The sequence below is a fragment of the Oncorhynchus mykiss genome, chromosome 18 (assembly GCF_057628025.1).
Source record: "Oncorhynchus mykiss isolate SJ-2025 chromosome 18, ASM5762802v1, whole genome shotgun sequence".
NCBI classification, from domain to species: domain Eukaryota; kingdom Metazoa; phylum Chordata; class Actinopteri; order Salmoniformes; family Salmonidae; genus Oncorhynchus; species Oncorhynchus mykiss.
This window is the reverse complement of record NC_143039.1, coordinates 28,326,312-28,448,207: the sequence shown is the minus strand read 5'-3', so window position 1 is coordinate 28,448,207 and position 121,896 is coordinate 28,326,312. Positions and strand designations below refer to the sequence as shown.

The following is a 121,896-nucleotide window of genomic DNA, read 5'->3' as shown; positions in this document are numbered from 1 at the left end:
GTGTCTACTGTCTAATCAATGTCTACTGGTAGTGTCTACTGTCTAATAAATGTCTACTGGTGGTGTCTACTGTCTAATCAATGTCTACTGGTGGTGTCTACTGTCTAATCAATGTCTACTGGTAGTGTCTACTGTCTAGTCAATGTCTACTGTCTAATCAATGTCTACTGGTGGTGTCTACTGTCTAATCAATGTCTACTGGTGGTGTCTACTGTCTAATCAATGTCTACTGTCTAATCAATATCTACTGGTGGTGTCTACTGTCTAATAAATGTCTACTGGTGGTGTCTACTGTCTAATCAATGTCTACTGGTGGTGTCTACTGTCTAATCAATGTCTACTGTCTAATCAATATCTACTGGTGGTGTCTACTGTCTAATCAATGTCTACTGGTGGTGTCTACTGTCTAATAAATGTCTACTGGTGGTTTCTATTGTCTAATCAATGTCTACTGGTGGTGTCTACTGTCTAATAAATGTCTACTGGTGGTGTCTACTGTCTAATCAATGTCTACTGGTGGTGTCTACTGTCTAATCAATGTCTACTGGTGGTGTCTACTGTCTAATCAATGTCTACTGTCTAATCAATGTCTACTGGTGGTGTTTACTGTCTAATCAATGTCTACTGGTGGTGTCTACTGTCTAATAAATGTCTACTGGTGGTGTCTACTGTCTAATCAATGTCTACTGGTGGTGTCTACTGTCTAATAAATGTCTACTGGTGGTGTCTACTGTCTAATCAATGTCTACTGGTGGTGTCTACTGTCTAATCAATGTCTACTGGTGGTGTCTACTGTCTAATCAATGTCTACTGGTGGAGTCGACTGTCTAATCAATGTCTACTGGTGGTGTCTACCGTCTAATCAATGTCTACTGTCTAATCAATGTCTACTGGTGGTGTTTACTGTCTAATCAATGTCTACTGGTGGTGTCTACTGTCTAATCAATGTTTACTGTCTAATCAATGTCTACTGGTGGTGTCTACTGTCTAATCAATGTCTACTGGTGGTGTCTACTGTCTAATCAATGTCTACTGGTGGTGTCTACTGTCTAATCAATGTCTACTGGTGGTGTCTACTGTCTAATCAATGTCTACTGGTGGTGTCTACTGTCTAATCAATGTTTACTGTCTAATCAATGTCTACTGGTGGTGTCTACTGTCTAATCAATGTCTACTGGTGATGTCTACTGTCTAATCAATGTCTACTGTCTAATCAATGTCTACTGGTGGTTTCTACTGTCTAATCAATATCTACTGGTGGTGTCTACTGTCTAATCAATGTCTACTGTCTAATCAATGTCTACTGGTGGTGTCTACTGTCTAATCAATGTTTACTGTCTAATCAATGTCTACTGGTGGTGTCTACTGTCTAATCAATGTCTACTGGTGGTGTCTACTGTCTAATCAATGTCTACTGGTGGTGTCTACTGTCTAATCAATGTCTACTGGTGGTGTCTACTGTCTAATCAATGTCTACTGTCTAATCAATATCTACTGGTGGTGTCTACTGTCTAATCAATGTCTACTGGTGGTGTCTACTGTCTAATAAATGTCTACTGGTGGTTTCTATTGTCTAATCAATGTCTACTGGTGGTGTCTACTGTCTAATAAATGTCTACTGGTGGTGTCTACTGTCTAATCAATGTCTACTGGTGGTGTCTACTGTCTAATCAATGTCTACTGGTGGTGTCTACTGTCTAATCAATGTCTACTGTCTAATCAATGTCTACTGGTGGTGTTTACTGTCTAATCAATGTCTACTGGTGGTGTCTACTGTCTAATAAATGTCTACTGGTGGTGTCTACTGTCTAATCAATGTCTACTGGTGGTGTCTACTGTCTAATAAATGTCTACTGGTGGTGTCTACTGTCTAATCAATGTCTACTGGTGGTGTCTACTGTCTAATCAATGTCTACTGGTGGTGTCTACTGTCTAATCAATGTCTACTGGTGGAGTCGACTGTCTAATCAATGTCTACTGGTGGTGTCTACCGTCTAATCAATGTCTACTGTCTAATCAATGTCTACTGGTGGTGTTTACTGTCTAATCAATGTCTACTGGTGGTGTCTACTGTCTAATCAATGTTTACTGTCTAATCAATGTCTACTGGTGGTGTCTACTGTCTAATCAATGTCTACTGGTGGTGTCTACTGTCTAATCAATGTCTACTGGTGGTGTCTACTGTCTAATCAATGTCTACTGGTGGTGTCTACTGTCTAATCAATGTCTACTGGTGGTGTCTACTGTCTAATCAATGTTTACTGTCTAATCAATGTCTACTGGTGGTGTCTACTGTCTAATCAATGTCTACTGGTGATGTCTACTGTCTAATCAATGTCTACTGTCTAATCAATGTCTACTGGTGGTTTCTACTGTCTAATCAATATCTACTGGTGGTGTCTACTGTCTAATCAATGTCTACTGTCTAATCAATGTCTACTGGTGGTGTCTACTGTCTAATCAATGTTTACTGTCTAATCAATGTCTACTGGTGGTGTCTACTGTCTAATCAATGTCTACTGGTGGTGTCTACTGTCTAATCAATGTCTACTGGTGGTGTCTACTGTCTAATCAATGTCTACTGGTGGTGTCTACTGTCTAATCAATGTCTACTGGTGGTGTCTACTGTCTAATCAATGTCTACTGGTGGTGTCTACTGTCTAATCAATGTCTACTGGTGGTGTCTACTGTCTAATAAATGTCTACTGGTGGTGTCTACTGTCTAATCAATGTCTACTGGTAGTGTCTACTGTCTAATAAATGTCTACTGGTGGTGTCTACTGTCTAATCAATGTCTACTGGTGGTGTCTACTGTCTAATCAATGTCTACTGGTGGTGTCTACTGTCTAATAAATGTCTACTGGTGGTGTCTACTGTCTAATCAATGTCTACTGGTAGTGTCTACTGTCTAATAAATGTCTACTGGTGGTGTCTACTGTCTAATCAATGTCTACTGGTGGTGTCTACTGTCTAATCAATGTCTACTGGTAGTGTCTACTGTCTAGTCAATGTCTACTGTCTAATCAATGTCTACTGGTGGTGTCTACTGTCTAATCAATGTCTACTGGTGGTGTCTACTGTCTAATCAATGTCTACTGTCTAATCAATATCTACTGGTGGTGTCTACTGTCTAATAAATGTCTACTGTCTAATCAATATCTACTGGTGGTGTCTACTGTCTAATCAATGTCTACTGGTGGTGTCTACTGTCTAATAAATGTCTACTGGTGGTTTCTATTGTCTAATCAATGTCTACTGGTGGTGTCTACTGTCTAATAAATGTCTACTGGTGGTGTCTACTGTCTAATCAATGTCTACTGGTGGTGTCTACTGTCTAATCAATGTCTACTGGTGGTGTCTACTGTCTAATCAATGTCTACTGTCTAATCAATGTCTACTGGTGGTGTTTACTGTCTAATCAATGTCTACTGGTGGTGTCTACTGTCTAATAAATGTCTACTGGTGGTGTCTACTGTCTAATCAATGTCTACTGGTGGTGTCTACTGTCTAATCAATGTCTACTGGTGGTGTCTACTGTCTAATCAATGTCTACTGGTGGTGTCTACTGTCTAATCAATGTCTACTGGTGGTGTCTACTGTCTAATCAATGTCTACTGGTGGAGTCGACTGTCTAATCAATGTCTACTGGTGGTGTCTACCGTCTAATCAATGTCTACTGTCTAATCAATGTCTACTGGTGGTGTTTACTGTCTAATCAATGTCTACTGGTGGTGTCTACTGTCTAATAAATGTCTACTGGTGGTGTCTACTGTCTAATCAATGTCTACTGGTGGTGTCTACTGTCTAATCAATGTCTACTGGTGGTGTCTACTGTCTAATCAATGTCTACTGGTGGTGTCTACTGTCTAATCAATGTCTACTTGTGGTGTCTACTGTCTAATCAATGTCTACTGGTGGTGTCTACTGTCTAATCAATGTCTACTGGTGGTGTCTACTGTCTAATCAATGTTTACTGTCTAATCAATGTCTACTGGTGGTGTCTACTGTCTAATCAATGTCTACTGGTGATGTCTACTGTCTAATCAATGTCTACTGTCTAATCAATGTCTACTGGTGGTGTCTACTGTCTAATCAATATCTACTGGTGGAGTCTACTGTCTAATCAATGTATACTGTCTAATCAATGTCTACTGGTGGTGTCTACTGTCTAATCAATGTTTACTGTCTAATCAATGTCTACTGGTGGTGTCTACTGTCTAATCAATGTCTACTGTCTAGTGCATTCGGAAAGTATTCAGACGCCTTGACTTTTTTCACATCTTGTTATGTTACAGGCTTATTTTAAAATGGATTATTAAATGTTTTTTCCCCTCGTCAATCTACACACAATCCCCTCAATGAGGAAGCAAAAACATTTTTTTTTATCACATTTACATAAGTATTCAGACCCTTTACTCAGTACTTTAAAACCCCTTTGGCAGCGATTACAGACTTGAGTCTTCTTGGGTATGACTTGGCACACCTGTATTTGAGAAGTTTCTCCCATTCTTCTCTGCAGATCCTCTCAAGTTCTGTCAGGTTGGATGGGGAGCGTCGCTGCACAGCTATTTTCAGGTCTCTCCAGAGATGTTAGATCAGGTTCTGGCTGGGCCACTCAAGGACATTCAGAGATGTGTCCCTAAGCCACTCCTCAAATCAAATTAAATCAAATCAAAGTTTATTTGTCACAGGCTCTAACCAATAGTGCTAAAAAGTTATTAGGCGAACAATAGGTAAGTAAAGAAATAAAACAACAGTAAAAAAACAGTGAAAAATAACAGTAGCGAGGCTATATACCGTAGCGAGGCTATATACAGTAGCGAGGCTATATACAGACACCGGTTAGCCAGGCTGATTGAGGTAGTATGTACATGTAGATATGGTTAAAGTGACTATGCATATATGATGAACAGAGAGTAGCAGTAGCGTAAAAGAGGGGTTGGCGGGTGCTGGGTGGCGGGACACAATGAAGATAGCCCAGTTAGCCAATGTGTACATTAATATATAGTTAAAGTGACTATGCATATATGATAAACGGGGTAGCAGCCGTGTAAAAGAGGGGTTGGGGGGGGGGGGGGGGGAACACAATGCAAATAGTCCAGGTAGCCATTTGATTACATGTTCAGTCTTATGGCTTGGGGGTAAAAACTGTTGAGAAGCCTTTTTGTCCTAGACTTGGCACTCCTGTACCGCTTGCCATGCGGTAGTAGAGAGAACAGTCTACGACTGGGGTGGCTGGGGTCTTTGACAATTTTTAAGGCCTTCCTCTGACATCGCCTGGTTTAGAGGTCCTGGATGGCAGGCAGCTTAGCCCCAGTGATGTACTGGGCCACGTTGTCTTGGTTGTGTGCTAAGGGTTGTTGTCCTGTTGGAAGGTGAACCTTTGCCCCAGCCTGAGGTCCTGAACGCTCTGGAGCATGTTTTCATCAAGGATCTCTCTGTACTTTGCTCCGTTCATCTTTGCCTCATTCCTGACTAGTCTCCCATTCCCTGCCACTGAAAAACATCTCCACAGCATGATGCTGCCACCACCATGCTTCACCGTAGGGATGGTGCCAGGTTTCCTCCAGATGTGACGCTTGGCATTCAGACCAAAGAGTTGAATCTTGGTTTCATCAGCCCAGAGAATCTTGTTTCTCATGGTCTGAGAGTCCTTTAGGTGCCTTTTGGCAAACTCCAAGCGGGCTGTCATGTGCTTTTTACTGAGGAGTGGCTTCCATCTGGCCACTCTACCATAAAGGCCTGATTGGTGGAGTGCTGCCGAGATGGTTGTCCTTCTGGAAGGTTCTCCCATTTCCATAGAGGAACTCTGGAACTCTGTCAGAGTCACCATCGGGTTCTTGGTCACCTCCCTAACCAAGGCCCTTCTTCCCCGATTGCTCAGTTCGGCCAGGCAGTCAGCTCTAGGAAGAGTCTTGCTGGTTCCAAACTTCTTCCATTTAAGAATGATGGAGGCCACTGTGTTCTTGGGGAATTTCAATGCTATAGAAATGTGTTGGTACCCTTCCCTAGATCTCTGCCTCGACACAATCCTGTCTCGGAGCTCTATGGACAATTCCTTCAACCTCATGGCTTGGTTTTTTCTCTGACACGTACTGTCAACTGTGGGACCTTATAGACAGGTGTGTGCCTTTCCAATCATGTGCAATCAATTGAATTTACCACAGGTAAATTGTAGATCAAGTTGTAGAAAGATCTCAAGGATGATCAATGGAAACATGATGCACTTGAGCTCAATTTCTAGTCACATAGCACTTAATAAGGCTGAAATGTAACGAAAGGTGGAAAAAGTCAATGGGTCTGAATACTTTCCGAATGCACTGTATATATCAAAACTGGTTGTTCGGTCATAAGCATTCCTCTCATCATTTGGTCAACGTTTGGTTTTGAAGGATTGCTTATCTTATTTTTCCAACAGTCTAATTGTACACCCATCGTATGTATTGTGTTCTTGCTCATCTGAGACATTGGAATGTTGGGTCACTAGGATGAAGACATATTTGGCTAGAGATTTACCTGAGGGTAAAGAGAGCTGAATATATTGATTAAAGTCACCTTGTCCTAGAGAGATTTACACAGCATTAAAAAACGTCACACCGGGGAAAGCCTACATGAAATGGCCTTAAAAGCTGCATCTTGGTACCCTCTTGTGGTGACTATTGACTATGGTGTGAAGAAGATAGTGGCATGTTTGAGTCTGTGTCGTTCTTATTGGTGAATGTAAATGCTTATTCATAATAGGCCAGTCAGCCCTTGTAAGTTTAAGATCAGATTATTGTGCAGGAAAAACAAAAACAAGCATCTGATAGCTTTTCCTATTGTAATGACCTGACTAGATCATAAAGGAACAATTGGAACAGACAGAGGGTTGAATTTACGGTTTATTAACCCAACTTCACACAGGCTAAACCAACCAAACCAAACCAACCTTCTCTTGTGAAGCCCAGATGTAAGAGAAAGAACAATGGCTAAACCTGGTCTTAACTTCCAGTGCTCTATCCCGCTGCCCAACCCCCCTCCACGCCACTCCGCCAACCACCAGGATGCCCGGCATCCGAACATTCCAGGCATTCCCATGATTGGCAGATAGCAGGTTGATTGGCGTGTCGGACCCCGCAAACACTGGGTACTGGTAAGTACAACGCAACCAATACCCTAACACATAACACACAGCTGCCTGTGCGGGTCGCTACACAGCCCCCCCACCACAAAGTCCCTCGTCCCCGAGGGAACAAACAAAGTCTCTGAAGCAACCCGGAGGTCTCCTTTGCCTGCGTGGCCGTGATGGTCGCAGAGTGTCCAGATCCATGGCAGGGGGCTGCCCCTCTGGGACCCAGGGGATGAAGACAGGGATATGGGGGACAAGGATGTGGGGAATACAGGGGAATACAGTCCGTGGCTCCGGGGAACCACGCTGTGACACAGGGAGAGAGACAGGGGGAGTGGGCTGTCTGGAGCCTTGTCTGCAGCACCTGGGGGTGGGTGCCTGGAGAATGTCATTGCCAGAGAGGGAAGTTGTGGGGTCTTTGGTGTTTGGGGAGAAGAGGCCCATCTGTATGGGGCTAACCTGTCCCGGTGCAGTGCCACCTTTCTCCCCCTGGGAGGAAACTGCACCTGGTAAACAACCTCCCCTACCCTCGCCAGGACACTGCAGGGTCCTACCCAGTGACTGTCCAACTTGGGGCATCTGCCTTTTTTCCTTAGCAGGTTGTAGACGCAGACCAGCTCCCCAGCCGCAAAGTGCCTTCCCCGGGTGTGTACGTCATAGTTCCTCTTCTGCCTCACACCTGCATTCACCAGCTGCTCTCTGTCGAAGGTGTGGGCTGTCTCCAGGCGGTCCTGGAGTCTCCGGGCATACTCCAGCCCCGGGGGAACATGAGGGCTATCCAGGGGCCGACCAAACATCATCTCCGCAGGGGTGCGGATCTCTCTCCCCAACATGAGGAGGGCAGGCGTGCAGGAGGTGGAGTCTTGGACAGCGGAGCGGCATGCCATGAGGACCATAGGCAGGTACTTCTCCCAGTCACGCTGGTGTTTGGCAGAGACGATGGCAAGCTGCTGTCCAAGCGTTTTGTTGAAGCGCTCCACAAGGCCATCACTTTAAGGATGGAGAGGAGTAGTGCGGGTCTTGTGCATACCCAGCCTCTCACACATGGTGGCGAACACACGGGACTCAAAGTTTCTGCCTTGGTCGCTGTGGATGGACTCCGCAGCTCCAAACCTGCTGAACATGCCCTCCATGGTGCTGATCCCCTCCTTCCCCACTTGGTGGCCCAAGAAGGACACTTCTCGCCTAATGAAGTGACACTTCTCGGGGTGGAGCTTCAGACCTGCGGCAGCCACCCGCTCCAGCACACGCCGTAGCGCCACCAGGACTGACTGGAAGGAGCTGCCATGGGCCAGGATGTCATCGAGGTATACCAGACACTGCTGTCGGGGGATGCCATCCAGCACCCTGTCCATCAAACGCTCAAAAGTAGCTGGAGCGTTGCACAGGCCGAAGCACAGGACCTTGAACTGCCAGTGTCCTCTGTCAGTGGAGAATGCAGTTTTGGCTCTGGCCTCTGGGGAGAGGGGCACCTGCCAGTAGCCACTGCGGAGGTCTAGGGAGGAGAAGCAGGAGGACCCCCTAACCAGGTCCAGCAACTCATCGATATGTGGTATGGGGTATGAGACCTTCCTGGTTACCTCATTCAGGCGCCTGTAGTCCGCACAGAACCTCAGCTTGCCCCCCTTTTTTAGAAACCACGACAACTGGCGCAGCCCAGGGGCCGTCTGAGGGCTCGGTGAAGTCTGCCCGCTGCATCTCCAACACAGCCTTGTCTGCCGCCGCCTGGCGTGCCAGCGGGATACGGCGGGGACGCATCTTGATGGGTTGAGCATCGTGATGGGTCGAGCATCACCTGTGTCGATCTCATGCTGCACCAGATGAGTCTGACCCACCTCTTCCTTACTCAGCGCAAAGCTGTCTCTGAATTCAAACAGCAACTGCCACAACCGTTCCTGCTGCTCGGGGGCAAGACCAACACAGTTCCTCCCCCATATCTCCATCACTGCAGACAGTGTCCTCTCCTCTCCCATCTGGGGTAGCTGGGCTGGGGGAGCGCGGCCTGGGCTCACAGAGGGATGTGTCAGCAGGGGGAATGCAACACACGGCCGTAGGTGACAGGGGGGCTGGGGAAAAGTCACACACAGATGTGAGGGAGGGGGGGCAGCCATGAGTCTCTGCTGCTTTAACTGTTGGAGTAAAGGGTTTGTTGGGTTGAGTGAATGTGACATTACGGGGGGCCATGGTGACTGCCGGCCCTCCCTGGAAGATCAGTGTGCCCCCGTTTAGGTCTAACTGGCAGCCTGTGCTCCTAAGAAAGTCCAACCCCAGGATACAAGGGTCCTGCACAGCCGCCACCCACACAGGATGACGCACAGTCCTGCCCACTACTGTTAGAGTCATTATTCCCTTCCTTTTCATGGGTGCCAGCTCACCTGTGACTGTGCGGAGCTGCACAGTTGTGGGCTCAAACTGAGTCCAACCTGGCACAATATCCGGCCTCACCAGGGTTACTGTGGACCCAGTGTCCACCAGGGCAGAGCAGGGCACCCCCTCCACAGTGACATGACCAAAGTTCCCAAAACAGGTTCTGCCTACTACAACAGGCCCCATCCGCTTGCCCTTGTCTGCTAATGGGGGAAGTGGAGCCTTGCTTCCCTGTCTGTGCCGGTGAGCTCATCCTGAAGATGATGGTGGTTGGGAAATAAAGCCAGGGGTCCACACTAGAACATTCCTCTTTGGATTACTTATATTCTATTCTATTCTATTCTATTCTATTCTATTTGAATGGCCAGCAGGCCTATCTTCTCGTCAGCGAAGTACCAAGAATGCTTCTGAAGCTAATTGAATGCTGTGAGCTTCCTCATTGGCTATCTTCACTATCAGTCGATTAGCCAATTCGAACTTCCGCCTTCTCGCAACACTTTCTTGGAAATGATGGTTTCCACTAGATAGCACAGCCACAAAGTATGAGTTGACTATATCGTAAAAATGTAAAAAAAAATACAAATTCAATTTTTGGTCTTAATTTAAGGTTAGGGTTATGCATAATGTTAGCAATGTGTTTAAGATTAGGGTTAAGATAACGTTTAGGTTTAAAAGCACATTTTAAGAAGATAAATTGTCGAAATGGGCGGGGTTTACGACATTGTGGCTGGAGTAACTAGTGACGACCGGAAATTATGTACACATGCCGTTGTCGCAGTGTATTTCAAGTAACAGGTTCGGTTTTGCATTGCGTTTGCTGACTTTTTTTTTTACATCGAAACAGTTCAGTGCATCGAATCGTTTTGTGGCAATTCTTTATAGTATACATATGGCTTATCCAGGATATGGTGGGGTGAGTAAACGCTTCGTGTTTTCTTTTGACTGGGATTTTACAGTAGTCTACATAAATCAGGAGTTTGGCCTATTTCATTTCCGATAAGGGGAGTGCTCAGATAAGACTCCTAAAATGTATCTTTGTTATGTAAGCACACTCGTTTCAAAGTATCGACATTGAAAGGTTTCGCATCTTTCTAGGCAAGTAACTGTTAGGCTATATCTTGGTTATGAAAAAAGTTGATATTGCCCTCAGTTCTAGCTACTTAGTTTAGTCACTAGTTCCAGTTTTCATATAAATTGTTATTGTCCCCTTCGATGAATTCGGAGGGGATTGTGGATCTGTACGTTCTTTCGTACATTGGTCACACACGATATCTCAGACAGCATTAGGCCGATTTTGATTCAACTTGGTTGAATGAATCGTTTTGTCATTGTGATCCGGAATGTACAAAATTACACAGATTGGCCCAAGGTGGGAGCTAAAGGAATTAACTGAAATGTGTGTGTCACTCGCGATATCTCAATTGGCCCAAGGGTGGCACTGGCTCATTCCTGGGGGACGACATGTTTACTGTTGCCTTGTTTATTTCGGAGTAATGTTAACAATTGAATTTGACCAGCTGGTATTTTGGCAGTCTTTTAAAAGCACTTAATGCTGTAGTTTAAAATCACCCTATGTAAATACACTAGGGAGGTGGCTATTTAGGCTACTGTAACTAGCTAGCCTATCTGTAGTTAGTAGCCTAGTCGTGGCTACATACACTGTTTCAACCCCTCTAGTATGGCCCACAGTTCAACCTCTCCCATTTGGGGAAATGGAGTGCTTGTTATTCTTCTGTCATGGTCACTGCATTACCCTAGGATATGTCCACACTTAGCTCTCCAGAACCCAAGTGGGGGTAAGCTTACACCCAGACCTTGAATTCTCAATTGAACTTATGGGCCTCAGCTGGATCAATAAACTACAATCCCCAATGCTCTGTTTTTAACAGTTAGAAACATGAATAATCCTTGCTTGCCATACGGTTTTGGAAACCTTTGGAACTTAACTTTCACATGGGGTGAAAGAATCTTTCAAATCCAAAATATATCCTTAATGTACGCAGTTTGGCAAAGTTTTACCTGGCAGCATACCACCCTGCATTACACTGCTTTCTTGCTTCTGAAGCTAAGCAGGGTTGGTCCTGGTCAGTTCCTGGATGGGAGACCAGATGCTGCTGGAAGTGGTATTGGAGGGCCAGTAGGAGGCACTCTTCCTCTGGTTTAAAAAACATCCCAATGCCCCAGGGCAGTGATTGGGGACACTGCCCTGTGTAGGGTGCCATCTTTCGGATGGGATGTTAAACGGGTGTCCTGACTCTTTGAGGTCATTAAAGATCCCATGGCACTTATCGTAAGAGTAGGGGTGTTAACCCCGGTGTCCTGGCTAAATTCCCAATCTGGCCCTCAAACCATCACGGTCACCTAATAATCCCCAGTTTACAATTGGCTCATTCATCCCCCTCCTCTCCCCTGTAACTATTCCCCAGGTTGTTGCTGTAAATGAGCATGTGTTCTCAGTCAACTTACCTGGTAAAATAACGAATGAATGAAAATATATATTGCATTTAGATAGAACATTTGGGCAGCGTCGGAGCATCTTGTCATTTTCCTCACAAAATTAAAGGGGATGTCCAGTGGCTCAATGTAATGCAATGGAATGGGAGTCATAGACTAGTCCACACCCTGCTAATATTGTCAGTGAAAATATCCTCGCTACATCTACAAATAGGTCCACAACCTGCTAATTTTGCTTATATTGACAGTGAAAATATTTAGAAATGGGGAAACTGGAAAGAATGCACATGACTCAATAATAAACAATCACCTGACTACATCATATACGTATGACTACTCTCTGAGGAAGACGTCATGTGATGTCCAAATGTCAGTAATGGTATACCTGTTTGCTTCCCATCAAGGCATCAAGCCTTAGTGTAAGAACATCTACAGTGCCTTCAGAAGGTATTCATGCCCCTTGACTTATTCCTTATGTTGGTGTTGCAGCCTGAAATTCAAAATGGATTAAATTATACTTTTTTCAGCCATCTACACACAATAACGACTAAGTAAAAAACCTGTCTATCGACTTATTAGCACATTTACTGAAAATGAAATACAAAAATATCTCATTTGCGTAAGTATTCGCACCCGAGTCAATACTTTGTAGAAGCACATTTGGCAGCGATTACAGCTGTGAGACTTTTGGGGTAATTCTCTAAGAGCTTTGCACATCTGGCTTGAACAATATTTGCCCCTTTATTCTTTAAAAAAAATATTCAAGCTCTGTCAAGTTGATTGTTGATCATCGCTAGACAGCCATTTTTAAGTCTTGCCATAGATTTTCAAGGCAATTTTATGTCTAAACTGTAAGTAGGCCACTCAGGAATATTCAATGTCTTCTTGGTAAGAAACTTCAGTGTAGATTTGGCCTTGTGTTTTAGGTTATTGTCCTGCTGAAAGGTGAATTTGCCTCCCGGTGTCTGTTTTGAAAGCAGATTGATCTAGGTTTTCCTCTAAGATTTACCTGTACTTATAGCTGTTTATTTTTATCCTAAAAAAACACCCTTGTCAATGACAAGCATACCCATAACCTGATGCAGCCACCACCATGCTTGAAAATATGAAGAGTGGTACTCGGTGTTGTGTTGGATTTGCCCTATAACACATTGTATTCAGGACAAAAGTGAATTGCTTTGCCAATTTTTTTACAGTATTACTTTAGTGCCTTGTTGCAAACAGGATGCATGTTTTAGAATATTTTTATTCTGTATAGTCTTCCTTCCTTTCACTCTGTCATTTAGGTTAATATTGTGGAGTAACTACAATGTTGTTAATCCATCCTCAACCATTAAACTCTGTAACTGCTTTAAAATCACCATTGTCCTCATGGTGAAATCTCTGATCAGTTTCCTTCCTCTCTGGCAATTGAGTTAGGACAGCCACCTGTATATTTGTAGTGACTGAGTGTATTGATACACCATCGAAAGCCTAATTAATTACTTCACCATGCTCAAAGGTATATTCAGCATCTGCTTTGTTTCTTTTTTTCACATCTACCGATCGGTGCCCTTTGTGAGTCATTGATAAACCTCCCTGGTCTTTGTTGTTGAATATGTGCTTGAAATTCATTACTCGATTTGAGGGACCTTACAAGTATCTGTATGTGTGGGGTGCAGATATGGGGTAGTTAACCACTATTATTGAACACGGAATGAGTCCATGCAACTTATTATGTGATTTTTTTTTTTAAGCACGTTTTTACTTCTGAACTTATTTAGGCTTGCCATAACACAGGTGTTGAATACCTATTGACTCAAGACATTTCAGCTTTACATTTTTTATTTCAACATTTTCTACAAACAAAATTCCACTCATTATGGGGTATTGTGTGTTGTGTCAGTGACACAAAATCTCAATTTAATCGATGTTAAATTCAGACATGTAACACAATTTCTTTGGGAAATAGTCAAGTGGTGTGAGTACTTTCTGAAGGCACTGTATATAGCTGCTTGTTTTATGAGTGCTCCAATCTGTTTCATGTTGAATTAGTAATTTAAGGAAGTTTTCCTTAAGCCCAGTTACTTGACTGTACTCTCCTTTTCTTGTCAGTATGGAGGACCAATGCAAGGCATGCAACCCCAGGGTATGCCCATGCAGGGTGGACCCATGGGAGGCCCACCCCAGGCAGGCTACCCCCAGAATGGTGGAGGCTACCCTGGTACCTTTGCTGCTCCTCCTCAGCAGCCTGTTAATGACCCCATGTGGGGGTACTTTACTACCATAGCAGGACAGGTGAGTGATCACTGCTTTCATTTAAATTGATCATGGGTACAGTAAATATTCCTCTTTGGATAGAATGCAACATTACTAGGCTTCCTGAGTGGTGTAGTGGTCTAAGGCACTGCATCGCAGTGCTTGAGGTGTCACTACAGACCCAGGCAGTGTCACAACCGGCTGTGACTGGGTGTCCCATAGGGCGGTGCACAATTCGGCCCTGCGTCGTCCGGGTTAGGCTTTACTTGGCTCATCGTGCTCTAGCTACTCCTTTTGGCGGGCCGGGCAGCTGCAGGCTGACTTCGGTCGTCAGTTGAAAGGTGTTTCCTCCGACACATTGGTGCAGCTGGCGTCCGGGTTAAGCGGACGAGTGTTAAGAAGCGCGGTTTGGCGGGTCATGGTTTGGAGGATGCATGACTCAACCTTTGCCTCTCCTGAGCCCGTTGGGGAGTTGCAGCGACGAGACAAGATCGCAATTGGATATCATGAAATTGTGGAGAAAAAGTGGGTTAAAATACAACAACAAAAAATTATGCAACATTACTGGTACATGCATGATGTTGGTGATGTGTCATGGTTACACCACAAATTGATCTCAAGACATTCAAGTCTCTTTTTATTTTAATATTAAATTCACTGCATAGTAATACGTTGTTGTTGGAGAGTAATCTTACAGGGATATTCCTCTGTGCAGGATGGGGAGATTGATGCAGAGGAGCTTCAGAGGTGTCTTACACAGACTGGTATCAGTGGCACCTATACTCGTAAGTTCACACCCAGTCCCACGACCCAAGGTTCACTTTGTGGTCATAAATGATCCAATTATATTATGTGTGTTTTATGATTTGAGTATCCCGCTTTAAAATAGTCTTTGCAAAGATTTGTCACTGGTTTTCTGATTGTTATTGTCATTGTCACAATTTTTCATTGTGTGATCGTTGTTTCTCTTCTCCAACAGCCTTCAGTTTGGAGACATGTAGAATCATGATCGCAATGCTGGATGTATCCTTTCTATGTCAATGAATCTCTTGGACTGGGCCTCTGTCCAGTGTCATTGAAGTTTGTTTGGTATTGCACTTTGCTATGTTGACTTGCTGGTGAAAAATGAACAGAAGTCCTAAATGTTAATTAGTTAATAAACCTTCTGTCAGTGCTGAGTTCATCCTTCTATTTGAACAGTTGTAGAGGTGGGAAAGCTTTGAGCAGTAGGTGGCCGGCTGCAGTTTATTTGACTCTTTTAGAAGGCCTAGTTTACTGGGTCCCATTTAGTATTGTATTTGCCAATAAATTTGCAAGACTGAACTTCGCTCATGCTCCATTTGTATCATGCCTGTAGCTCCATTTTCAGAGGTAGAGGAATATTCTAGTCCTGTTTCTCTCTGAATATGTAATAGACTTTACAACAAGGATGTACAACAGTCAGCATTTGCAGTTTGGGATTTTCTATAAAATGTATTTCCTTCATATTAAACCCATGATACATGTGTAAGTGGGCCATATTGAGACAGAGGATTACTTATGGAATTGATTCAGTCGCAGAAAGGTCTGGTTCTCCCACAACATTTACCACAACTCATCACATCCTGTGTGAGACCAGTTCACATGGCCGTTTTTAGTTTCTCTTTACCTAACGAACAGAGTTAACCCTTAACTAACCACCTACCAGAGAGACATGACCGGAAAGCTGGGCTTCAATGAGTTCAAGGAGCTGTTTGCTGCCTTGAGTGGCTGGAAGCAGAACTTCATGATGTTTGACCAGGATCGGAGTGGCACGGTGGAACCCCATGAGATGACCCAGTCCATCTCCGCTATGGGTGAGTCAGTGCTCGGCCAGGCTAATGATATGGGATAGTCCATTTTGATAGGATGATGACATTTGATAGTCCATTCTGCCATCCAAAGAGGGGCAGCATTCCAGAGCCTGGTTCAGAGGCAGCATCCGAAAGGGGCTGGGAGGCTTGACTTCTTTAAATAATTTAAACCATTGATGATAGACTCCTACAGTAATCATAATTTTGGTGTAGCTGCAGATAATTTCAAGGTATTGGTCTGAGAGACCCTTCTTGATACAAAGTAGATGGACAATTAAGCAAAGGCTGGTGTTTATGATCATTGTCAACTAAATGCAGTGGTCACTATGGATGAATCCTAATACTATGTTGGCTTATGAATAATTTGATGCATATTGTGATCTCTTACTACAGGCTACAGGATCAGCCCGCAAGCTCTGAACGCTGTCATCAAACGCTACAGCAAGGCTGGCCGGATCTACTTTGACGACTATGTGGCATGTGCTGTGAAGCTTCGCGCCCTCACAGGTAAGATGCTCACTTGGAGGCTGCACGTGACGATGTTTAACCTTTTATTCAATAGCATTTCAAATTTCCTCACAATCCAGAGCTATGGGTTTCGTTATAAAATAACATAAATTCTGTCATTCACTAACATTTTACTCATTCAAATCGTTATCTTTTGCGGTGTAATCCGTCTTGTTTTGTCCTGGTCTCTTTTGTGCATGTACATTCGTAGGCTCATTAGCACAGTGTCTCGCTGGGTATTGTAGTCCTATGAATGGCATTCAAATTTCACCTCTACACTGCCATCTTTACTATGTGTCTCCACAGAGAGCTTCAGGAGGAGAGATCAGATGCAGCAGGGGGCTGTCAACTTCCAATACGATGACGTAAGTGTGAAATTCAGGGCCGTGTTCAGTAGGCACACAATGGAAGAAAGTACCTCTTCATTTCAGTGTTATCTGAACATGCATTTTTTTTTTGGTTTCATTTTAAAACATTGTCTTGATGAACACAACCCAGTTTTCCTCTCTCTCATTCCCCAGTCTGTAATGGGATTCCCAATAGCCTGTCCTGAAAGTGCAAGTTATAGTAATTACATCAAAATGAGCTAATTTTCTCTTGATTTTCCTCCTGCAGTTTATCCTGTGTACAATGGCCATCTGAGTGGCCCGGCCCATCCCGTGCTGGAGTCAGAGGGGCACTTCAACCGGCAGTCTGGGGCTCGCTGACCACTTCCCCTAAATAATGGGAAGGCACCAATCAATATTAGCCAATAATTCTTAGGTTGATTCCCATTACCAACTTAAAATGGGGAAGGAGGTTACAACAGAAACTGCTTGTTTGCCATAATGTCTGCCTTGTACACAATACAGGAATGTGCAGATTTGCCAGATAACATATGGCGTGTTTCTAAATGCTTGTTGTAAATTCTGTTGCTAAAGGACAGTGGTAGGTTTAAACAAAGAAAGGGAAGGCAAAGCTGTTACTGATCTTTACCATGGTGACTTTTGTGCCATTACAATCTCGGATCGTCTGTTTCCAGATTCATCCCCACCACTGTATATGTTCTGTTTTTGTAACCACTATATATATATATATAGGTGTGAATGACTTTTACATTAAACACTCCATACATTTTGAAGTATAGATGTATCATATTTTTATTACAAATATACAGTTATACCGGCGCTGCATTTTTATTTTGAAGGATAACTATATGCGTCTCTTGATTTTAATGAAATGTGGCCTAACATAATGCACAAATTAAACATCCACAAATGTATGAATAACCTGCACTGTGTTGTAAACATGCACTGTTATTCCTTTGCAGAGAAAAGCATGCATTAACTACCACCAACAATTACATGTACAATTTTATTTTTTTGTGATAACCTGCATTTTCATAGTTCAGGGTGAAATATTTATCAGACATGTAGTTAAATGCATTGTGACCATTGGGGCATTCATCAGTGATATTGGTGTTATTCACAACACAATAAACTCAGTTTGTAGTCAGTATGCATTCTGTTTATTAATTTATACAATTACACAAATGGTTTTCATCAATATGTACACAATATATTACATTTCTTTAAATACAGCATATTCAAGGACAAACATTCATATCAGCTGTTGTGTTGCATTGTAAAAAATACAGTGGCAAACATTTAAAAAAAATGCATAAAAACAATTGTGAACAGCACTAGATTTAAAAAGTGACATTTCTCTAGTAAAAGCACACTTTTTTTTTTGTTTAATTTCTGTGCAAAAGTGGGACCTCTATGAAAAGTTCAGTGGGGCACTCTTCAGGTATTGGACACGTCATGTTTCAGATACTTTGTATAGCATCTGTGCTCTGGAAAGTTCATACTAGAAGCACCTTAGCTTGTTTTGCCAGGGTTATGTGTGGTGGGTTTTAAAACTTGAGATCGAGTAGTCGTGGCCACTCAACTGGCATTACATGGAGCGAAGGACCTGTGCCCTCCGAAAAGGCTTATAGCTGTGTATGGGCACAACTCATAGGATAGGGCCGGTACGATCTGAAATTAATGGTAGACTCAGCAATATGTCATATTGCTGGGTCTGCCTTTAATTCAAACCCAACTAAGTACTGCTACAAAACATGCATAGCTATAGTGTTACCCATGAATATGACTTCTCTAGATTCCATTTGCCCTGACTACAAAGTTATTAGTATATCTGTTAATTGCTACATAAGGAAGCTAGATATGTGTTTTTCATAATGTATCTCACTCCTTGGGCTGATACATAATTGAACCAAAACACATTTTAAAAAATTATGGAAAATTAATTGTTCTCTTTTAGAGAAAATGGGTGTATTTATTACCATTGTTTATAATTTTATAAGACCAACTTTCCCCTTCATGATAAATCACAAACATGTTTTGAAATCTGTTCAAACAAATTGCCAGCTGATGTTGATCCATGCAATACCACACATCTGACTATGTTTGTGTAAAATAAGTCATAAAACTAAAATGACTTAATTTGCGACATGCGGAATCCGTCCATATTCAATACATTTACATTGCTGACTGTTGAATGCATATTATTCAGCTGAATAAATGTGTTTAGGACATCTGTGAAGGCTAATGTAGGTTAGAAAAAGCTACGGCTAACGAGTGCTAAGCTGCTAGCTCGGCCTGAATCTCTACGTTGTCGGTTTCTGACACCGTCTCAGCATTGATTTTGTCACTTGGTTAGAAACAGTAATAAAATCTGCATTCTTGGAATATAAATGGAAGCCCCTAAACATGCACGGAAAGAAGAGTTGAAGCTTATAAAGATTGTGGGGTACAGTACTTATGAAAGGTATTAATTAAAGTTAGACTCAGCGGGTTGACGTCCTGCTTATAGACAACAACAACAGAATCAAATCTGTCAAACTGCTACTATTGGCTCTTCCTTTGCATGATTGGCAATAGACAATAGTGGCAGATTACAATGTTGTAGTTGATTTCTGAAACGAGGATGTTTGTATGATGATATACTGCTATGTCAACTGTACCTTTACATAATTGGTTACATGTAACTACTCAATAACTAGCAAGGACAATGAAATAGAATTTGGCCTGATTCCTCTTTTAACAATTCAAAAAAGATACATCTGAGCAATTCACCTTTCGAGAGTTGCTGTTCATTGTAGTTTTCTACAGCTGAACATGTAATGTTGCGTTACAACTCCTTTTATACAATGATATGTATTTCGTTAAGTGCAGGCCCTTTCAAGAGAGAAGTGATCCGGCACATCGATTACATATATGAAAGATAATCGTTAGTCCGCCCTGTTCATGCCTCTGTGTGTGTGTAGTTACAGTAATAAATAGTTTTTAATACAATACCAAAAAACATACTTTTGTATAGCTCATAAATATACATACACTTCCCATGAAATAATTTTTTGACAATATTTTCAATAGTAAAACATATTCAGTGATTCAGGGAGGAAAGTAGCTATATTAAATGGATAAGTATTCCTTTTGTAATTCCTTTTGTTTTAGTTCATGCCGTGCAAGATTTAAAGACCAATTTTGACTTTCGGGCATGTACCCGTGCTAATTTCTAGTCATTAATCAAATATGTATATTATTCATGTGTGTAAATGAATGTTTTCATGTTATCGTTATTGCTTTCATGGCCCCATGAAAGAGACTTGTGGTGCAAAGTGATCACAAATCATCTCTCTCAGGAATACTTTAGCAGTGTAAGGGGTACTTTGTAGAAGAGCTTTCCCAACCATTTAAATCATATTAATTTGCATATCTGTGTATTTATAATCCAATAGAAGATGCATTTTACATTGTGGTTCTTTGTCTCTTATGATCCGATGACTTTTTGAAAGACAAGTGGACGGTAGGTACTTAGGCACAATATATTATGAAATATTTGTGTGTATAATGTCGCACGTGGAGATTGTTAATTAGCCAACTACATTACCTGGTGTCTCATAAGGTCATTAATGCGACGAGTTTAAAACGGCACACTTATTTTCAGATTGAAAATGCCTTTGAAAGAGAGTTTCAAGTGGCTTTGTCCCCATCGATTTGGGAATAATTATATAACGGATACTCATCACTCTGAAAGCATGCCGACCTCACACCATGACTGTGCAGTGCATGAGATGTTGTGTTGTGTTTTGAACATGCAACAGAAAACGCTTCCAAAACATGCACTTTTCTCTCTTGGAAGAACAAGCATGTTAGGTGCCTTTGTGTTGCTGGCAGTATGACATCTGAAATATGTGCATGGTAGATAATTACAGATATTAGTAATATACAGTATAAATACCTATGTATAAATGTACTTTATGATACATCTAAATCAGAGATCGGCAGAAAATATTGGAAAAGGAATGGAAGGAAGTCGACAGTATTCCTTGCATATACAGTCTCCTTCTAAGACCCTGAGTCAAACTTTGAGAGAAGCCCTAGTTTTCCGTAGTGAGAAAGAGGGGCGCAGGTAGGCGAAAGGGCCTACTTTCCCAGAAGCCCAGGGTCGGATACTGGCCTGTGGAGTCCTGGCGTTTCGGAATTTTCAGGTGATGCGTCGGGGAGCGAGGCTTGTCTGGCGGAGGGGAAGAGGGCTCTAGGTTGTTGTTGTTTCTCCGGAGAGTCAATTTTGGTTTGTATGTGTCTGGGCTCTGTGTCCTTCTCTAGCAGTCCTGCCCCGAGGTCCTCTTCCGGGGCCATTTCTGTGGGAACCTGGCCTGACATGGATTCTTTGGATTTGTTCAGGGGCTTCTCCATGTCAGGATTCTGTGAAGCAGTAAGCACAACCTGGTCTCAGAGCAAAATGTATTGCATATATATATTTGTTTTTTTAACTGTGCCACTCCATGAAGTATGATATGTTACTTTACGTTACATTACATTGACCGACCAATGTAATATTTGTCGTACAATATAATAAGAATTGTATGACGTATAGTGTGCTACGTCTTGATCGCATTTAACCCGTTTGGTATGATATATTATGTTTGACCGCTTTAGTATGATATGCTATGTTAGGTTAGGGGTTAAGGTTAGGAGTTAGGTTATAGGGTTAGGGGAAAGGTTAGCGAACATGCTAATTAGTGACAAAGTCGCTAAAAAGTAGTAAGTAGTTGCAAAGTTGCTAAAATACTAAAGTTGTTTGTGATGAGATTTTTATACGCAAGATGTTCCTTTGTGCCCAGCCATCCACCCCGACCAATCACCCTCCTTTCGTTTTTGTCAGCTACTGTCCCCGAACCAAACGTAACATATCATACTAATTTTAGTGTCCCGGATTTACGTTTACTATGTTATGTCTAGTCAATGTAATGTAACTTAACATAAAGTAACATATCACACTAAATGGAGTGGCACGGATTTTAGTAAAATATAATACGTTTTGCTCTGAGACCAGGCTGGTCAGCAAACTGAGAACAAACAACTTCAGGCAGGGATATTGACTTCTGTAGTGTCCAAAACTCACACAGGGAGGATGTAACCATTCGTCAGTATACAGAACAGACAGTGATAATGCACCTATAGACCAGTATATAGACAGGGGAGTGTAATGTGCCTAGCCAGTATATACAGAGCCATTATGTATAACACAGTACTCTGATGGCTAGTGTAGACCGTATTTGTTCACCTGGGCTGGTTCAGTATACCTGGGCCAGTGGTGAAGCAGGGTTGAGGCTGTGTTGAGGCTCTGTGATCCTGATGACAGAAACAGGCTGCACCCTGATGGCAGGCCTCTGGTACTTTGGGCTGGAGGTGACGATGCTGTAGGCCGGGGGAACCACGGTGGTCTGCCTCTGCAGCAGCTGGAGGATGGCCTTGATGTCTGACGTCATCTGGGACTCCAGCCTGGATGGTGGGTGGGGAGAGCCAGGGAGACAGCATCAGGGGTGGGTCCTAGCTTGCGATCCACATGCGTCATTCACATTTTTTTTAAAAATAAATCCCACACTGACGTCAATGCAGTATTTATGTAAAAGTCTGAGCACCTTAAAATAGGTCCTCAGTGTATTAGCCATGTATTAGCTTTAGCTACTGTAGGTTTTGTTTTATGCACGTGTCTGGGGTTGTATTGGGAGAGCGCAGTCAGTAATACTCAATGCAAACACTAGAGGGAGCCCCAACCCAAACAATTCACAGACGACACTAAGGCGACTCTGTCCTGTAGCACATCTTTATCTGTTTCAGACCTTTCCACCCCAAACAAAATGTCATCCCAATTTCTTTTCATGTGTGCTTCTCTATTTTGTGAATGATAATTTCTTGATTTTTCTCCAGTTTTGCATACAACACCTTCAATGTATGGAAAAGCCCATATTGAATAATATCACTTTAATTGATTTATTTCCAATGACAAACACACAGACCTGTGTACTGTATCTAGACACGACACTCCCATACTGCCTTCAGAGCACTGCGGACAGAGAACAAAGCCAGTGTTTGTCACAGTTGCTGTTGAGCTGTAAGACAATCTGAGCCGATCAACACCCCCGGCAGGCGTGCTCCAGCTAGATGAGGCAGGGTAGTGTGGCCGCCATGTCTGTTAAGTGGCCAGGCGTCTGCCCATTACCTCCCTAAAGCAGGAGAAATGAGAGCGACTACGCCTGCAAAGAGCCTGAGGTGGCCAGTCTGTAAATGCCACTTCCAGTGGAAGAAGGGATATGGAGAGGGAAGAGACAGTAGAGAGAGAAAAAAGTGAAAGAGAGCATAGGCTATATATAGACGGAACACACACACACACACACATATATATATATATATATATATATTTATATATGAGCGAGAGAGAGAGAGAAGGAGAAGAGAAGAGAAGAGAAGAGAGAGAAATAAATAAAAAGAGAAAGTCGGACTGACTCAGAGGCCTCCTCCCACTTTTTGGCTGATGTGACCCCTCCCTCTGTCTGCTGTTGCCCCTCACCATCTCCCAACCCTCCCATCCAAACTTTGCCGTGGCGTCTGCTGTCTTTGTGTTGCGATTGCGTCTCACGGGCGTCAGCTAAAAATAGGCGATGCTGTCTGCTGTCTGTAGCAGCTGGATCCCTTCCACGCAGAACGTATGCAGAAGTCGACTCTCTGTGTTATATAGTGAGCCTTACTTTACAAGTAATGATTCAGTGGACTGTGGATGCGTACGGTAAAACCAGTTGTATTCTGATGGATGTTGTACTGGAAAAACCTTGCTTGTGTATCTAGTCTATAGTGCAGTGGGATGTAGTGATAGTTGGGCTGGGGTTATTTGAAGATGGTGTAGTCCAGTGGTCACCAACTGGTCGGTCGCCACATTTCTGTAAAAAACAACAACAATTAAGCCTTGTGTTCCAATTTTTTTTATTGGTCTCTGGCTGTTGGTGGTAGGTGTAGCCAATTCAGCTGCCCTGCGCGCTGGGAAGGCAAACTGTTGCCATTTCATGTTTCTGAAGATATAAAGTCTGCCTTCCCGGTGGGCTTGGAGAGGTAATCAAGTGCACTATGCCTCCGCTGGCCAATCAGATTGCTCAGATGACTGAGTCTGCAGTAATTTAGCAGACATAAAAGAAAGCTACGAGAAAAATGATACAGTGAGATTTCAAAACGTTGAAAACCATGACTAGAGAGAGACTGTCAACGAATATAGCAAAGAGCTGCTGTTTTTCTGAGTGAGTTCATGTTTAAGTTCTTACTCAGCACTGTCAACACTTTGTATTCAATACTTTTATAAGCCATAAAATGCGCGTTCTTCCTATTTCCACTCAGCGCTACAACAAGCAGTGCAGCAGTAATGAATGAGTAGGAAAGTGTATCTATAGGCTTGCGTTGTTATTATTAGCGGCTTGGGTCTTTTTTAATGTCGAGGAATGTTTTACTTTCTCTGTTCATATCAGTAACAACATTAATTTGTGCATGAGACAGTAATAATGTGGTGCGACTCGAGTTTCGCCATCAGCTGGAAGACTGTGTCCCTTTTTGGTCAGTGTCAGTGGAGGAAGGGGAGAGACTGACCATCAGATGCAGGCAATATCAGCCCAGTAAAATAAAAAGCTAATTATTTAAATGTATGCTCACTCAGCTGTGCCTCACAAGTAATACAACAATGGATCTATTACCGGTGTGATCATATAGCCTACCTAAAATTTGGAAAGATTATTAAAAAAATATGTCCCGAACAACAATGCATTGGCAGGTAAATTCAAGCAAAGCCAGTATGTGGTGATAATGTATTGGGCCTATAGCTTACTGCACAGCCTCATTGCTACAGTACTGTTTTAATTGGTTATTGTTGCATAAGCTTACATTTTTAAAAGTTGTGTTAATAAAAAAATCAGAGCGGTAGATCTCAGCATGCATTTTGACTCCGAAAAGGTTGGTGACCACTGGTGTAGACTGTTTACCACCAGAACGGCTTGGTTAAAGTTGTGCTTTTTCTTATGGCCAATTACTATCAGAATTTCCACCCGCGCCTTCCACTCACCTGTTTAGGTGCTCTTGCAGCAGGTCCAGACGTTGCTCCACCTCTCCGTAGGTGATGTCCGGCTCACTGTCCTCCTCTACTACCCCACTTCGGGAGTCCTGGGCCGACTCCTCCAGGACCTCTCTGGGCCGCACGCACCCCCACTCCTCCCCACGCAGGTCTAGACACACACACACACATGCAAAAACACATGTATGTACCATTATCAACCTATGAAACAACTAAATCAAAGCACCAATCATTTCCCACAGAGCATTGAATCCTTTTTAGTTAGGTATGATTCACAGGCCTTTGACCAACAATATTGTCTGATAACCGTAGTGTTTTGAGAAGGCACAGAGCACTATCCACTAACACTGACTAGATAGCGGTCCCTCGTCCACACCAGTCCTGTCAAAGGCTACCATTTTATTGATCAATGGCCACATTTGGCCCCACTATATAACCAGCAGTTATAGCATCAGTCAGTCTCTCACTCACATTGTTCCCTGAATGTTAGAAACTGTAATAGCAGCACTCTGTCCAGAATCATTTCTCCCTCAGGCACAAAAAAGTTGGTCTAGTCTTTTACTGCTACTGAGTGGGTGTTGATAGGAATAGAACACACCTGACAGATAGATGCCTGCCACAGTGTTATATCGCTATAATGCCAACAATGTTCTTCAGTCCTAGTACTGTGGACCCACAGGGGTGTACTGTTTTGTTCTAGCCCAGCACTAGCAAGCCTGATATAGAAATAAATACCGCAATCATCCAGCCCTTGATTCTTAAATCAGGTGTGTTAGTGCAGGGCTAGAAGTAAAACCTGCACCTTTGTTGGTTCAAATTCCAGTCCTCGGGTACCCCAAAAGGTTGCACATGTTTATTGTAGCCCAGCAGTAAAACAACCAATTCAACTAACCAACGGCTAGATATTTAGATGTGTTACTGCTGGCCTAGAACAAATATGTACTCTAACCTTAACCCAGTGCAAGGCTAGAGAAACACTGGGTTGCCACTAGAAACCTCAGCCACAATGTCAACATTGGCTATGTCGTAACAATTAATGAAATCAAAAATGTGCTTTTTGGTCTTAATTTAAGGTTAGGGTTAGGCATTTGGTTGAGCAGTGTGGTTAGGGTTAAGGTTAGGTTTAAAATCAGACTTTAAGTAGAGAAATTGTAGAAATAGGCCGGGGGTTTGTGAATTTGTGGCTGTGGTAACTAGTGACGACCGAAGCACTGCACTAGACTCAGTGATTGAGTCTTGGAAGATGGCTTTTACAGTAATGAAAGACGTCAAGAAGAGAAGCCACCATTTATATTGCCTCCATGCTGGGGTGATTACAGGAATCAATATCCAGCGCCTGCCACCTACTCAAACCAGGAATCATCGTCATCCGCTTAAGAACTGAATTACAGCATATTACTCTCAAATCACCACATGCCGACAGGAATGTTCATTGTGGAGCTCAATACTCTGGAGACGCGAATAGAAACGTGTCATTTAATTTAGCCTATTGTTACAGTGGCTACGGGCATATTGAGGCAGTTTTAATATTTTTTTACCACATCATTCATGTTAACATGTTAGAAAAGTAGTTGAGGATTTTACAATGAAAGTAGTTATGTTAGGGATAATTATTTGTGAAAGTCGTGTTTGGGGGAGTAGAGAGAAAGAGGCTGAGTGTGTGTGTGCGTGCGTGCGTGCGTGTATCTGTGTGTGTGTCGTAGGTGTGTAGGGCTGATAAACAAAGCATAAACAAACAAGCTAAGCTCATGATCTCTTTCACAAGCTGGTCACCGTAGGTCATGCCATCTCTAATGCCAACCAGTCATCAACAAGATAATGAGCTGGCATCTGCTGGCAAATTGGCAAGGGATAAAACAGAGGATTTTCCAACAAACCTGTAAGAGTGCCAGGTCTGAAATTAACCTATGGCCTGTAAGAAGCCAGCCTCACCAGTCCTTCTGTCTTCTTCTTACTCACTGACCATGTAGGGCCTGAGGTTTTCCTGACCATGTTTCCTAACCAGGGAAAACTCCTGGCCCCAGGCACTTTATTCTATTTTCATAGCTCGTTTACCTCCTGTTTTGCTTGGTTTTAGATGATGCCTTAACACTGTGCGAGAACAGCACAACAATAGATATTGTGTCAGTCGAGGCACTCTGCTTTAATATTATCATTGATGCATTTTCTACCACTGAATAACAGCATATACACAGTAAATTAAAACATCTAACAGAGTTTGTTCGAAACCCTGCATTTCCAGACCAATGACCCTGGTTGGTTGTCGGATATAAATAATCCTCTTATAATGGTAGTTGCCGTGGCGATGAGCCCTAATCCTTTTTTGGGGATTTTTAATGTGTGTGACATCCTGCTCCAGTGGCCCAGGGTAATTTCCTTTTTTCCAAATTAATTACAGTAGTTACTCAATATTCTGTGGAAAATGGCTTGAAAGGACATGTCTTGTCGTGTGACCATTGGTTGTTTTGTACCCTCTGGCTTCCGTGCTGTGCTACCCATACATTGTTATTTTGATATTTGAATGCTTATGGAGCTCATTTGAATTGGTGGGTCAGCTTTTGGTCTAGCCAAAATGACCTAGCCATTAAAAGCATTGTTGTAGGGATCTTTAGAGGCTTCTAACTGTACCTTTATAAGACTGGCTCCTCTCCACATTGTCTCCTCCCCCCGACGCGTCCGGAACAACGTCCCCCAGCCCAAATCCCAAGGTGTGGTCCCTCACCAAGGGGTAACCCTGCCCTCCCGAGCACAGAGGCCTCTGCTCCTCCCCCTCCCCTCCCTCCTCCTCTTTTTCCTCTTCCCTCTCATCTGAGTCTCTCCTGTCCTCCACCACGGTGGCTACAGCCTGGGAGGAGGGGTAGAGCTGCCTCTCCCGCTCACCACCATCGCAGAACACCGACGTCTCTTTGATCTGGGTCCCTGTGGGGAAGGAGGAGGGCAATCAGGGTGGATGTGTCTGTGCGTGCGTGTGGGTATGCATGCGTGTGTGGGGGCATCCATGCGTGTCTGTGTGTGTGCATGCATGAGCGTGTGTTGGAAGAACACTGGGTTCTTTGTTACAGACAGCTCCTCTGGGAGGCAGCAGCTCGGCAGATCAAACAATAGGAAGGTGTCTTGCTCTAAACGGTCCCCACCAGATCTGCTGCTGCCTCAGAGCCTTGCTGCCGTTAAGATACTTTATACATTTCATTGTGTGCTTGCAACTTTGCCTTTACAGAAGCAGAGGGAAGGTGAGCGGAGAGGGAAACTGTCAGTAAATGTGAAGGAAAATAGTAAGTACAGGAGAGATAACATCCAAAGGCATGCTTTGAAGGATATGATATGGCTTAAAATGTATAACATCAATTGCCATACTTTTAATGTGGTATAATCTGTCTGAATTAGACATTTGAACAATTTACAGTACAGGTCAGCATGACATGGTGGGAGCGGGGTTTATTTTAGGAGATGGAACTGTATTCTGAAAAACTGTAACCATAGTAACCAATTTAATTAGTTTGAATGGATACCAAACTGTTGAGTGGTGTGTTGCAACAATGCCTCACATCTTACAGAGGTCTTAGAAGCCAAATTAAAACTATTCCCTGTGTAGGAATACAGTCTTCTCAAACTTGGAGACACTTCCATGAAGGCAGGTATCCTAGCGGTAAATGTTTGGCCAGTAACTGAAAGGTCGCTGGTTCGAATCCCAGAGCCAACAAGGTGTTTTTTCCTTTTCTTCTCAATGTGCCCTTGAGCAATGCACTTACCCTTAACCCTATTTAACCCTAATTGCTCCTGTAAGTCACTCTGGATAAGAGTGTCTCCTAAACAACTAACATGCATGATATTGTATAAAACAGGCTGGCTCAGTTGACATGAACTGTTTTGAAAAAGAGTAGCCGTAAAAACCACCTCAACTCACCTGCGGAAGATTTCCTCTTGTTAGTGAGCCTTCTTCTGCATTTGATGTCATCCCCATCAGAATCACTGGGGTAGAGGTAGACTGACTCTGCATTCTGAGGCTGCAAACAAGAAAATACACCCCTTACAATTGTATCTGTACTGCCTACCGATCGCATGGTCCATCCAGCCGTCCATCCACCCACTCATTCATCCATCTTTCCAGATGTGTCTGTCTGTCCGGCCGTCTGTATTTACCTTGCCGCTCTCGTCTCGGAGGTTAAAGGTCAGCTCCAGATTGCTGAGGAAGTAGTCGGCGAACTCGGGGTACATGTCAAGCACCTCCAGGATCTCCTCCCTGTGGATGGTGTGCAGGTCACAGTAGCTGAGCGCCCGCACATCTGCGTTGGCCTTCCCCGGCTTGGCGTACAGGTGGATCATCTCCCCAAAGATGTCATTCTTTCCTGGAAGAGAGAGAGAATGAGGAGCGAGGGGGGGGGGAGAGAGAGGGGAGAATGTGGGAGGAAGAAAGGAGGGAGGTAGAGAGATAGGGGGAGTGGGTAGAGAGATAAAGTGGGAGAGGGAGATGGAAGGTAGAGAGAGAAGGAAAGATAAAGGTTTGATAAACATGGTGAAATATAACATGCACAGAATGACACTATGCAATGACACACATATGCCTTGACCCACAAACAGCTAAATCACCTCCTGTATTTCCCATAATGCAGCTCAGCTGTCTTTAGAGGTCATCTAACAGCGCATTTAGAAAGCATTGAGACCACTTAACTTTTTTCACATTTTGTAATGTTATTCTAAAATATATATATTTTAAATCACATGAATCTACACACAATACTCCATAATGGCAAAGCAAAAACAGGTTTTAAGAAATTTTTAGCAAATGTATTAAAAATAAAAAACAGATACCTTATTCACATAAATATTCAGAGGCTATTAGACTTGAAATTGAGCTCAGTTGCACCCTGTTTCCATTGATCATCCTTGAGATATTTCTACATCTTGATTGGAGTCCACCTGTGGTAAATTCAATTGATTGGACATGATTTGGAAAGGCACACACCTGTCTATATTAGGTCCCACAGTTGACAGTGCATGTCAGAGCAAAAACAAAACAATGAGGTTGAAGGAATTGTCCGTAGAGCTCCATGACAGGATTGTGTCCAGGCACAGATCTGGGGAAGGGTACCAAAACATTTCTGCAGCATTGAAGTTGCCCAAGAACACAGTGGCCTCCATCATTCTTAAATGGAAGAAGTTTGGAACCACCAAGACTCTTCCTAGAGCTCGCTGCCCGGCCGAACTGAGTAATCGGGGGTGAAGGGCCTTGGTCAAGGCGGTGATCAAGAACCCGATGGTCACTCTGACAGAGCTCCAGAGTTCCCCTGTGGAGATGGAAGAGCCTTCCACAAGGACAACCATCTCTGCAGAACTCCACCAATATGGGCTTTATGGTAGAGTGGCCAGATGGAAGCCACTCGTCAGTAAAAAGCACATGACAGCCCACTTTGCCAAAAGGCACCTAAAGGACTCTGACAATGTGAAACAAGATTCTTGGGCCTGATGAAACCAAGATTGAACTGTTTGGCCTGAATGCCAAGTGTCACGTCTGGAGGAAACCAGGCACCGCTCATCACCTGGCCAATACCATCCCTACGTGGAAGCATGGTGGTGGCAATATCATATTTTGGGGATATTTTTCAGTGGCAGGGACTGGGAGACTAGTCAGGATCGAGGGAAATATTAATGGAGCAAAGTACAGAGATCCTTGAGGAATACCTGGTCCAGAGCGCTCAGCACCTCAGACTGGGGCGTAGGTTCACCTTCCAACAGGACAACAAACCTAAGCACACAGCCAAGACAATGCAGGAGTGGCTTCGGGACAAGGCTTTGAATGTCCTTGAGTTACCCGGACTTGCACCCGATCAAACATTTCTGGAAAGACACAAAAATAGCTGTGCAGTAATGCTCCCCATCCAACCTGACAGAGCTTGAGAGGATCTGCAGAGAAGAATGGGAGAAACTCCCCAAATACAGGTGTGCAAGCTTGTAGCGACATACACAAGATGACTCGAGGCTGTAATCGCTGCCAAAGGTGCTTCAACAAAGTACTGAGTAAAGGGCCTGAATACTTATGTATATGTGATGTTTTGTAACTTGTGCGCTGGGAGTGGGGAGCAAGTTCAGGGAGTGAATCATTTAATCGATAAATGAAACATAATACAAAACAAGAAGCACAAACAATGCACAGAAACAAGGAAATATAACGCCTGGGGAAGGAACCAAAGGGAGTGACATAAATAGGGCAGGTAATCAAGGAGGTGATGGAGTTCAGGTGATTGTCATTAGGCGCTGATGCGCGTGACAGGTGTGCGCAATAGTAAGGAACCTGGTGGCCTAGAGGCCGAACACGGGACATGTTTCAGTTTTTTATTTTAAATACATTAGCAAACATGTCATTATGGGGTATTTGTTGATTGATGATGTAAAAAACTATATAATCCATTTTAGACCAAGGTTGTAATGTAACAAAATGCAGAAATAGTGAAGGCGTCTGAATAATTTCCAAATGCACTGTTAAGGATATACCTGTCCTTCTGCCACTTCCTTATATGACAACATGGAGGTAGAGTGAATGTCTATAGGGCTGACTAAATGACAACAGGGAGGTAGTGTAAATGTCTATAGGGCTGACTATATGACAAAATGGAGGTAGTGTAAATGTTTATAGGGCTGACTATATGACAACATGGAGGTAGTGTGAATGTTTATAGGGCTGTGACTATATGACAACAGGGAGGTAGTGTGAATGTTTATAGGGCTGACTATATGATAACAGGGAGGTAGTGTGAATGTTTATAGGGCTGACTATATGATAACATGGAGGTAGTGTGAATGTTTATAGGGCTGACTATATGACAACATGGAGGTAGTGTGAATGTCTATAGGGCTGACTATATGACAACATGGAGGTAGTGTGACTGTCTATAGGGCTGACTATATGACAACATGGAGGTAGTGTGAATGTCTATAGGGCTGTGACTATATGACAACATGGAGGTAGTGTGAATGTCTATAGGGCTGACTATATGACAACATGGAGGTAGTGTGAATGTCTATAGGGCTGACTATATGACAACATGGAGGTAGTGTGAATGTCTATAGGGCTGTGACTATATGACAACATGGAGGTAGTGTGAATGTCTATAGGTCTGACTATATGACAACATGGAGGTAGTGTGAATGTCTATAGGGCTGACTAAATGACAACATGGAGGTAGTGTGAATGTCTATAGGGCTGACTAAATGACAACATGGAGGTAGTGTGACTGTTTATAGGGCTGACTATATGACAACATGGAGGTAGTGTGACTGTTTATAGGGCTGTGACTATATGACAACATGGAGGTAGTGTGAATGTCTATAGGGCTGACTAAATGACAACATGGAGGTAGTGTGAATGTCTATAGGGCTGACTAAATGACAACATGGACGTAGTGTGACTGTTTATAGGGCTGACTATATGACAACAGGGAGGAAGTGTGAATGTTTATAGGGCTGACTATATGACAACATGGAGGTAGTGTAACTGTTTATAGGGCAGTGACTATATGACAACATGGAGGTAGTGTGAATGTCTATAGGGCTCTGACTATATGACAACATGGAGGTAGTGTGAATGTCTATAGGGCTGACTATATGACAACATGGAGGGGGTGTGAATGTCTATAGGGCTGACTAAATGACAACATGGAGGTAGTGTGACTGTTTATAGGGCTGACTAAATGACAACATGGAGGTAGTGTGACTGTTTATAGGGCTGTGACTATATGACAACATGGAGGTAGTGTGAATGTCTATAGGGCTGACTATATGACAACATGGAGGTAGTGTGAATGTCTATAGGGCTGTGACTATATGACAACATGGAGGTAGTGTGAATGTCTATAGGGCTGTGACTATATGACAAAATGGAGGTAGTGTGAATGTCTATAGGGCTGACTATATGACAACAGGGAGGTAGTGTGACTGTTTATAGGGCTGACTATATGACAACAGGGAGGTAGTGTGACTGTTTATAGGGCTGACTATATGACAACAGGGAGGTAGTGTGACTGTTTATAGGGCTGACTATATGACAACATGGAGGTAGTGTGAATGTCTATAGGGCTGTGACTATATGACAACATGGAGGTAGTGTTAATGTATATAGGGCTGTGACTATATGACAACATGGAGGTAGTGTGAATGTCTATAGGGCTGACTGTATGACAACATGGAGGTAGTGTGAATGTCTATAGGGCTGTGACTATATGACAACATGGAGGTAGTGTGAATGTTTATATGGCTGACCTGGAATGACCAAGAGGCTCAGTTATATCATTATTTTACACCTGACTTCCCTATGCGCAGACCTGTCAGTTTACGGTGTTGGTATGGCAGTGATATCCTGTCCTGTCACCTCCAGAGATACCAACGTGTGTGCGTGTACCTGGCTCTTGGCCTAGATCTCTATTGTCACATGATGTCAATACGGCTTTGTCCAAACCTGGGCAGGACAAGCACCTAGTCTTTCCTCTTACCTTGATGCAACATTTTATTTTACAGATACAATTCCTTGTTTATTGCTCTCTCTCTCTCTCTGTTGATTGCACACTAATTGCAATTACTAATCCACAATAGAATTAGTACAGAAATACGTGACTGCGATAAATAGAGCAATAATTGTGTGTGTAACTTTACCGTTGGTGAACGTGCTGAGTCTTTATTAACCCATCTCTTTCAACACACCTGTGGTTTTCCCCTGCTCAGACGTTGGATGCGTCAACCAATGGTTGCCTGCCATGTCATCAACTGTAACGTCAGGCACAGATTGCTATAACATACTGTATGATGTGGTTAGCTGATGCGCAAAATACTTATCCAGGCGTTGTAAGATCTGGCATGCATCAGCAATGACTGAGCATGACCCTATTGTGTCACTGCGTTTTGCTGAAGCTCATTGGCTTAGTGAAAAATGAGCAGTTTATACAATGCTTAGCTTGTAACACTTGCTTGGCGCATGGCTGACACACACACACACACACAGAGAGAGAGAGAGAGAGAGAGAGAGAGAGAGAGAGAGAGAGAGAGAGAGAGAGAGAGAGAGAGAGAGAGAGAGAGAGAGAGAGAGAGAGAGAGAGAGAGAGAGAGAGAGAGAGAGAGAGAGAGAGAGAGAGAGAGAGAGAGAGAGAGAGAGAGAGAGAGAGAGAGAGAGAGAGAGAGAGAGAGAGAGAGAGAGAGAGAGAGAGACTCTGATTACATCCCAGGGACGTCAATATCTCTTGCGAGCAGCGACTGCTAACACCACAAACACTCCATCACCCTCAGCTGGCAATTAGATACCATAATAAATGATCCAATAAACCACCCTCCGTTCCCCTCTCTCCATCTCTCCTTCCACCCACTCTCTCCTCATCTCTCCCCCCACTCTTTATCTTCCTCTCTATCACTCTCTCCTTCATCCTCTTCCTCTCTCTCTCTCTTCTCCAAGCAATAAAACCTTCCTGTACAGCGCTAGTGTCTATCACAGTGTGTTCTTGGAGGGAGCCATGAAAATCTGTGCTCATTAGAGATGTCAGCTTCCCACCCAGGCATTGCAGAATAGCGAGACCAGCCTCTTATAAACAGTACACAGAGGATATACAGACACACACAGAGAGGCAAGAGACACACACACACACACACTTTGATGAGAAGTGACACCTGAACTGTACTGTGTTACTATTCATTTCCAGTACCGCTTGAACTGTTTAGAGACAAAAACAGTCTTTGAAACTGTGCCTGCAGTGCTGCTGTTCTAAGATTATGTTTATCTTCCAAACAGCCTGATTACGCTGACCTTCAGGCAGAGGGAAATCATTAGAGGTGTTTGAGTAGTGTGAAAAATCCTGTAATGAAGTATTCACACAGCCATAGGTAACCAATTCTTCGGGATATCAATTTACTGGAGAACAGCACACCTTCCACAGCACGACATTAATAAAAAGACGAGTCATTGTTGCAATGACTAGTGTCTAGCGTACATTTGGGTTCGGGACTTTTTCACAAAGCACAAAATACATCTGAAGTGTCAAATGAAGTTTACAATGAAACTTGGTTTTAATTGCAACCTTTCCTCAGGTTGTTATTGTGAAATAGTGTATTAAATAACCTACCAGGTTAAATAAAGATTATATTAACAGACAATGTGAAACAATAAACCACAACATTTGAGTAGCGCATACCCAAAATGGCCACCACGATGTCATCCTTGAGGATTTCGATGGACCCTCGTGACAAGAAGTAGAGGGCAGTAAGCACGTCTCCACAGTGGACCAGTGTATCACCCGGTGGGGAGTGTGTGGTCTTGAACCTCATGGCCAGGGCCCTCAGGCAGCCCTTAGTAGCCCCTTGGAATGCCTTGCAGCCCTGGAGCAGACTCGCGTTGAGGTGGAGGCAGATATCAGCCTGGAGACACTCTGGGAAACCCTTTAGGACCTGGGGGCGTGAAAAGACAGGCCACAGCAATAGGAGAATGGTCAGATAGGACTGGATTTGTCTGTGGTGTTATCAGAGATGTGCTGTCAAACTCGAGACGTCTTTGGGTGTGGGTCTGGTTTGAGTTTGCCAGTCAGATATGGTTTGGAATCCAGAGTGGGTTGATACAATTGCCAATTGTGTTTTGGTCTTCTTCTCAAAATCGAAATACTGCATTGTCATATGTGACTGTTTGAGGGGGGTATTTTTTTATGGCATCTTTCCATAGCCTTTAATCAGAGCACTAGCAGGTGGGGGTAAACAGATGGATATCCAACACTGCTATACAAGACACAACAAACTAGGAAAACATGGAAACAAACATGGAAACACACCTTCCCTTTGATTAAAAAATAATTAGCACAAGTGTGCTCACGAGGGAGCTTTCTATCTTAGTGGGGTATCATTAGTGTCTGTGATTCAGATTTAACATAAAAATAAATAGAAATAAAAGACTTACCTCAACTGAATTAACCTGTCATGTCATTTAGAGTTTAAGGATCAGAGTGACAAGTATTTCAACTACTTAAATTACTACATGCTTAAATGCAAATAGTTTCAATGGAAAAAAATATCACCTAAAGTAGTCAGTATCATGACATTAATGCCCACAATTGGAAAACAAGTAATTTGCCTGGGACTGAACACCCACACTTGGTTACAGGTTAAAGGTCATGAGATGACTGTAAATAGAGGAGAAAACCTTGAACTGTGACATCACAGGGGACCAAAGGGCAAGGGAAAGCTTCAAACACACAAAAGGGGAAAATGAAACATTCTTACTCTATATCACATACAAAATCTACATTTTTTGAAAAAGAGAGGCTATTTTTCATTAGTTGGGGGAAAAAAATCATAGCAGAAGATTTTGGAAAGGAGAGATTGAACAACATTTGGCAAGTGCAGGTGCAATATCACTGGTCATGTGTGCCAAGCCTCCCACATTGAGGGAAACCTGGCAGTGCCAAGCTGTCTGTGCCTCTCCCATTGGCAGTATTCACAGCTTGGTAACTACAATATAAAATGATGTGATTGTGTTTGAATACACAGATTTCATGCAAACGGCGACCTTGTGGCAAGCCACATGCAAGTCAGTCTGTGATGGACAATATGGGCTGCTAGAAGCACTGAGGATTATACTACTGGCTGGCATGCAATGGGGAAGTCAGTATGTACACTGAGTGTACAAAACATTAAGAACATCTGCTCTGAGAACACCTGCTCTTTCCAGGTGAAAGCTATGATCCCTTATTGATATCCACTTCAGTCAGTGTAGATGAAGTGGAGGAGACAGGCTGAAGAATGATTTTTAAGCCTCAAGACAATTGAGACATGGATTGTGTATGTGTGCCATTCAGAGGGTGAATGGGCAAGTCAAAAATATTTAAGTGCCTTTGAACAGGGTATGGCAGTAGGTGTCAGGTGCACCGGTTTGAGTGTGACAAGAACTGCAACACTACGGGAAGCAGTGGAGTCAACGTGGGCCAGCACCCCTGTGGAAAGCTTTCGACACCTTGTAGTCCACGTCCCGCCGAATTGAGGCTGTTCTGAGGGCCAAAGGGGGGTTGCAACTCAATATTAGGAAGGTGTTCTTAATGTTTTCTATACTCAGTGTACATTATTTTTTTCCCTAGACTATAAAGATGAAGTTATGGATTTTAATAAATGTATTCTTTGATTTACATCTTGGTCTACGATTTACTACACTCTACCATTTTTGAAAACAACACATTTCAGAGGGAAATAAGTTAACACTATTATCTGTGAACATAGTACCTCCTGCTCTTACCAGAGTGATGAAGTCATTCCATTTGACATGACGCAGACATGGAAAAGACACATTTCTATAAGTACAGTTAACATCACCAGGGGAAAAGCCGGTTTACATACAGTATCCATGGCTTTCATTCTAGAGTTTAGAATCCTAATCAAGATCATAAAAATGTCATATAACCATGTCGCTAAGGGAACACACTGGGCTATATGCTAATGGTAAGAACCGTCATGGAGACAAGGTTGTTTAAGGTCAGAAAAACATTGAACAGCTTCACCGAGAAGCTAAGTACTGTAGGAGAAACACAGCAAGGCAGTAACATAACCGCATCGTCAAACTGTGGGGCTAAACATTAAAAACCTACTGAAGGACAACAGCGATCTGAATCATCAATCTGAGACTTAACCATTATGCATACCCTTATCCCACCATAAGAATAACGCAATGTCCCAATATGAGCATTTTTTTGTTAAAGTCTCACTTGGAAGACTTATTAGCCCCAAACACACACACACACACACTCACAGACACAAACGCGCACACTCACAGCTTCCCAACCAATTACACCCACCCCCACCCTCCTACCCACACAACCCCCACACACTCCCCCTATTCGCACCATATTCATGTCGATGCCGTTGGTGTAGTTCCAGGCGTGTTGGAAGTACTCCTCCAGGCGTTGCCTCAGTGGGTTGGGGATCTGGTGGAAGCGGATGAATTCTTTGACCCGGAGCATCTGCAGGTGGTACCGCGCCGTACCAGAGTACAACCGCTGGATGATGGCCGACACATTACCAAAGATACTGGCGTACATCAGGGCTGCGAGAGGGAGAATCACACCAGACAGGAGATCATCATGTCGTCATCACTGTTAGCAATATTCTAATTTCCCTTAATTAATCAGTAGCTAGGAATATAGTAGTACAATGACTTATTGAGTAGTACTACTTGCCTTTACAGTAATAGTGATTCACTGTAGAAATGTGTATAATGTATTAATTTGTTTGTTCGTTCATTCATTCCATGTGTTTTCAGACCTAGTACAGTCGACACACTCACAGCCAATCAGCATGACACAGATGGAGAAGATCTTCTCGGAGTTGGTGTTGGGGGAGACGTTGCCAAAGCCCACGCTGGTCAGACTACTGAAGGTAAAATAGAGGGCCGTGACATATTTGTCCTTGATGGACGGGCCAGAGCTGGGGTCACTGTAGTTGTACCTAGGGGGTGAGACGGTACACTCAGTTCATGGTTCGATACATTTCAAGGTATTTTTCCTACAGCCTGGAATTGAACCAAGGTGTCTGTAGTGACGCCTCAAGCACTGAGATGCAGTGCCTTAGACCGCTGCGCCACTTGGTTTTACCAATATTTCTTAGTTGAATTAACAAATCATGACGTTCTTTCCTATCATTCAACTGCATCGTTATTAAAGAGTCTTGTGATACAGTAAATAGTATTGGGGTACATTGAGGCACAAGTCCATGGTACATATTGTTACGATATTCAGTAATTCTGTATATTTTATCTTGCCTAGTACCTCTTTCCAATGGACACGCCCAGGTTATCCAGCCAGCCAATCTTGTGCTCCAGATAGGGCTTCTCCACATTGCCGATGGCGTACCAGATGCAGGCCAGCCAATGGGCAATGAGGGCAAAGATGCACATGAGGAGCATAAGGACAGCGGCGCCGTACTCTGAATATCGGTCCAGCTTACGGGCCACGCGAACTAGTCGGAGCAGCCGGGCGGTCTTCAGCAGGCCAATCAGAGTGGTGGTCTGAGGGGACATAGAAGTAAACAGAGCTGTGATTGGCTGGGGGTTTGAGTGTTGCAGTACAGTCCAGGCAAGTTATTTGTTAATTGGATGCACCACACCAGGAAGCAATTTGTTGTTATTAGATGTACCCTTAAGGTCAGATCAAAGGTTAGGAGTTAGGATTAAGATAGTACTGTTACAATCAAGCTTGGCTGAATGACCACAATCCAGTTTCTTATTCCAGTTTCTAAATCACTGAATATGACAGTGTGTCAATGGAAGTGACCTCTGCAAAAAAAATAGACTGCTGTCTAAACCAGCAGAGAGCAGTGGCAATAATATAAATTAGAATATAACATTTCCATCACTCTAAAATGTTGTTATGAGGAGTGAGGAGCATTTATCAAGCCTACATACTGATACTAAGATGACTGCAGAAAAAAAAATATTTTTTTAAAGAACAATAAAGAAAATGACAGAGAACGTCCAAGTTTTCCAGCCAGGCAGCATGAAAGCAAACACCACGCCTCTCCTGTCCTCCCACCCCTCCTGCCTTCTGTTCACTTTCCTTTAAACAGTCTCAATCCTGGCATCTCTCCATCTCTGTTCCTACCCAGCTAAATTAACACGGTGACAAAAAAATAAACGACCACGGCCTGCCATGAGATAAGAGCGGATTTATTAGCGTCGCACAGTCTGCAAACAGCATAAGTCAGTCTGAGGGAAACGCTAATAGTTTGTTCCCCATCTCATCAGGACTGACAATTATAGTAATATCCTGAGGGAAGTCATTACTACTACTGCTTCTCATCCTCCACAGTCACCCAGGTCTCTGCACCTGTATGCATTTATTTACAGGGGGCTTCTCTCGTTTACACATGAGACTCAATTTGACAGTGACTATGGTTCCTTGTCTCATAGAAGGGGGTCTGATTTATGGCGCAACACTGACTTGAATCTGTCACAGATGAATGTGCTCTGCTGAGGGACACGGATGCTGCTGCTGAGGCTCTGAAAGCCCCATTACAAACCGCCCGGCCCATCCACCCAAATCTTCCCCCTAAATCGCTGCAATCATTTACAGCAGCTTTTGTCTCCTACACTCTGAGAAAAAAGGTGTTATCTAGAACCTAAAAGGGTTCATTGGTAGTCCCTTAAGGATAACTCTTTGAAGAACCCTTCTGGTTCCAGGTAGAACCCTTTTGGTTCCAGGTAGAACCCTTTTGGGTTCCATGTAGAACCCTGGAACCAAAAAGGGTTCTCTTATGGGGACAGCCAAAGACCCCTTTTGGAACCCTTTTTTCTAAGAGTGTACTTCTCAACCGGGAAGAGAAATCAGTCTCAGACAGACATCCTAAATCAATCAGAAATTCTTTCCATGTTTTTAGAATTTATCGTAACTGTTGATCTTGACTGGTATGTCGGATGTGCAGAGTGACTGAGGGGTTTGTGTGCGGGGGGCTTTAGTAGGGGGGCTTTAGTAGGGTATAGGGTAGTAGGGTATATTTAGTAGGGTATATTAGTTGATGTTGATTAAAATACTTGCTCAAGTCTGCAGTGCTTGTGAGTTGAAGAGTGGAGAGCTAAAGCTTCTCCCTAACAACCCTGGTGGTATATGAAATGTGTCCGGGATGGGGTCGGCTAGTCATCTGTGTTGGCCTGTCCACTCTACACAACCCCTGATAGGCAGACAGCACATGACTGTTTATGTTCAACCGCTGTCTGAAATAGAAGACATAATCCCATAGGCTACTGGCTACAACAGGGTTTTCTAGCTTCGCTCATGGGCCCCGATCCCGATTTAGGAATTGATGCCTTTCCTACGCACGCCTTTCCTATGCACTCATCAGTATTTGGTATATAGACTTAGCATATTTAGTTGCGTAACACGCCCTGCAGGTGTGGCTACCTTGCACCCTCTGTATAAGTGTAATTCAACCGCTGAAACCCCTCACACTTGCTGGCCAACAGATTATCTCATGGAGTTTTCATTCTATGGGGTTTTCAGTACAAATATCCCTTTACATAAGGTTTTAATGACAATTATGTCGACAGACTCAACAGAAAACATTAAGAGAACGGGTTCAGAATAGGGGGATCAATGAAAGAAAGCCATCTATGCATCTTGTTCGCCGTTTCAGCACCAACTAGATTTAAAAATACTCTACATGTTATCATAAAATGTAGCCTCTGCTGCTGATTTCCTGAAAAGTGAGAGCCGCTATATTACATGGACACACGCTGTGGCAGGTCACCACTCGTCTGTCTGTTCCACTTCCTCTTCCTGCCATTCACTGACAACCCCCAGACTGAGGGCAACTCTCCAGTACAACACACCTGATGGTAAATAATGACTCGACAAATCACTGCTCTGACACACCACTGCTCCCTACACATGCTCACTTGTCATCATTTTGCAGGAGACATCTTTTTTTTCCCTGGAACATCATGTACCCTGTCCTGTCCCGCTCTGTGACGTGCCAGCAAGGGACACACTTAGCAGTCACTGCTCGGCTGAGATATTGACATCCTGTGGGTGTAATCAGAGTAGATAAATCTTCCCTCTCTCTTCCTCTGTCCCTCTCACACGCAGGAACACGTCTCTCCCTCTCACTGCAGTCCAACAATCGTTCTTTTGACCTGCATCTTTCTAGCTACGTCTTTCCCTCCCTCTTTTTCTAGAGTTGAGAACTTGGAAAGCTACTGTTCCACCTGATGGGCCAACACAGCACAGTACAGCTCGGTTTGACTCAGATTCAGCTCGGCTTAGCAGTGTAAGAAAAGGGTCTAAGCGTTTTCCCTTACTTCCTCCGATCCCGAGCCGAAGATGAGCAGATCAAAGGGGATGGCAGCCACCATGTCGATGAGGAACCAGCCCTTGAAATAGTGGATGGCTATCTTCGCCGGGTGGCTGACCACCTCCTCGTTGAGATTCACATAGGTTGTCCTGAAGTTGATCAATATGTCCACGATGAACATGATGTCCACCATGAGGTCGACCACGTTGAGCGGCGAGCACGAGTAGCCGCACTCCCTCCTCTTCTGCTCCTCTAGGTCGTTGAGGAGGAAGGCGGCGGAGTAGGGCGTGAAGATGGCCGTGTAGATGACCAGCAGCAGGATGAGCCAGTCCCACACCGCTTTGAAGGGGCTGTAGTGGAGGATGGTTAACTTGTCCATGCGCGGCACCTGGAGCTTGTACTCGGGAAGCACATCTGCGCCCAGGGATAGCACCTGAGGAGGAAGGAGGGAGGAGTTAAGAGGACGTAAAGCGAAGACATGAAGAAAATGGTGGCTTGGATCAATGTATTAGAAGGGTGAATGAATCCTATAGAATCCTAAGGAAATACTTTGAAATTCAAGCTGAAGTCAGTGGGATGTAAATATTGTATAGGGGCCTACTGCAAAAGCCACGATGCTAATGTTGCATTCAAATATTATATAACACCATTTAAAACTAATGTATATAACAGCCTATATGTAGGCTATTATGGATGCATACTGTACATGTATATGGTCTATACTGTATACTGTATATAACATTAAGTTAATTCTATGGGTGAAAATACACAAAGGTTAACATCATCAGCTTGCCCCTTGTGCTTGGCTGTTGGGAGGATAACTATGCATTTGTACATTCATATGCAGGTCGCTTATCCTCCTCAGGCACACTATACATTCTTTATGAGTTGATCACTGGACACTAATCACAGCTGAGCTCCAAGAGGAAATCAGTCACGTGGAAATATTGATGGAAGAACAGTGTCTTAACCGTCCTTCCAGAACTACAGTACCCATTAGCCACGTATACATACTTAAAGAAGTACATGTTAGTTTAGTATCTTACTGCATTAGCCAGCAAATTGCAAACAAGTAATATGACGGGAATGTCCTTGTAGGGGCTTCTACGTAGGAAAACCCCTATTTAAGGAATGTTTAATTGCATCAATATCCCAACTATTCCAGTTGCAGTATGGCCTGTCCCTGGTTAACTTTTAAAATCAATATCACAGAGCAGATAATAGTCTCAATGACACTAAGGTGATTATCGCAGTAGGGAGGGGGTGGGATATAGTCATTCATTCTGCAGCTTGACACTTCAATGCCAGGGAAGACATTTCTGTCTCTGCTTCTCATGGCTGATTATCACTGTGGCGAGAGGGAGGGAGAGGAGAGGAGGAGAGAGAAAGGTAAAGTGCTTCACCCAAGGGCAGAGAAGTAATTATTGTAGATAGAGAGAAGCGCAAGCTGAAATAGAGCCTTGGAAATGGAATTAGGGCTCCATTTCGGCCGCCTTCGCCATAGCACTAGAATTACTAGAATGGCAATCCCCATTCAAGTCAATGTTCCATGATGGTCCATTCAAGACATTATTTCCACTATTTCCAATTATTTCCCCCACCATCTAGGCCTACTCCTAGTCGCACCCTGGCAGGGATCGCCTCGGCGACACCTGTGATTGAGTGGGATGAAGGGCGGCGGGCTTAAGTGATTATAATGAAATTGGTTATTAGATGTCTTCTGTCCCCTCCCCTGTGTGATTACAGGTCAATAGAACAACCCTCCACTATATCACACCCTTTAAAGCAAATCACCAAGTAAAGGGCAGAGAGAGAAAAAGCTTTTTCATTATTCACGTCCAGCTACAGTAGTTATCTTCATTGAAAGTTTTGGTAATTAGGCTACGGGCAGTTTTATTTCTTTCATCAAACTGCCCTTTGCTCTAAGTGGAAAAGAAGCACAAGGCAGTGATTGTCATGAGAAACCTCTTTTTGAATTGAACGTGTTTTGTGACGCTTGATGACATACCACCTAAATCAGGCAGAATCACATACCATGTGGATAGATTAGTCGATGTGGCTTACTGGGCTACTGCACTTGTAAGGAGTTGGTAAAAGGAGTACCTAATCTCTGATCCAGGGTCAGATGTTTCTAGGCCTATATGATCCAGTTAATCAATGTTGGGTCGGTAAATCTGATCCTAGATCTGTGGTTAGTGGCAACATCTAATTTCAGCCATGTGGTTACATACGTAAACTGTCTCTGAGCCTGCTGGCAAGCCCAGGGAGGAGTCAATTTGCAGAATGAGAGCTCAGTTGAGCACGTTGCGCTCCCTGATCTGTTACTAAATAAATTATTCAGACATAATTATTTAATGCACCTAGTGTGGATTCATTTGCTATTGTGCAAATTAACTCTCTCAACAGGAATAAATGTATGCAAATGAGTGGTCTGTTCATTTCACCCTCTCACATTATTTGTTTTGTATTGTTGGAGGATTTGGAATACCAGAGTGTCATTTCCTGTCTCGGCCAGTGCTGCTTTGTCACGTGACCCACAACATGTATTGTTGACAATAAAGAAAAAAATGGCAAGACTGAAGCAAAGCCATGACATAACGACAGGTAAAACTGAAGAAAACCCATCCAAACCTGGAGAAATCATACCGCATGAAACGAACATTAAGTGTCAAACAAGTTGTTTTATGTGGAGCATCAACATGCACTGACGCCGCTCATCAATCTACGGCACCGACTCAGATCTCCTCATGTCAATCGTCCATCTGTTTAGTGTGGTTGAGTTCTGTGTCGAACCAGCAGACCACAGTACGTGTTTATTCTGCAGCCCAGAGCACGTCTCCCTAAACAAACTCTGGAGAGACTTGGTCTCCAGACATCGGCTGGAACAGTGTGAGCCTCACAGCCAGACCACAGGGGACGAACGGGGAGCAGGAGCTCAGGGCGCCACAGTCAGAGAAATATGTCAAATACCGAAGAAACAAGCAAATACAATCCAACTGTCTAGTTTGATCAAACGACTGAGAATGAGATGGTGAAAAGAAAAAAACGTGTTCAATGTAATCTGTTCAGCAGTAAGCAGCAGATGGTTGCTAACCAAACGTACAAGCAGGAAAGAGAAACAAGAGGCTGTTAGAGTTATAGTTGATCATCTAGACTCATATCTGACATAGGCCTGCTGTATGACAACAACGTTCCACTGCAGTAGGTATATCCAATGGGAACCATATCAGGGATGGGCAACTCCATTCCTTGGGGGCCTAACTGGTGTAACACTTTTGCCCCAGCCTCAGCTAACACACCTGACTCCAATAGTCAACTAATCATGATCTTCAGTTTAGATTGCAATTTGTTTAATCAGCTGTGTTTGCTAGGGATGGGGAAGAAGTGTGACACCACTCCGGCCCCCAGGACTGGAGTTGCTCATCCCTGAGCTATATAAATAATAACAACAAATACTAAGATCCGGTTGGAATATATAAGCTGCAACCCACTATTGAGATGTATGACACACACACACACACACACACACACCAGCATATGTCCTCTAAACTAGAAGATGCTCTTAGTGCCAATGACAAACTAAGATCTGCTTTTAAGGAAAACTCGGTGCCTGATACTGTATAGTATATACTGTATACACTAGTGGAGGCTCCTCAGAGGAGGAAGGGGAGGACCATCCTCCTCAGTGAAGTTCAAAAAAATCTATATTGTGAAACATTAAAAAAGTGATCCTTTTTTAGATATAACTATATTCACGTCACCAAATAATTGATTAAGACACACTGTTTTGCAATGAAGGTCTACAGTAGCCTTGGCAGCACTCTGTAGGTGAGCACCATGGTGTAGCTGGAGGACAGCTAGCTTCTGTCCTCCTCTGAGTACGTTGACTTCAATACAAAACCTAGGAGGCTCTTGGTTCTCACCCCCTTCCAAAGACTTACACAGTAATTATAACAACATCCGGAGGATGTCCTCCAACCTATCAGAGCTCTTGCAGCATGAACTGACATGCTGTCCACCCAATCAAAGGATCATAGAATGAATCTAGTACTGAAAGCATAAGCTACAGCTAGCCAGCACTGCAATGTAGAAAATGTATTGAGTAGTTTTCTTAAAGAGAAAGACAATAGTCGAACAGTTTTGAACAAATTAATTTCTTCCAAAATTAAGGAGAAGCAAGAGAGATGAGTGAGAGCTATATTTGATTGTATTTTTTTGAACATTCACTTTCACTTAGCTAGCAAATGCAGCTAGCTAGTTTAGCCTACTCAAACACCCAGCTCAAACAGAGAGGGATGCTATGTTAGCTACCTGGCTATAGCTATCCAACACCGGAACTCTTCCAAGTCAAGGTAAGCTTTGGTTTTATTAATGTATTGCCACCGGGGCCTGCCAGTGTAACTGGTAAACTCCTTTCTGATTGTACATTGTACTGCATGATTGTAGCGAGTTTACTAACTTGTTAGTTCTAGTTGACTATGATGTCACAACAATGTAGGCTGTGTGTAGAGGTAAGCAGTCATGATATGAAGGTTTGGCTTGGAAAGGTTTTTTGCCTGGTCACAGAGAGCTGATGTGTTGTGCACTGAAGTCCACAAGCGAAAGGAAAAGGTGAGAGGGGGAGAGAGCATAGATAGTTGCGAGAAGAAATGATAAACCCAGCAAAAAAAGAAACAGACCTTTTTCAGGACCCTGTCTTTCAAAGATAATTAGTAAAAATCCAAATAACTTCACAGATCTTCATTGTAAAGGGTTTTAACACTGTTTCCCATGCTTGTTCAATGAACCATAAACAATTAATGAACATGCACCTGTGGAACGGTCGTTAAGACACTAACAGCTTACAGACGGTAGGCAATTAGGGTCACAGTTATGAAAACTTAGGACACTAAAGAGGCCTTTCTACTGACTCTGAAAAAGACCAAAAGAAAGATGCCCAGGGTCCCTGCTCATCTGCGTGAACGTGTCTTAGGCATGCTGCTAGGAGGCATGAGGACTGCAGATGTGGCCAGTGCAATAAATTGCAATGTCCGTACTGTGAGATGCCTAAGACAGTGCTACAGGGAGATAGGACGGACAGCTGATCGTCCTCGCAGTGGCAGACCACGTGTAACAACATCTGCACGAACATCACACCTGCGGGACAGGTACAGGATGGCAACAACAACTGCCCAAGTTACACCAGGAAAGCAAAATCCCTCCATCAGTGCTCAGACTATCCACAATAAGCTGAGAGAGGCTGGACTGAGGGCTTGTAGGCCTGTTGTAAGGCAGGTCCTCACCAGACATCACCTGCAACAATGTCGCCTATGGGCACAAACCCACCGTCACTGGACCAGACAGGACTGGCAAAAAGTAATCTTCACTGACAAGTCGCGATTTTGTCTCACCAGGGGTGATGGTTGGATTTGCGTTTATTGTCTAAGGAATGAGCGTTACACCGAGGCCTGTACTCTGGTTTAGATTTAGAGGTGGAGGGTCCGTCATGGTCTGGGGCGGTGTGTCACAGCATCATCGGACTGAGCTTGTTGTCATTGCAGGCAATCTCAACACTGTGCTTGTTCTGTGTGTGATTTCCTGCAAGACAGGAATGTCAGTGTTCTGCCATGGCCAGTGAAGAGCCCGGTTCTCAATCCCATTGAGCACTTCTGAGACCTGTTGGATCGGAGGGTCCCCCCAGAAATGTCCGGGAACTTACAGGTGCCTTGGTGGAAGAGTGGGGTAACATCTCACAGCAAGAACTGGCAAATCTGGTGCAGTCCATGAGGAGGAGATGCATTGCAGTACTTAATGCAGCTGGTGGCCATACCAGATACTGATTGTTACTTTTGATTTTGACCCCCCTTTGTTCAGGGACACATTACTCCATTTCTGCTAGTCACATGTCTGTGGAACTTGTTCAGTTTATGTCTCAGTTGTTGAATCTTGTTATATTCATACAAATATTTACCCACGTTAAGTTTGCTGAACATAAACGCAGTTGACAGAGAGAGGACATTTATTTTTTGGCTGAGTTTATATACAATGAGCAAAGTGATCATGATGTTTTTATGTGGCTGCTACGACCGTGAACTGTTTGCGTGTGATCCGGTGTGTATTCATTCCACCGATTCTGTTGAAAAATGTCTCATAAACGAAAACAAAATGGGGATAAACATACCTGAATTTGTCCAACAGAAACTCTCATTTGCATTTGCTGGACTAATGATTACACCCTAGATTAGCTAGCTGTAGGCAAGAGTGTGCAAGGCGGTATTGAATGTGTCACTGTCTGTCACCTTGATTACTCAAAATTTTCTCGGCCTATGCACCTACGTTGTGAACTTGAATTCATCGGCTAAGTTGTAGCAACCTCATGATGGGTACAGTATCATGTAGTAGCCTAAACGTATCGATGTTACATTGAACTGGGTGAATGGAATATGAATGACAGTCATCCAATATGCTGTAATAGAAATAAGGCCATGCTCATTAAAAAAATAATCATCCTCCCTCATCTTAAATGTTACCAACCACCACTGGTATACACATTATCAGTAGAACAGCAACATCCTCGTCTGTTCTGGACAAAGTGGCCCTGACAGATCTTAAAGGTCAACCAGCTCTGCCATAGCGACACAGACGCACGCACACACAGACAGGCAAGCACGCAGGCAGGAAAACACACACAGGCCTCCAGGTTTCCCTCCACCTCCCCCATAGGGACCGACACAAGTAGGCGTTGGTGTACTGCGCACACGCACTCTCCACGGGGAGGACAGACAGACAGGCAGACAGGATGGTGAGGATGACCTCTAACCTGTGTGTAACTAGAGTGTATCTCTGAGCCCTGGTAAGATAATCTGTCCTGATCCCCGCTACGGGTGATATACACCTTCACCGGTTTACTTATTAAAACAAGCCCCTTGAGTTTCAGCCTAGTGGTAATATCGTTGGGCCAGTAACCGAAAGCTGACAAGGTAACAATCTGTCATTCTGCCCCTGAGCAAGGCAGTTACCCCACTGTTCCCCGGGCGCCGTGGATGTCGATTAAGGGGGTTGGGTTAAATGCGGAAGACACATTTCAGTTGAAGGCATTCAGTTGTACAACTGACTTGGTATCCCCCTTTCAATGAATTAGGTAATGTCAGACAGTAACAACAGAGCAGCGTGTACAGACACTGTGTTCTGACCTGGTGGTGTTCCGTGTGTGTGTGTGGGGCAGGGGATAATTACCGCTCTCTAATGTATAACATTGGGGCAGATGACCATTCATGTGATTATTCAATGAGGTAATAGTCCATCCAGCTACAGCACACGATACATCTGTAACTGTCTGTACAGAACAAATACACAGAAAAGACATGTCCTCTGTATGGAACAGATTCTATAGAATGGATTCTAACTCCAACATTATACTTGATTGAGTGAAGCTCCAACATCTTGGCTTATGTCAGTGAGCCCCAACTCTACTGAGCACAAAGCACAGGGCCTTTCATGACCTCTTACCTGCGTGACCTTATCGGTGACGTTGTGTGTTCGATCCTTGACCTTTGGGGCTATGATGGTTTTCTCGGAGGAAGCAGGGGAGGGGCACTTCTTGTCGTTGTTGGCCTCTGAGAAGTTGAGCGTGATGAGGGGGATCTTGTTGATGGTGCTGTATCTGTTGAGGTGGGAGTCAGACGTGGAGCCCAGAAGACTGGATTTGATCTGGTTGAAGGGTCCTGGAGGAGAATTTAATGGAGAGGTTTGGAAATAGCTCGCGCTGTGATGCTAGGCTAGGCTAGAGCGGCGATGCTACACTAGGCTAGCTCGGGGATGCTAGGCTATGCTAGCACGTGTGTCCTGATACAGCTTGACGGTTTGACGGTATGCTAATGGGATAAAAGGAGACCTCAAGTGTGGTTCATGTGGTAGGTGTGTCAATAGGCTGCTGTGTCTATTTGTTATGCTTGGGAATGTGAGTATGGAACTGTTTCTTGCTCTTGAGTGAACTCAATTGCTGCCACAAGACAAGTGAACAACCACAGGACAACAGTAGAAATACAACAGTCAGACAGATCTACCCTAACCCTCTGCTTGATCCTGTTACCTCCCATTCAACAGCTGTAGAAATGACAAACTTGGTGTACTAAACCATTTTAGTGAAATATTGATGTCCACAAACAAAGTAAATGTATACTCATATCTCTGTCATGAGGTTTTGACTCAATGACACCATATGGATATGGCTTTCATGATTCATACATCCACAAATATTCTACTATGTTACTATGCGAAAATACAGTACAACACTGCCATAAAACCTCACCACGTTGAACAACACTCACACTGTCACACGTAGAACTACTGTGGGCAATATGGAAAAGAGAGGGAACGTGTCAACTGTTGATCCAAAAGGAGAAGATGGAGGGATGACTCATTCTGCCCTTTTCACAAACGAGTGTTGAGAATACAGTGAGTGATACTTACACACACAAAAGACATGCGCAGCTTGAATACGTAGTGATACTTACACACACAAAAGACATGCGCAGCTTGAATACATGCTACAGCAGCATTGTACGTTACAGTATGTGTGCATTACAGACATATAGGAAAAGCTCAAGCCATACCCCCAGCCATCCAGGACCGAGACACTAGCGAATCAGGAGAGAGAGAGGGAGGGAGGTAGAGAGCAGCATAAAGAGGAAGTGACCTCAGAGAGAAGGGAGGGGTCAAAGGTCAGGGTAATTCTACAGGCACTTCCTCATTGTCATGTTACATTTATTTGAGCAACATCCGAGTGATTTCTTTTTAGTAGAGGTAAAGAAATCTGGCCACTATGTTACGGTAATTAAAAATATCCCGGAAATCGGAGACATAAGGTCTAAAGTTAAGAAAACAAATGATGGCTGATAACATTATCAGATGCTCCTCCAAATCTTTCCATATTCAATGGAGTAGGTATCAGTGGAGGCTGGTGGGAGGAGCTATAGGAGGACGGGCTCATTATAAATGGAATATTGGAACAGTATCAAACACATCAAAGATATGGAAACCACATGTCTGACTCCATTTCATTAATTCCATTCCAGCCATTACAATGAGCCCGGGCTTCTACAGCTCCTCCCAACAGCCTCCTCTGGTAGGTATTGATCCAGAATGCACTTTGAGGCTAGTAAAGAGATTGATTTCAGAGGAAAGTACAGTCATTTAATTCATTTCTGGAGGTTAAAAGGCTCTCAGACATTTGATAACATTCCAGTGACGCAGAATTCAGTGGAGGCTGCTGAAGGGAGGACGGCTCATAACAATGGCTAGAACGGCGGAAATGGAATGGTATCAAACACTTGGTTTCACTAATTCCACTCCAGCCATTACAACAAGCCCGTCCTCCTCAATTAAGGTGCCACCAATCTCCTGTGGTAGAATTACTTACAGTATCATTACGTTTTTTATCTATAATAGTAGTATTCCATAACTAGTGATGTCGTCATGGATGGGAATACCTTTTTTGGTAAAGCGGAGACAAAACGGAGGACGTTATTCAAGCAAACAGACAAACCATCCCTCTATTCCCTTCGACTGTCTGACACAGGTCAAAGGAAATAGCCTACCAGTTGCCTTTGGCAAAAGGAACTATTGGCAGCAGGCGAAGACAACTACTATTATGAGTCAGTGATTATTATAGATTTCCGGTTCTATGGAAACGAGAGGCAGGCGAGCGGCAGGTCAAAAGTCAGCCGGATTTCTTCCCGAACTATCAGAAGGGATCTGCAAGCTTGCAGGGCACTCACAGGTCACGTCTTACTACAGCATGAATAATGCTACTACTACACCGTGCAAGCCTCTATGGCATTCTCAGAGGAGTTCACAAATGCATCAATCCAGCACTAGCATTCACCACAGACTCATGTTGTTGTTGAGTTGAACAAACCCATGCAGCAAGCAGTTCAGGCCATATATTCTATACCCGTGCTATGTTCAAAGAACGTGGGGTTGTTACCTTTGATATTACGACCATTGTCTGCGACGGGATAGTGTTGCGGGAGAGAGGGGGGGATGGGAGGAAGGTGGAGGAGTGAGAGGAGATTCCAGATCTGTACGTAGCTAGCTAGTGATGGAAGACGACCCACATAAAAGCCCTGTCGCCGTCGCACCCTTCATTATCGTGAAGTAGACGTATTACAGTGTCAGCCGCAGGGGCCCTTTCAATGAGAAATGCAGATTCAATGGTGTAGGGAGGGATATAAATATTAGCTGGGTACAGAGACAGGGAGAGTCTGGGGCTGTACTGTACCCCCCATGTTGACTGTGGGTGGAAAGGTGATCTGTGATTCAGGAGTCAGGATAGATGTGGTAATTCAGGAGTCAGGATAGATATGGTAATTCAGAAGTCAGGATAGGTGTGGTTATTCAGGAGTCAGGATAGATGTGGTAATTCAGGAGTCAGGATAGATGCGGTAATTCAGGAGTCAGGATAGATGTGGTAATTCAGAAGCCAGGATAGATGTGGTAATTCAGAAGTCAGGATAGGTGTGGTTATTCAGGAGTCAGGATAGGTGTGGTAATTCAGGAGTCAGGATAGGTGTGGTAATTCAGGAGTCAGGATAGGTGTGGTAATTCAGGAGTCAGGATAGATGTGGTAAACTCAGGAGTCAGGATAGGTGTGGTAAACTCAGGAGTCAGGATAGATGTGGTAATTCAGGAGTCAGGATAGATGTGGTAATTCAGGAGTCAGGATAGGTGTGGTAATTCAGGAGTCAGGATAGATGTGGCGCTGCCTGATGACTAAGAGTAGGTACAGTTGAGGTGGGGGAGTTACCCCCATTCACTGATCCAAGGTCAGATTTGATTTTTACCACATGATAACAATGGTTGGGATTGGGACCAAATCTACTGCGTAAGAACAGCAAGGGAAATTTGATTTAATATAACATAACATCTCAGGGTGAGGCGGATGGATGGGGACAAGCATTTCCGACCATGGAGGTGGTGTTGAATTACATACCTTCACTTGCGTGTCGGTCCCTGAAGGCCATTTTGGAGTTGGAGCCAAAACCCTCCATGTCCTGAGCGGAGGAGGCCCTCCGGATACTACACACACTCTCCCTGGACGCGGTGGGGGCCAGGCCTGAGATGGAGGGGGCCAGAGTGCCCACAGTCTGAGGCTGGGCCTGGGGAACCCCCTGAGGAACCAGCCTGTCCCAGACGGGCCCCTTGGGGGACGAGTGGTCCAGGGGTCCCGACACAGGGGTGGAGCAGTGGCTGGGGCCGATGAGGGCCCGCGTGTCATTGGTGTAGGAGGGGCTGCAGCTCTCCCGGGTGGGCAGTGACCGGAAGTCGCGGGTGGCCACCGACTCTCCGCTGCGGCGGGGCGAGTCGATCATGACGGCGTCAGGGTCCTCTTGTGGGAGGGACTGCTTACTGATGCCCAGGAGGTGTAAGGCTGGGAGCCGGAAACAAAATAATCTACCTTTCCCTGGAGAGAGAGAAAAAAGAGAGGGCGAGATAGAGAGAGTACAATTGTTCAACAGCAATGCTTGGAATATTTTCTACAATAAGTGAAATTGTTTTTTGCACAACTCTTCCCCTTTTCAGAGTGGTTCGTCATGACTTCATTCGTTGTGGAGGAATTCTTAATTTGATCGTGACTGGGTAGAAAGTAGGGGAGGCTGGCACACTGGATATATGCTCTGTAGCTCATGCTAATCCAGTTTCCAGCTCACTCCCCAGACATCAAGCAGTGAGTGCCAATATTGTTCAAAAGGACATATGCCTCTCATCCCAACGGCCTAGCTTCCCGTCTTCAGCTTCCTTCAATTATTCAGACGTTTGATGAAATAAAGCAACCGCCATTAATATATTAGAGTCCCATTAAAATATCAAATTACCTATGATTGATTTAACACCCTCGGAGAGAGGGGAAAGACATCGTCTTTGTCCAAATGATGGTACCAGTGAATCTGTCAATGCATTATGAGGGCGACTTTAAACCTTGTGGTTATAGTTCCGTTTCTAGGGAGTCTGAAGTGGAGGCATCTTGCATTCAAGGAAGATCTCATTTCCAATGTATAACGTGTTCCCGGGGTGACCTAACAAACACACAGATATACAGTGGCCCTTACAGAACCCCTACAGAACCCCTACAGAACCCTTACAGAACCTAACACCGAGCAATGGAAAAGGGGAAAAAGGACAACCTATATACTGCTGGAGACGTCAACGTCTTTATTTCTGTTATTAAAACAGTACATTTTAAGTAAAAACGGAAAACACAAGTGAAGAATTTCATAAAATAACACCATTTCCAAAAATAATTTTCTTGATGCAGTAGCACTTTATTCTATAAATCTAAAAGTAAAAAAAACAAAAAAACAAGCATAAACTTATGAAGAAAAAACAAACACTCTCCACTCCATATCCCTCTGGATTTTTGTGCTTTCGCGCGCTAACGTGCCTTGCTACATCACATTACACATGCCTTCGTCTTGTTCCGTGTTGAACTGTTAACGGCGGCGTGGGGAATAGCAGAGAGATGATCGACGAGGTTCAGCAGTGTTCTTTTGCTGTGCTCACCGCTCGTTTTTCTCTCGTTGACACTCGTGACGAAGAATAGGAAACCAATTTTTAGACGCTGTCACGTGTACACTTACTTCGAGGGGTGTTACTTTTACACACCAGCTAGATTCCAATAAATAACAAAAATCAACACATATTTCAGTGGGAATGCATCTGGTTCTGGGTATTTTCATTTGTCAATGGTTTAATTGTCTCCGTCCCGATCATCTAAATGAATGAAGAAGTGCATAATCAATACATTAATGGAAGTATAGGAAAGACGCCACGTCTACCTCACCATAAGCATATCCCCTTATGCCCCCTTCCCCGCACACAGAAAACATAAATTGCTTTTAAGCAATCAATTTCTTAATTGTTTAGCAAATTAAGCATGCCGTCTGACAATATCCTATTGTATTTGCGGTAAAAAAAAAAAGTTTAGATTGGCCTGTTACTATTTTTAAAGGTGCGCTGAGTTCCACTGTGGCCCTGCAGTCAAATGACCAAATGGCCCTTTAGTGGCCTCATGGGTGAAATGTTATTCATATATTTCATAAATTGTAAACTTTACTTCAAAAAAACTTGTCAAACATCTGGTGTTTCTATGTCAAACAGTTTTGTTATATTCAGTCTTCTGTGATGTGTAATATTGGGATGCAAACTCAAAATGTAATACATTTCAACTCTATACGTGACATGGTATAGGTGCAAGAAAGCAAAGGTAAGTGAACTAAATGACTATCGCCCCGTAGTACTCATTTCTGTCATCATGAAGTGCTTTGAGAGACGAGTCAAGGATTGTATCACCTCTACCTTACCTGACACCCTAGACCCACTTCAATTTGCTTACCGCCCCAATAGATCCACAGACAATGCAATCGCCATCGCACTGCACAATCTCATTTGGAAAAGAGGAATACCTATGTAAGAATGCTGTTCATTGACTATAGCTCAGCATTCAACACCATAGTACCCTCCAAGCTCATCATTAAGCTTGAGGGCCTTGGTCTGAACCCCGCCCTGTGTAACTGGGTCATGGACTTCCTGATGGGCCCACCCCAGGTGGTGAAGGTAGGAAACAACACCTCCACTTCGCTGATCCTCAACAATGTGGCCCCACAAGGGTGCATGCTCAGCCCCCTTCTGTACTCCCTGTTCATTCATTACTGTTTGGCCATGCACACCTCCAAACCAATTGTCAAGTTTGCAGACTACACAACAGTAGTAGGCCTGATTACCAAGAATGACGAGACAGCCTACAGGGAAGAGGTGAGGGCCATCGGATTGTGGTGCCAGGAAAATAACCTCTCACTCAACGTCAACAAAACAAAGGAGCTGATCGTGGACTTCAGGAAACAGCTGAGGGAGCACCCCCCTATCCACATCGACAGGACTGCAGTGGAGAAGGTGGTAGGCTTCAAGTTCCTCGGCGTACACATCACTGACAGACAGTGTGGTGAAGATGGTGCAACAGCTGAAGAAATTTGGCTTGGCACCTAAAACCCTCACAAACTTTCACCGCCTGGTACGGCAACTGCACCGCCCGCAACCGCAGGGCTCTCCAGAGGGTGGTGCGGTCTGCCCAACGCATCACCTGGGTCAAACTACCTGCCCTCCAAGATACCTACAGCACCCAATGTCACAGGATTCCAAAAAGACCATCAAGGACAACAACCACCCGAGCCACTGCCTGTTCACCTTGCTATTATCCAGATGGCGAGGTCAGTACAGGTGCATCAAAGCTAGGACCGAGAGACTGAAAAACAGCTTCTATCTTAAGGCCATCAGACTGTTAAATAGCCATCACTAGCACATTAGTGGCTGCTGCCCTACATACATAGACTTGAAATCACTGGCCACTTTAATAATGGAACATTACTCACTTTAATATAATTTACACTTTTTGCTTTACTCATCTCATATGTATATACTGTATGTTGTTCTATTCTACTGTATCTTAGTCTATGCCGCTCTGACAATGCTCGTCCAAATATTTATATATTCTTAATTCCATTCCTTTACTTAGATGTGTGTGTATTGTTGTGAAATTGTTAGATATTACTTGTTAGATACTACTGCACTGATGGAGCTAGAAACACAAGCATTTCGCTACACCCGCCATAACATCTGCTAAACACATGTATGTGACCAATACAATTTGATTTGAAGCCCATAACCATGTGTGTGAGGTGTATACTTTTGTTTCAAAGTAGATTTGTTTAAGACTACCAAGAAACACTCTGTGCGACCCTGATTTAGCCCACTGCAGTAAAAGTACACGCAGGGAGCATGGCACTCTCTCTGCAAACACACATAGATAACACTGCACAGCAGCCAGTGCATGCACAAACACCATCCCCCGTTGCTATGATACCAGACAGTAGTAATATTTGCATTGCATATTAAATGGAACTCAGATCCCCCAGTCCTGAAGTGAAATGGTGACTTTATAATTAAATAATAATTTGGATGAAGTAAAGAGAGATGGAATTCTAGAGATATGGTTCCAATCGTCACTAAGGCATAATAGAAAGCATTCCATTTTTTTATAATCTCCCTCAAGCTGTGATTTAGCTGAAGATGGATGGTTTAAAGTGGATATGCAGCCGTGCAGTTTAGGTGCTTAGTGCACTCATTCTGATTCCCATACAGTCTCTCCTTTTGGAGGATGTACACTGCCCCTTGGATTTCAGACCCCTAGATTTCTTCACATTTTGTGTTACAAAGTGGGATCAAATGGATTATATTTTTGGTCAACAATCTACACACAATACTCTGTAATGTCAAAGTGGAATCCAAATTCGATTTTTTTTTATAGAGTAATAAAAATAAAATATAGTCATTGCATGAGTACTCAGCTCCCTGAGTCCATACATGTTAGAAACACCTTTGGCAGCGATTACAGCTGTGAGTCTTACTTGGTAAGTCTCTAAGAGCTTTACACACCTGGATTGTGCAATACTTGCCTATTATTCTTTTCAAAATTCTTCAAGCTCTGTCAAGATGTTGAGGATCATGGCTAGAAAGCTATTTTTATAAGTCTTGCCATGCTATTTCAAGCAGATTTAAGTCAAAACTGTAACTTGGCAACTTGGGAACATTCATTGTCTTCTTGGTAAGCAACTCCAGTGTTGATTTGGCCTTGTGTTGTAGGTTATTATCCTGCTGAAAGATGCTTAGCCCTATCCATTTCTTTTTATCCTGAAAAACTCCCCAGTATTTGCCAATGTCAAGCATACCCATACCATGATGCTTCCACCAACATGCTTGAAAATTATGATGGAGTTACTCTGTGATGTGTTGGCCACAAACTTAAGGCTTTGTATTTAAGCCTAAAAGTGTATTCATTTGCCATGTTTTATTACTGTCACGTTCATCGTAAAGAGGAGACCAATACGCAGCGTGATTAGAATAAATTATTTTAATGAAGGAACACGAAGAACACTTAAACAAACTAACCAAAACGAACGTGAAGCTATGCACAACGAGTGCAGACACAGGCAACTACACATAGACAATAACCCACAAACTATCCAAGGCATATGGCTACCTAAATATGGTCCCCATTCAGAGACAACAATAAACAGCTGCCTCTGATTGAGAACCAATCTAGGCATCCATTGACATAAAAACACCTACACTGGAAAACCCCATAAACATACCAAAACCCTAGACAGGACAAAAACACATATCACCCTCATCACACCCTGACCTAACCAAAATAATAAAGAAAACAAAGATAACTAAGGTCAGGGCGTGACAGTACCAAAGGTGCGGACTACCGGCCGCAAACCTAAACCTATATGGAAGGGTCTGGATGGGCATCTAACCTCGGTGGCGGCTCTGGTTCTGGACGCCACCCCCCCTTCTTTACTCTGAGTCCGCTCTTGTAGCACCGACCCATGGATCATCGTCGTAGGCCCCGGGCTGGGGACCCTTGCTGCATGGATCATCGCCGGATGTTCTGGACTGGGGACCGTCGCCGGAGACCCCAGACTGTGGACCGTCGCCGGAGACTCCGGACTGTGGACCGTCGCCGGAGACCCCGGACTGTGGACCGTCGCCGGAGACCCCGGACTGTGGACCGTCGCCGAGACCCCGGACCGTCGCCTGAGACCCCGGACTGTGAACCGTCGCCGGACGCTCCGGACTGTGAACCGTCGCCGGAGGTTCCGGACTGTGAACCGTCGCCGGAGGTTCCGGACTGTGAACCGTCGCCGGAGGTTCCGGACTGTGAACCGTCGCCGGAGGTTCCGGACTGTGAACCGTCGCCGGAGGTTCCGGACTGTGAACCGTCGCCGGAGGTTCCGGACTGTGAACCGTCGCCGGAAGTTCCGGACTGTGAACCGTCGCCGGAAGTTCCGGACTGTGAACCGTCGCCGGAGGTTCCGGACTGCTGTGGACTGCTGAGGCGCACTGTAGGCCTGGTGCGTGGTGCCGGCACTGGTGGTAAAAAAATCTTGGGGCTGCTTCTCGGGCTTCCGTGCTAGCCGTGTACCCTCAAATCGTTGCTGTTCCTCCTGTGCTTTCTCCACCTGCTTCCATGGCAGGGTCTTGTCCTTTGCCATTACCTCCTCCCAGGTCCAGGATGTCCTCCACTCCTGTTTCTCCCGGGTCCAAGATGTCCACTCCTTTTTGGCTTTTGCTGCTTGGTCCTTGTTTGGTGGGTTATTCTGTCACGTTCATCGTAAAGAGGAGACCAAAGCGTAGAGTGATTAGAATACATTCTTCTTTTAATGAAGAACACAAAGAACACTTAAACAAACCGAATGTGCCGCTATGCACAACGAGTGCAGACACAGGCAACTACACATAGACAATAACCCACAAACTATCCAAGGCATATGGCTACCTAAATATGGTCCTCATTCAGAGACAACGATAAACAGCTGCCTCTGATTGAGAACCAATCTAGGCAACCATATACATAAAAACACCTAGACTGGAAAACCCCATAAACATACCAAAACCCTAGACAGGACAAAAAAACATATATCACCCTCATCACACCCTGACCTAACCAAAATAATAAAGAAAACAAAGATAACTAAGGTCAGGGCGTGACAATTACTTTAGTGGCTTGTTGCATACAAGATGCATGTTTTAGAATATATTTTAACTTGGTATATTTGTGTTCTTCTTTTAACGCTGTCATTTAAGTCATTATTGTGGAGTCACTACAATGTTGATCCATCCTCAGTTTTCTCCCATCACAGCCATTGAACTCCATCATTAAGTTTGCCGACGACAGAAAAGTGGTAGGCCTGATCACTGACAACGATGAGACAGCCTATAGAGAGGTGGTTAGAGACTGACAGTGTGGTGCCAGGACAACAACCTCTCCCTCAACGTGACCAAAACAAAGGAGATGATCATGGACTACAAGAAAAAGAGGGCCAAGCACACCCCCATTCCTATTCTCATCGAAGGGGCTGTAGTGGAGCAGGTTGAGAGCTACAAGTTCCTTGGTGTCCACATCACCAACAAACTATCATGGTCCAAACACAGCAAGACAGTTGTGTAGAGGGCAAGACAATGCCTATTCCCCCTCGGGAGACTGAAAAGATTTGGCATGGGTCCTCAGATGCACCATCGAGAGCATTGGTTGCATCACTGCCTGGTATGGCAACTGCTCAGCATCCGACCACAAGATGCTACAGAGGGTAATGCGTACGATCCAGTACATCACTGGGGCCAAGCTTCCTGCCATCCAGGACCTCTATAACAGGCGGTGTCAGAGGAAGGCCCTAAAAATTGCCAAGGGCTCCGGCCATCCTAGTCATAGACTGTTCTCTCTGCTGCCGTACAGCAAGCGGTAGCAGAGCGTCAAGTCTAGTCTCAAAAAAGCTTCTTAACAGCTTCTACCCCCAAGCCATAAGACTCCTGAACAGCTAATCAAATGGCTACACAGACCATTTGCATTGACCACCCCCCCTTTTTTTCACGCTGCTGCTACTCTCTGTTTATGTTCTATGTATAGTCACTTTACCTCTACCTACATGTACATATTACCTAAATTACCTCTGTATATAGCCTCGTTACTGATATTTTATTTATTTTTATATATTTTTTTATCATTTGTTTTTGTCTTTTTGCTTCCATTTATTTAGTAAATACTTTCTTAATACTTATTTTTCTTAAAACTGCATTGTTGGTTAAGGGCTTGTAAGGAAGAATTTCACTGTAGGCCTCCCGGGTGGCGCAGTGGTTAAGGGCGCTGTACTGCAGCGCCAGCTGAGCCATCAGAGTCCCTGGGTTCGCGCCCAGGCTCTGTCGTAACCGGCTGTGACCTAGCGTTGTCCGGGTTAGGGAGGGCTTGGTCCTGTGGCAGACCGGGCGCAGTGCGCGCTAACCAGGTGCACGGTGTTTCCTCTGACGCATTGGTGCGGCTGGCTTCCGGGTTGGATGCATGCTGTGTTAAGAAGCAGTGAGGCTTGGTTGGGTTGTGTATCGGAGGACGCATGCATGACTTTCAACCTTCGTCTCTCCCGAGCCCGTACGGGAGTTGAGACAAGATAGTAGGTAGCTACTACAACAATTGGATACCACGAAATTGGGGAGAAAAAGGGGTCAAATTCCCTCCAAAAAGAATTTCACTGTAAATGTTTTATTTGATTTTTTGTTCATCTAAAAAAAAAATCTTCCACTTTTTGTGTGTATTGTTGAAGAAAAATGAAAATGAAATCAATTTCAATCCCACTTTGTAACACAATACAGTATTTGAAGAAATCCAAGGGGTCTGAATACTTTTGCTAATAGCCAGGTCCCTTTTCTCCCACTAATCACCAATCACACCTGTTCAGCAGGTTCACAGTGCAATGATAACCTTGTTACTATCGACACTAGTCTACTGTTGTTTATCAATTATGGCTGGTACACTCCTAGAAAAAAGGTTGTACGTAGAACCGTATAGGGTTTTTCAGCTTGCTTCCATTGGGGAACCCCTTTTGGTGTGGTGTCTTCATAGAACCCTCTCTATATGGTTCTACCTAGAACCCTCAATGAATTGCTCTACCAAGAACACTTTCATCATCTGAATGTTCTCTGATGCAATGCAGAGTTCTGTATTGGACCAGGTCTAATTGTGGTCTTTAATTATGCAGGGACTGCTATGAGTCATAGATGACCATCATCTATCTGCTAACAGAGGAACAGGAACAATTCCTCTGAAAGAATGAGGTAAAAATTATGTCCTGAAATGTACAAGGGCTAAAAGTTCCAACCTAAAATAGCCAAAATGCAAAACGATCCTTTCCCTGCACCAGTTTAAAAGAGGCTTTGAGAGAAAGAGAGAGCCAAGGTAGGTGAGCAGAGCAAGATTCACCTTGTAAATTAATCAGTCTGACAGCCGAATTCACACTGCCAGGCTGTTTAGAAATTCAGATAGGCCTGAATTGTATTTTATTCATACCCCATTCAATCACGGGATTGCCCACTCCGCACTTTCGGCAGAGGTGCTTTTGAGGAACTGGGAGTCTGACCCTTATAAGCATAGCCGCTATAAAAAAGAATTTTTAGACAAAATTATATTTATCCTGTCTGAACTGACATTGAAGTCGGAAGTTTACATACACCTTAGCAAAATATATTCAAACTCAGTTTTTCACAATTCCTGACATTTAATCCAAGTAAAATTTCCCTGTCTTAGGTCAGATAGGATCACCACTTTATTTTAGAATGTGAAATGTCAGAATAATAGAAGAGAAAATTATTATTTCAGCTTTTATTTCTTTCATCACATTCCCAGTGGGTCAGAAGTTTACATACACTCAATTAGTATTCGGTAGACTTAAATTGACTTTAAATTGTTTAACTTGGGTCAAATGTTTCGGGTAACCTTCCACAAGCTTCCCACAATAAGTTGGGTGAATTTTGGCCCATTCCTCCTGACAGAGCTGGTGTAACTGAGTCAGGTTTGTAGGCCTCCTTGCTCGCACACACTTTTTCAGTTCTGCCCACAAATTATCTATAGGATTGAGGTCAGGGCTTTGTGATGGCCACTCCAATACCTTGACTTTGTTGTCCTCAAGCCATTTTGCCACAACTTTGGAAGTATGTTTGGGGTCATTGTCCATTTAGAAACCCATTTGTGACCAAGCTTTAACTGATGTCTTGAGATGTTGCTTCAATATATCCACATAATTTCTTGCCTCATGATGCCATCTATTTTGTGATGTGCACCAGTCCCTCCTGCAGCACGGTTGGGATGGTGTTCTTCGGCTTGTAAGCATCCCCTGTTTCCTCCAAACATAACGATGGTCATTATGGCCAAACAGTTCAATTTTTGTTTCATCAGACAAGAGGACATTTCTCCAAAAAGTATGATCTTTGTCCCCATGTGCAGTTGCAAACTGTAGTCTTGCGTTTTTATGGTGGTTTTGGAGCCGTGGCTTCTTCCTTGCTGAGCGACCTTTCAGGTTACGTCAATATAGGACTTTTGTACCTGTTTCCTCCAGCATCTTCACAAGGCCCTTTGCTGTTGTTCTGGAACTGATTTGCACATTTCGCACCAAAGTACGTTCATCTCTAGGAGACAGAACGTGTCTCCTTCCTGAGCAGTATGACGGCTGCGTGGTCCCATGGTGTTTGTACTTGCGTACTATTGCTGGTACAGATGAACGTGGTACCTTCAGGCATTTGGAAATTGCTCCCAAGGATGAATCAGACTTGTGGAGGTCTACATTTATTTTTCTGAGGTCTTGGCTGATTTATTTTGATTTTCTCATGATGTCAAGCAAAGAGGCACTGAGTTTGAAGGTAGGCCTTGAAATATATCCACAGGTACACCTCCAATTGACTCAAATGATGTCAATTAGCCTATCAGAAGCTTCTAAAGCCATGACATCATTTTCTGGAATTTTCCAAGCTGTTTAAAGGCACAGTCAACTTGTGTGTATGTAAACTTCTGACCCACTGGAATTATGATACTGTGAATTATAAGTGAAATAATCAGTCTGTAAACAATTGGTTGGAATATTTACTTCTGTCATGCACAAAGTAGATGTCCTAACCAACTTGCCAAAACTACAGATTGTTAACAAGACATTTGTGGAGTGGTTGAAAAACACGTTTTAATGACTGCAACCTAAGTGTATGTAAACTTCTGACTTCAACTGTACATAAAATAAATCAAAATACTAGAGAGCATAACATAGCTACAGAGGATCAACAGCATCTAAAAAATAGCTGGGGATTTACATTTTATCACAAGCACTTACAGCTGGGAAGGCTGAAATTTGGGCTGCACGCACACCAAATAAAGAACAGCTTGTTGCGTTGTGGCCATAGATATAGTCCTTTGAAGGATTTTGGAACCTCTAATCCTGGCACTTGACTGTTAAACTCATGAGTACACAAGCAATGGCTGCCAGACCTGACTTGAATGGGAACTGCTATCTATGGAAGATATATTTTTGATTGGTTGCAGCTGTCAGTTTGCCTTTTGCAAACTTCAAAATACAAACACGAGAAAAACGCAAGCCTACCATTTCCAAATCAAATGCCTACTGCTGAAAAGAGAAGACTAATCTGAAGCTAACAAAAAAACATTTTCAACCACTTTTAAGCAATTCTGAGCAAACAGCCCTGTAAGTAGCTTAACTGAGATATTGGTAAGAGCACATGGACCATCACAGATGAGTAGCCAATGCTTAATCTTCATCATTGGACGAGTCAGTGTCACTGGAAAGTTTATTTAGCATCCTATTGTAGCCGATATCAGAACCCGATGGTCACTCTGACAGAGCTTTAGAATTCCTCTGTGGAGATAATATAACCTTCCAGAAGGACAACCATCTCTGCAGCACTCCACCAATTAGGCCTTTATGGTAGAGTGGCCAGATGGTAGCCCCTCCTCAGTAAAAGGCTCATGACAGCTCACTTGGAGTTTGCCAAAAGGCACCTAAAGACTCTCATACCATGAGAAACACGATTCTCTGGTCTGATGAAACCAAGATTAAACTCTTTGGCCTGAATGACAAGCTTCACACATGGAGGAAACCTGTCACCATCCCTACGGTGAAGCATGATGGTGGTGGCAGCATCATGCTGGGTTGATGTTTTTCAGCAGCAGGGACTGGGAGACTAGTCAGGATCGAGGCAAAGATGAACAGAGCAAAGTACAGATAGAGCCTTAATGCTCCAGAGTGCTCAGGACCTCAGACTGGGACGAAGTTTCACCTTCCAACAGGACAATGACCCTAAGCACACAACCAATACAACGCAGGAGGGGCTTCGGGACAAGTCTCTGAATCTCCTTGAGTGGCCCAGCCAGAACCCAATCTAACATCTCTGGAGAGAGCAACGCTCCCCATCCAACCTGACAGCTTTTTAGAGGATCTGCAGAGAAGAATGGGAGAAACTCCCCAAATACAGGTGTGCCAAGCTTGTAGCATCATACTTAAGAAGACTTGAGGCTGTTATCACTGCCAAAGGTGCTTCAATAAAGTACTTAGTAAAGGGTCTGAATACTTATGTAAATGTGATATTTCTGTTTTTTATTTTGAATAAATTAGCATTCATTTGTTTTTAGAATAAGGCTGTAACCTTACAAAATGTGGAAAAAGTCAAGGTGTCTGAATACTTCCCGAAGGCACTGTATATCAGGGTTTTCGTCTGGAAAATCTGGCGCCGGACAGGTGACTGGGAAGATTTGAACTTATTGGACATTTGCGGGTGCGTGACCGTTTAGGGCGTCCACCCACTCAGCCAGCACCATCAATAAACAAGGGATATTGGTCAAATAAGCTACATTTACATGTCCCTAAAAACAGCCTATAACATATTACAAAAACACTATTCCTTGTGTTTCGATGTGTAGCATATGAAAAACATTATAGCCTATTGTTTTATTGGTTTTTACTTTCCTAAATACAACAATTGTCCACCTCACGGTTCAGCTGTCAGAGATTTGAGCACTAATGCATCAGGGCATTGAATGCATAGGTGTCCACTGTTTGATATTAATATTGAGTGAGAGCGAGAGAGATGCAATTCTTTATACTTGTCAGATAGGCTACTGCATCTGCTATACAGATATAGGCATAGAGAAGAAGGCTAATTTGTTCTGTTTTATTATAAAGATAAGCATTATATTTTTTGGTTATAAGAGTCATTTTGGTAGGCCTAAAATATTCTTCCTAACCTATCATAAACTAAATACGCAGCACACATTTAAAAAGACAGATCGAACTTAATTTAGCCAATGAAAATGTCTCAACAGAAGAATATAGAGTGCAGTGATGTGTCCTATAAGGAGCAATGGTAGGCAAATCTGATGGCCGAATGGTAAAGAACATCTAGCCGCTCGAAAGCACCCTTGCGTCTCCGTGATCTAGCATGGGTAGGGTGGTCATCGGAATCAGGGTTAGTTTTCGTAAGGTCTTTTTGCATACTCGCGTACCGGCTTCAGTACCTGGCTTTAAAATGGCCAAGGGGAAACGGTATGAAACTGTACTCATTAAGGGAACTTGAAAGAGTAAAGTTCCATTCCATTGTTCAGTTTTCCTCAGGATATAATATTGTGTTACTACTGTACAGCCACTACACTCTGTGTAGAAAACAGAGACATTCAGTCCCTTGTCTGGTAAGGTTTCATTTGAATGTAGTGTTTTGGCCGACTGAGCTAAAGCCCAGGCATTGACGGGTTACTCACTTGGCTCAGCTTTGGCAGGAGACGTGTGGTTGAGTCCCTCCAGAGAGTCACAGCTGTCCTCCTCTAGGATGTAGTCAAAGTTGAGGATGAACATCATGACCATGCCCTCCTCGTTCTTCACTGGGATGATGTGGGTGTTACACAGGAAGTCAGAGCCTACGGGACATGAAACAGGAAAAAGAGAACAGAAGGGAAAGGTCAAGAGGGAAATGTTTCTGGTGTATGATCTTCTCAAATATTTCTATACATCTTTATAAAAATGTCCTCATTTGGGAAACATTGTGTTTTTCCAACCGAAAGGTATTTAGTAAGAAGCCCTATATGAATTCCATCCTTTATTATCAGCAGTGTGCTGAGGCTGGATAAAACATTCTTACTGTTAACATTGTACTATCCTAAGAGATTCTCATTGTCAAATGCATTCAGTCTTCCGCCCTAATTCTTAGTCCCTTCCTGTGGATAAGCGATAACTAAAACCCCTCAAAATGGATTGCGTTAATACCAATTATGGTTCACTGCAATCAGCCTAATCCCTGTCTCATTAATGACATTCAAGTCATCGACGGGACTCAAATAAACGAGACCACGTCACCTTTTAAAGTGTAATTAACATGTGTTAATGTTCCACATTCATCACAAGGCAGCATCGCCCCCAGAGTTAGCTGTGGTTTGTGATCGAAGCCCAGTGGGCAGGATATGGCCGGCGCATCCCGTATGAAAAAGGAAAACGATGCACTTCAAACACTCTGGGTTATATTGAGATTGAAATGGCAGACAACATCACTAAAATAGTCCCACAGGTGTATTTCAAGCACACTGAAAACCCTGAATGTGCATTACAAATGATAAGCCATGCAGGACTTGTACGCTTGCATTGGTCACTGTGTCGAAATTAATGAGGGACACTGCGAGATGAGAGTGAAGACAAATAGATTATGTTTAACGTATCCTCTGCCTACAATGGAATCTCTGTCATTACTGTGATGGCCTCTGTCACAGGCGTATGTTTTAAATATAGATCACATGGCATCTCTTCTCTTAAAGTGCTTCTCTCTCAAGCAGATCAAAGTCCTGCTGTCACCGCCAGCCTATTAATAGCTCGGCATGGTCCCACGGGACAACCAGCCCTGCCAGTTTTACACCATGAAAAACACACATCACCACCAGGAAACACACACATTTACATTACGGCAGACACTCCGAGCGACTTACAGTAGTGAGTGCATACGTTTTAATACTTTTTACATACTGGTCCCCCATGGGAATCGAACCCACAACCCTGGTGCTGCAAGCGGCATGCTCTACCAACCGAGCTACAAAACGCACGCACGCGCGCACACACACGAATGCAAGCAAGCACACACATACACGCACACACTACCAAGAAACACCCGCACACACACATCGCCACCAGTCCCTGTGCTCTCCTGTCTGTATCACCAAACAACAACACCAGCGACCAACCAACCATCCAATTGTTCTCCCCTCACTGGGGCTTCATGATTCTATTTGGGGCCCCAGAATTCTCTAGGCCCTAATAATATATCAGTGCCAGCAATATTGGACAGAGCCATAAATTAAAGGGGAAACACATGCAGGGCTGCACTATATCCACATTAGAATAACCCACTGGAGCAGGGAGACAGAGAGCAAGAGAAGCATTTTGCAATTTAAGCTTAAGGGAAGGATTTACTACACAACCTTTGTGTTATATCGGCGGGTAGCGTTTGTACAGTATAAATGAATCCAGAGGGCCAAAACCAGTCCAGTAAACCCCTACAATATTAGAAAGATACAGAACAAAATCCAAGACATAAGAGTTGGGTTCTTAGCGACTGAATTCTTCGCCAAACAGTTGAATTTCACAGTGCTCTGACGCTCTGCCACAAACCAGTTAAATAAATTGCTAATCCACCACCACAACAGCAACCTACTACTACTATACCGTACAACCCTTTACCCTATCCTTCTAGCTACCCCCTACACCTCCACAGCGCTCTTCAGCTCTGTCAATGTAAACCTGTGTGTATACCTCAGTGTGTGTGTGTGTGTGTGTGTGTGTGTGTGTGTGTGTGTGTGTGTGTGCGTGCGCATGACAAAATGTATCTGTCTGAATCTATCAACATCAATTATTCAGCAATTACTATGTTGTAGGAAGTAGAATGACTTGTTATGGGTGTGCAGGGCTGTGTATGGAGGCTGTGGTGTGTATAGAGGCTGTGGTGTGTATGGAGAATGTGGTGTGTATGGAGGCTGGGGTGTGTATGGAGGCTGGGGTGTGTATGGAAGCTGGGGTGTGTATGGAGGCTGGGGTGTGTATGGAAGCTGGGGTGTGTATGGAGGCTGGGGTGTGTATGGAGGTTGTGGTGTGTATGGAAGCTGGTGTGTGTATGGAGGCTGGGGTGTGTATGGAGCCTGGGGTGTGTATTTAGGCTGGGTGTGTATGGAGGCTGTGGTATGTATGGAGGTTGGGGTGTGTATGGAGGCCTGGGTGTGTATGGAGGCTGGGGTGTGTATAGAGGCTGGGGTGTGTGTGGAGCTGGGGTGTGTGTAGAGGCATGGGTGTGTGTGGAAGCTGGGGTGTTATGGAGGCTGGGGTGTATGTGGAGGCTGGGGTGTATGTGGAGGCTGGGGTGTATGTGGAGGCTGGGGTGTATGTGGAGGCTGGGGTGTTATGGAGGCTGGGGTGTTATGGAGGCTAGGGTGTTATGGAGGCTGGGATGTATGTGGAGGCTGGGGTGTTATGGAGGCTGGGGTGTATGTGGAGCCTGGGGTGTATGTGGAGGATGGGATGTATGTGGAGGCTGGGATGTATGTGGAGGCTGGGGTGTTATGGAGGCTGGGATGTATGTGGAGGCTGGGGTGTTATGGAGGCTGGGATGTATGTGGAGGCTGAGATGTTGTGGAGGCTGGGGTGTGTGTGTTATGAAGGTGGAGGGATGGTGGAGTTGTGTGTGATGATAATGATGGTGCTTTATAAACATTACATCGTGTAATCTGGACTGACCTTGGTGACACTGGATTTGCATGTCTGCCTTTGCATGTGGGAGTGCTTCTGTGTGTGTCTGAGTGTGATTCTGTGTTGCGGCGTGTGTGGGTTGAATCAATCTCTCTCAAATTCAAATTATTCAAATGAGAGTTATTATCACGAAGGAGTCATGAATGGAGCAATCCCATATGTAGCACTGCAGAAATCCCATATCAATCACGGGGTACAAATCTATCTGTCCGTCTGTCCGTCCGTCCGTCCATCTGTCTGTCTCGCTCTGTCCCTCTTCCTTTCCCAGCCCTATCTACCTCCCTCTCTGTGATGTGAGAAATGAGTTGACTACCTAACCAGCCTCTCTTCAGCAGGACACCTGATGTATTATAAACAGACTGATCAAAAGATCCCTGCAGGTGCTGATGCTAATTTCTGCCTGTCCGCCTGCATATTCAGTCACAACATCAGATCTGACACACACACACACACACACACACACACACACACACACACACACACACACACACACACACACACACACACACACACACACACACACACACACACACAGCCTACCAGTGGCATTAATTAGGCAGATGTTCCCTGTCCAGCTAAATGTAATAGGCCATGATGAAGCTGATTTACATAGTGCTATGTAATGGGAGAACACACCTGTAAATACAATACATCACTGAGGAAGACATGGGCCTGTATTCATGAAGTGTCTCAGAGTAGGAGCGCTGATCTACGATCAGGTCCTCTCTGTCTGTCCAATCTTGTTGTGAAAATGGGTGCTGGTCTTTACAGTGTTGTACCTAGTGGGTATTTCTCTATACAGCAACATACAACCGCGGTTTTGGAAACTTACTATAGTAGAATTCAATCGATCTTGTTTACTTAAAAAAGAACATCAACATATTTTTGGGGATTCAAGTAATTATTTAGCATTTGAATGACTTCACGTTCTTCCTCCCCCTACAATCTCTCTCCTCTACTGAGTCAGAGAATGGGGCTGAAAGCCTAATAGACGTCCTTTGTTATTTCCTCTCCAAGGTTAGTGATGGCCAAACTCACCGGAACACGCTTACTTACAGTTAGGGATGGCCAAACTCACCGGAACACGCTGACTTGCAGTTAGTGATGGCCAAACTCACCGGAAAACGCTGACTTACAGTTAGTGATGACCAAACGCACCGGAACATGCTGACTTAGTTAGTGATGACCAAACGCACCGGAACACACTGACTTAGTTAGTGATTGCCAAACGCACCGGAACACGCTGACTTAGTTAGTGATGGCCAAATGTACCGGAACACACTGACTTACAGTTAGTGATGGCCAAACGCACCGGAACACACTGACTTACAGTTAGTGATGACCAAACGCACCGGAACACGCTGACTTAGTTAGTGATGACCAAACGTACCGGAACACGCTGACTTAGTTAGTGATGACCAAACGCACTGGAACACGCTGACTTAGTTAGTGATGGCCAAATGCACCGGAACACACTGACTTACAGTTAGTGATGGCCAAACGCACCGGAACACACTGACTTACAGTTAGTGATGGCCAAACGCACCGGAACACACTGACTTACAGTTAGTGATGGCCAAACGCACCGGAACACACTGACTTACAGTTAGTGATGACCAAACGCACCGGAACACGCTGACTTACAGTTAGTGATGGCCAAACTCACCGGAACACACTGACTTACAGTTAGTGATGGCCAAACTCACCGGAACACACTGAATTACAGTTAGTGATGGCCAAACGCACCGGAACACACTGACTTAGTTAGTGATGACCAAACGCACCGGAACACACTGACTTACAGTTAGTGATGACCAAACGCACCGGAACACACTGACTTACAGTTAGTGATGACCAAACGCACCGGAACACGCTGACTTACAGTTAGTGATGGCCAAACTCACCGGAACACACTGACTTACAGTTAGTGATGGCCAAACTCACCGGAACACACTGAATTACAGTTAGTGATGACCAAACTCACCGGAACACGCTGACTTAGTTAGTGATGGCCAAACGCACCGGAACACGCTGACTTAGTTAGTGATGGCCAAATGCACCGGAACACGCTGACTTAGTTAGTGATGGCCAAATGCACCGGAACACGCTGACTTAGTTAGTGATGGCCAAATGCACCGGAACACGCTGACTTAGTTAGTGATGGCCAAACGCACCGGAACACGCTGACTCACAGTGAGTGATGCACATTCGAGACCCACATTGGCTACCTGATACTGGTGATAAAAGCATAGCACTCTGGCATACTAACAAATGAGCATAACTGATCTAATCAAATGTAGAGTACCATCTCGAATTACTACTGCATTATTCAATTTGACCTGTGAATGGTTCCATATGACTTATTACTGGCCATAGCTTATTAGGACTAGCCATAGCTTATTAGGACTAGCCATAGCTTATTTAGAGAGGGAATTCCCATTAAGCTGGACTGTTTATGTGTTGCCACATGCCAACAACTCTCAATGTTGGAAACAACTAAGTCGTTTTAAAGAAAAATGCATTAGAATATCCAAGTTCATAAAGAAACAAAAAGAGAAACTATTCATTTGTGGGTCAATACAGGCTCATCCAAACATACACACACACACACACAAATCATACTGTATAAACAGCAAATACCTTCTCACACTCAGAGCAGAACGCAAACAGGCCAATACGTCGCACACATTGCTACTTGTGTGTGTGTGTGTGTGTGTGTGTGTGTGTGTGTGTGTGTGTGTGTGTGTGTGTGTGTGTGTGTGTGTGTGTGTGTGTGTGTGTGTGTGTGTGTGTGTGTGTGTGTGTGTGTGTGTGTGTGTGTGTGTGTGTGAGAAAGAAAGTCTGACCCTAAGCCCCATGAGGATGTGGTGGGTCTGAACTATTTAAACATGTTCCACTCGGCTTCATTTCCTCTCCAGACTAGCTACCTAGATTATCGAGACTACCTGGAAATCCTGAAAATATGTAATCTCACAGAAAGTAGGGAAGGATTCAGCTGCCTGCTGGCTGGTGGCACGGCATATGTTGTGGCTATACATGCCACAGCAGGTGTAAATGACTGGAAGAGAGAAAAGACAATGTGCATGTGTATTTATTCAAATGACACTGACGGTAGTTAATTGAAAAGCAACAATGGGCCTCCCGGGTGGCGCAGTGGTTAAGGGCGCTGTACTGCAGCGCCAGCTGTGCCATCAGAGTTCCTGGGTTCGCGCCCAGGCTCTGTCGTAACCGGCCGCGACCGGAAGGTCTGTGGGGCGACGCACAATTGGCCTGGCGTCACCCGGGTTAGGGAGGGCTTGGTCGGTAGGGGCGTCCTTGTCTCATCGCGCACCAGCGACTCCGGGCTGGGCGCAGTGTGCGCTAACCAAGGTGGCCAGGTGCACGGTGTTTCCTCTGGCGCATTGGTGCGGCTGGCTTCCGGGTTGGATGCGTGCTGTGTTAAGAAGCAGTGCGGCTTGGTTGGGTTGTGTATCGGAGGACGCATGACTTTCAACCTTCGTCTCTCCCGAGCCCGTACGGGAGCCCAATTGGACACTACGAAATTGGGGAGAAAAAATTGTACATTTTTTTTAAAAAGACAACAAAAAAAAAAAAGAAAAGCAACCAGCATTTGTCACATCGAGAAAAGTTAAGGAAACGGACGACTCCTAATACTTTACGTTATTTCTCCTGTCCCAGTCAAGTGTGTATGTGTGTGTGTGTGTGTGAATACACAACAAAGTGTCCTATGTGTGCTTACTGCTCATAAATAAATATAGCATTTGGGGAAATTTCCGTTTCAAGATGCTGGAAAATGTCATTAGATTCCATTTCCACTATCAATAATTAAAACAATGGTGTTCATCAAGAGGCTCCATCTCAGCAGCTGAAGCACACAGGGAGTCAGTCCTTTTTCCCTTTAAGAGAGAATCATCAACCCTTTCAAGTCATCTTCTCTCTCTCTCTCTCTCTCTCTCTCTCTCTCTGTCTCTCTGTATCTCTCTCTCTCTGTCTGTCTGTCTGTCTGTCTGTCTGTCTGTCTGTCTGTCTGTTTGTCTGTCTCTCTGCCCCCCCCCTCGCTTTCTCTCCCCCTCCATCTCTGCCAGTTCCACAGCTTCTACCATCTACACTACAGCACAACAACCCACCTAGGAGACAATTGCGTACGGATAGTTCTTGACAGATGGTTCCATAGATAGGTATATACTGTGAACGTCTCTGCAGTGGGAGTCATTTTAGATTGCGCTCTCTAAGGACAGTGGACGGTGGTGGGAAGTTAGAGTAGAGGGACGTAGGGAAGTGACACTGATGAGAGCTGAGGCGTGCAGCAATGAGGGAGCTAGCTGATGGTTGGCACCGTATTGGCCTAAGGGCATAAACCACAGTAGAAGCTAATTCTTGACAGCTGTCAGTGCAGGGGAGAGGGAGAGAGCTGTTTCAGGAGCTGCTCGGGACAAGATTATTTCACCTCCGGAGTGAAAATTGCAGTCCCACTTCTAGTTACAGTACCGCACTTCAATTCCAAGTGGTCGTCGGGTTTAGGCGTTTTTAATTCAATTGACAAGGAAAGGAGGAAGGAGAGTCCACATGCTTCTTGGTCCTTTTTTATTTGTGTTATAATTTCCTCCTCCAGCACCCGCGTGCTGGATCTGCATGTTTTCCCTTTCTCTCTTTCAAATTGTCAAAGCTTCCTTAATGGTCGACTAGACGCTTTCCGCCCACCTTCAGAGAGAGAGAGACACTCAAGCAGCCCAGTCTTTTTCTAACAGGCAGCATGGAGGCTCCAGAAATGTAATCCTCCCTCCAGGGGACATTTAAAAACACAAAGAGCGGAGAGAAACTGATCCTGGAGGGAAGGGAAAGCGCTACTCTAACCCAGGGTTTCCCACGTTCTAACTCCATTAGGCGGGCCCCTCCCATGCAGCTCTGTGTCCTTGCTCTGGTTTGTATTTGTTAATGCACAACGGTTCAAGTAGTTGCTCCCTGTTTCAGTCCATTTTGCTTTCATTTGGTGCCTGGTGAATACGACCCTGTCCATGTCCGGAATGGATTGATGAGGTGGTGCTACTTTTGATTTTGTTCGTCTGTTGGATGCATTCAGCACCATACAGTGTCCCTGCGATCGCAAATGGCCGACTCGTCAAGAAAACAACGGAGAGTGATTGAAGGCTCAGTGGGTTCTAGAAAGAGCCGAGCTCTGAGTGGAGCTAGAAATACAGTGTATACAAAACATGACATAGACTGACCAGGTGAATCCAGGCGAAAGCTACGATCCCTCATTGATGTCACTTGTTAAATCCACTTCAACCAGTGGAGATGAAGGGGAGGAGACAGGTTAAAGAAGGACTTTTAAGCCTTGAGACAGTTAAGACATGGATTGTGTGTGTGTGCCATTCAGCAGGGGAATAGGTAAGACAAAAGATTGAAGTTCCTTTGAATGGTGTATGGTAGTAGGTAGCCAGGCACACCGGTTTTGTCAAGAACTGCAACGCTGCTGTGTTTTTCACACTCAACAGTTTCCTGTGTGTATCAAGAATGGTCCACCACCCAAAGGGCATCCAGCCAACTTGACACAATTGTGGGAAGCATTGGAGTCAACATGGGCCAGCAACTCAATATTAGGAAGGTGTTCCCAATGTCTGGGTATGCTCAGTGTATACATCATGACACTCCAGACAAAATCCGACTAGACATATGCTGGCGCTACATTGGCGTTGCATAATCTACCATCGTCTTACCAAAGAGGATGATTTACACTTGAGTAGGCTTCGACATACTACATGCTCATTTCAGTATTTCACCGATGTTGAAATGTAGAGGACACCTGCTGAAATGTGTTGGCAGCTAGCTGCTTGTACCTAACACATGCAGCATCTTTTTCATTCAATGTCACTTCTTCACCGTTTGCCCGAGTCCAAACTTTCAAGTAGGGAGAGTCTATGGCCGTGTCCGAATACCCGCACTTGTCCATGTCTTTAGTCCACGTTTTGAGTCTCGAGCACCGAAACAAGGTTATCATACAGCCCATAGCCTTCCTTTTAGAGAGCAACGCTTGACGCAGATTCAAATGGACAGAAGTGAGGAGAAATAGCAAGCAGTAAATGTCAGCGTTTTGCCAATGCAAATGTGCTTTGATAATCTGGGCGTCAACTCTAATTGAGAAGAATGGCAGAAATGATCAAGTAACGAAATAGGTCGGGGTGCCCGGGGCGTTCTCTTATGGCATTGGAGGGTTGGCTGATTCAATCTCCGTCAAAGGCAGTCCTTGGGCTGGGCTAAAGTGTGGATGCCAGCTTGGCATTTAGCATTAGTAATGGGCTGGTGAGTTCCTGGGAGGCGAGCCCAGGGTTGGGTAAGTTACCTTCTAAATGTAATCCGTTATAGTTACCTGTTCAAAATTGTAATCGGCAATGTAACTTTTGGATTACCCAAACTCAGTAACGTAGTCTGATTACATTCAGTTACTTTTAGATTACTTTCCCCTTAAGAGGCATCAGAAGAAGACACACATGTGTGTTACCAATTGAGCCACATCTATTGCGATAAATCAATGTTACTGTTTACACCGCTGGCCATATATGGATGTTACATTTTCATTTATGGGTTGGTTATGAGGGCTTCTTCTAACCCATCACTTTCTACTGTACTACATATGATTAACATTATATCTTTACATTAAAAACAAAAGTCTATTAGAATTCCAGTCATTCCAATAAATGTTATACCCCTTGATCTTCAATAATAGGACTTGGAAATATGTCAGTATAGATTAGCCACATATTTTTTTACCTGAGCATGACTCCAAAACTAAGGACTAATTAGCCAGCCTTACTCGGTTTATGATTTTGTTGTCAAGGAGGACTGACTGGGCTTATTGATTTGAGTTGAAGAATAAATGCTGCGCTCATGGAGTGGGCTGCTTTGAGCACTACCGAGGGCTATTTACATGTGAAAATGAATGCCACATGCTGCATTTGCTTTAGGTCTGTTGTTGACCTTTTTTTTGGTGACACCTTGATATCTTGATTGCATGCAGCTGTTTAAAGGGCAAATCCACAGATGAAACAATAACCAAATGACTCCCCACCTCTGTTTTGGCAAAAAAAACTGAAGGATGGGCCTGGAGAAATGTAACCACTCTCAGGTTAATAGACAGAACTATGGGTGCAAGGACTGACCATCCATGATATCAAAATTATTGTTTTAACCATGTTAAGAGGCTATACAGTGTTTGTTTACATTTACAATATATCTACTTTGTGCGTGACACAAGTAATTTTTCCAACAATTGTTTACAGACAGATTATTTAACTCATAATTCACTGTATCACAATTCCAGTGGGTCAGAAGTTTACATACACTAAGTTGACTGTGCCTTTAAACAGCTTGGAAAATTCCAGTCAATGCTGTCATGGCTTTAGAAGCTTCTGATAGGATAATTGACATCATTTGAGTCAATTGGAGGTATACCTGTGGATGTATTTCAAGGCCTACCTTCAAACTCAGTGCCTCTTTGCTTGAAATTATGGGAAAATCAAAAGAAATCAGCCAAGACCTCAGAAATACAATTGTAGACCTCCACAAGTCTGGTTCATTCTTGAGAGCAATTTCCAAACCCCTGAAGGTACCACGTTCATCTGTACAAACAATAGTATGCAAGTATAAACACCATGGGACAACGCAGCCATCATACCGCTCAGGAAGGAGACGCGTTCTGCCTCCTAGAGATGAACGTACGTTGGTGCGCAAAGTGCAAATCAGTCCCAGAACACCAGCAAAGGACCTTGTGAAGATGCTGGAGGAAACAGATATAAAAGTGTCTATATCCACTGTAAAACGAGTCCTATATCGACATAACCTGAAACAAGGAAGAAGCCACTGCTCCAAAACTGCTATAAAAAAGCTGGTTTGCAACTGCACATGAGGACAAAGATTGTACTTTTTGGAGAAATGTCCTCTGGTCTGATGAAACAAAAATAGAACTGTTTGGCCATAATGACCAATGGAGGAAAAAGGGGGAGGCTTGCAAGCCGAAGAACACCATCCCAACCTTGAAGCGCAGTTGTGGCAGTATCATGTTGTGAGGTTGCTTTGCTGCAGGAGGGACATTCATGCATGCAAAACACTCACTTACACTCACTTAAACAACACACTCCCTTTTGTTAATGGCTTTGAGCCAGCTCGTGACAAGTGGGGGCTCATCCGGGATGTCACGAACCGGCTCAAAGCCCGTAACAAAAGGGAGACAATGTGGAGATAAGGAGTAACAAAATATATATTTATTAAATAATGTGATAATGCAGGGTGTTGAAAGATGCCAAAGCAAACAACCAAAAGGCCACCAAGAAACACAACAAAAACTATGTGTTTGCATGGAGAGAGTCTCTTCCATGAATGTGGAAGAGGTCTATTTATCCTGGGACACACCTGGCCCAGGTGTTTCCCATGTAGCTGACGACCCTCCCAACTCCGCCCACCGGCATCCTAATAAGGAAACAAGAACAAAGAGAGAATACGGCAGACAGAGTGGGAGGGTCGTCACACTTCCTTATTTAAAGTACGTGTACCCGCCCTTGTTTTGTGCGGGATTGTTTTTGTGTTACGTGTGTGCGTTAGGTAGAGGTGTTTATATTTCTGGACTTGGCACCCTGTGTTTTGGGTAGTCACATTTACTGTCCCTGTATTTTGGGCTTGTTTATTTTTGTGCCATATTAAAGAGCACCTTTTCCCAGTGGAACTCTCTGCGCCCGATTCCTTCCTCACCCACCTAGTCCCGCGTGACACTAGGATTAAATGACAGGAATTGTGAAAAACTGAGTTTAAATGTAGTTGCCTAAGGTATATGTAAACTTCCGACTTCACCTGTATATATACACACTACCGTAGATATATACACTACCGTTCAAAAGTTTGGGGTCACTTAGACATTTCCTTGTTTTCTGAAAGAAAAGCAAATTTTTTGTCAATTAAAATAACATCAAATTGATCAGAAATACAGTGTAGACATTGTTAATGTTGTTGTAAATGACAATTGTAGCTGGAAACGGTTGAATCTAGATAGGCGTACAGAGGCCCATTATCAGTAACCATCACTCCTGTGATCCAATGGCACGTTGCGTTAGCTAATCATTTTTTGTATAGTTCATCATTTTAAATGGCTAATTGATCATTAGAAAACACTTTTGCAATTATGTTAGCACAGTTGAAAACTGTTGTTCTGATTAAAGAAGCAATAACACTGTCCTCCATTAGACTAGTTGAGTATCTGGAGTATCAGCATTTGTGGGTTCGATTACAGGCTCAAAATGGCCAGAAACAAAGACTTTCTTCTGAAACTCATCAGTCTATTCTTGTTCTGAGAAATGAAGGCTATTCCATGTGAGAAATTGCCAAGAAACTGAAGATCCTGTACAACACTGTGTACTACTCCCTTCACAGAACAGCGCAAACTGGCTCTAACCAGAATAGAAAGAGGAGTGGGTGGCCCCAGTTCACAACTGAGCAAGAGGACAAGTACATTAGTGTCTAGTTTGAGAAACAGTCCTCAACTGGCAGCTTCATTAAATAGTACCCGTAAAACACCAGTCTCAACGTCAACAGTGAAGAGGCAACTCCGGGATACTGGCCTTCTAGGCAGAGTTCCTCTGTCCAGTGTTTGTGTTCTTTTGCCCATCTTAATCTTTTATTTTTATTGGCCAGTCTGAGATATGGCTTTTTCTTTGCAACTCTGCCAGACTGCCCCGAAGGCCATTTTTATTTGTAATTCCAGCCCCTGTCCCCGCAGGAGGTCTTTTTCCTTTTGGCAGGCCTTCATTGTAAATAAGAATTTGTTCTTTAACTGACTTGCCTAGTTCAATAAAGGTTTTTCATTTTAAGTCTATTTTCTCTTGAACCATATGGTCTGTCTACTGGAAAATCATGGACAATATGGACACAGATATAACAAATGAATACTATATGAATACATTCTCAAGTATAAATTGCCAAAGTTACGATAGATTGCCATATATTTTCTGTTAATTACCAAAATTACTGAAGATTCCGGTAACTTTGGTAAATTACCGGTAGCTTTGGAGCCCTAAATAGGAGTGAACGGAAAGAGAGAGGGAGTAACCAGAACTAGCTCAGACTCATCCACTATCTTCAATCTTTAAATGCATTGAAAATAACTTTTATATCAAACAATCTCAAGAAACATTTTGTGATTTTGTGATTACTCTCACTTTAATTCAATAAATCTCTCGAAAACTTGAAACCCATCAAAGGATCCCATCAATTTATCAACGAACTGTAGAAGTATCAGCCTCATTCAATACACAATACACAAACAACCATGATTGGACCAACACAATCAACAGTCACCAGTAGTAGCGAATGAAATCGTGAATGACTGTTCATTCACAGATAGACTGTTCACACATGTAAATCCATGAATCATACAAGTGAAGGGATCAGGGGTGAAAGTCCATTACGCTAGATAATAATGGCCACAGAATCACAATTGTTTCAATAAAGTGTACACCTACGCCTATATGTGTTGCACTGACAACCCTAAGAGGAGATATCTAAGCTCATTTGGAAATATTGATTTCCATATGTAGAATATATATCGAAATGGAGAGTGTATAACCTATCAAATATGTTTCTTATCCCTGCCAATATGTTGTTTGGCTGATCTTCTTTGACGGTAGCTAGCTGGGCTGGATGTTGTTTTGCAGGGATCTGGTGCACTGCAAGGATCTGGATAAGGTAGCCTCTAGGACTGTAGCCATATGGGGAGAGGATGGAGGGAAAATAGGAGGAGAGAAAAGAGGGGGGAGGGTGGGAAGAGAGAGTAGGAGAGGGAAGGGTGAAGAATACCGCCTGCCTGGTTGGCTACTTTGTTTGCTGTTTGGAGGCTGTTGTAATGCCATCAAGTCAGTCAGTCAGTCAGTCAAAGCAATACATAGATGTTGTTCCTGTTCAGAAGTAACACACCTGTTTTACAAATACAACAAATCAACAAGGATCTCATTCGTTGATTCAGGTGTTTTCAAAGCCTGAACACCCTGCTCTACTTTCATCCATACTCAACCAGGCATGGCATCCCTTAGGGTAGAGTTCTGCATCGGGTCAGATACCCATGGTTCCCCACGGGTGACATGTGTGGAGATAAAATATAGGAGTGTCTACAGATGTAAGATCTTAATTTGATCACCCTGTTGCAGGATAGCGTTCTTCTAGTGTAGTTTTGGTTAAAAAATACATTTAAAGTTTGTCATTTCCACTTTGAAAACCAAAAAATTTATCAACCCCTACAAAAATTTCCATTAATTAGAATCCACATAATAATTCACATTTCACGTTGCAGCTGGATTAACTTCCTGCTTCCTGCAAATTAAGATCCTACATCTGTATATAGTGTCTTATATGGGCAAGGCCCTACAGTATGTAGGCTACCCTATGGCTAAGTCTTAGGCATATCAAGTATCACAACTAGGGCACTAATGACAATTAACAGAATGAACTTCCTTTGACAAAACATCTCATTGAACATCTCATAATCCCTTGAACTGCACAAACAGCACGACTCAGCAATCTGCCCATCTCATGAGAATGGAATTGACAATCGTCATGGCTACAGTGAGCTCCAGTGCTTCAGGTGCTGGTGCAGACATGTCATGATAGATTAGAGAAGAGAACAAGATAATACATGTCGGCTGGTTCCATCCTCCATCTGTTGCTATGACAACACTATGCGGTAACTCTGTGACTAAAACAATCTCTGTTTTAGGGGTACATGAGTAGGGGGAGGGACACATTTGGCAAGAGAGGTGTTTATTGTGAACTGAAACTGATTTCCAAATGGTCATGCGAAGACGCAGCGGAAATTTTTTACCAAATGAAGTAGCCTGAAATAAATGAGTTTACTGTTTCATTCTACACCCAATGTAGGGAGTGCTTATATTTGTTCTGTTTCACACAATGTATTGTCATACATAACCAACCAATGCAAGAGTTTGCTTATTGCTTCAACATGCAAGCTGCCATCTCTCCGACACACCTACCAACAGGCTAGGACGTCATGAACTTTGACAGTAGTGCAAATCGAACTGGTGCACAATGAAAACCTATCCACAACAACACAGCTATTCATCCCTGTCATATTGTACGCAATATATACAAAAGTACGTGGACACCCCTTCAAATTAGTGGATTTGGCTATTTCAGCCACACCCGTTGCTGACAGGTGTATAAAATTGAGGACGCCGCCATGCAATCTCCATAGACAAACATTGGCAGTCGAATGGCCTTACTGAAGAGCTCAGTGACTTTCAACGTGGCACCATCATGGGATGTCACCTTTCCAAAAAGTCAGTTCATCAAATTCCTGCCCTGCTAGAGCTGCCCCAGTAAACTGTAAGTGCTATTATTGTGAAGTGGAAACGTTGAGGAGCAACAACGGCTCAGCCGCAAAGTGGTAGGCCACACAAGCTCACAGAACAGGACCACCGAGTGCTGAAGCGCACAGCGCGTAAAAATCATCTGTCCTCGGTTGCAACACTCACTACTGAGTTCTAAACTGCCTCTGGAAGCAAAGTCAGCACAATAACTGTTCGTGGGGAGCTTCACCATATGCAATGCCAAGCGACGGCTGGAGTGGTGTAAAGCTCGTCAGTATTGGACTCTGGAGCAGTGGAAACGCGTTCTCTGGAGTGATGAATCACGCTTCACCATCTGGTAGTCTGACAGACAAATCTGGGTTTGGTGGATTGCAGGATAACGCTACCTGACCAAATTGATATATGTCAACTGTAAAGTTTGGTGGAGGATGAATAATGGTATGGGGCTGTTTTTCATGGTTCGGGTTAGGCCCCTTAGTTCCAGTGAAGGCAAATCTTAACGCTACAGCATACAATGACATTCTAGATTCTGTGCTTCCAACTTTGTGCCAACAGTTTGGCAAAGGCCCTTTCCTGTTTCAAGCATGACAATACGCCCGTGCACAAAGTGAGCTCCATACAGAAATGATTTGTCAAGATTTGTGCAGAAGAACTTGAATGGTCTGCACAGAGCCCTGACCTCAACCCCATCAAACACCTTTTGGATGAATTGGAATGCCGACTGCGAGCCAGGCCTAATTGCCCAACATCAGTGCCCGACCTCACTAATGCTCTTGTGGCTGAATGGAATCAAGTCCCTCATCAATGTTCCAACATCTAGTGCAAAGCCTTCCCAGAAGAGTGGAGGCTGTTATAGCAGCAAATGGGGGACCAACTCCATACTAATTCCCATGATTTTGGAATGAGATGTTCGACAAGCAGGTGTACATCATGTAGTGTATCAATGACCTTTAGAGTTGCAGCGGGGCCCTGTTGTCATCGATACGCATATACTGTACTAAAGTGAGACTGAGTCCCACTGTGAACACACTGCAGTAGAAGAGGATACCTCCAGGACTTGGCTGGACTCGTGGGAGAGGGGGGGGGTAGAGTGGGAGAGAAAGCTAGAGAGAGATGGAGAGAGGGGAGAGACAGAGAAAGATGGGGAAAAGAGAGGGAGAGAGAGAGAAACAGAGAGCAAGAGAAAGATGGGGAAAAGAGAGGGAGAGACAGACAGAGAGAGAGCGAGAGAGAGTGAGAGCGAGAGAGAGAGACAGACAGATAGATGGTGCCAGGCTCATCTATAATTGAGACAGGCTGCTCAGATGAGCTTGAATTAAATTCAAGAGGGTGTCCCCGTGATGGAAATATCCAGCACCTGAATTCTCCTCCCTCCCACTCACTGTATCTCTTTCTCCCTATCTCCCTCTATTTTGATCCCTCCCTCCCTCTTTCCTTTCTCCCTCTCTCTCCTTCTCCCTCCCTTTCTCCTTCTCTGTCCATCTTTCTTCCTCCTCTTTCTTCCCCCTCTTTCTTTCTCTTTCAATCTCTTTTGCCTCAGTAGCATATGCACTGTTGGTGACATTACCTCAGTCTTCTCTCCTGATTCCGTGAGACTGTGGAACCTAATATAGCAGATTTGACTACAGGCCATACTGTAGAGAGATTATCTTGTTTGCACAGCAAATCCACATAAAAATGACATCCCACTCTCTGCTCTCGAAAGTCATTCAGTTCAATAGATGGCTTTATGCACATATCATCACTTTGCATACTACTGCAGGTTGGTGCTTTGTCATTCCAATGGTGACAGAGAGCTTCGCTTCATGCTAGTTAGATGTGTTCAATGCCTATGGCGGAAACCCAGAGTGAATGATAGGGACTTTAATGTAGCCAATGAATGCAAAGTACTGTCTCACTGATATTATAAGTACCTAACAAAACTGAAGAAAGACAATAACTAAACAGATTGGACATTAAAACATGCACACGCGCGCACACACACACACACACACACACACACACACACACACACACACACACACGAGTGCACAGGTACACACACACACACACGCGCACGCATATGCGCACGGCAACACACACACGCACGTACGCACACACACACACGCGCGCACACATACGTGCACGGCAACACACACGCGCACGGCAACACACACACACACACACACACACAGGGATAGAGGGACAGAGTTATATTTCTCAAGTGTGAAGGATGAGACTAATGGCAGATTTACTCAGAAATCCAGAAATACTATGTTTCATGGGGTAGTCAATGTAATGTTTTTTTTTTAAATGCCACTGATTGGAATGAGTCATTATTGTGGCACCTACAGATCTAGACAGACAGCGCAACAGAGAGAGATAGAGAGAGATAGAGAGATTAACTCCCATATACTGTATCTCCTGGGTGAAATACCACAGTGAGAGAGAGAGAGAGAGAGAGAGAGAGAGAGAGAGAGAGAGAGAGAGAGAGAGAGAGAGAGAGAGAGAGAGAGAGAGCATGGTGAGACAGACAGACAGACAGACAGACAGACATAGAAAGAGAGCATGGTGAGAGAGAGTAAAAGTGAGAGTGTGTGTTGAATCAGGTATGCAAAACCCTGAAATTCTACAGAGAGAGCAGAGAGAGAGAGAGAGCATGGTCAGAGAGAGCATGGTGAGAGAGAGAGAGACAGACAGACAGACAGGCAGACAGACAGACAGACATAGAAAGAGAGCATGGTGAGAGAGAGTAAAAGTGAGAGTGTGTGTTGAATCAGGTATGCAAAACCCTGAAATTCTACAGAGAGAGCAGAGAGAGAGAGAGAGAGCATGGTCAGAGAGAGCATGGTGAGAGAGAGAGAGACAGACACAGACAGACAGACAGACAGACAGACAGAGAGAGCATGGTGAGAGAGAAACAGAGAGAGTAAGAGTGTGTGTTGAATCAGGTATGTAAAACCCTGAAATTCTACAGTCACCAACTCATCTGTCCTCTCCCTCTCTGTTTACCTAATGTGTTTGTGTTTGGGCATGTCTGACCCTCTGGTCTGGAATGTTGACTTACCCTCATGTGTGTTACCCTCGTGACCTGCCCAGCACGCAATAAAAATATGGGCCCAATAAACCCTATGGGCCCTCGTCAAAAGCAGTGCACTAAATGAGGAATAAGGAGTAATTTGGGATGCAGGTCATGATGTTTATGCGTGAGAGATGGTGATTGGCCACACAGCATGTATGAGTTTCTCTACTCACCCAATCCCCACAGTCTGCTCTGTGTAATAGAGGTTAAAGCTGTTTGATTATTCCATTTGAATATATGAATACGGTGAGAAATTCAAATTGAGAAATGATGTATTATAGTGGTGCCTCCACACAGACCACACACACACACACAGAACACCGACTACATTCAACTGAACTGGCATTCGATTCAATAGAATAGTCTGCGTGTAATAGGATAGGTTTAGATGAAGCATTTGTAAAAACAGGATGTTGTTCTGTGACAGAATTTCACGACTGTCATTACACTACTTCGGCAGAGTGAGAGACAGAGAAGGAGAACAGAAGAGAACTCTACTGTGAGCGTTCATCAGACCAATCTGAAACACGGATGAATGTGAAGACTGTAAATGGATCCCATCGCAGCACAGAGGCATCAAGCTCTGGTTTCCTCTTGATTACATTTTTCAAAAAGGGACCGAATCGGAACGAATGATGTCACCACAGACACACACACACACACACGCACTACATGATGTATAGTGATTACAATAAGATTGTCTTGTTCCGTCTCCAAAGGAACAAGCCACCTGCATGGCCTTAAGTGTTTCTGTTGTTGTAGTATTCAGGACACGCAGAGGGACAGCAGCGAACTGAAAGACAACTGAAATAGGCAACTGAAATGTGCCAACTGAAATGTGCCAACTGAAATGTGCCAACTGAAATGTGCCAACTGAAATGTACCACTTTTGATTGCACATTTGAAAGAAGTCGAGGTTGATAGTAGAATGCAGATGGCGTTAAGATCATTGCCACATTGCATCACACTTGGCACCTCTATGTTGTAGGACGCGAGGTAAGCAGCCATTTTGGATCCTTGAATGCACAGCAGTTCCGAGCGAGAGGCATACCTCACTTACTAAAGGACAACGCAATGCCCAATGTCTGATGTAAGCACAGGAAACAGTTCGAGGAGAACTTTGTGCTGTAACTTTATAGCAGAACCAAGCTAGAAAAGGAACACCAAAGGTTCCCCAAAAGGACAAGATGTCAACTCATAATAGATTAATCTGCCTGACAAAATTCTGCTGAGGCAAGAAAATCCTTCACAGTTTGTAAAGGACAGAGACTGGATGTCAGGACCACGGGTCAGGGGATTACTGTAAATTGGAGGAGATTGGCCTACAGGCTCCAAGTGGTCCATGGGAGAATCCAACCAAATGACCAATCACCCACGCCACAATCACATCTCTCTCTGCAACACAATATCAGAGAGAAATCGGATTTCCACCCAGGCCCACCCATGCCTATGCCCCTGATGTGCATACCAGTCATGTTGTTTTAACACACTTAAACCCACAATATGAGTATTTTATAATGCAACGCCTATGATCAAATCAATTGTTATCAGGAGGTGAAAATCCTGTCTGTGTTATGAGAGGTCCCTCCCTAGACGGCTCATGGTCTGAGTCACAAATAGCACCATATTCCCTACTTGTGTACTACTTTTCAGCACAGCCCTATGGGTCCTGGTCAAAAGGAGTGCACTATATAGGGAAAAGGGTGCCCTTTGGAACGCAACTTACGGAGTCAGGAAGTTTAGACACTGAGGTAATTAGAGCCTTACAGCTCCAGCAACGATAATTAGGACCCCTCTTCCTCTACCTCTCCAATCTTTCTTTTCATCCCTTCATCCCATCTCTAGGGGCTGGCCTGACCAGTGAAAGATAGCAGGACAGACACTATTGATTCATTCTCCCAACACGGCAGGTTTGAAGATCAATGCAACATGAAGGTATTTGTGTCCTCATTAAGCGATCGATGCCTGTGAGGTCTCTCCTATGTTGGAAAAAAACACACTGCAGAGTTGGTCCATTCGGAGGCTTTGGAGCACTGATATGAATTTGTGGTAATGAGGTGTTTATTGCCATGGCCACATCACAACCCATGTGTTCATCCACACCTCTATACCTAGATCACTTTATCAGACCCCCAGACTATGTCCTGGCTTAGTAACAGTACAAATCCTAGTTCCCTCAACGTCGTCCTCTCTTTCTTCACCTTTATACCTCTGTCCTCCACCCTACCTGTCCACATCCCCCTATCCACATGCAGGGTTCTCTCCAGGATTTCTTTAACAAGGTGTAAATGTCGTGTCAGCACACAGCAACCCACGTTTCATGACCAGTCACCAACTTTAACCCGGCTTCAACCAGCTCTTATAAAACCGTTCAGCCCTTGTAGGTGGAAATGTCAGCTAGGCCAGTGATTACATACACCTTGACCATGACGCAACCGCTACAAGCTTAGTCATCTGGACAGGAAGGAATCTCATCGTTAGAGGGCACAGCAATGCACCCTGGGTGACCCTGGTTATTGGATATGGGAGAGGTGGTTTAAACTTTCACTCTGCCACTCGCTAAGCATGTGACCCATCAAAACAATAGCAGCTGTCATGCCAACTCATATAATCTCCATGGAAAATTCAGAAGCGGCTTAAACCACACGACTCATTCAATTATATGTCACCTTTTTATGTATTTAGCCAAGAGGCAATGGATTTGACCAATTTATTTTTGTTTCTAGGTTTGTGCAATATTCAATTTCCTATTCAAGTGTATGGAGATGCAATTGTCTTCACAAATAGATACTGAGTTTTTCTACTTCAAAAGCTCTAGACAAAAAAAACCCTCTATCTGAGTGGCAATAAACGAGATGTCAAACATACACATCTGTCCGTGTTTTTGTTCAACACAAATGACCTGCTGACGTGTTTACTTCAGAAAAGTCCCTTGTCAAGCCAAGCCCATTCCATTTCCTGTCTCTCCTGCATTATTCTGTCACCATTCACTGACCCATATTCTGCTTCAATTTTGTCATATAAACAGAAATGCATGAGCAACAAGCCCCAGCGGGGAGGACTCTGTGGTCCGTACTCACCATCCTTGCGGTGGTAGGTGATCTCCACCTTGCGCTCCTCAGACCCCATCAGAGCCTGGGCTACCTGGGCGATGGCATGCCTGTTGGTGAACTCTCCGTGGAGGAAGTCACAGGTGCACGGCCTCTGCATCACATCCGCCCGCGAGAAGCCGGTCATCTCACAGAAGCCATCGTTGCAGTAGATGATGGCGCAGTTCTGAACCCGGGCATTGGCTATAATGAATTTCTTATCTGTGAAGGTATAGAAGGGTGTATGATCATAGTGGGGAAGAATGGGATGGTTAACACATTCATGGTAGCATCAGAGGTATGTGATATAATACCACTCTGCATGATGCTTCATATACAGAATCAAATATACACTGTATTATAAATCACTCAAAAATATACAGATGATCCATTAAACATTTCTCTTTCAGTCCTATCATGGCTAAGGGTGCATTGCTTCAGCATTTGTTAATGGAGGTGTGTGCTTCATTCCTCTTGATTAATGTTCATGCCATAGCCATACTATAAAACAGAGAGATCCACATTGAATAACTGGCACATAACCACCTGACCATAACCATTTCAAATGTGGGAGTATTTGAAAAAGGTTATATGTATGTTATTTGGATACTACTTATTGCCATGTAATCTTGTGGAGAAACATAAGTGGTTGCTACTTCGAAGTACCTTAGATAATGCTCAATGATATCCCATATTTAAATTATTTTACCCACAACTCTCCCACTTCTAAAGTATCACAAGCGCAACACTATTAGCTCTACTCTTACTGATTGTTCCAAAAAAATGTTGTCGAAGTACCAATTGTCAGATCAAAAATATTAACTTCCTTTATTTTGTACGTGTGCAAGCAAGGAATATACATTTTCCTACCATTATGAATATTATGAATTTAAAGATACATTATTGTGAAAACACAAAGATAATACTCACTTTGTCCCTCAAATTTCTTTATAATTATCCCCAAAAAGGTGTTTTGTGGCGCAACATGACCTCTCCGAACAGGCATGATTATTGCCAAAAATAAGAAAGATGCCGCTGTCCAAGTAGGAACGCACCTTTCTCCTGAGACTCAAGTTCTAGTGGCTCCAACCGCTAAAGCCTGAATGTCTCCCCGTTGTCTATACTCATCCTTAGGAAATCTCCCCCTCTTCCGACCTTTCCTTACTTCAACAAAAATATGGTCCGGCTAAGGCGCATTTTGACGCCTTCAAAGTGCACTTCGACAGCATTGACTCTGGAGTAAAAGGTTGTTGTACAGCGTAGTTTCTCCAACATTTCAAAATGATCATGTGAGGGACCCTGCCGCCGCTCTATAGCGTTGCGCTCGCTGCTACTGCTGCTGTTGTGGAGAATGGACTGATGCCCGCGGTGCCACCGACAGTGACGTTACCCCGCTCAGGCAGCGCTCAGCTCGTGCACCTCGCGATCAAGGCTGTGGAGGAAATAATATATCCATGCGTTGAGAAGAGGCTACGGGTGACGCCAGGCCAGGGCAATAAAGCTGTATCGTCTATTTTTACATTGACCCATGGAAAACACGTGGGTTTATGTCTCACGTTGACTGTGGCATGCCTGTAATTGCCAATGCATATAATGCATACAATGACTGCATGAATTTTAGACATACTGTAGTTGTTTATCAGATACAGAGAAATATACAGTTCCACAAATGAATCAATGGAAACAGGCTACAAGCACTAATGATTCTATCAAGTTACAAAGAGGGGGAAAACGTTGTAGATGTGGTTCCCTGTCCATGGTGCTGAAGTTGTAACAAAACTCCTTTTTAGAAGGACACACACGCACAAGCTCCCTCTTAAAACATCTGTCTCAGAATCTCAGCACAACCTCACCATCCATCTGGTCCACTGAGAAAACAATACAATAGCCAGGCGGCAGGGGAAGATACTAAGGCGCACAAAGCAGGCGAAGTCAGGATTTAGAACCTTTGCGTCTCTCAATGATTACCATACGGAGCAGTCATTCCGATTTGTCTCTTTACACTGTAAGACTTGTCTGTCATTTCAACAGCAAAACACTGTAGAATGCACAGTCAAATGCGGCACCTGTGTTTTACTGCGTTAATGTTGTAGATTGCACTGCTTTATGGGTAAAATGCAGAAACATACTGTTATTAACTGTTATTTGAAGCCTCCTGTAAAAAATGACTCTAACATACTGTATTTCTTCACAGTAAAAGCTTATAGCTACTGTAGATTCAACGTTTTAGTTTCAGACGACAACCTCATGCTGTCGGGTGACACACGTGACGCTCAGACTATTTTAGTAAATATCTTCTTAGCTGTGGTGAAGTGGAATAATATTTGTATCACATGCCGGTTTGGTGCTGCACCTTGACTTGTTTATAAGTATCTTTACTGATAGACAACTTTGAAAACTGCATGTTTTCTTATGTAACCATATGTGTTAACTTTTTCACTGTTGGTTAGAGCCCGTAAATAAGCATTTCACTGTAAGGTCTACTACACCTGTTGTATTCGGCGCGCGTGACAAATACACGTTGATTTGATTTGATTTGTTACTTCTATTGTCAATTGTATTGCTCATTGTTTTTAATATTGTTACTAATTTGAATAAATGTATTTTATGTGCAAACGTATTGGTTTTTTTTACATTTAGATTCCAGGGAGAATTTCACTGTAAATCTACAGCATTATACTGGCACCAGAGTTGCCAGCTCAATACTGTAATTTTGCTTTTTAGAAGCGATGCTGAAATATATTTGACAGAACAATTTTCCCGACTGTAAAACATATTACAGCATCCCTGCTGTACATTTAGTATTCATTTGTAAAAGTATAAATTACTAAAGTTACAATAGATTACCTGTTAATTACCAAAATTAAGTACATTTCCGGTAACGTTGGTAAATTACGGGTATATTTGCAAACCTACGTTTACTTAACTGAAGTTCATTTGAAAAAGTAGTTCACTACATCCAAACTACTTAGTCATAGGTTACTATATCACACACACACACACACACACACACACACACACACACACACACACACAAACACACACACACACACACACACACACACACACACACACACACACACACACACACACACACACACAAACACACACACACACACACACACACACACACACACACACACACACACACACACACACACACACACACACACACACACACACACACACACAAATTGCTGAAAATTGGCATGACTTCCCCACAGTCTGAATCACATTAAGGGTCGGTGTGACAGCCTTTTATGAACTGTGCTCATTTCACACACCCAACTCACTGATTAGACTGGCACTGTTTTGGCACCGCCACACAATCTGTCACAGCATTCACTGGATGAAACAGGAGACAGAGAACCAGATTGGAGTGTGTATAAGAACAAATAGTCCTTTCCGACAACAATCTGAATGAAACACCATAACATCTGAGCTTCCTGCTATCAGACGCATGCCAAAAACATTGTAAGAAGCAGCAAAAACAGACAAAAGGTGTCTGAATCCTAGCATTCTACTTCAATGAAATGGCAGTCTGCATACTGTATGTTGTTGATTATTTTTGCTATCTGTTCAGACACGTGGATGTGGGAAATATAGTTCACATCGAGAGGTTATTTCCATGTATTGAAAGCTGCAGTGAACCCTACGACTATACATGAAGTGGACCAACAAGAATGTGTTCTACTGTCACCTACCCTAAATCACCAGCAAGACAATAAGCCTGGGAACAGTTTCTCTCCATCTTATCTGGATGTGAGAGACCCGTAGGCTGCAGCTGTGACGGCAGATAGTGCTTACTGAAATTACCCACAAAATGATTTCTCTGGGCAAAAGTAAAAGACGTGTAGCTAGCTACAATTCTGAGAGACATTTCCCCCTGACTCATGTCCATGATAGCTGTTACAGTATTTATTAAAAATAAACACAGCTTGGTGTAATCCTTCTCTCAGGAGTCACGTTCGACTCATTCATGAGTGAAATGCAGAGAGAGAGGGCAGTGGCTGAATATGTTCGAATGAGATAGGGAGGGAGGGAGGGAGGGAGGGAGGGAGGGAGGGAGGGAGGGAGGGAGGGAGGATTAAAAGGAGAGATAGAGGCTGTGTTCCATTCACACAAATACCCACAGTGCATTATTTATGTGGAGAAATAGAAAGGGCGATGGAACGGGAAAAAAGGGAGGGAGTGGTTAAAAAGAGATGAGTAGAGATGATCTTTTGTAATTCTAAGTTTTTCATGATTAGCTTGTTTTACACAATGTCACAAAATATTTGTTCAATATTTCCGACATACTAATCATGGGAAGAAAAGGCTTACGCTGCATATACAGATGTAGGATTTTAATTTGACCAGCAAATAATCCTGCAGCAACAGGATTTGAACGTTTAGTTCATAATGTTGCTTGATCGGTGATTAGGTTATTAGTTGGCAGTGGTGTAAAGTACTTAAGTAAAAATACTTGAAAGTACTAATTTTGTACCACGTTTTTTGGGGTGTCTGTACTTTACTTTACTATTTATATTTTTGAAAACTTTTACTTTTTCTTCACCACATTCCTAAAGAAAAGAATGAATTTTCTATACCATACATTTACCCTGACACCCAAAAGTACTTGTTACAATTTGAATGCTTAGCAGGACAGAATTTTTTTCCAATTCACGCTCTTAACCCTTGTGTGGTGTTTGGGTCTGTGGAACCCATTTTCAATGTTTACTAAAATAAAAAACAATACAATTCATTATTTTTTCAACCTGAGACTTGGTTCATTCAGCCAGCCCCAGGACCAGCCCGTCAGCAACCAGCTCATCAGCAGCCTGCAGGAGGAGAAATATGTATGTCAAAAATGGTTTAAACTGTCTTGCCCAAGGAATGAGTCACCCCGCATGGCTGCCAATGTGATAAGGATGCAACCAGGGTCGACGCAGATGGTGGTTACTCTTGTGCAGGACATAAAGTCTTCTTTTGAATTGTTCATCCCAGACACCATCCAGAAAAGCATTATGGACTGCACTAATATGGAGGCAAGGCGTGTGTTTGGAGAGAGATGGAAGGAGATGGACCAAACATGCATACTTTGGGGTTCTTATCCTGGCTGGTGTTTTCAGATCCAATGGGAAATCCACAGAATCCCTGTGAGATGCAGAAACTGGGAGAGAACTTTTCCCGTGCAACAATGTCTCTGTAAAACTTCCACATTATTTTCAGGGTTATCCTCTTTGATAACCGAGACACCAGACCAGCTCGGCGGCAGAGAGACAAGCTAGCTGCAATCAGGTCAGTGTGGGAAAAGTGGGTGGACCGCCTTCCCCTGTTTTTACAACCCTGGGGCCAACGTTACTGCTGATGAGCAGCTTATGCCATTTAAGGGCCGCTGCCCCTTCAGGCAGTACATACCATCTAAACCCGTCAAATATGGAATCAAGATCTGGTCTGCTTCATCATATGTGTGGAACATGCAAGTGTATACAGGGAAGCCAGGTGGAGGAGCCACTGAGAAGAACCAAGGGATGCGGGTTGTCCTGGACGTGACACAGGGACTCCGTGGCCACAACATCACATGCAATCACTTTTTTACTTTGCACAAGCGGGGACAGGAGCTCGTCAAGAGGAAGCTGACGATGGTAGGAACAGTACGAAAAAACAAGCCAGAGCTCCCACCTCAGCTGTTGAATACATGGAACAGGCCTATCAATTCCTCTAAGTTTGTGTTCAAGGCCGACACGTCTCTAGTGTCCTACATGCCAAAGAAAGGCAAAAATGTGGTACCCATAAGTACGCTGCATAGGGATGGGAGAATCTGTGTCCAGGAACATCAAAAAACAGAAATCATGATGGATTACAATGCCACAAAAGGAGGAGTGGACAATTTAGACAAGCTGGTGACTGGCTACAGCTGCAAAATAAGAACCCTACGCTGGCCACTTGTGAAATTCTTCAACATCTTGGACATCTTGGCATTCAACACGTTTGTCATCTGGATGGCGTTGAACCCAGATTGGAACAGAGGGAAACTCCAGAGGAGATTGCTCTTTCTCGAGGAGCTGGTGAAGGCATTGGTAAGACCTCAAATCCAGAGCAGGCAACATATCCCAAGGACCCCAGCTTCTGCAGCCATCATGAGGAGGATTCAGGAGGAGGATGCTGGTGCGATGCCCCATCCGCCCATCCGTCCAACCCACAGAACCAACAACACCAATACCGAGAGTAAGTGTGAGTGATGCTGTTGCATGTGGGCTTGACTGACTCCCCTACCTTGGCCTGCTGTAACTATATATGTGAGTGAGTGAGTGAGTGAGTGAGTGAGTGAGTGAGATGTTAGTAAAATTCCTGAACTAAGTGTTTTCATCATTTCTAGATTGCAGCCGGTAGAAGTGCTGTGATGTGTGTGGACACAAGAAGGACAGGAAGAAACAGTGAACGTGCATCAAGTGCAAGAAATACATTTGCAAAACACACACACACAGTAAAATTCTGTCCCTCATGTGGTGTATGGACCGGCCTTAATTTGTGTTCAATGGGGCTCATTTACCATTTCCCGAAAATACTGTATGTAAAGTTTGTCCTTCCAATTTGTTCAGTATGAATGAACATAAATAGAGATGAAAACCTTGTTTCTTTTATATTTGTTCAAGATAAACATGACTTATTCCACCCATGTCTTGATTATAATGTCAGGTGCGTGAATGAGGACCCAAAAGCGAATTAACAAACAGAGTTTCTTTAATGATGAACACACGTGGGCTCAGATGGACAGGTAGATTCCGACAGGACAGGACAAGGTTGCAGCAAACACGATGATAGTCTGGTTCAGGCATGAGACACACAAACAAGAATCCGACAAAGACAGGAGCAGAAACAGAGAGAGATATAGGGACCTAATCAGAGGGAAAAAGGGAACAGGTGGGAAAAGGGGTGAATGAGGTAGTCAGAGAAGACAAGGAACAGCTGGGGGAAAGAGGGACAGAAACGGTAACCTAGTACGACCAGCAGAGGGAGACAGGGTGAAAGGAAAGGACAGAAAGACACAACATGACAATACATGACAGTACCCCCCCACTCACCGAGCGCCTCCTGGCGCACTCGAGGAGGAAACCTGGCGGCAACGGAGGAAATCCTCGATCAGCGCACGGTCCAGCACGTCCCGAGAGGGAACCCAACTCCTCTCCTCAGGACCGTACCCCTCCCAATCTACGAGGTACTGGTGACCACGGCCCCGAGGACGCATGTCCAAAATCCTACGGACCCTGTAGATGGGTGCGCCCTCGACAAGGATGGGGGGGGGGGGGGAAGACGAGCGGGGGCGCGAAGAACGGGCTTGATACAGGAGACATGGAAGACCGGGTGGACGCGACGAAGGTATGGCGGAAGAAGAAGTCGAACTGCGACAGGATTAATGACCCGAGAAATACGGAACGGACCAATGAACCGCGGGGTCAACTTGCGAGAAGCCGTCTTAAGGGGAAGGTTCTGAGTGGAGAGCCAAACTCTCTGACCGCGACAATATCTAGGACTCTTAGTTCTACGCTTATTAGCAGCCCTCACAGTCTGCGTCCTATAACGGCAAAGTGCAGACCTGACCCTCTTCCAGGTGCGCTCGCAACGTTGGACAAAAGCCTGAGCGGAGGGGACGCTGGACTCAGCGAACTGAGATGAGAACAGCGGAGGCTGGTACCCGAGGCTACTCTGAAAAGGAGATAGCCCGGTCGCAGACGAAGGAAGCGAGTTGTGGGCGTATTCTGCCCAGGGGAGCTGTTCTGACCAAGACGCAGGGTTGCGAAAAGAAAGACTGCGTAAGATGCGACCAATAGTCTGATTGGCCCGTTCTGCTTGACCGTTAGACTGGGGGTGAAAGCCGGAAGAGAGACTGACGGAAGCCCCAATCAAACGGCAAAACTCCCTCCAAAATTGAGACGTGAATTGCGGACCTCTGTCCGAAACGACGTCTGACGGAAGGCCATGAATTCTGAAAACATTCTCGATGATGATTTGTGCCGTCTCTTTAGCAGAAGGAAGCTTAGCAAGGGGAATGAAATGAGCCGCCTTAGAGAACCTATCGACAACCGTAAGAATAACAGTCTTCCCCGCTGACGAAGGCAGTCCGGTGACAAAATCTAAGGCGATGTGAGACCACGGTCGAGAGGGAATAGGAAGCGGCCTGAGACGGCCGGCAGGAGGGGAGTTACCGGACTTAGTCTGCGCGCAGACCGAACAAGCAGCCACGAAACGACGCGTGTCATGCTCCCGGGTGGGCCACCAAAAACGCTGGCGAATGGAAGCAAGCGTACCCCGAACGCCAGGGTGGCCGGCTAACTTGGCAGAGTGAGCCCACTGAAGAACGGCCAGACGAGTAGGAACGGGAACGAAAAGAAGGTTCCTAGGACAAGCGCGCGGCGACGGAGTGTGAGTGAGCGCTTGCTTTACCTGCCTCTCAATTCCCCAGACAGTCAACCCGACAACACGCCCCTCAGGGAGAATCCCCTCGGGGTCAGTGGAGGCTACTGAAGAACTGAAGAGACGAGATAAAGCATCAGGCTTGGTGTTCTTAGAGCCCGGACGATAAGAAATCACGAACTCGAAACGAGCGAAAAACAGCGCCCAACGCGCCTGACGCGCATTAAGTCGTTTGGCAGAACGGATGTACTCAAGGTTCCTATGGTCAGTCCAAACGACAAAAGGAACGGTCGCCCCCTCCAACCACTGTCGCCATTCGCCTAGGGCTAACCGGATGGCGAGCAGTTCGCGGTTTCCCACATCATAGTTACGTTCCGACGGCGACAGGCGATGAGAAAAATACGCGCATGGGTGGACCTTGTCGTCAGAGAGGGAGCGCTGAGAAAGAATGGCTCCCACGCCCACCTCTGACGCGTCAACCTCGACAACGAACTGTCTAGAGACGTCAGGTGTAACAAGGATAGGAGCGGATGTAAAACGATTCTTGAGGAGATCAAAAGCTCCCTGGGCGGAAACGGACCACTTAAAGCACGTCTTGACAGAAGTAAGGGCTGTGAGAGGAGCTGCCACCTGACCGAAATTACGGATGAAACGACGATAGAAGTTTGCGAAGCCGAGAAAGCGCTGCAGCTCGACGCGTGACTTAGGGGCGGGCCAATCAATGACAGCTTGGACCTTAGCGGGATCCATCTTAATGCCTTCAGCGGAAATAACAGAACCGAGAAATGTGACGGAGGAGGCATGAAAAGTGCACTTCTCAGCCTTCACAAAAAGACAATTCTCTAAAAGGCGCTGGAGGACACGTCGAACGTGCTGAACATGAATCTGGAGTGACGGTGAAAAAATCAGGATATCGTCAAGGTAAACGAAAACAAAGATGTTCAGCGTGTCTCTCAGGACATCATTGACTAATGCCTGAAAGACAGCTGGAGCGTTAGCGAGGCCGAAAGGAAGAACCCGGTATTCAAAGTGCCCTAACGGAGTGTTAAACGCCGTCTTCCACTCGTCCCCCTCCCTGATGCGCACGAGATGGTAAGCGTTACGAAGGTCCAACTTAGTGAAAAACCTGGCTCCCTGCAGGATCTCGAAGGCTGAAGACATAAGAGGAAGCGGATAACGATTCTTCACTGTTATGTCATTCAGCCCTCGATAATCTATGCAGGGGCGCAGAGACCCGTCCTTCTTCTTGACAAAAAAAAAACCCCGCTCCGGCGGGAGAGGAGGAGGGGACTATGGTACCGGCGTCAAGAGCTACAGACAAATAATCCTCGAGAGCCTTACGTTCGGGAGCCGACAGAGAGTATAGTCTACCCCGGGGGGGAGTGGTTCCCGGAAGGAGATCAATACTACAATCATACGACCGGTGTGGAGGAAGAGAGGTGGCCCTGGACCGACTGAACACCGTGCGCAGATCGTGATATTCCTCCGGCACCCCTGTCAAATCACCAGGCTCCTCCTGTGAAGAAGAGACAGAGGAAACAGGAGGGATAGCAGACATTAAACATTTCACATGACAAGAGACGTTCCAGGAGAGGATAGAATTACTAGACCAATTAATGGAAGGATTATGACAAACTAGCCAGGGATGGCCCAAAACAACAGGTGTAAAAGGTGAACGAAAAATTAAAAAAGAAATGGTTTCGCTATGATTACCAGAAACAGTGAGGGTTAAAGGTAGCGTCTCACGCTGAATCCTGGGGAGAGGACTACCATCCAGGGCGAACAAGGCCGTGGACTCCCTTAACTGTCTGAGAGGAATGTCATGTTCCCGAGCCCAGGTCTCGTCCATAAAACAGCCCTCCGCCCCAGAGTCTATTAAGGCACTGCAGGAAGCTGACGAACCGGTCCAGCGTAGATGGACCGACAAGGTAGTGCAGGATCTTGAAGGAGAGACAGGAGTAGTAGCGCTCACCAGTAGCCCTCCGCTTACTGATGAGCTCTGGCTTTTACTGGACATGAAGTGACAAAATGACCAGCAGAACCGCAATAGAGACAGAGGCGGTTGGTGATTCTCCGTTCCCTCTCCTTAGTCGAGATGCGGATACCTCCCAGCTGCATAGGCTCAGCTCCCGAGCCGGCAGAGGAAGATGGTAGTGATGCGGAGAGGGGGGCAACGGAGAACGCGAGCTCCTTTCCACGAGCTCGGTGACGAAGATCAACCCGTCGCTCAAAGCGAGTTCAATCAAGGAATCCACGCTGGAAGGAACCTCCCGGGAGAGAATCTCATCCTTTACCTCTGCGCGGAGACCCTCCAGAAGACGAGCGAGCAAAGCCGGCTCGTTCCAGCCACTGGAGGCAGCAAGAGTGCGAAACTCAATAGAGTAGTCTGTTATGGATCGATTGCCTTGACATAGGGAAGACAGGGCCCTGGAAGCCTCCTCCCCAAAAACAGATCGATCAAAAACCCGTATCATCTCCTCCTTAAAGTCCTGATACTGGTTAGTACACTCAGCCCTTGCCTCCCAGATTGCCGTGCCCCACTCACGAGCCCGTCCAGTAAGGAGAGACATGACGTAGGCGACACGAGCAGTGCTCCTGGCGTAAGTGTTGGGCTGGAGAGAAAACACAATATCACACTGGGTGAGGAACGAGCGGCATTCAGTGGGCTCCCCAGAGTAACACGGCGGGTTATTGATTCTGGGCTCCGGAGATTCGAAAGCCCTGGAAGTGGCCGGTGGATCGAGGCGGAGATGGTGAACCTGTTCTGTGAGGTTGGAGACTTGGGTGGCCAGGGTCTCAACGGCATGTCGAGCAGCAGACAATTCCTGCTCGTGTCTGCCTAGCATCGCTCCCTGGATCTCGACGGCTGAGTGGAGAGGATCCGAAGTCGCTGGGTCCATTCTTGGTCGGATTCTTCTGTCAGGTGCGTGAATGAGGACCCAAAAGCGAATTAACAAACAGAGTTTCTTTAATGATGAACACACGTGGGCTCAGATGGACAGGTAGATTCCGACAGGACAGGACAAGGTTGCAGCAAACACGATGATAGTCTGGTTCAGGCATGAGACACACAAACAAGAATCCGACAAAGACAGGAGCAGAAACAGAGAGAGATATAGGGACCTAATCAGAGGGAAAAAGGGACAGAAACGGTAACCTAGTACGACCAGCAGAGGGAGACAGGGTGAAAGGAAAGGACAGAAAGACACAACATGACAATACATGACATATAATGGATTTTTATTTACAAAAAATCACATTTTATCCCCAAAAACAAATTGCGTTTTTATTGATAAATGTGATCTAGCAGAGGTAAATGGCAAATATTAACCATGTATGCTGTTTATATTGCTCGTAATTGATATAAGTCAACATCTAAGTATTAAGTATTAAGTATTTTTATGTAAATTGATATGGCTGTATAGTTTTAAAAACTCAATAATGTTGTGGGTCCATCAGACCAGCGAACATTGGGTGGATAACAAAAACATGAACACCACACAAGGTTTAAAGAGAAAATCCCTTGTCATCCCTACTGCATCTGATCTGGCAGACTCACTAAACACAAATGCTTAATTTGTAAATGATGTCTGAGTGTTGGAGTGTGCCGCTGGCTATCCGCAAATAAAAAGAACAAGAAGATTGTGCCATCTGGTTTGCTTAATATAAGACATTTGAAATTATTTCTACTTTTACTACTGACACTTAAGTACATTTGACCAATTACATTTACTTTGATACTTAAGTATATTTAAAATCAAATACTTTTAGACTTTTACTCAATAAATATTTTACTGGGTGAATTTCACTTTTACTTGAGTCATTTTCCAGTATTTTTTCTCAATTATGACAATTGTGTACTTTTTCCACCACTGTTAGTTGGATATACGCTATATGAAAAATGCAATACTGTTCATTTAACTGTGTGTATGTGTGGTTTTTCAGTGCATTTATTTAACTCATGAAAGCTCATCTGCATTTAACATCTGGGTGTCCGCCAGTTTGTTTTCTGAAACGAGAATATCCAATCATAAGCTTGCATCTGTCTCTCTGTCAGTCCATTCATTTTTAGTGAATCTGTTGTCAGCATGTGGAGCAATTTAGAAACAGCAGCCAAGGCCTTTAATCCACAGATCACACCAGGGCAAATGCCTCGCTGCTCCCAGGAATGACCCATTCCTCCTCTTTTTCTCACTCAATCTATTGCTCTATCTCTCTCTCTCTCTCTCTCTATCTCTCTGTGGATATTAAACACATGTGCACATGTTTAGATTTTGGCACATCTTTATATTGGGCTCCAGAGTGGCGCAGCGGTCTAAGGCACTGCATCTCAGTGCTAGAGGCGTCACTACAGACCCTGGTTAGATTCCAGGCTGTATCACAACCGGCCGTGATTGGGAGTCCCATAGGGCGGCGCACAATTGGCCCAGAATCGCCCGGGTTTGGCTGGGGTAGGCCGTCATTGCAAATAAGAATTTGTTCTTAACTGACTTGCCTAGTTAATTAAAGTTCAAATAAATAACATAAATATCAATGCTCATATTTAGCCTAGTAACGAGTTTTCAAAGGTCAAATCTACAGGTAACTGCTAAAATAAAGGAAGAACCAACATAAAGTGTCTTAATAGGTCGTTGGGCCAACACAAGCCAGAACAGCTTCAATGAGCATTGGCATGGATTCTACAAGTGTCTGGAACAAGTTGTTGTAACCTTTTTGTGCCCCACACATTTTCCACCGCTTTCTCCACTTTGGGTACAGGGTTGATGGGAAAGGATTGCTGCAGCCCGAGGGCCAAGGTGTTGGAATGGCAGTGATAGCCTGTCCTGTCACCTCCAGAGATACCAACGTGTGTGTGTGTGTGTGTGTGTGTGTGTGTGTGTGTGTGTGTGTGTGTGTGTGTGTGTGTGTGTGTGTGTGTGTGTGTGTGTGTGTGTGTGTGTGTGTGTGTGTGTGTGTGTGTGTGTGTGTATGTACGTGTGTGTGTGTGCATCTGAATCCTTGTCTTCTGTCACCATCCAGGCTAACAGGCCTTCCACGGGTCATCACCAGAGCAAGAAGTGTCACCCCCCCATTCCTCAGACATATCACCCGGAACACTGCACTGTACCTTGTTTCAATCACCACACACCCAACACTCTGGGCCAAACGCTGTGGGTGTATGGCAGGGTGAGAGTGAGGGGAATGTGGAGACATAGATGTTCTCCTTAAAAACATGTCGCCTCATAAGATGTTGAAAGGTGCATAGAATTGAATGAACAGGACACGTTTAGGACCATGTGTTAAGTAGGTTTATTAGTTTCCTATTATAAGTATCAGGCACTTTGTGCTTGCCTAATTTCTCAGTAAAAAGCTGTACAAAGTGTTGATAGGTTGCATGGCTTAGAACCCTAATCATGAACATGTCCTCTAGGGGGGGGGGAACATATGTAAGCACTTGGGAAGCCTGCTGCTGGTAGAATACTAAACGACCGATACGCCTTACATTATCTAATAGATGTGGACTCACAAAGAGCTATCTAATGAGTAGGTTTATTATGCAACACACACAGGTGGAGATGACTTAATCTGTCAAATGAAATGGCCGGAGAATGTCCTAAAACAATATAATAATGAATTGAAGAACGTCTTGTAATCCACTGAAACGTAATCTTGATCTTAGTTATTTTGAGCTCGCTGGTTAATTCCATGGCCTTTGTCCAAATCGTTTAGATCTATGTTTAAATACAAAATGTGAACAATATTCATGAATGTCTCTCAAAGACATTCTATCATCGCACGCTGACCTTGTGCGTTTGCTGCCATTCTTCAGGTATAGCACACTGCAAAAGTGCCTCTTTGGAACTTCTTCTCAGATCACATAGAAAACTAATAACTGAGAGTGGATGAAGGAATCCAAAGAAATGAAACAGTAATACCAAGTGTATTACATACTGTAGCCATCGTCATCCCTAGCCTATTTCTAATGGGCCTTTTTGCTGTATTGAGTCTATAATGGATGTCTCGGACACTCAGATAATGAAAGAGGATACAGATGTGGCCCATTCCGACCACTTTTTTTAGATGTTGTTTACATGGCAAATGATTCCATTCCTTGCAATCCCCTGTCTTTTGTCTGGCCGTCGGTAGCTAGTAAGAGTACTCAGACAATTAGACAAAGGTACCGTTTATACTGACTCTATAGAAGATTTGTAAGATTCATCTTAATCATTTATAAATTGCTTGTTTTGTTCAATGCTACAGTAGCTACAGTGTTTAGAATGCTCATATGTATTTATGTCATCATACATGCTAACTACGGTCCAGTATGGAGATGATTCACCTGTCCCAAATGGAACCCTATTCCCTTTATAGTGCACTTCTTTGACCAGGGCCCATAAAAGCAGCACACTATAAAGGGAATAGGGTGCCATTTGGGACACGAGCGAAACATTTGAAACATTTGCGGCTCCTTCTCATTTATCTAAAAATACACTGTTACTTCTATCTCTCCTGCATCTTTAAGAGTGCCAAATGTTAAAACAATTGTCTAGTGGTTATTCCAGAAGATGTTGGCTCATTTCAGTGATATGCAAATAGGCCAAAATCTGTGTGGAATTTGTTTTTCTGTTGACAATGATTGGTGATGACACGAGAGCTGGGAGCTGCTTGAGAGCTGTGTTCAAGGACATGGGTGTGTGTGTGTGTGTGTGTGTGTGTGTGTGTGTGTGTGTGTGTGTGTGTGTGTGTGTGTGTGTGTGTGTGTGTGTGTGTGTGTGTGTGTGTGTGTGTGTGTGTGCGTGTGTGTGTGTACAATCATCCTTGTCATCACATACAGTTTCAGTTGCCTTGTCTATTGGAGGGTCTCTATGGAGACAGACTCATCATCCCCACCCGTTCCCATAACCCCCCTTACTCTCCCCTCCACCCCCCTAGCGTTCATTAGGCCCTGTTTTCTTGTCAAACCTCTGGCAGCTCTCCAACCCACCGAGTCAACCCACTATCTCATCTCCCTCTGCCTGCTCCAGCCAGTCTGGGTGATCAGAGGTTGCCGTGGCAACTCTTCCTGTCCCTGTCTGGATCATCCCAAGATCCCCCCCTCCTTACTCTCATCCCGTCCTCCCTCCCTCCCTCTATTAGAATAAGAATGTTCCTCTAAGAGACTAATGCTTTCTGATCCCTCTCCCTCTCCCTCCTCCTATCTTGTATACTTTCTCTCTCTTTCTCTCCCTTTCTCTCTCTTACTCTCTCTCACTCTCTCTGTCTCTCCCCTCCACTCTCTCTTTCACCCCGTCAGTCAGAGTAGGGGCCAGGCCAGATCTGGGATCAGTGTTAAGACAGCTGCTGCTGGCCTCTAGGTGTGTTGTGTGGTCTGTCTGTAGCAGACAGGGAGGGAACCCAAGCCTTTATCAATGGCAGTTAAGACTGGAGCTTTAGGCATAACGCAGCATGGGATTTCCCATCATATGTCCATTGTACAGACATTAGTTTGAATCCATTCCCTGGCACTAGGTCGGAGGGATGGTTGAAGAGGGATTGCCTGTTCTAAACGATGAAGACTGATAGAAAATCTCCTCTCTCTCCTGGTTTGCCTGGTAGTCATAGCTCTCTCTTCAGTATTTCAAGCTTTCATGCACACACACACACACACACGCACGCACGCACGCACGCACGCACGCACACACGCACACACACACACACACACACACACACACACACACACACACACACACACACACACACACACACACACACACACACACACACACACACACACACACACACACACACACACACACACACACACACACACACACACACACACACACGCACACACAAGCCCACGCACACAAAAGACAACCGTCATCAACCATCGTTAAACAAAGGACTGCAGAATGACAGTGCGGTTGGAATGATTTCTAAAAACGATCCATTCAGAGCTTGACAAGGTTTCATTCATTTGGAGACAGAGGAGGCTATTGACCTAGGCCCAACTTGATTTATATCTGTGGACACAGAGGGATGAACACAAATGGCTACTATATAGTTAGCGCTATCAAATGATTAATGGAGGGGGAAACTGGACATCTCGCTCACTCATCTCTTATATTAACATATTAGAATTGATTACAGTAGTCAAATTGAGGATTATATTCATTTTTTTATTGATTATTTATATTAACTAGTTAGAAACCATATATAGATGGAATCTGGATGTAAAATGTTACCCGATATTCTGTGTTAGGGTGAATCATGATTACGCAATCACTGTACTGGAGAGAGTAGGTTTGCCTGCTGGCTGTATGGTTAAGTTTATTAGGATCCCCATTAGCTATTGAAAATGCAGCAGCTACTCTTCCTGGAGTCCACATGAAATGTACAAATACATGACAGTGTAGAGAACAGTGATACACAAGAACAACATAAGACATTCAATTAAAATTCAAATAAAATAACAGTTATATGTTGGAAAGACACCAATAGACAACAAAAATACAGCACCAGTCAAAGGTTTGGACACACCTACTCATTCAAGGGTTTTTGTTTATTTTTGCTATTTTCTACATTGTAAATACACATATGGAATCATGTAGTAACCAAAAAAGTGTTAAACAAATATAAAAAGTGTTAAACAAATATATATACATATTTGTGATTCATTAAATTTGACACCCTTTGCCTCGATGACAGCTTTGCACACTCTTGGCATTCTCTCAACCAGCTTCACCTGGAATGCTTTTTCAACAGTCTTGAGGGGGTTCCCACATATGCTGAGCACTTTTTGGATGCTTTTGGTCCAACTCCTCCCAGACCATCTCAATTGGGTTGAGGTCGGGTGATAGTGGAGGCAAGGTCACTCGATGCAGCACTCCATCACTCTTCTTCTTGGTCAAATAACCCTTACACAGCCTGGCGGTGTGTTAGGTCATTGCCCTGTTGAAAAACAAATTATAGTCCCACTAAGCGCAAACCAGATGGGATGCTGTGGTAGTCATGCTGGTTAAGTGTGCCTTGAATTCTAAGTAAATCCCTGACAGTGTCACCAGTAAAGCACCCCCACACTATCACACATCCTCCTCCATGCTTCTATGAGGGCACAAGGCGAGACCCAGATGCAAACATGGGAGGCAGATGGTTTGAGTCTTGATATTTATTAAACAATGCAAAATGGGTAGGCAAGAGAATGGTCATGGACAGGCGAAAGGTCAAAACCAGTTCAGAGTCCAGGAGGTACAGAGTGGCAGGCAGGCTCGAGGTCAGGGCAGGCAGAATGGTCAGACAGGTGGGTACGGAGTCCAGAAAACAGATAATAATCAAAAACTGTGAGGACTAGCAAAAGAGAATAGGAGCAGGAGTACGGGAAAAATGCTGGTTGACATGAAAAACTTAACAGATGAACTGGCACAGAGAGACAGGAAACACAGGGATACAGTGGGGCAAAAAAGTATTTAGTCAGCCACCAATTGTGCAAGTTCTCCCACTTAAAAATATAAGAGAGGCCTGTAATTTTCATCATAGGTACACTTCAACTATGACAGACAAAATGAGAAGAAAAAAAATCCAGAAAATCACATTGTAGGATTTTTTATGAATTTATTTGCAAATTATGGTGGAAAATACGTATGTACCTATGATGAAAATTACAGGCCTCTCTCATCTTTTTAAGTGGGAGAACTTGTACAACTGGTGGCTGACTAAATCATTTTTGCCCCACTGTATATCCACCAGGGATAGTAAGCGACACCAGGAGGGGATGGAGACAAGCACAAGACAGTAGAAACAGATCAGGGTGTGACAGTACCCCCCCCCCTCTCTAGTGGCACTACCTGGCGTCCTACCTGGGCGCATGCCTGGTTGACCGGGGTGTCGGAGGTGGAAGATGAGGGCTGGATCGAGGATGTCTCTAGCGGGAACCCAGCACCTGTCCTCCAGGCAGTAACCCTCCTAGTCAGCCAGGTACTGGAAACCCCTGCCCCGTGGTCGAACACCCAGGAAACGTTTCACTGTGTATGCCGGATGGCCATCAATAACACGGGAAGGGGCGTGGGCTTGGGCACAGAAGACAAATGGCTGTGAGACACAGGGTTAATTATAGACACAGGTGAATACGGAGGGCACAGGGTAACAAGAGACGGACAGCAGTGGAACTAAGGACTCTAGAGATGGGAAACGGACCAATGAAATGAGGGGGCATACCCTCTGCCCAATGCGGTAGCGGTGCCTCCCCTTTTTTAACGCCATCTTGACCGCCAAGAGTTCTTGATTGCCTACATTGTAGTTCCTCTCTGCAGGATTGAGACGATGGGACAGGAAGGCACAGGGATGAAGCTTTTGGTCCTGGGCAGATCGCTGGGACAAGATGGCCCCAACTCCACCATCAGAAGCATCGATCTCTACCACAAAATGACGGGACGGACCCGGATGGATGAGGATGGGTGCTGTGGTGAACCGATGCTTCAGGTCCACAAAGGCTGTGTCGACAGCTGGAGACCATGTGAACGGTACTTTGGGAGAGATGAGTACAGAGAGGGGGCAGCCAGGGTGTTGTAACCCTGAATAAAACGGCAGCAGAAGTTAGGAAAACCCAGGAAACGTTGCAACTGCACCCTGGACATAGGTTGAGGCCAATCCACCACTGCATTTACCTTTCCAGGACCATCTGGACTTTTCCCTCAGTGATGACATATCCCAGAAAGGAGATTGTAGAGCGGTGGAGCTCACACTTCTCGGCTTTCACAAACAATTGGTTCTCCAGGAGGCGCTGAAGGACCTGTTTGAAATGAATAACATGTTTTTGGTGATAGACCATTAAAAAAACAGGATGTTGTCAAGATAGACGAACACAAAATGGTTTAGCATGTCCCGGAGCACATCGTTTACCAGAGCCTGGAAGACAGTTGGTGAGTCCAAACGGCATAACCTGGTACTCATAATGTTCGCTGGCTGTGATGAATGCTCTCTTCCACTCATCTCCTTTACGTATCCAAACCAGGTGGTAGGCATTCTGAAGGTCCAGCTTGGAAAAAATGGTGGCCCCCTGGAGAGGTTCAAAAGCCGAGGAGAGGGGTGGTAGGGGGTAACGATTCTTAACCATAATGTCATTTAGATCCCGTTAGTCAATGCACGGACTCAGGGTCTTGACCTTCTTCTCCACAAAGAAAAAACGTGTGCCGGCATGAGATGCAGACGGACGGACGGCCCCAGTAGCCAGAGACTCCTCTATGTACTCCTCCATGGCCTTGGTCTCCGGCCCGGATATAGAGTATAGCCTACCACGAGGTGGTGTGGTGCCTGGGAGGAGATCAATGGCACAATTATATGGACAGTGCTGGGGAAGAGAAGTAGCCCGTGCCTTGCTGAAGACTTCCAGGAGGTTGTGGTACTCTGTGGGGATAGCAGAGAAATCCGAGACATGACTTAATCCCTGAGGAGACAGTCTCGGGGAAGGGTGCGCTGCTTTGAGGCAATGGGAATGGCAGAACGGACTCCAACCAAGAGTTGAACTTGTGGTCCAGTCAATAACGGGGTTGTGTTTTTTTGAGCCAAGAAAATCCCAAAACAACAGGAACATGGGGAGACTCAACGAGGAGAAGCTGTATAGCCTCACTGTGATTTCCTGAACCCTGTAGACTAACAGTGCTGTGGGTAACTCTACCAATGGAGCGGCCATCCAGTGCTCTAGCGTCCATGGGAACAGAGAGGGGTTGAGTGGGGATACCTAATTCAGAAACTAGGGTAGCATCCATAAAACTATCATCCGCCCCAGAGTCAATGAGCACCCAGAGAGATTTAGACTGGTCTCCCCACAGCACTATCACAAAAAGGAATGTGGTTGATGGGATTTAGAGCATTCCCAGTCTGGCTCACCAGAGTACTTGTACCTACTACAGATATAGGTCTCTTAACTGGGCAGATGGCTATATAATGTCCTGCAGCACCACAGTACAGATAACTGTTGGAACTTAGCCTATGTGAACGTTCCCTAGGTGATAACCTAGCTCTGCCCAGTTGCATAGGTTTTGGAGTATCTGACTCATCCGTCGCCGATGATTCTTGAGGGAGCTCGGGTGGCTTCAGATCCTCTCGGAAAAACAGCCTTCGGTGACTTCCGGATTCCTTCGAAGATGAGTGAGCCTCTGCGGATGAACAAGTGTGACCTAGGCCAGACCTCCTCTCACTCCTGCGCACCCTTAGACGTCCATGAAAATCGAGGTGCACCGGTAATTTCAGAGCAGCTAGCTCATCTTTTACCACCTCGGATAATCCGTGAAGAAGGTATCAAAAAGAGATTCCGGATTCCAGGCACTCTCGGTGGCCAATGTGCGAAATTCAACAGCATAGTCTGCCACACTACGGGAGTCTTGACGTAATTCAAGAAGTTTTCGGGATGCCTCTCTCCCGAATACCGGAGAATCGAACACCTTCCTCACCTATGCCATGAAATCCTCCAGATGACAACAACTGTCGGATTGTTGCTCCCAACCTGCCTTAGCCTCGGAGTGCGCCCTTCCCAACATTAGCGTTATAATATTCGCTATCTTCGATCGGTCCAAAGAAAACGAAGATGGCTGTAGCTCAAAAATAAGAGAGCACTGAGAAAGAAAACCCCGGCAGGTACCAGGATCCCCAGAATTTCACTCTAGGGGAGGTAAGGGGGGTTCTCTGGGAGCAGGGTTAGGCTGTATAAACTCACCACTAATAGGGAAAAAGTTACTGGGTGGTTGGGGGTTCTCAGAGGTGGCAGGCTGCCTATGAGCTAACTCCCTGACTTGCTCCATAATAACCTTAAACCCTTAGTCATGTCATTCCATCAGAGAACGAAGCCCTTCCAAAAGGTCCTGTAGTAACTCGTCATGCCTCCCAATGGTGGCTCCCTGCAGGGAGACAGCTTGGCAGAGTTGGTCCAAGTCTGCTGGGTCTGTCATGGCCAGTTCGTACTATAAGGGCACAAGGCAAGACCCAGATGCAGACACGAGAGACAGATAGTTTGAGTCTTAATATTTATTAAACAATCCAAACGGGGTAGGCAAGAGAATGGTCGTGGACAGGCAAAAGGTCAAAACCAGTTCAGAGTCCAGGAGGTACAGAGTGGCAGGCAGGCTCGAGGTCAGGGCAGGCAAAGTGGTCAGGCAGGCGGGTACGGAGTCCAAAAAACAGACAAGGGTCAAAAACCGGGAGGACTAGCAAAAGAGAATAGAAGCAGGAGTACGGGAAAAATGCTGGTTGACTTGAAAAACTTAACAGATGAACTGGCACAGAGAGGCAGGAAACACAGGGATATATCCACCAGGGATAATAAGCGACACCTGGAGGGGGTGGAGACAATCACAAGACAGTAGAAACAGATCAGGGTGTGACAGCTTCACGGTGGGAACCACACATGCAGAGATCATCTGTTCACCTACTCTTTGTCTCTACTTTGTGGAACCAAACATCTCAGATTTGGACTCATTTTTTCTTGGCCCAAGCAAGTCTCTTCTTATTATTGGTGTCCTTTAGTAGAGTTTTTTTTGCAGAAATTCGACCATGAAGACCTGATTCACGCAGTCTCCTCTGAACAGTTGATGTTGAGATGTGTCTGTTACTTGAACTCTGTGAAGCATTTATTTGGGCTGCAATTTCTGAGGCTAGTAACTCTAATGAACTTGTCCTCCGCAGCAGAGGTTACTCTGGGTCTTCCTTTCCTGTAGCGGTCCTCATGAGAGCCAGTTTTATCATAGCGCTTGATAGTTTTTGTGATTGCACTTGAAGGAACTTTCAAAGTTCTTGACGTTTTCCGCAATGACTGACCTTCACGTCTTAAAGTAATGATGGACTTTCATTTCTCTTTGCTTATTTGAGCTGGTCTTGCCATAATATGGACTTGGTCTTTTACCAAATAGAACTATCTTCTGTATACCACCCCTACCTTGTCACAACACAACTGATTGGCTCAAAAAAGAAAGAAATTCCACAAATTAACTTTTAAGAAGGCACACCTGTTAATTGAAATGCATTCCAGATGACTACCTCATGAAAATGATTGAGAGAATGCCAAGAGTGTGCAAAGCTGCCATCAAGGCAAAGGGTCGCTACTTTGAAGAATATCAAATATAAAATATATTTAGATTTGTTTAACACTTTTTTGGTTACTACATGATTCCATATGTGTTATTTCATAGTTTTGATGTCTTCACTGTTATTCTACAATCTAGAAAATAGTCAAAATAAAGAAAAACCCTGATATTAGTAGGTGTGTCCAAACTTTTTACTGGTACTGTACATTATAGTTAAATTAGGCATTTTGAAAGAGCAGAGGCGCTGTGATACCAGTTTTGAAGCTAAACTTGCTTTTTGCCTTAGTAACCTCTGGTGGCAGAGCATTCCACGATGACATGGCTCTATACATAACTGAGCAACTCATTAAATCTGTTTTTGTTTTGGGTACCGTGAAGAAACCCACAGTGGCGTGCCTAGTGGGGTATGTATGTCTGTTTGAAGTGTATGCAAATAGGTTATACAAGTGGTAATGCATTTTCAACACATAAATGTTTCTAAAAAAAACTAGAAGAGGAGTAGTATAGTTCTCCTCAACCCACAACCATGAAAGACTATGATGCATGTTGATGATGTCAGTTCTGTATGTGCAGTTAAGGGCAAGGGGTGCTGATCTGTTTTGAGCCGCATTCAACTTTGCTTGGTCTTTCTTTGCTGCACTTGACCATATTACCGGACAGTAATCAAGATGGGACAAGATCAGAGCCTGAGTATCTAGTACTGTCATTTTTGTGTCAAAAACGCAGAATATCTTTTCATAAATGACAGACATCTCCCCATCATCACAACAACTACTTTGTCAATGTGACTTGACCATGATAACTTATCATCCAATTTTACTTCTAGGAGCTCAACGTCTTCAACTTGTTCAATGGTCACACCCTTTATGCACAACTCCAGTTGAGGTTAAGGTCTAAGAGAATGCTTTGAACCAGATGCAATGCTTTTGGCTTTAGATGTACAGTTGAAGTCGGAAATTAACTTACACCTTAGCCAAATACATTTAAACTCAGTTTTTCACAATTCCTGACATTTAATCCTTGTAAAAAATCCCTGTTTTAGGACAATTAGGATCACCACTCTATTTTAAGAATGTGAAATGTCAGAATAATAGTACAGAGAATTATTTATTTCAGCTGTTATTTTTTTCATCACATTCCCAGTGGGTCAGAAGTTTACATACACTCAATTAGTATTTGGTAGCATTGCCTTTAAATTGTTTAACTTGGGTCAAACGTTTCAGGTAGCCTTCCACAAGCTTCCCACAATACGTTGGGTGAATTTTGGCCCATTCCTCCTGACAGAGCTGGTGTAACTGAGTCAGGTTGGTAGGCCTACTTGCTCGCACATGATTTTTCAGTTCTGCCCACAAATGTTCTATAGGATTGAGGTCAAGGCTTTGTGATGGCCACTTCAATACCTTGACTTTGTTGTCCTCAAGCCATTTTGCCACAACTTTAGAAGTGTGCTTGGGGTCATTGTCCATTTGAAAGACCCATTTGCGACCAAGCTTTAACTTCCTGACTAATATCTTGAGACGTTGCTTCAATATATCTACATCATTTTCCTGCCTCATAATGCCATCTATTTTGTGAAGAGCACCAGTCCCTCCTGCAGCCAAGCACCACCACAACATGATGCTGCCACCCCCGTGCTTCAAGTTTGGGATGGTGTTCTTCAGCTTGCAAGCCTCCCCCTTATTCCTCCAAACATAACAATGGTCATTCTGGCCGAACAGTTCTATTTCTGTTTTATCAGACCAGTGGACATTTCTCCAAAAAGTATGATCTTTGTCCCCATGTGCAGTTGCAAACTATAGTCTGGCTTTTTTATGGCGGTTTTGGAGCAGTGGCTTCTTCCTTGCTGAGTGGCCTTTCAAGTTATTTTGAAATAGGACTCGTTTTACTGTAGATATAGATACTTTTGTACCTGTTTCCTCAAGTATCTTCACAAGGTCCTTTGCTGTTGTTCTGGGATTGATTTGCACTTTTCGCACCAAGTACGGAGACAGGAGACAGAACACGTCTCCTTCCTGAGCGGTATGACAGCTGCGTAGTCCCATGGTGTTTATACTTGTGTGCTATTGTTTGTACAGATGCATTTGGTACCTTCAGGCATTTGAAATTGCTCCCAGGGATGAACCAGACTTGTGGAGGTCTAGAATTTGATTTCTGTGGTATTAGCTGATTTCTATGGATTTTCCCATGATGTCAAGCAAAGAGGCACTGAGTTTGAAGGTTGGCCTTGAAATACATCAACAGGTACATCTCCAATTGATTCAAATTATGTCAATTAGCCCATCAGAAGCTTCTGAAGCCATGACATCCCTTTCTGGAATTTTCCAAGTTGTTTAAAGGCACAGTCAAATTAGTGTATGTACATTTCTGACCCACTGGAATTGTGATACAGTGAATTATAAGTGAAGTATAATCTGTCTGTAAACAATTGTTGGAAAAATGACTTGTGTCATGCACAAAGTAGATGTCCTAACTGACTTGCCAAAACTATAGTTTGTTAACAAGAAATTTGTGGAGTGGTTGAAAAAACAGTTTTAATGACCCCAACCTAAGTATGTAAACTTCTGACTTCAACTATATTCAAGACCAGTTTATTGTTGATTACCCATTCTGATTCTGACTGTAACTCCTTGCTAAGAGTCTCAGTGAGGTCACTCGCTGTAGGTGCTGATGTGTAGTGTGCAATCATCACCATACTGTACATAGTCATTTTAGCTTCTTGTAAGAAAAGTTGCAAATCTTTTTTAAATAGAGATGATTAACGGCCCAAGGCAACTGCCCTGAGGTATACCGCACCATACATTCTCTTGACAATGCACATTTGAGGCTCATTCCTAGCCTACAAAACAAGGAATACGGAAGAAAAACTGAAGTGTTGCTGGTGGGGAGCTATAGGGGAACTGGCAAATAGTAATGGCTGGAATTTAATAAATAGAATGGTATCAAATACATTAAACATATGGAAACAGCCATTATGATGAGCCCGTTTTCCTGTAGCTTTTCCCACTAGCTTCCTCTGCATCGTATTGACTGAGCAGGACTGATTGGTAGGGACATTGTGAGTGCACATTTATTGATTCAGATGGATCTATCTATTCCTTTCTATGTGTGTTTTAATTATGACTAATTTGGAGATACATTTTGTCTCAATCCCTCAAGGGACAAATATATTGCAAACTGCTCCTTTACCCTTTGTAGGGGGTTCTTCTGTGCTTCTATGGTACAGCAATGCTACAGTCAAACTCTCTATGGGGATGTCATCAAACAGAATCAATTGGAGCATTCAAACAGGGTACTCCTTAGTTAGACAAGACGAGAGAGCCATGCTAGTGAAACCGGAGCCCAGGCCTGTTGGGTACTGAGGGCAGAGGAAATAGAAGGGCTCGATAATCTTACACAATAACTGGTATTGGTGAGAGGGATTCAGTTTCCCTTATAGGGCACTCAGCCAAAGTAAGACCATAGGGTAATGTGATATCCTGCCCAGGTGGCAACATGAAACTCATTGAAAAGACCTGTACTATACTGAGATTTTTAACTTGTTTGACTTGTGTAGCAACTTATTGTATTGTGTACATTGTCCTCACCATAACTAAATTACTTATTCACTCGTTGCTGTACAAGGAAAGGGAGGGAGAAACACTATGGGAACATATGGCATGAGAAGTATCTGGACAACTCAGCAGTCTTCAAATATGAGCTGCTGAAATTTGTGAATGATCATCAATGAATTCTCGTTGTGGCCTTGACTTGATATTGAACTCATCAAATTGGGTTTCAATTACTATTTTGGAATAATTCAGTTCCAATAGATTGAGAGATGTCCTAATGCTATCTGACATAAACATATGAAAGTTAGCATCACCCTCTAGTGGGGATTGTGACTAAACACACTTCAACCATGCTACTGTATATATAGAGAGATCTTTCTTCTTTCTCCATTTGGTCTTATATTGCTCTCAGCGCAAACAGATTGATTGGCATAAGGACATAAGAGGATCATTAGAGGAACATGTTGTCATCTTATAGCAGTCAACACTCTTCCTCGACCAATCACATCGACTCTCCCTCTGGATCCACAATAAACAAATGGTGTTGGTCCAATCCCCATTTTGCATGTCGCTTGTTGCGTCCCAAACAAGTTTGTTATGTAGTAGCCCTATAGACTCTGGTCAGAATATATATGAAATAGGGTGTCATTTGGGACCAATGCCACTGTCTTTCTGTCTTTCCACTTTCTACCTGTCCCCCCTTCCCTTCCTAAATCTTTAATCTGGGTGTCGATCAATGTTGGCATGGTTACTTTGCCGAAAGCTTTGTGACACCACAACTCATTAGTGTCATAATCATGGCATCTGGAGCGGCCATTAATTTTAAATAAATTCGGACATCTCACAGAATAATTTGACCCGCAAGTAATCCTAAAGAAAGACGGGCCAATAATGTGTTAGTCGTCAGTCTGTATTATTACCCAGAGAGCCATTCCAAAAAGACCCCTGATATCACCAGAAAGGGGGGTTTAAAACAGTGAAATTAAGCCATGGCTTGGACGTTAATTAAACTAAAGGCTCAAATTTAAAGTTAATTGCGATCATTTACCTGGTTTTGTTTTCAAGAGGAAACACAATAAGCAATTATACAAGTCATTTGAAAAGAGAGCTCCAGCTTGTCCTTTAAATGTCCTTGTTGACTGGTTGAATAAAGATATGGTATGCTAATTGCTAAAAGACAGAGATAAGGAAAGCTGAAGTTGACCATGGCCTTTTCCTCACTGTAGCCACTTGAGAGTTGATATTCAAATGGACATTACAACCATCTATCAATCATTTATCATATCAAATTAAACTTGGGATACTGTTTTGTTGACATTCCGTTGTACCTGAGCAGACACTTGGTAAGCATAGATGTCCACCACAAAACCACAAAATGACATGCAACATGAATCAGCTATGCTAGTGCCGGGCTAGAACAAAAACATGCACCTTATGGATGGCCCATGCGAATTACTGTTGAGAATCAATTCTATAGATAATATACTAAAAAACTCCACTCTCTGTTAGAAGCCCTAGGCCGTGTCTCGACTCCTCCTAGGTCAGACTCCTCCTAGGTCGTGTCTCGACCGTTGGATTGGCAACTAAACCGCTTAGAGGATGAACATGAGGCTGAACTCCTCAGACACACAGCCACAGCATTTTCCTGAGCATATAAGAGCCCAGATTCCTCTGTTTGGGTGGAGATAGCAGGTAAGTGGCCTGTTAGTTCATCCTATCTCAAACCCCTTCAAGCATGGTTCCTATGAGCCTCTTACAGAGGATCCCTTCCTCAAAAGCAGCTGAGCTAAGAGAAACACATTTGTCACACGGCTAAGCTTTACGTATAATACCGTACCAACGCTGTTACAACGACGAACAGTCCATCCACCACTATGTCCAGTAAAAGGTTAATGGAAGGAGCTCGAGTAAGAAGCTGTACCACAGCTTTTAAGCAAGAATACCTGCCTATCATTTCTCCAAACCATCATCGAAAATAAGTTCACCATAGACTGCGTGAACCCATTATCCTAACATGCTGTTGTACATTTGTAACTCACTGTAAGTCATTAAATGCAGTACTGCAATTCAAAAGGTCAAAGCTTTTTAGCAGGTCAATGAATAGCTTTCACTTGGAAAAGTGATGCCCCTCTTGCTCCAGTTGGAAGGTGCTTCTGATCCCTAAATGGCCCCACCCCCGTATCATGTGTGAGGAGAGCTCAGCTTTAGACTGGGCTCTAGGCCTACATAGTAGGGACACTGATACCACAAGGTCGCCCCAATGTGGCCAAGGGTAAAAGATCTCACAGGGGTGAGGTGCAATATGCATGGAAACGACTCTGTAGTCTGTAGACTGGACAGTGTTCAGGGTGAGAATAGCCAGGTTCCCCTGTCAATTAAAGTCACAGTGACGTTGGTGGAATGGAGCTGGGTGCTGGAATAATTGGGATGAGACAGAGATGAAAGGCAACTCAAGATGCCTATTTGTGCCTGGGTCTCAAACAGACACAGGCTGTTGGTATCATCTCAGCTTCCAGGTAAAAGACATGTCGTCCATATTAGGACTGTTTCCGCTGAGACTGAGGATGTCCCAATATGGACACAGTACAGTGTGAGAAATAAATAACGGAATTAGAGAAAAGCCCAATGTACATTAGCAATACTTTAGTGACAACTCTTCTCCGCGAATGTTTTTATAAGGTTAAGTAAACATTCATATACATCCCCATGTTTTACTGTGGGCTATACCTAGAAAGCATATTACATTTTTTTTCCTCTTACTTGGTTCCATTCCATTGCTTTTTAAATATTGGTACAGTCCGCAGATCTTTGGACACCTTATACCAGGAGAAAATGCAATAGTAACTTTCCATCAGTCACCCACTGTCAATTAAACATTCTATTGATCAAATGACCACATTACTTAAACAGAGTGTACAGTGTACGCAATTATACGCTTAATCAAACCAAGGCTGGAGTGTCTCGGTAACATCAATTCATTTAGCCTATATTGCATGTCACCGCTGTCTACCTTGGAAAGGTGGATCAGGTATTTGGCACATGTGACAAATAAAAAATTTGATTTCATTCGATTTTTTTTGGTTGTTCATTCACGCATTATCACAACTCATACTAAGCTCACAGTATTTCCTGGTCAGATTACATACTGAGGAAAAACCTTGAGGTAATTTGTACCAGGAGTGACAATGGGGGCAGGCATACAGTCATCATTCATGTTACTCTTTATGCACAGTACACTATGATATTCTGTAGATGTTATTATGAACTTCAGGTTTGGCGTTACAGTGGTCCTAATTATTAGGATTTAGGATCCCCATTAGCTCTATGATTATGTATGATTTGACTAACCATACATAATGCTTATCATACTGTAATACTCATCTCAACAGTGATAGGATAGTCCACTATAGATCCAGCAGAGGGCAGTCGTTTAGCACAATACCATCAGGACAGTCTAGTATAGTACACTGTTAGGGGAAAAAGAGTTGTAAAAGGGTTCTTTGACTGTCCCAATAGGACAACCCTTTTTTTGTTCCCGGTAGAACCCTCCGTGGAAAGGGGTCTACATGGAACCGAAAAGGGTTCTGCCTGGAACCAAAAAGGTATTTTGAAAGGATTCTCCTATGGGGACAGCCAAAGTACCCTTTTGCGTTCGAGATAGCACCCTTTTTTTCTAAGAGTGTAGTCCACCAACCTGACCACCCACGCCAGAACACTACCCATGATAATACCGATGTTCTGATGTCATGTCATATGTAAAACATGTCGAATTTCATAAGTAAAATGTATGCACGCACTGTAAGTCACTTTGGATATAAGTATCTGCTAAATGGCATATATATATATATATTTATATTATTATTATCATTTTAATTATAATTATTATATATTATGTCATCATACTCTCATTCAGCTGGTATGAATTTGTTATTCGTGTATGGAGTTGTACATAATTATGGAAGAACAACGCATAAGCAACTTAAAAAAATAATATTTGGACTAATATAATACATATATTATAAATATTTCACAGGTTTAGTGCTAGTTAAGATTGGGTTATAATATCTACCAGGCCATAGACATGGATTTTAGAATGCATGTAGCACTATGTATACAGTGTGGTAAAGAACTCTAAAATAGTCCTCACTGTATGATCCAGCTGAGAAGTCTTTCTTCACAGACTTGAGGTAGAAGTAGACGTTAAGTAACAGATCTAGAACCACCCTCAACCCTAACCTTAACCATTAGGAGGATGAAGACAGGTCTGATCCTGGACTAGTCGTTTTTAAACTCACTCATTCGCTTATCACAGGTTCTGAAACGTCACAAATCTCCACTAGTTTCCACTAGATGGCGATACACTTAGAGGAAAAACCCAACACACTCAACCTCTGTGAGGCCCAGTTCCTCTCCTGAGGAACATCTTTCTCCCTCTTTTGCAATTAACCGGAGGATGAATTAAAGTGCCCTTAATGCTTCCAGTAAATGATACCTTTTTAACATCTCCTTAAAACACACTCACTGGCGTGAGTGATAGAGGCGTCTTTAGGAGGGAAATGTCACCAAATCCAACCGTCCCATCATTTGAATTATACATCTGAGGAGAGCACCAGACAATTTTTTTCAGAAGAAGCTAATGAATATTTGAAGAGCAGAGTTTACGGACCAGCGTTTTGACAATAGAGGAATACTAATTCTCCTCTTGGCTCTCTGATAAGAGGTTGAGCAGAAGAACAGCAGCGTTAGGCCAGACACTCATTACCATTTAATCTTTCTCACTCGGTGAGTCATTCGGCTTCACCTCCAAAGTGACGTGATTAAATGGAAGCAAAAAATGTACATTTTGACAAATCGTTATCGTCATTATCATCATCAAGTTTTGAAACTAGTCAGTACTTATACGACGGTCCTTTTAAGATTTTTGTCAATCTTTACTCATAACTAATACCAGTGTTCAAACATGTTATCAGGCCGAGGCAGTGATTACATATTTCCCTGAATAGTCAAGCCGATTGCAGTGTACAGGTGATGTGAGAACCAGCTTATCTCTCTGACATGCTGCTGTCCTCCATCAGTGTGAAAGTGAAGCCATACAGGTGGATATTCTCTCTTTCTCTCTCCTTCTGGCTCTCTCCCTCTATCTCTCTCTCTCAGGGCATTGGAGGAGTGCGCTCTAAGGTAGCTAAATCAATATGATGTGAATTATTAAGAGAGTGAACTACTGTCATGCAGGATTGGTTCTTAGAGTCTGGAGGCTATAGCAAGGTACTGTAGATACTGTAGTCAGTCAGTCAGTCAGTCAGTCAGTCAGTCAGTCACACTCTCTCTCTCTCTCCCTCTCTCTCTCTCTCTCTCTCTCTCTCTCTCTCTCAGCACACCACATTTTTGAGTGAACACACACCTCATGCACTCTCTTAGTCTTTCTCTCTAACACACGCACACACTGACCGGTCCTACAGCTCACCATTGTCAGAGAGCTCATTAGTCAGTGCAGTGATGCAGAGTAGCCTGTCATTAGCTGAGGGGTTTCTGTCCTCTGTTCTCATCTATCTTTACCACATATCCCCCTTTCTCCATCTCTTTCTCTAGCTTCTCATCCTGCTGTCCAGAGGCATCATAAAGGTGTACATGACAGTGGAGGTCTCGCTTCTCTATAAGGTTTCTTCTTATAAGACCTTGTATTCCTTATCTTATCAACTGATTTGGGATGAGTTTTTCACTACAATTCCCACAATGCATCCATAACAGTGGATGCCGGTTGGTGTTGACATAATATGTGCGGCTGAGCGCCATTCCGTTCAACACACAACCCCAGGGAGTCTCCTCCCCCACGCACCTCCTCCCATTCAGACAGAAAACAGCATCTCTGTCTCACAAATCAATCCAACAGGGTTGACTTTTACCACTTCCTACCCACCACCACCAGAATTCTCCCCTCTCTCTCCACAGGAATAACGTGACACTGATACATGTTAGTCCTGTTTAACCCAGCCCATTGATGAATCCTTCAGCTGGGGGAGAGAGATCCGTTTACTCGTCTCGACTCCTCCTCAGGCCTTAATTTGTCTGCTGGGAGAAGAGGCTGACACACTGAGACTGATGGGATAGCCTGTCGTACTCCGCCTCGACCTCAGTCTTCCGGCTACCCGCCTTGTTGTGTTGTCTCATCTATTATAGCTTGTCGAGACGTCCGCCGTTGGCGAAGCAATCAGTAATATACATCCCTGAGCCGGGGTAGAGCGACGCCTAATGAAAGTGTGTGTTGTTGCGCTATCAATCTACATGGCTTGAGAGAAAAGGAACTATCAGTCCACATCTGTTTGAGAGAAAGGGAAGTATCAGTCCACATCGGTTTGAGAGAAAGGGAAGTATCAGTCCACGTCGGTTTGAGAGAAAGGGAAGTATCAGTCCACATTGTTTTGAGAGAAAGGGAAGTATCAGTCCACGTCGGTTTGAGAGAAAGGGAAGTATCAGTCCACATTGTTTTGAGAGAAAGGGAAGTATCAGTCCACATCGGTTTGAGAGAAAGGGAAGTATAAGTCCACATCGGTTTGAGAGAAAGGGAAGTATCAGTCCACATCGGTTTGAGAGAAAGGGAAGTATCAGTCCACATCAGTTTGAGAGAAAGGGAAGTATCAGTCCACGTCGGTTTGAGAGAAAGGGAAGTATCAGTCCACAATGGTTTGAGAGAAAGGGAAGTATCAGTCCACATCAGTTTGAGAGAAAGGGAAGTATCAGTCCACATCGGTTTGAGAGAAAGGGAAGTATCAGTCCACATCAGTTTGAGAGAAAGGGAAGTATCAGTCCACGTCGGTTTGAGAGAAAGGGAAGTATCAGTCCACAACGGTTTGAGAGAAAGGGAAGTATCAGTCCACATCAGTTTGAGAGAAAGGGAAGTATCAGTCCACATCAGTTTGAGAGAAAGGGAAGTATCAGTCCACGTCGGTTTGAGAGAAAGGGAAGTATCAGTCCACGTCGGTTTGAGAGAAAGGGAAGTGTCAGTCCACATCGGTTTGAGAGAAAGGGAAGTATCAGTCCACATCGGTTTGAGAGAAAGGGAAGTATCAGTCCACGTCGGTTTGAGAGAAAGGGAAGTATCAGTCCACATCAGTTTGAGAGAAAGGGAAGTATCAGTCCACATCGGTTTGAGAGAAAGGGAAGTATCAGTCCACGTCGGTTTGAGAGAAAGGGAAGTATCAGTCCACATCGGTTTGAGAGAAAGGGAAGTATCAGTCCACATCGGTTTGAGAGAAAGGGAAGTATCAGTCCACGTCGGTTTGAGAGAAAGGGAAGTATCAGTCCACATCGGTTTGAGAGAAAGGGAAGTATCAGTCCACATCAGTTTGAGAGAAAGGGAAGTGTCAGTCCACATCGGTTTGAGAGAAAGGGAAGTATCAGTCCACGTCGGTTTGAGAGAAAGGGAAGTATCAGTCCACATCGGTTTGAGAGAAAGGGAAGTATCAGTCCACATCAGTTTGAGAGAAAGGGAAGTATTAGTCCACGTCGGTTTGAGAGAAAGGGAAGTATCAGTCCACATCGGTTTGAGAGAAAGGGAAGTGTCAGTCCACATCGGTTTGAGAGAAAGGGAAGTGTCAGTCCACATCGGTTTGAGAGAAAGGGAAGTATCAGTCCACATCAGTTTGAGAGAAAGGGAAGTATCAGTCCACGTCGGTTTGAGAGAAAGGGAAGTATCAGTCCACGTCGGTTTGAGAGAAAGGGAAGTATCAGTCCACATCAGTTTGAGAGAAAGGGAAGTATCAGTCCACATCGGTTTGAGAGAAAGGGAAGTGTCAGTCCACGTCGATTTGAGAGAAAGGGAAGTATCAGTCCACATCGGTTTGAGAGAAAGTATGTGGAGTACAGTAAGTGTGTTGGCCAATGTGTCTGTAAGGCTGGTGTGAGAGGCTGGTATGAGAGTTTTCAATAAAGATTTTGTGTCAACTTGTACGTCTGAGCCGGTGTGTGTCTCCCTTGTTTCAATTCATGCTCCAGATCTCCTGATTGTTGCCTGACATTTTTACTCACATTTCATGTCACTAGAGTTAATTGATTGATGTTCTGATGATAACATTTAAATATGCCCATGCCTGCATTACTGAGTCGAACATCACCCACACAGCACATCATTTAGCTAATGTCTCTCTTGCCGCTTTGCACATCCTCCAAATGTACCACCATAATCTTGGTGACAGACGACATTAATTACAGCTTTCTCCCCACATCATCTCTGATTACAATTTCACACGTTTCAATGGAGTGCTCACTATGTTGTTATACTGAGCGGCTCCGAGACGCCACCACAGCCCGCCGTCGACCAATGACTTGGGGATTTTGTGATTCCTCAGAGACTCGCAGAAGCAGAAAATGTCGACATGTGATGTGCGACAGCCGAGTCAAAGCCCAAAGTGCTCAAGCAAAATGCTTTAATTGCGGTGCGTAATGGCAATAAATCTCAACGGCATCTTCATTAGGACAG

General features: G+C 44.0%; 2 protein-coding genes across 4 annotated transcripts; one reads left to right on the top strand and one right to left on the bottom strand.

Moving 5' to 3' along the window:
* Nucleotides 1-9,970: 9,970 nt before the first annotated feature.
* gca (grancalcin) lies at nt 9,971-18,000 on the top strand. The gene is made up of 8 exons (XM_021571239.3): nt 9,971-10,388; nt 14,024-14,206; nt 14,883-14,952; nt 15,147-15,190; nt 15,855-16,002; nt 16,393-16,506; nt 16,813-16,871; nt 17,122-18,000. The coding sequence occupies exons 1-8, from the start codon at nt 10,239-10,241 to the stop codon at nt 17,146-17,148; spliced, it is 795 nt and encodes a 264-aa protein (XP_021426914.2). The 5' UTR covers nt 9,971-10,238; the 3' UTR covers nt 17,149-18,000.
* Nucleotides 17,987-88,878, bottom strand: LOC110495798 (voltage-gated inwardly rectifying potassium channel KCNH7). Of its 3 annotated transcripts, XM_036952248.2 has the most exons (17): nt 88,373-88,864; nt 87,434-87,664; nt 65,912-66,067; nt 52,709-53,179; nt 51,704-51,724; nt 49,225-49,439; nt 41,744-42,169; nt 38,721-38,959; nt 38,240-38,400; nt 37,800-37,999; nt 35,115-35,367; nt 29,089-29,294; nt 28,853-28,952; nt 27,577-27,867; nt 24,940-25,099; nt 22,142-22,340; nt 17,987-21,260 (listed from the first exon to the last, which is right to left on the bottom strand). In XM_036952248.2, the coding sequence occupies exons 1-17, from the start codon at nt 88,446-88,448 to the stop codon at nt 20,979-20,981; spliced, it is 3,687 nt and encodes a 1,228-aa protein (XP_036808143.2). In that variant the 5' UTR covers nt 88,449-88,864; the 3' UTR covers nt 17,987-20,978. The 3 variants fall into 3 exon arrangements, with proteins under 3 accessions (XP_036808143.2, XP_090064206.1, XP_090064208.1); XM_090208080.1 differs by lacking the exon at nt 51,704-51,724 and having other exon boundaries at nt 88,373-88,878; XM_090208082.1 differs by lacking the exons at nt 51,704-51,724; nt 52,709-53,179; nt 65,912-66,067; nt 87,434-87,664; nt 88,373-88,864 and adding an exon at nt 50,331-50,418.
* Nucleotides 88,879-121,896: the final 33,018 nt, after the last annotated feature.

Coding starts and splice junctions, on each gene's coding strand:
- gca (XM_021571239.3), top strand. CDS start 10,239: ATGCCGTTGTCGCAGTGTATTTCAAGTAACAGGTTCGGTTTTGCATTG. Junction 10,389..14,023: donor CTTATCCAGGATATGGTGGG/GTGAGTAAACGC, acceptor TTTTCTTGTCAG/TATGGAGGACCAATGCAAGG. Junction 14,953..15,146: donor TATCAGTGGCACCTATACTC/GTAAGTTCACAC, acceptor CTTCTCCAACAG/CCTTCAGTTTGGAGACATGT.
- LOC110495798 (XM_036952248.2), bottom strand. CDS start 88,448: ATGCCTGTTCGGAGAGGTCATGTTGCGCCACAAAACACCTTTTTGGGG. Junction 66,068..87,433: donor CACCTACCACCGCAAGGATG/GTGAGTACGGAC, acceptor CATGTCCCGTAG/GCTCTGACTTCCTGTGTAAC. Junction 49,440..51,703: donor CAATGGTCGTAATATCAAAG/GTAACAACCCCA, acceptor ATTCTCCTCCAG/GACCCTTCAACCAGATCAAA.